At 44.0% G+C, this 124,623-nt stretch overlaps 1 protein-coding gene across 3 annotated transcripts; it reads right to left on the reverse strand.

Moving 5' to 3' along the window:
* Positions 1–32,864: 32,864 nt before the first annotated feature.
* On the reverse strand, positions 32,865–104,069 carry TENT4B (terminal nucleotidyltransferase 4B; the record flags this gene model as incomplete). Of its 3 annotated transcripts, none has more annotated exons than XM_084257868.1 (12): positions 32,865–33,041; positions 34,216–34,380; positions 36,775–36,821; positions 37,066–37,169; positions 37,272–37,398; positions 38,577–38,790; positions 39,530–39,658; positions 42,535–42,642; positions 43,778–43,898; positions 45,965–46,011; positions 47,611–47,734; positions 103,438–104,069. In XM_084257868.1, the coding sequence occupies 12 exons, from the start codon at positions 104,067–104,069 to the stop codon at positions 32,865–32,867; spliced, it is 1,995 nt and encodes a 664-aa protein (XP_084113994.1). The 3 variants fall into 3 exon arrangements, with proteins under 3 accessions (XP_084113994.1, XP_084113992.1, XP_084113993.1); XM_084257866.1 differs by having other exon boundaries at positions 36,775–36,962; XM_084257867.1 differs by lacking the exon at positions 39,530–39,658 and having other exon boundaries at positions 36,775–36,962.
* Between the last annotated feature and the right edge of the window lie 20,554 nt (positions 104,070–124,623).

Raw genomic sequence — 124,623 nt, forward strand, 5'->3', positions numbered from 1 at the left:
GCAAGAGCTTTGGCGGGTCCCCTGCCTCTGAGGACTCATTTTCTCACCTGAGGGGCAGCAATGAAAATGTCCCCTGCTTTCTGGCCTACTCAGGTAGTGAAGTCCCCTCAGGGCTATAAAAATTTACACTTTGCACATGGAAGGAGGTTGTTCTTGCTGTGTTGTCTCACAGTGAAACAGGTCTCAGCAAACAGCCCTCTGCACTTCCATCCAAAAAGTATTCACTCAGTTTTTTGCCCCACGAAAGGTATTCATGAAATCCTGAGGCCACAAGCAAGAATTAGATGGCATAACTCATGGAGACACATAAGATTCCTATCTCCACATCAGAGTTGCTGTGTGACCTGGAGCACATTAATTAACCTCTCTGAGCCTTGGTTTCCTCACTCACAAAATGGATCAGAAACGGTGCCGACTGCTCAGGAGCTTCATGCAAAGACTGGCACACAATGATTGCCATCATGTAGGGTCACCTCCAATGGGCTCCAAACATGAGGCAACTTGACATCAATAGGCACTGGGGGACACACTTCAAGTCCCAGGGTTCTCGGTCAGCATGCTACTTCCTGTTAGCCCCTGAAATGCAGCTCTTCTCTTTCTTTGCTCCCCTGTCCAGAAAGGGGTCCATGACACAGGGATGCAGAAGTCCTGGTCCCTACCTCGCACTAAGGCACCGCCTTCCCAGGGGACAGAAGCAGTGGCTCCAGGGAGTCTGGGTATTTCAAAAGAGGATGCTTCCCCATTAGCATGGGTCTTCCATTAAAGCAATGCCTCCAGCCAACTTCAAAAGGCCCCTCCTTCCCAGCTGACTGGGGAAGGGAGACAAGTATGAAAGGCCAAGGAGCAGGGCTGGCTGATCTGGAGGTACCAGGTCCACCCCAGCAGGGGGATGCATTTAGAGGTAAAGTCAGTCTGTCTACAGCAGAGGTGGGGAAACACACCCAACCAACATGCCCCCACCGAATGGAGCCAGGGGAAATGCACGTCTAGCACAGCTCTGGCCAGGAAAACTCACACTGGCCCCAAGGCTGCGGAGAACTCCAGCCTCAGTTTTCCCATCAGGGCAGAGACAAGTTACACCCAGGATCCTGGGCCTTCCCTTGCTCAGCCAGTCGGTGACACCCGGTAACATCAGGCCAAGCCAGTTACCCCTGAGTTAGTGAGACCACATCATTTCCAAGGGACAGGAAGGGCCTGGGGCTTAGAAGACCAACAGGCCCCCAGATCCAGCAGCGTGCTCCAGAGCATGCCCATCTCGACAGCAGGGAGGCGGCACCACCTACTGTGTGCCCTCTATGAAGCCTCACGATCCCCGAAAGCCAGGCCTACCATACCGTCACGAGTGAGCATCCACTGGGCCCAGGAGGAAATGAGAAGAGATGGGCTTTGGGGGTTAGAAAACATGGCTGAGAACTAGGGTACCCACAAAAGAAGCCTCAATTTGCTTCTTTTCCCTCAGGCACAGTTGTGGGGCAATTCCTCCCAGTAGTTCATGGGGAAGGGAGAGCAAACAGAGACAAAACGGGGACAAGGAGGGGGGGCTCCACACAGAGCCTGGGCCGTGGGGGGCCGCCACACAGATGACACAGGAACAGACACACCTGAGATTGCAACCCCACTTCTCCCTGAGCACGAGGACCACTGAAGGGAGAACCATCACTGGGTGAGCCAAGCCAGGAGGGGGTGTGAGGAGAGGAAGCACCAGAGCAGATCATCACAGGCAAGGTCAGCAGGGGGCAGGCCTGTCTGCTGACCTAGTCAGGCTGGTCCAGCGGCCACGAGCATCCTCCAGCCACAGGAGGGACTGGAGGAAAGGTGTGTCAGGACCAGGAAGGCCCCAGAACCCGGAAGCCCAGGCTGACATTAGATAGGAGAAACTGACCAGCCATGGGTGTTAGAAGAACCCACAGGCCTCGTCTCCAGGGTCCAAAGACAGCCTTACACCTGACAACACTTTGTCTCCCCAGCACAGCATTCAGCTGGTGCTCAGAAACATCCATGGGTAGGCCTGCGCGAGAGACAGGCAGATGGGGGAGGAGAGGACAATCCCGCGGGCAACGGGTCATGAAAGAGGACCTAAGCCCACCTCTGACCTGAGGCCCACCACCCTGCCCCGGCTCTTCTCAACAGTTATGTCTCCTACAAAAGGCTTGTGGGGTGGGCCTCCCTCGTGGCACAGGCAGTTGAGCACAGCGTTGTGAAGCTGTCCACAGCCTCTGCAGCGACAGTTCGATCCCCGCCAGCCAGAGAGACTCCCATATGGCGCAGCAGACCTCTTCTGTCTTGCCCGCTGCTCCCCTCAACAGTGTATTTCAGTCAGTCTGCCTGTTCTGTTCCCCACTCTGTCTCTGGTGAATCCTCTCACCCTCCTGCACATCTGGCCTATACCCCGGTTCTTGTATAAATAAACAAATCTTTTTTTTTAAAATTTTTTTAAAAAGGCTTGGGGGGTGGGTGGCAAAAGGGGGAAAGCAGAGCACAGAAGGTGCTCTGGTCCAGCAGGTCTGCACCCAGGATTGGGCAACCCCAGCTAAGACGAGGGTGGTTGTGAAATCCATGGGCAGTGGCAGGTCAAGCCGGATGCCAGTGGCTACTGGGTGGGCACCATGCCACCATCCTTGGGGGCTGAGGGTGGGAGGAGCCATAGATGGGAGAGTGGAGTCTATAGAGGGGCTGGGCTAGGTGGGGAGGGGGAAGCTGGAGGGCCACTGGACAGAGGAGAGGTTGGCAATACGCCCTAAGCACCCTGAGCACCCATTTTACAGATGCAGCAAACTGGCTCCCTCCCTTGAGCACCTCACCTGCTACAGGACAGAGGCAGAAAGGAGCTTGAACCTACCAGAGCCAGCACTGGCTCTGGCCAGTGACCCTCCTGAAGATCCCTGCTTGTCTGTGGAGCTCACACACGGCCGTCTTATTCACCAATCCAGCTAATGTCCAGCCCTGGGAGGCTACGGAGGTTTGTTTGAACACAACCACCAGCCAGAAGTCCATTCCTCCCACCCAGAACCGACCCTGTAAAAGGTGACAATCGACGGTTCTGACATGGGTGTCGGGTGAGACCCTGCTCTGCCTGCTCCCTCAGAGGCTGGGCACTGGGTAAGCTGCTATCCACCTGGGCTGTGGAAAGTTGCCGTGGGCTCCGTGTGACGGTGCCCCACACCCTCTTCCTCCAGGATGGGCTACCTCTCCAGGCTCTCTAGTAATAGTAGGTCATGGAAAATCCTATAGGGTGGGGCCTCCCTGGTGGCGCAAGGGGTTAAGTCAGCACTATGAAGCTATCAGCAGCCACTGCAGCACGAGTTCAATCCCCAGCCAGGGAGCTACCCACACGGCACAACAGACCTCTCCTGTCTCACCTGCTGCTCCCCTCAGCAGTGTATTTCAGTCAATCTGCCTGTTCTGCTCCCCACTCTGTCTCTGGTGAATCCTCTCACCCCCTGCACCTCTGGCCTGTACCCCAGCTCTTGTATGCATAAATAAATAAATCTTTTAAAAAAAAAAGAAAGAAAGAAAAAATCCATAGGGTGGAATCGGTCGGCTCCCAGCTGGAGCAGCACAACTCCACCAACACAAGACCTAGCAGGATGCCCCAATGGGGGTGCAGATGAGGTCAGGCAGGGGGATCCCTCAGGGCCACTTGATTCCTCACCCTGCCAGTGAGGACCCCCACTACTAGCTCTCCAAGGCCTGAGAGTGCCTGCTCAGCTTCGCACTACCAGCCTCTCCGAAGACTAGGCACAGGACCCCAGCCCCACTGACAGCCCAAAAATACAGAGCATATATGATGCCCCCAGGCCAGCCTCACTGTGTGGTCAGGACAAGGCAGTGCCCTTCAGGGTCTCTGTATTTCTCCTCTGCTGGAGATGACACTGACCATACAGGGTAGGGGCAGCAAGGAGTACATTTAACCAATAGTTACAAACTGTAAAGGGGGGTGCTTGTCCCCAAAGCTATATCAAGTCACACCTTTGTCTCATCTGAAGCAGCACCTCTGGCCTCTCTGGAGGCCCCACTCCTGCCACTCACCACCCAGGCCCAGGCCCTCTCTGCACCAACCCGCAGGGCTCACAGGAGCTTCTCAATCCCTAGGCCCACACCCCTCCAAAAAGCCCTGCCAGACCACCCCTGCCCCCACCCCCAGGAAAGGGCCACGAGTGAACAGCTACTTCTTGTCACTAAAATACCACTGGACACTCTTTATCCACAAAGTTTACACCTTCCCTTCTGAGGGCCACAATCTGGAACAATTCAAGAGCCTCCCTTCCTCTACACCCACCCATCAGGCAAGGAGCCACAGGAAACCCTAGGAAGCCCAGGCCCATGCGGAGGTGGGGTGCTTCACGCCCGCCCGGAGTGAAGGCCTCGGCGGACCCCTCCAGATGCCTACACTTCCTGCTGTGCCAATCGTCTTACACTTCCTCTCAAGTCTACTCATTTTTCATTTCATATCTCCATTAGCCTTGCCCAAGGCAAAAACACGTTCACAAAGTGACAGTCCAGGGTCCTATTTACAGATTTTGTTCTACACCATATTAAAACACTTAACAAATTGTAAACACATTCATCCCCATGCAGACTAAAACCACCCGAGGGTCCCTGGTGGCTCAGGGTCCCCAGTCTGAGAGAACCTGGTTAAGTCACTCTCACATCCTCCATCTGCAGGTCAGTGGCCAAGAGAGCTAGTGACAGCCCAGGGTCACACGGCCATTCCAGGCAGCCACAGGTCTGAGGCCAGGGCACTCAGAGACCGGCTCCTCCTCTCTCCCTCCCCCAGGCCTCCCCCAGGCCGCCAGCTACTCCAGCCCAGTCCCAGCTACTCCTGCCCTGAACCCATGTGCTGACTCAGAAAATGAGACACCTGCTTCACCCTTCTCTGTGTTCAAATGAGAGCACAGAACGTTCCAGATCCACTCTTAATGGTCCACATTGGTCCCTGTGGCCGTGGGTTGGAGAGGGAAGAGACTATTCCATTTTCTCAAGCATCTTGGTTCTGTCTCTTGGGCATGTATCACTTTCAGAATTGGCTTTTTGTTGGTTTATTTGTTTAATCTAACAAAAGAAGCCCAACTGCCCTTCCCGCAATACATTTGGCTTTCATTGAGGAAAGCAAAGTGTACCCAGCAATGTTAACTCACAACCTTGAAAGGAAGAGCGGATATCTGACAGTCTGGTTCGGACACCCCCAGGTGAACGAGCCACGGGAGCGACCGCAGTAGTAACGGCACCTTCTCATCATGCTGAGCAAAGTCTGGGACTAGTTGGCTCTGCTCCTTTGTCTAGAAGCCACCCCACCCGGTGGCTGTCTGCTCCGACACTCTGGGAGCCCCCTCTCCAGCCCCGCTGCCTAGCCCAGGCCCGTTTATCCGCTCCAGGGCCAGGCCCGCCTGGGTGGGGGGTGGGGGGCCGTGGAGCCCAGTCCCCTCAGGCCCAAGCTCTAGGAGAGCTGGCGCCCCTTCCGCGCACCCCACCTTACCTGGCTCTCCTCCAGGGCCCCTCGGCAGCCAGCCGGGTCAGGGTCTGAGCCTGCCTGGAGGGGGCCGGGCCCTGGCCTGCCCCTCCTCAGACAGCTTTCAGGCTCGCACATGTGAAGGCGCCTTCTACCAGCTACCTACTGAGAGTGAGTCAGACCAGGACCCACAACTTCCTGCTCCAGCTACAGCCTAGCAGGCAGCGCTGCTGAACCCTCAGCTGACTGCCTCTCGGGGTGCGAGGTGACCCCTCTCCCAGCCGTGGTGGAGCCCGCCACAGGAGTGGGGGGAGGTGTCAGGCCAGGCTTCTGGCTCCAGTGACTTCATGGAAATTGGAAGCTTTAAGCTGGAACGATTTTCAAAACACAAGCACCAAAACCTCTATTAGCAGCCCGAGACGGCTGGAGGCTGGGAGTAAATGCATCCGTAATGAGCAATTAATGGCCAGGGCAGTCTGGCAGGGAACTTACTCCTGCCCTGCCACTCAGAGATAAGCCCGAGCCTCAGTTTCCCCACCCATGCAATAATAGGGACTCAGCCACCTCCAAGTAGGGGTGAGCAGACCCCTGGGGTGGTATGAGAGGTCAAAATATTCCTGCCTCGCCTGCTGCCGCTCCATTTCCCAGTTGCCCCCATGCTAGCATCAGACAGGCAAGGCTGTCTGGACCAACCTTGGACCTCCTATTCCAAATTGCTGGTGTCCCCAGAGAACACTGGCAGCCCTGGGCCCCAGGAGGCCAGGAATCTAACCACAGGTCCACTTGTGTTTTGCCAGGCCTCTGTTTCCCCATTGAGATTGTGCAGTGCTCAGTGGCAAAGCAGCAGGCTGGAAGGGCTGGGAAGCAGGAACAGAAACCTCCCACAACAGAGAAGGCAGATGCCTGACCGTCCTCGGGAAGTCCTCAGACCACGTCGCATGGGGCCCTGGTCATTTTCTACCTTCTGTCCTGACAGTAAGCCCTAGAGTTGGATGGCTGTGGAGAATGGAGTCCAATAGCCTGGCTGACATTCCACCTTCCCCCAGCCTCCCTTCCCCTCTTCCCTCGGGGGCAGCCATGGCCGGAGTCTTCCCTAATGACCAGCTGCGCCACCAGGTGCCAAAGCCGACCGGGTGGTCCAGGCAGGCTCACGGGACTCAGACATGTGTGCTGGGCACTGTGCACAGCCTCCTGGAATGCCCCCCACCCCCAGCCTCCTGGGAAGGCTCCATCATTGTCCTTCTGGAGTAAAGGGAACAGGCTCAGAGAGGTTGCTCACATGTACAAGCACACACAGCTAAGAAAAGGCAGAGTCGGGCCTCCCTGGTGGCGCAGGGGTTAAAGACACAGCGCTCTTAAGCTTTCGCCAGCCACTGTGGATGAGTTCGATGCCCGGCCAGGGAGCTGACCCACATGGCTCAGCAGACCTCTCTTATCTTGCCCACTGGAGCAGCATATTTCAGTAGATCTGCCTGTTCTGCTCCCTACTCTCTCTCTGGTGAATTCTCTACCCTCCCACCCCTGCACCTCTGGCCTATACCCCAGTTCTTGTATGCATAAGTAAATAAATCTTTAAAAAAAAAAAAAAAGAAAGAAAGAAAGGACAGAGTCAAGATTCACATGCTGGTCTGTCTGATCCAAGAGCCTGTGCTCACAACTTCTCCCCCCATGACCCTACCTGGCTACCCAGGAGCAAGGAATGGCTTTTCTAAGGACACTGCACCCTCCTTGGTGGGTGCCCTCATCTGTGATCTCCATGCTCTCGCACCCCGTGCTCCCAAACCTGCTGAGCAAACTCCCCCAGAAGAGGGGCCTGGATGGCTCCTCAGCAGCAGACAGGAAACTGGTTTCTGCTCACTCAAGGTGCCAGGGCACAAAGCATAGGCCCGACCCCCTCCTGTACCACATGGCAGCTGCTCCACGGGAGCCCTTGCTGGTACTGGAGATACAAACGTGACTTGGACATAGCCGCTGCCAGGCCCACTCTGAGCTAGGCACTCAGGTTTGGGTGGAGCTTGCATGGGCAGGGTGAGAGGAAAGACTCATTCACCTGGGTAAGGCTTGGGGCCTCCCTGGAGGAGGGGCCCAGGACATGGTGTTCCAGGCCGAGGAGATGGTCTGGCTTGCTCCCTGACAGGTGTGTGGGAGCCACAGGTCATGGAGTGGCGAGGCTGGGAAATAGCCGGCAAGCACGGGGAGCTGCAGCAGAAAGAAGGCAGACAGGGCCTTGAGTTAGCCAATAGATAAATAGGCCGTGTTCTGGGCAAACAGAGTGGCCCGAGATGTTGAGTCTGGATTCCCCTCTTGGGAAGACAGCCCACAGCACCCCAGTGCCTTTCAAACTCCAGGCCAGCTTACAGACGGGGGCAGGAGCAGGGAGACAACCATCCACACTAAGTCACCTCACCTTTGCTTTCCTGTCAAGAAAGGGTTCAACCACACCTCACAGGAGCCCCAACAGGGGTCTGAGCGAAAGGTGTCAGTGCCTCACTGAGTGACCGTGGCCAAGTTCTGTGATCTTGGGAGCCCCTCTATAAAGTCAGGATCATGTCATCCAACTCCCTGGGAGGCAATGAGGCGTAAGTGAGAAAAGTTGGAGAGGGGGGCACAAAGAGTAAGGGATCCATGAATGCCAGCAGGCAAGGAAGGTCAGACAGGGGCTCTCTCTCAGTTTCAAACCAAATTCTACTGTCTGCCTGTACTGGCCAAAGGCCTTCCATGGCTTTGCTGTGGCTGTGGCTCTTGAGTTAAATTCTGCCTCCTCTTCCTGACACCCCACACCTGGCAGAACTCATCTTTCCCTCCTGATCTCCCCTGATCCCACTGTCCAGCTGTGTCATTCTTCCATGCCTTGGCTCAGGCTTTCTGCCAGCTGGAATGTCAAAACACTACCGCTTCTGATAAGATAAGTGCAAATGCCACCTCTCCCAGGAAGACTTCCCCAATGCCCCATCATCACCTCCCCTGGGCACAGAGCCACGGGCCTCTCCAGGGGATAACCTCCTTCTGTGGCATTTGTTTCTGCTTCTAGTAATAGCTCCCTGTTCCTGTGGGAAACAGCCCCCTAAGGTGGGCTCAAGACCAGTGTCCACTGAGGAGTGGGCATGTGACTCAATGAGGTCCACTAAGATGCAATTTTAGGACTTTCATCAGATCTCCACGGAAACTAGTTTCTGATGTCGCTAGGCTAGAAGGAGATGAGCTAGGGGCTGCTGGGACCATCTTGACCACTATGATAGTGGGCTTCCAAGAGGGCCTCCAAAGACCCTTGCCTCCTGGTGTTCAGTCCCTAAGCACGCAGCCTGCATGGCCAACAGAATATTGTAGAAATCACAGTGTAGCTTCTCAGGTCACAAAGCACATGTGGCTTCCACCTTGCTCCCTGTTGGGTCACGTGCCCCAGGGGAACCAAGGCCCCAGGATATGAAGGCACGCAGTTGGAGAGGTCCCTGTGGAGAGAACCAAGCCCTCCTGCCCTCAGCCAGAACCAGCTTGCCCTTCATGTGGCTGAGCCACTTTGAAAGTGGATCCTGGTCAAGGCTGGCCCTATTCACTCTCACTGAGCACCCCAGGACTGGCAGAGGGCTGCATATTTCCTTCCATCAGATCCACATCTCAGCACTAGGCAGACAAAAGGCACTCAGAACATTTCAGCAAAGCTGAGCTGATTCTCTCAAGTAGAACACAGCAGAAACACAGAACCTGCCCACTCTGTAACTAGCAGCGCAAGTCTCACCCGAGTTGGGAGGACAGGGCAGGCTGGCTCAGCCCTAGTCAGGTCTGCTGCACCCTCGTCCTGGCCCCCCAGCTCTTCCACTGGGCTGAGAGAGCTGAAGTGAGATTCCCATGGAGAGAGCCAGGCTGACGCAGGCACAGCCACAGCCTGTGGTTCTGCACTCACCTCCTCCCAGACTGACTTTTCACACTGGGGAGAGGGAGCATTCCAATGCATCGACTCACCTCCGGAGCCTCTGTCTTCATCTCTTTCCAGCTGTGGGCTCGGGATGTCAGGGATGTCGGGATGTCTTCCTTTCCCAGGCTGGGAGCATATGGAGATGCTCAGGCTCACCCCTTCACTTAACACACCCCTTAACAGGCAAGCAGCTGGGCTTCCCGAGGAGAAGGGGCTGCCTGAGGTCATGTAACCCTTACAAGTGGCAGGGTGGCACTGGGGTTTCTGGATTCCTCATCAGCAGTGGTCCGCAGGGTGACTTGGGGTAAGCCTCAAAGGCACTCCAAATAAACACATGTTCTAAGTAAACAGCATCTTTGCTATCAAACAGCTCCCCTCAGCCACTGCCCCTCCTATGTAGAAACAAAACAGCGTGCCTTGTCCCAGGTCCAACACCAGAACAAGATGAACAACCCGGTGGCACGCTGGGGCTGTAGCCTGCTGGAGGGAAGGGGGCTGGCTTCCATGACCCCCAGGACCCCAATTGTGCCAGGTCTGGGTAACAGGACGTTGGAGAAGGCACGGGGCAGCCAGGGTCACAGTTGTTGAGTAATAACAGAGAATCCTGAAAGAACAGATGTGAAAGCAACTGCACTGCCAACCAAAAGTCCTATTTCCTTTGCAAATCTTGGCAGCTGGGCCACGCCAGAGGCCGCCTGTCCTTCCCGCACCCAGCGTGGTGTGAAGTGTTGCGTGGTGGGGAGGAAGAGCAGGCCCCTCCCTACAGACCCTGGGAAGGGGGTGACCAAGATGTCACACAGTGGAAATGGCAGCTCACACGTGAAGTGTGATCTCATTTTCACTGAACAAAACCACAGATGCACAAGTTTCTTTTTCTACTCAAGAAAATCTAAAAGACTGTACTCCAAGTCCTAAGCACTATCACTAGGTGATAGAATTTAGCAGTTTTCATGTTATACTTGTCTTGTTTATGTCTGCTTCCCAAGCTTCCCTAATGAAAATACACTACCCATCTCATTAGAAGATAGTGGTTAAAACAACAATTATGAAAAGTGCAGGAATAAGGGGAAACAATGGCCCCCAACATCAAAGTCAGCACCAGCACCTTGTAACCAGGTGAAATGGGAGGGTTTTTTTTTTTTTAAAGATTTATTTATTTATTTTATACAAGAATCAGGGTACAGACCAGATGCGCAGGAGGGTGAGAGGATTCACCAGAGACAGAGCAGGGAGCAGAACAGGCAGACTGATGAAGTACGCTGCTGAGGGGAGCAGCGGGTGGTAGGAGAGGTTTGCGCGCCATGTGGGACCCTCGCCGGCCGGCTGGCATTGAACCGGCACTAAAGAGGCTGCGGACAGCTTCACAGTGTGGTGCTCAACCGCCTGCGCCACCACGGGAGGCCCGGGAGGTTTTTATGACAATTAAAAATGCTACCTTAGGGCCTTCCCTGGTGGGCGTGCAGACCTCTCCTGCCGCCCACTGCTCCCCTCAGCAGTGTACTTCAGTCCTTCTGCCTGCTCTGCTCCCCACTCTGGCTCTGGTGAATTCTCTCACCCTCCCGCGCTTCTGACTGTACCCGGTGCTTGTGTAAATAAATAAATAAATAAAAAAGCTACCTTAAAGCCACTGACTGGCAATGGCACCAGCATTATAAAAGAGAATCAACCAGACAATGCAAGCCTCCTGGGAAGCTTACAACCCCTTCTCCAAGGTACTCTTATATCCCCCCGAAAAAATTAAAACTGATTTACATCAAGCCTCCAGAGGCCTTTGACATCAAGTCAGAGGCCTTTTGGTGGCCTAGGGGTTAAGTCTCAGCACTATCACCTCTATGGCCTGAGTTCAATCCTGGCCAGGGAGCTAATTCACATGGCACAGCAGACCTCTCCTGTCTTGCCTGCTGTTCCCCTCAGCAGTGTTTTTCGTCAGTCTGCCTGTTCTGCTCCCCACTCTGTCTCTGGGGAATCCTCTTATCCACCACACCTCTGGCCTACACCCTAGTTCTATGCAAAAAACATAAAATAAAACAACTACCAAGTCCTAGGAAGTACAGGAATAAGGAACACCTGACACACTATCGGAAGCTCTGCTAGAGGAAAAGGGACCCCACCTTAAAATAAGAAGGCACAAGAGAAAAAAAGAATGAAAACCCTACAGATGAAAGGAGGCATTAACATATGTATAATATGTTTGATATATTTCATTATATAATGAATCTCATTATATAAAACTCATTAAACTCTTTATTTTATTAAAAAAAAATACGGGGGGGGGAGCATGTATGAAACAATTGGATATTTGAACCCTGGATAGTTATGATCTTAAAGAATACTGCCGGATTTTAGGTGCAAAAATTATATTCTGGGTTTTTTTTTAAAAAGTCCTTATCTTTTAGGAATATACATTGCACATCTTACAGATGAGGTGATGGGAGATCTGGAGGGGAAGTGTGTGGGAGTGGAGAGGACCCGAGATTGGTCAAGAGTCGGAAACTGGCAGTGAAGGGATGGCTGTGTGGGGGTGGCCAGGGAGCTCTGTCTTCTTTGGTGCATGTGTAATTTTTCCATAATGAAATGTTGAGACATTATCACTGTAAGAGCTCTGGCATCTGCAGTCTCATTTGGGGTGCCGCAGTGAAGAGATCATTTTTTCGAGTCCTTTCCTACAGATGAGGAATGTGTGGTTCTGGGAAGGAAAGTGGCTGGCCTGAGTCAGAGAACTACTAACACAGGTCTAGAGTTAACCCTGCTGCCACTATATGGAAAGAACTCCCTCCTACCCCCCCAAGCCAGGCAAGAAGAGCCCCCAATCTGAACCTCAACCATGGGCAAAGACAGGCCCAGATCTTCAACAGGAAGCTGGCACCATGGGGGTTCTGCTCACTGCTGGGAGCAGAAGCCACCCACCGCCCCCACAGGAGCTGATGGCTTCCAGCCCAGCCAGGGCGGTGCCTTAACACCTCTCCTGGCAGAGTCCTCTCAAGGGAGCCCCTCCCAGTCTCATCCTCTGACCACAAGCAGCTAACCAGGGGAGAGTGAGCTGTGGGCGCCCCAATCCTGCATCCAGTCTGCAGGCACCACAAAAATAGAGAAATTGGGCCAGTCTGAGTCTGCCCTGCGGAAAGAATCCCCAATGTATACAAACACTCTATGAGCCACTCTGCAGTGCTGTGCAAAACCATTAGCAACGTCCTCAATATCCCCAACAGGGGCAGAAAGTCAGCCAGGCTCCTGATGGACCCAGTGCTGGGTGAGCCTGATGTCTGTCTGAGAGGCCCTGCAATCCCACTCATAAAGCACAGGAGTGAGCTGGACAGACAGAACTTACATGACAAAAGGAAACTTGTGATGTCAACTTTTTTTTATTGTCAAAAGTAAAAAAAAAAAAAAAAAGTCATCTGGAAAGACAAACACCAATATGTTGATGTTGTTTGTGCTTTCTGATGCTTTCAATAAATGTGGATCACTTCCATTATTAACAAATTAAAGCCATTTAAAAATAAGAAATGAGCTTTCTCCTCCTCCCTGGGAAAGTAGCTCAGAGCCTCAGCCCGAGAGGCAAAAGCTGGAACCTCTGAGGGTCCCATGGCTTCTCTCAGGCTCAGTTTCCCCTGCTGTTAGACACTAAAAACTCACCAAATTGGGCTCCCCCTCTATCTTCACAGACCCTGGTCCCTCTGCTGGGAGATGGGACTAGAAGGCACACCTACACAGTCTTGTAAACATGCCTGCCCGCCCCATCCCCTGTGGGTAGGTGTGCCCACTTTCAGTGTTTGCTTCTCCTTCTGTCTCCTGGCCATCTCTTAGTCCTATACAGAGGGTGGTGAGGAGCCAGGGCCATCTGAGGCCAAACATGGAAACACCCTCACAGACGCATACAAAGAGATCTACCCTACTCAAGACTTACATGCCAGTCCCACCAAGCCTCCTGCCCACCTCCTGGAAGGCAGTGTGACCCACCAAAAAGGAAGAGACAGGACACAGAGGAGAACTGACTGCCCATATACACACACCAAGCCAAGATGAAGACCACAGCCTGAGAGGTCCCTCTGTGAGTTTATCCCGTGACCTCCTCATTGGGCGGTCAGCAAACCATCCTGTACCCCTTCTGAAGAGCCAGAGTCAATGCTCAAGAATTGAGGAAGACCAGGAATAACAGGACATGGCAGGGTGGAGCCTCAAGCTTAAGCCTCCTCCTCTTCCTCCCCTGCAACCCCCCAAAGCCCCCCCCCCTACATGTGGTAGGTGCTGGAGTATAGGTTGAGTAAAGCTGGTGCCAATGCAGCACCTCCTGATGGAGAGCCACGAGTCAGGGGAGGAGGGGAATGGTGCAAGAGAAAGCCTTGGGGCCTGGCACCCTGGGATCAAGTGTACAATGGCACCTCCCCAGGACAGCAAACTGGGAGCCCCTGGAGGCCAGATGGGACAGCAACAAGTGAGGACTGGGGCAAACTGAAAACTGGAGTCCTGCATAAAGAGGGGATGCTGCTGAGCTTTAGCCAGTAACTACCATGCAGGAATGTGGTCTGTGCTGCAGGCCTTCTGAGTTGGCAAAGGAAACTAGAAATCTGGATTTTTATGAAAAATCTCATGCTTTTCAGATGCTGGGAATTAACCCAAAATAAATTTAAAGCAGTCCTGCTATCAGTGCTCTGCAGTCACTGCTGTGTGGCTCTGAGCAAACCATTTACCTTCTCTGGGCTGCAATTATACCATTTGTAAAGTAGAAAAATAACACAGGATTATTGTGACAATGAGATAAGAGACACTTTAACCCATGCCACTAATAAAAAGCAACAATAACAAGAATAGCTCATGTTCACGGAGTCCAGGGCACTGTTCTAAGTAACGTGAGTTAATGTCATTTACATCATTACATCATTACATAGGCATTGCTTTTAAGGTGTTACTGCATTTTGAAATAATTCCCAAACTTCACAGAGGTTAGAAGAAAACTGCAGAAAACTCTTGTATCATTTTTATTCAGATTTGCCTACTTGTACCATTTTTGCCTTGTTTTCTTATTCGTTCTGACATGGTTCTGGTAGTCTGCTTGATGAGCCCCACCCTATCAGCCGGTGTCAGGTGGCCTGTTACGCCCCTCCCCACCGCAAAGCACGCTGCCTCCAGACCTCTCTGTTTGTCTGTTCCTATCCCATACCTGGGGATGCTCTGGGACTCTGCTGCTCAGCCCCACCTCTTAGATCTGGACCTTGCTGTGGGGAGGAAGGGCTAGCGGCTATATTGACTCTGTGACTGACCTCCTCTGGTTAGCTAGAGCGTGGGCAGGAGGCAGAGGCCTGAATTAGCTGTGGTCCCTGCCCTCCCAAGACCATAGCCAACAGGGGAGACAATGGGGCTACACTTTGACCCCAAGCACCTCTGTGGAGAGAGGTTCCTACAGGAGGTGGACCAATCTCTAAGTCGGGCAGAGGAAGAGGGTAGACAGTGGGGTTTCTATCAAGGTACCTTTGGGGGAACTTGTTGATAAAATCATTTTGTATTCATGCTTTCTACATTTTCAAAATTGTCTGTAAGGAGGAAGGAAAGCAAAACTTCATTCCTTTTCTGTTTGTTCTGGAAAATTTTCAGAGCTGCTGCTGCCTCTGAATCTAGTGGGTTTGCAGGTGAGACGTGGAGGCTAGTATTTAGTGGGAAGGGGACGGGATTTCAAGATATTTCAGCATAAATTAGCCTCAAAACCTCACAGAAGAGTCTGAAATGTGGGCAGAAGCTGGTATCTTTATTGGTCTCTTGCAAAACTTCTCAGGAACAGTGTTACTGCTCCCACTTCATGTCTGCTGCATCTATGGCTCGTGGGACTGTTGGCTGGCAAGGAGGTGGAAGCCAGGGATGACAGTAGCCCCTCCTGCGAGGGCACCAGGCCAGTGTGATGGCAGCCAACTGGCAGCCTCCAGGGCCCCAGCTAGCCCTATTCAGGAATTTTCTAGCATCACTTGCCTGACCTGGAGTAGAGCTGGGGAAGCGGCTCTGGGTCCCCTACAGGAGCAGACACCACATCCCTGTGGACCCTCGCCGAGGAGCTTGAGTTTGCAGAATCAGTCTGTAGGCTCCTCTCCTGACATACCAGACTGTGGGAGCCCCTCAAATCCTTTCTGTTCTGTTGCAAAAACAGAAGAGAACATTTCTACCTCTTAGTCCGTCTTTTGCTGTTCTTTCCTTAAACCCTTTCCCCCGGTGCAATATCTTGTGTGTCTTAAAAAGTGCTCAGCCCCTGGGCCTCCCCGGTGGCGCAGCGGTTGAGCGCTGGGTTGCGAAGCTGCCCACAGCCTCTGCAGCGCCGGTTCGATCCCCGGTTGCTCTCCGGCCACCGGAGGAGGGTCCCGCATGGCGCGCAGACCTCTCCTGCTGCCCGCTGCTCCCCTCAGCAGTGTACTTCAGTCCTTCTGTCTGCTCTGCTGCCCGCTCTGGCTCTGGTGAATTCTCTCACCCTCCCACGCTTCTGACTGTACCCAGTGCATGTATAAACAAACAAATAAATAAATAAACATGCCTCTATTAAAAAAAAAATTAAAAAAAAAAAAAGTGCTCAGCCCCAATCTTGGACAGCCAACTTCAGGGGTCCCCCTAGTGCTAGTACTCTGTGAATGAGAGACACGGCCTGGGGGCTGACAACTTTAGGCTCAGTCCCTGAGGCATGTCTTTCCTCTGCTTTTTCTTGGACATGGATATTTGGGCCTGGACTGTCACTGTAAGGGGGGGGTGAAAGGTGGAGGGCTCTGGTCCCTCCACCCCTTCACACACCTCTCTGCACCTTAGCTTGCATAGAGGGGGTAACGGGCCCTGAATGTGGGCTGGTGGGCATCAGTCCAGGGCCACTGCCAGGTGCAGGGAGCTGGCGGCAGGAGGCCCAGCCCATCAACCCTTGCTGAGCCTCTCCTTCAGTTAATGACCACCTGCTGAGTGAGGTGGCTGTGCAGAGCCCCAGCTGTTTACAGAGGAAGCTGCTGTTTTTAGTTATTAACAACAAAGGCTATTATTTGAGAGCTCTTATGCCTGAAGAACAAGAACAGACACTGGTGGGAGCCCCCTGGATTTGAGTCCTGGTGCAGTCTTTCCAGACTGCTCCTCCCTGGTCCAGGCCTAACTTGATGACCTCAGCTTTCCCACCTGTAAATGGAGCTGATCATTCTGGCCCCGCCAAACTCAGGATCAAGCCACCCGAGGGACATGCCATTTGGCCTCAGAAATTGGAGGACTCCCTGGGGGACCTATGGGTCCCAGCTCTCCCTCCAAGAGCACCCACTCTCAAAAGACTGAGGACATCAAAGGCCTGTAGAGGTGCTGAGGGAGGAGGACCCAGCACTGCAGGACCCCAAACATTCAACATTTGGGGGAAGCGGTTCCAGAAGACAACCTGTGGACTATACTCACTGTGCCTAAAGCTGCCCACCTCTGCACCCCAGGCCCAGCTGGGCACTAGTGTGTGTCTGTGTGTGTGTGTCTTCAGTACACTCAGAGTTCGAATCCCCCAGCCCCAAGTCCACAGTGGACAAGCCCCCCTCTTCTATGAGGGCACCTGTCCAGATATAAAAGCAGCAATTGAATGCGAGACACCCCCCCCTCATCTCAACCCCCTCAATCTCACATCCTGAGACCACTGCAGTTCTGTTGGCTGGTGAATCATTCCCTCTGAGCTCTACTGAGCACCACTCTGACCCAGGTCTGAGTGGCCCTCAGGGGACCATGAGGACCCCAAACCCAAAGCTGACCCAGACCTGGTCCCTCTAGGCCCAGTCCTACCCCACAGAGCCTCTGTGAGCCTTCTCCAAAGGCAATCCTCACATGAACGGGGCCCAACCTCCTTTCCAGCTTTGGCCCTGAGACTCAGAGAACATGAGTTCGGGGCCTTTGAAGGAGGGGATTTAAGATAGAAACCGGGAGAAACAACAGTTGCAAGCCAGTCTGAGGGAGACCCCAGCACCTCTCCCCCACCCAGTCAATTGTGACCTTTGCCCTTTCCTTCAAGGACAGACTTTAGGCCCCAGGTTTCCCCGTGGGCATCACAGTCAGGGGTGACTTCCCAGCCACTCTCCCGCCTCCACCCTCCACCTGGGGAGGGGGGGGTCCTGCTCACTGTGGGCTCGGCTGGATTGCTTCCAATCCCACCCCCTAGTGTGCCTCAGAGAACCTTCTCCCCTTGGGCTGTTTGCACTTTCTGCAAACTCCACTGTCATAGACCCCCCTCCTCCTCCCCTGCTTGCCACGGGGCCTCAGCCATGCCCAGTCTAGGAAACCTGACAAACCAGCCCCTCCCTGCCATCAAAACAAACCCGGGGTTCCCCAACGGGTTCCCCAACGGCGGAAGGTGCCACAGAGCCGGGTCTCAGTCTTATCATCTGGAAAGTGGGGCTGGCTCCCCAAGTCTGACGGGAGGGGTGACGCAGGGCCCAGCGAGGGACTATCTGAGGAGACCCCCCGCCCCCCCAGACCCCCTCAAGGAGAAAAAGCCAGATTGGGAGCGGGGAGGGGAGGGGAGCCGGCGCCGGCGAGGCTGGGCTGGGGCGCTGCGGGGCCCGTGGGCCTCCCGCCTCGGAGCCCCACAGCCGGCCGGCGGACAGGCCGAGGGGGGCCCCGCAGCCGCCCCGGCCCACACCCCTCCGCCTGGGTGGGGCCGGCCGCGCGCGAGGCGAGGCGCGGGACTCCCCGCCCGCCCCACGCAGCGCCCCAGGACGCGGGGCCCGAGCCCCCGACGGGCGGCGCATCCATCCCCGGGCCCCGCACTCGCGGCGCGCGCGGCCCCGGCCCGGCCTCCGCCCGCCCGCGCGCCCCTCGCCCCGGGGTCCGGCCGGGCCCCGCGCTCACCTGCCGCCGCCGCCCGCGCGCCGCCGCCGCGCCCAGAGCCCCGAGTGGCCGCGCCGGCCGCGGGCGGGATCCGGCCGCGCGGGCGGGCGGGGGCGGCGGAGCGGCCGCCGGCGCCCCCCGCTGGCCGCCCGGCCCAGCCCCGGCCGCCCGCCCAGCCAGGTGGCGCGCGGGGTGGGGGCGCCCGAGGCCCGGCCCCGGCTGCGCGCTGCCCGCCGCCGCCCTGCTCGGTTCTCACAGACACGCAGAGGCGGCAGCACCCACCTCCACAGCCACCTCCACGGCCGCCCCCCACGCCGCGCCGGGTGGCGGGAGCGCCCGCCGGGTGAGCAGGAAATCGAGCCTCCGCCCCTCGAAGGGCTTTTCCTTCAAGTCACGCACGTGTCGGGCGCGCCAGGTGCAGCCCCACCCCCAGAGGGAAACACTTTCTAGCAAACTCTCTCAGCTGTTGCAGCTCCAGGTCCTCCCCCACCCGCTCCTGTAAGCCCGGCGTTTCTAGAAGGAGCCACAGACCGGGGAAGTGGTGTCCTCCAGCCCCGCTGAGGGAAGCTTCCCGTGAACCCCCCAACCCAGCCCCCCCAAACACCTATCACTCCCCCCCCCCCCGGCTCGCTCAGGCCCTCAACTCCCGGGCGCGGGTGCGAGTCCAGCTTTATTGGTTGGTCGCCTTCCCTGGCACCAGGGAGAGAGCCCGCCCAGGAAAGCAGGTGTCCTCAGAAAGTAGGCATCTAACCTCATGGTGACCCCACTCACCGCTGCCTGAAACTCAGGGTGGGGCCCCTGAGTTGGCAGCAAAAAAGTCTGTCCTGTTTCCGAGGCACCCAGCCCGGGGAGCAATAGAGCTCTGCCCTGAGTCACCGACGGGAGGGACAGAGGGGCCGCGCTGAAGGGGGCGTCCAGACCAGAGGGCATTTCCTCGTAGGCCTTCGTGGGCCTGGCCCTCACCACCTGTCCAGAGCTCCCCGATGCCTATCTGGAATCCGACGGGTGCCATTGTGCTGAGAAGGGTCAGGTGGGCATCAATTATGCCCATTTCTCAGGTCCCACACCGGAGGCCCTAGCCTGAGCGCCCAGGAGAGTCCTGGGAATCAGCGGCTTCACAAGCACCCAGGTGATGCTATGGCAGGCAGGTGGGAGACACCCAGGAATCCCGGAGCCAGATACTGCAGCTTGCCCTAGAGGAAGGAGACCCTGGGGTGTCCCAGGTGGCGGGTGGGAAGTCCCAGTTGAGACGTGACCCCCCAGGCGGGTCAGACCCATCCTCTGAGCTTCCCTGCATGGTGGCACTTGGCTCCTGGGCGAGAACTGCTCCATTACCTGTAGGAGGGGACACTGGCAGCCGTGGAGAGGTCGCTGCATATGAGGGCTCTAGGGAGAGTATCTGAGCAGCCGAGGGTTCCCAGCACAGGAAGCGGTGGCCAAGGCAAAACCTGCTCCGGGCTGGCCCCGCCCCCGCGGCCCCGCCTTCAAGAGAAGGCAGGAAATGAAGAAGGAACCCACCTGTTTGCCCCAAGGCCTGAAGAACAGCGAGTGCCTCAGTCCCCAGGTGGTGCATCCTGCTGGCCAAGGCCAACCCTAGAGTGAAGAGCCCGGGGCGAGGGATGCCCTTCTGGAGCTTGTGCCCAGCCCCTTCCCTGGCCCCTCCATGAAGAGCGCTAGAAGTCCTCATGGCTTTGAGGCCGGGTGGGGGGAAGAGGTGCCAGGACTTCCCACCCTATCATGTGTGTCATCTTTATGCAAATCTATGACCAACTCTCTGGCACCAGATTGGAAAACTAAGCCGGAGAAAGTGAATAAGAAACAGTGGTGAGGCTCACAGGGTTCACCATGAAATGTGGAGACACCACATCTGTGCTGTGATCTACTCAGCCTCAATAGCGTCTTGGCTTCCTCAGTTCTCAGTGAGTGATTCTCAAACTCTAGCCAGAATCAGAATTGCCCAGAAGCCTAGTGAGAACACACACCTCTGGGTCCTATGTGGAGGGTCTAAATCAGAAGTCTAGTGTGGCTACCAAGAATTTTAATTTCTACCAAGCTCCCAGGTGGTGCTGATGCTGCTGGCCCTCAGCAGCTTGGGTGGCACTGGTTTTCAAATACCGCTGGGGTACCCTCCCAGAGATTCTGACCCTGGGGTGGAGTCAGAGATAAGAAGTTATTTTAAAAACCAAGTGAGTTTAGTGACAGGCTGGCCCTCAAATACCAAAGGAAAGGAATAGCTTCTTCAATAATTGTGCTGGAGAAAATGGCTACCATTTGAAGATACTAGATACTATTTCATACCATAATAAAATTACAATAATCAACCAAGAGATTAGAGATCTTTGCGTTTGAAAACAAAACTTAGAAATATGTTCTCATAATTTTGGAATGGAGAAGTCTGCATGGGAAATCAAATACACACTGAAGGACTGCAGTAAAAAGTTAAATGCCTTTATCTGGGTGAGGGGGTCTCCAAATGTCCACATCTAGTGTGCTTGTCATTTTAAGTGTCCACTGTCCTGAAAAACTCCAGACATTTTTGCCCAAAGAGCCCCTCATTGGCTGCCCACCCCAGAGGGCTCACCCTTGCCACCTAAGAATTAGCACCTGCTGCCTGAATTTCTGTGGTGGGGGTAACAGCCCAGGAACCTTGTTTCTCACTGCAAGGAGACTGGAAAAGCATTACAGCAAAGTAAAATCACTTATTTCAACCAACTTAACCCTATTCTAAAGCAGGAATGGGATAAAACCAAGCAGACAGTACACAAGTTTACCATGGTTAGTTTTGGTCGCTTAGTCCTGGTAGCACTCCTTTATTCATTGCTACACGGAGTAGTGTTAACCATCACAGTCATGTGACCCTTGTCCTCTACCCCTAAGGCAGGGGCTTCCTTTTTCCCCTTACTTCTTCCAATATGTGGGAAGATCTAATAAGACAAGAACAGATGTTGTGTATCTATGGGCAGACGAAGCAACTGGTTCTTAATGAGCAGGGGGATATGTACAGTAGAAAATGAAGCACTCCAAAGCTCTTAAGAATTGGAAATCTCCTACCCTCTCCTTCACGCCGTTCCCTGAGACAACCGAGTCACAAGACTTGGGATATACGATTGCAACACCCTTCTCTGCCGCGGACCAGCCCTGAGGGTCACTGCAGTGGGGGGTGCAGCACTTCTCCAATCCAATTCTACATTACAAGACCGGCCAAAAGAGGTGGTTGATTGAACTCATCTACTCTTGCTGCCTCCAAAACCCACTAAATAGCAGTGAAAGGATTTTCTTTCTCTTTTTTTTTACGATTTATTTATTCATTCATTTATTCATTCATTCATTCATTCATTCATTTAATTATACAAGCACTGGGTACAGTCAGAAGCGCGGGAGGGTGAGGGAATTCACCAGAGCCAGAGCGGGGTGCAGAGCAGGCAGAAGGACCGAAGTACACTGCTGAGGGGAGCAGCGGGCAGCAGGAGAGGTCTGCGCGCCCTGTGACACCCTCCTCCGGTGGCCGGGGAGCTGCCGGGGATCGAACCGGCGCTGCAGAGGCTGCGGGCAGCTTTGCAACCCAGCGCTCAACCGCTGCGCCACCGGGGAGGCCCGTGAAAGGATTTTCTTATGGCCCTTAAGGATGGAGAAGACGAGAAGTAGTTACAGCAAGAGGAATTTGGAATGTGGAGAACAGATGGATCAGTGGTACTAACTTGGCAGATACAAAAAATTGAATCCTAAATGGGAAGTTGAGAAAATGAAGATCCAATCCCAATTACACTGGGTAAGTTAAAAAAAAAGTCAGAGAGTGAGGTTCCAGTTACCTTAGGAAATGGGGTAGAACTGAATTAAAGAAAGTAGGTTGAAAGTCTAAGAAATAGGTAAGAATGCCACCCCCCCCACCATCCCCACCAAACTGAAGTATGCAGAGTTTTGCTCTGGAGAAGTTAAAATAAAGAGGTAGTCTCTGGATTGCACAAATCCAGCTGTGGAAAAAGAAATCTAGAAGGCAAATTGATGTGGGAAGCTGAGGCATATTCTGACCATTCCCAAACCACTCAGCTTCCAAGATTTTGGCAGCCATATCCTTACCCCCAGGCTGGAGGAATTCCCTGGGGAACCCCACTAGCCAACTCCTCAGATCCTCTCCTCATGCCCAGAAAGCATGATCACCCTGAGGGAAACAGCCAGCTGACAGCACCCTGAGTCACAGAGCTTCCCAGGAGCTGGCCAGTCCCCTTGTTTATACGTGTTCAGACAACCACAAAGCACCAGGAATCTGAGGAACACCTCTAACCAGAGAGTCCAAGATAACCAAACAGAAAATATAGTTAACAAAGACTATGCAGCAAACCCAAACTTAATGCTATTATTATTTTTTAAAGATTTATTTATTTATGCATACAAGAGCTGGGGTACAGGCCAGAGGTATGGGGATGAGAGGATTCACCAGAGACAGAGTAGGGAGCAGAACAGGCAGATCTACTGAAATGCTCTGCTGAGGGGAGCAGCGGGGCGAGTCAGAAGAGGTCTGCTGCGCCATGTGGGTTGCTCCCTGACTGGGGATCGAACTCGTGCTGCTGTGGCTGTGGATAGCTTCATAGGTTGTGTCCCAACACCTTGCGCCACCAGGGAGGCCCCCTAATTCTATTATTAATATTCTTCCAAATTCAAAAACTATATTGTAACCATGAAACCAGGTAGGGTATTATTTTTTAACAAGGAACATCTGAGGGGGGAAAGACTCAAGTGAAAAACATAACAGCAGAAAAACCAACACAAGAGTTGGAAGATAAAGTTGAATAAAAAGCCAGAAGTGGAAAATAGGGAAGAGATAAGAAAATTGGAGCATCCTACCAAGTGACCCAATATCTTAGTAATTGTGGGATTCCTGAGAAAACAGAAAGAAATAAAAATTAGAATTCAAGATTTCTCAATACTGAAGTACAATGTAATACCAAATTCAAAGGGCCCCTATCATCAGGAGCCCAGTACAACAGACAAAAACAGACTTACTTCCGGCCTCCCTTGTGGTGCATGGGGTTAAGCATAGCATTATGAAGCTATCCGCAGCCTCTGCAGCACAAGTTTGATCCCTGGCCACCAGGGAGCTGACCCACGTGGCGCAGCAGACCTCTCCTGTCTTGCCCGTTGCTCCCCTTAGCAGTGTATTTCAGTCAGTCTGCCTGTTCTGTTCCCCACTCTGTCTCTGGTGAATCCTCTCACCTTGCCCCCACACCTCTGGCCTGTACCCCAGTTTTTGTATGCATAAATTAAAAAAAAAAAGACTCACCTCATTTCCATAATACTGAGATTTCAGAACATTGAAGCATTGAGAATGTCCTAAAAATTCAAGAGGAAAAATGTCTTTTCTCAAGACAACACTGGAATGATGAAGCAATACTTTCAAATTCTAAAGGAAAGAAATGTTTTCAATCCCAAGATTCTATGTCCAGTCAAAATATCAACTGAGCATGAAGAACAATGACATTTTCAGATGTTTTCAACTTGTGCACCCTTTCCCAGGAAGCTACTGGGAGATGTGCACTAATGAAGAGCATTTACAAGAGGGTAACATGAGACACGGAGAACAGGAGCTGCAACACAGGTCGAGAAGAAGCTGCAATACAGGATAACTGGCTGGAGATGGACAGACAGGGTGACATTTGCCAGGTTCAGCTGGTCAGAAGCTCCAGGAGACCTCTGAGATGTCAGTGATAAAATGTGATGTTGCACCTGAGCATTTGGAGAGACTTAGAACCTTGGCAGAGTTTAGGGTTATTGGTAAGTGAAAAACTAAAGCAAAACAAATTCCAGGAAAACCAGAAAGAACTTATGCAGAAAAAGGAATCATTTTTACGCTTCATTGATAAGAATAGTAACTACCCAGTCATGATAATGTAAACCCTGAATGTTGTGCTAAACAAAATTCAGTCTAACTTTTGGGAGGCTGCAGGCATGAGTTCAGGGGTGATGGAAAATGAACACAATTTTGAGCTCCCAAATCAAGAAGTGGCATTAGAGGTATATTTTATATTATTTATAGACATGGGAGAAAATGCTCTACACCCCCCTTCTGCTGCAGGATTGATGAAAGATGACAAACTTTTACAACTATTTGGCTTTAAACTGCCAGCATCTCTGCTCTGACCCATCTACTTGCTTCTCACTTTCTTGGCAGGATCCAACCAACTCCCTCAGGGCCTCCTGCGGCCTGCCTGTCTCACACCCCTCATTCAGGCTGTTCTGTGGAGATGTCTTCATTAAGTATGCCTGACAGATGACATATTTGAGTTGAATTTAAAAAAACAGACGCATGATGTAATCTACCTTACAACTATTTGGTGCTTATGTAGTCACATTTTGACTTACCTGCTGAGTGATTTAAGAACAGATGGTTTGCAGCCCAAACTGATTAATAGGCTTTTTGAAAATGGATATGCCATTTAAATAGGTCACTTGATACACTTAATAACCCTCTCCTTTCCTCTTAATGTTGGCATTAAACAATGACATATTTATCTCTAATGGGATCTTCCTCAACATTTTAATCCTGGGTTTTCAAATAGGAGTTATTTACTTAAAACACACACAAATTTAAGTTAATTCCCTAATTGATTATTTCACAGATTAGGTTGGGGTTTAAAATGATTGCTAGACTAGATGGTTAAAGCATTGTATTTAAAAGGTGAAAAATGTTCCCAATTCAAAATTCAAAGTTCTTGCATTCCTAAATTAACCTGGTAAATGTAAAACATCTCCTAACAGACTTTACTCAACATTAATGGAATAAAGTCACAGCAGAAATTCTACAATCATGAAATGAGAGCTTAAGAGAGTGATTGCAAGGAAAATATCTCCTTTAAAAAATGGTATCACTATGCTAAGGATTAGGTGCTCACTGCCTAGCATTTCGCACAAGTACCTTTCATCCTTTCTCCAATACATTTTCCAGTGGATTTTTCCAACAAAGTCTGAGGCATGTCTCTGCCATCTCTGAGGGCAGTTGTGGGCCCTTCCCCTTGCCAGATGTCTCTTTACTCACTATACGATTCATCCTACTTAAGACACAACTTATTTCTAGGAGAGTTGCAATTGTTGCTGCAGTTACTGAAGGGCCTTAAAATTAAAATAATCAGATTTTAGGGGGCAGGTATACATTAATACAATATATTATTTTCATCAGTTTTGTCAAGAACAATTTTAAAAGGGGAAATACAGAAAAAGTAGCAGGGTGTAACTTTAGATGACTGTAACATTTAAATCCTAGCAGAAAAACCAAGAGATGAAACACTTCTCAAAGCAATTCATCAAAATTCACCTCAAAGAAGATAAAACTGGAAAAAGAGTTTTCCCTTCAAACTGAGCATAGTGCCCATCAAATAGCAACATTTTAGAAAACTGATTCAATACAAGTGGGAAAAGACCATTTCATAAGAATCTGTTTATAAGGGTCTTGGGGTGCCTGACATGTTCATTTACCAAAGCAATGTGCAAGCAAAAGTCAGAAAAGAATGAAGTAGATCTCAGGGACTCCCTGGTGGCGCAAGGGGTTAAGATGCAAGTTCAATCCCTGGTCAGGGAACTACTCACATGGCGAGAGACCTCTCCTGTCTCGCTCACTGTTCCCCTCAGCAGTATATTTCAGTCAGTCTGCCTGTTCTGCTCCCCACTCTGTCTCTGGTGAATCCTCTCACCCCCAGCACCTCTGGCCTGTACCCCAGTTCTTGCATGCATAAAATTAAAAAAAAATGAAGTAGATCTCCATGTATACTGGCGGGAAAGATCTCTCAACATGACAGGAGAGCTGTAGGATATGACAGGATGATTCCACTTACATAAAAAGGTAACAGAGCCCTGAAATTATATGCATGTTGTACTGAACTTCCTGAAGTTAAAAAAAAAAAAATTAAAAAAAAAAAAATTAAAAAAAAAAAAATGAAATTATATGCATGTAAAATATGTGTGTATGTAAATGCATTTTAAAAATTGAGGAGACACTCCAAAACATAAAAGGAGCTAAAGAAGCTAAGTAGAAGGGACTAGACGGTGAAAAGTAAACCCTTTTGCCATATATTTACATGTTATTTGCATTTTTTCACAATGAAAAATACATTCATGTATCACTTGAGAAATAAGTAAATTCACTGTTGCTGAGATGGGATACAATTATCCCATATATTTAGTTCACTCTCTAGCTTTCCATTTGGGAAACTTCTGGCATGCTATTTTAAAGGATTACCTTTTTTTTTTTTTAACTGGCTTTTTAGAGAACATTTCAGTAAATGTATATAAAGAAGAGATCAGGCTGGAGTGGACAATCTGGTAGACAGTCAGTGAGTTATCTACACTCTGCTGAGTGACCCTTTACTCTAAATCAACTTATGATTATCTTAAAGAAAATGATCCAGGATTTTCTTTTGTTGGGTTGGGTTCTAGGCAGGCACCGTTAAGTCCAAACCAAAGGACTGCCAAATCTGCTCCCGTGAGTAGTATATGCTTTGGCTGTATTCGGTAATAAGCCCTGCTTCTCTCAGGTTCTTTGGCAAACCAAACATTTGCATTATCCTATTCTAAGTCTATGCAACTTTTGCTCCAGTAAACCTATGGCAAAGCATCATGATTTCTTCGTTCAGCAAGCATAACCCCTTACATTGAAGGATAAAACTGGGCTTCATTTGCAGATAACCAAATTCTAGGGAATCTTGTTTTCAGTCTTGTAATGGCTGTGGGAAAGCTAAAGGGATAGCTTTGGTAGTACCTGATCAGGAGAAAAAGGACCCACTCTATTGCTGCCATTAAAAAGAATGAAAACTCACAGGAAAACTATCTATATATAAGAAAACTCCCATCAGTCTAAACAGAGCTGTCTTTAGAATTACAAGATAAATTAAAAAAAAAAAAAAGCAGTCATTCAAGTTTTACATAAAGGTTTATACCAGAGGTTTTGAAGATAAATGAAAGCACAAAGTCTTTATTGAATTGCAGATTATGAATAATAACCCAATGGTAAGCACTGGGGCAGATGTGCATAGAAATGCAATTTATAAAATTTTCAAGGCAAACAATTGACATCTTTGAGAAATTGCCGTTAGCTTAAAAAAAAAAAAAGCTTCCAGATGTGCAATTCATTCATAGTATTCATAACTGGTGCCCAGTGATATGACCTCAGGAAATGTCGAGATTTCATAAATCATTTGCTATCAAATCTCTTTTTCTGGTAAATTCCTTAGTGCCTCTGCAGCGGTAACTAGACAAGATTGGAAAGTTCTCAAGATGATTCAAACCTCCAGCACCTCACAGGAGTCCGAATTTCTTAACACAGAAGGCAATGCTAATCAAAGAAGGAAATAAATAAAAACGTTATTATGAACAAACACTGGTTTCACCAAATTTTCTACACACATTTATGTATTTTCCAATAAAACAAGTTTATCTCAACAGTCCTTCACATTTTATAGCCAGAAACCACACTGCCTACCTCCTAACTTTTCAACTTTCATACCATGCGATAAGATGGTTCTTTTGAATGGTGTGTACTGTGTGAAAGCTTTGACACTTGTACTACAAGTCTGGATTATTTTACAATTAAAGGACACTCCAAAGTCCTAAAAAAATTTTTATAAGTGACTAAAAATTTCAATATATAAAAACCAGAGGTGGGGGAGACTCTTAAAATTCAGACATTAAGTTTAGGGACATAGTGACTTATTATGATAAATTGCAACTAAATATAAAAGATAGTAATGAAATGATTTAGGAAATAGCTATGAATTGCACAGAACCCAAATTGAAAGATGAAGATAAATTTAAACTCAAAGAACATGGCTGACACCAGTCACCTATCTTTGAAAGGCGTAGCTGACATGTAAGAGACAAAGATTAAATAAACTTCACCAAATGACTGGCTTTGGGAGTGCCTCTCCTATGCCTCTTCTTCCCTACCCACCCACTACAGCATGTTTAAGATCAAATAACATTAGTGAAAAACTCATCCAGACTCTTTCTTTAGTGGGGAGCAACCCTGTTATGGGGCCAATAGAAGCTGCTCAATGACAAGCCAAGGCCGAGCAGAATGGTAAGAATTTATGTTAAAATTAAAATTAAAGATCATGTGCAAGTATCAATAAACACTTTCTGAAGTACAAAAGTTAAGAGAATAACTGGTTTCCCAGACACCATCTGTTCTTATTGGTGTGACTAACAGTCCCCTCAGTAAATCCAGGAGACACTGCAAAGGGGGCACACTATCTCCTCCTCTCTGGTGCATCTTTTTCTAACCTCTTTCTAAAGTGTCACCTCGTTCAGGCCAGTAGACTATGGACTAGGTTGAACTTAATAAGACAACACCTAAGTAAGCCAAATATTAATAGAAAATGTTAAGGCCAAATATTAATTACTAAAAACTATCCTTTAAGTAAACACTTAGTTCTGGACAACAAATAAATCAGCAGACTTTACAAGCTTTACTTCTGGTTAAAATTTTTGTCAGAACTCAACTTCCACATATATTTAGCTCATTATCTTTGATTAAAAGAAAGGTGCTTAAGGTGTAACGTATTAACGGTGCATAATGAACAAGATGGATCACAAGAATATGACAGAAGAAAAGGCTTTTGGGTCAAGTTTTTGAGCTGCTGTAAACAGTTCTCAAGGTAAAATCTGGCCTGTTTCTTAGTTATGTTATCAAGAAGCATATTAAAATTTGTTCTTTAACATTAATTCCACCCATAAATGCTTTGCCAAAATGACAAGCAGCAAAAGTCTCAAGGTTTAGAAGCTAAGGCAAAGTGAAGACACCACTTTCACATGTATAAGGACTAACTTACACATCTTTGTCTCCACCTTAATGTTACATCATTCTCTATAAATATTTCATTAGATGAACTATGTCACTGATGAAAATTGGTATAGAGGTAACTACTAAATAACTTTTTTACTCAATTAAGTTTCATAGAATCATTTATAGACTATTTTGCTTACAAACACTTTATGAAATGTCCCCTCCACTAATTGAAATAGTTTAATGAGCAAGGAGAACAAAACCTGATGGATAAGAATAAATTCTTATAAACTTTAACATTTCAGTATTTATTACAGCAAAATTGGGAATGTCTTCTCTATAGTTTAATTCTTGAGAAGTTAATTGAGATCAACCAATTTCCTATCAACATTCCTAGTTAGTAACTAGTGTTTCTTAGTGAAACACTAAGAAATCACAGTATGATTATAATTGAAGGACTTGATTGGTTTCAAACTATAGGTCAATACTGAATTACAATTAGGATGCTGTAGTCATGAACAATAAAAATAGCAGCAAAACTTATCAACAGTACCTGGCAAGATGATTTCTAGGGAGTTCTACAGAACAATCTTGACAACTACTTCCTAATCCCTGGGGAGGTCTCTGCAAAGAGCACACAGCCAGTCATACTGTTCTGACCCACCTACAGTTCTAGAAACCCCGGAGAGGACGCTATAACTTAAGGCAAACTCAGCTCATGCTTACCATTACCTGGGGGAGGGAATGAGAAGAAAAACACATGAAGATAAGCAATTTCAAAGGAAAAAGACTTTTAAAAATACTCTCTCTACCAGCAATGTTTTCCTCTGTGAAGACTTTATTCAGGATAATCTGGAGCCAAAGCAAATGACCTAAATATTAATGAGAGTCTCAAAATCAAGTAAGGTAAAAACACTTAAAATAGGACAAAAATAAATTAAATATGGTCAAACATTGAAGACTGGAGGGCAACTACACGTAAAGCCAGTAGTTCCCACAAATCAAAGCTAAATTTAAAAACTTTGCACAACTTCTCCAAACAAAACAAAGACACTAAAAATCGGACACCTTCATGGACACCTTAAATCTGGAGGAAAAATGCACTTATCTTTATCATCAAAACAGAACCACTCAGGTTTTGTGCTAACACCTCTCTGGCCCATCAGCACTTCTAAAAACATTTAGTGTTTGTTTATTATGACACTTTAAGGGGCTTCAACACCAACCAGGCACACATAAGTGACCGCCAGGAAAATGTCACCACAGGGAGGCAGAGTTTGTAAGATTCCATCTACGAGTGCTAATAAAGGAAGGTCACGATTCATGGATATGGATGAACTGTAATATCTGAATGACACATTTCCGATATATTCATAAAACCTTCATAGAAAGTATTAAAACTCAAAAAAAAAAACAGACAGGAATCAAATACAGAGATGAAATGTACAAAACAAATGAACAGGCAAACTAAAAGTTCTTGAAAGTATTTTACTTCAGATTGAAAAATGAACAGCTCCCACACTGTTCATTGCAAGATACACAGTATTCACGAATACAATGCTGGTCATTTGAGGAAATGTACACACCTCAATTTTCTCCTTCATGCTTTTTCTTTTAGAAAGATACTGTTTACCAAAAAGAAACTTCAGCAGTACAGGAAAAACTATTTTCCCAATAAATTTACGAAAACCTAAGATTCCCAATGGAATCAAGATTATCTTCCCGCTACCACCACCTTAATATAATCACATGCTTATTGGAACACTAATATCTGCACCCTAAGAGTACATTTACTTTCAACAATGAGGGTGATTCTTTAAAAAAAAAAAAAAAACTTCAGTGTGGTAAATGTAACATGGATCTCTGCAAGTATTAAGTGTCTGAAATAGGCAGCTAATACTGGATTTAATATTATTTTATAAATAATTGTTCCCATAGCAGTAAACATAAGTCTACACATTCACAATAGTCCTAGAAAATAAATACTGTGATTATGCACAATATGTTATGACAAACTAGTTTCAAAAAACAAAAGCTCAACATCTTGATAAAAATTCTGATCAGAATAAAATGTGACTCTAAAATTTAAAACATTGTCAAAATAATATCACATTTAAAATCGTCCACCGTTTACACAAGTATTATGAGTTTCCAGTTTTTGAACACATTTTTTCGTTGTGAATTAAAGTACGAACACATTGAAAATTGTTGATTTCAGTGATGACATCAGTTTTGGTCTTACTTTAGCATTATTTTCTTTATAAAAAGTTGCACTAAGTGTCCATTAATGGTCTGATTGGTCTTCAGTATTTCATAAATGTATATAAAAGAAATTCCTAAAAGCCAACTTTATATGTATATATATATAAAAGAATCTCATCTCAGAAACAACTGTATTTAACAGAGCCACACACACTGATGCTAAACATAAGCGCTTTCACCTCGGAAGAAAGCATTTTCAGAAATGTCACTTACATTCTATTATATTAAATATTCCCAGGTGAGTTTCAAACTCAACATGTGATGAGTAACAAAAATTATACAGCTCATTTGCACTCAAAGCTGACCACAACCAAAATTTACAGTATGATTGAAACAAGTCAATGTTTAAAAAAGTTTTAATTAAAGGTAACAATTCCATGACAGGAGAGGATAAAGAATATGGGATGACAAGAAGTATTTGGTCTTAATAAGGCAATACAAAATAGATCCATTATCAAAGACCATTTAATTTTTAAAGATCAACAATACCAAAAGCATAAAGTGGAGTATAAGAAAATAGTTTTTTATAAGTGTGATTTAATTAAAGCTGTTTACAGTTATCCTCTCTTAACTAACAAGTAGTTAAGCATGAATTTAAAAAAGAATAAAAGATGAGAAAAACCAGCACACGCAGCACACGGGGTGAGAGAAGCCAGCATGCAAAGTCTGTGGAACTCGAGGCTTCACTGCCACAGGAATGGGACCAGACATGGGGGGCCTTTTTCCCTACTGGGAAGGGGGAGGGAAGGAAGACTGCAAAGGAAACAAACACAGAGTCATGTAATTGCCCGATGCCCCAGACGACAGCACTATAGAAAACAGTTGCAAGTTCATTCTTAGAGATGACTAGGTATTTTTCAGTGTTTACACAAAAGTACATAGTACATTTTTTTTTTTTTAACAAAATAAAATAAACGTCATTTGCCACCATAAACCTTTTCTTTTAGAGAGGAAAAATTTCTGCAGCAGGTCACAAGTGTTCTATTAAGTCATTTCAATGCTGAGGAAAACAAATTGAGTAGCAGAACTAACCACTTCCCTATATATGGATGTTAAGATGACAATTCAGATTTTTTTTTAAACTAATCCTGAGAAAAATCTGTTTACAATTTAAACAGTAATGTTATGTAAAAAGTATTAACAAATCCACTATTACAAATATCAATTTCCTATATGGTCTTCTATATATACACACAATAAAATGGTAAATATATGCAAAAATATTAAAAAAAAAAACATGCAGATCACTTTCCCCCTTGGAATCTGGACTTCTTATAATATACCTTTGTTTTCCATCCCACCCCATCCTCTGAAATTATTTTTGCTTCTATTATCCTACCCACACTGAATACTATTTCCCTATAACTCTGCATAAAGCCAATGAGAAATATAATTATTTTACATTCAAGCTTTAAATCTTAAAATGACCCTGTTGAGGCATATGACTTATCAAATGAGCAGCCTTTTTTTTCCCCTTTTTTGCTTGCTTTTTGTTTTTGCAGTTGTCAGTCTTCATGATCCATTCCGTGGCGAGCTGGGAAAAAACGCAGTTGCTAAATCAACGTCTGAACAGTGTAAGGCTCCCGAATGTCTCCCAGGAGTCCCTATCCAACTGTCCTGAGCATGAGATCATTGCACACAGAAGACAGTCCATCGTACAACGCCGACTATCTACAAAGGTCTGAGAGGGGGGCGTCCCTCTTGTGTTTCCTCTTTTTGCCATGGTAATACTGATTATTTGATTTGCCTTGATGCTGTTTGTTTGTCATCAAGGAACCATGGCTTGTTTGAGTTGTACCTTGGAAGCCTTTGCTGGAAGAACGGAAGAGCCTTGCTGATCCATGCTGCAGAAAAGGAAAGTGGTCACAAAGACATCAGTGTTTTGGACTCAACTGAACACTCTCTAAGATCTGACTTTCAAAAGGGAACTTTCAAAACTGGCATATGCTGATGTGTTTAGCAGGCAAAAAACAATGAAATGGAATGCGAAACTTTTCCTAAGGAACCTATCAACTTGGGCCACCCTGGTGGTGCAGGGGTTAAAGTCTCAGCACTATCAAGCTATTGCTAGCCACTGCCATCCCCTGGCCAGGGAGCTGACCCACATGGCGCAGCAGACCTCTCCTGTCTTGCCCACTGCACCCCTCAGCAGTGTATTTCAATAGATCTGCCTGTTCTGCTCCCCACTCTGTCTCTGGTGAATCCTCTCACTCCCCCCACACTGCTGGCCTACACCCCAGTTCTTGTATGCATAAATAAAATAAACCTTTAAAAAAAAAGGAACCTATCATCTAATATACTTTACAATATGTGGCAATACTAGAAGAAGCTCCTGGAAAGGCAGGTGTACTGACAGCTTTCCTGCTGTCACCTGTCACTTTAACTGCCCTTTCTAGAGGGGACATGACATGGTTGTAGTCAGACTTGACATAATAGCCAGTCTCTACTGTCTAGATACCTTCCGCAGGGTCCTCACTGTATGAAATGGCTTCTTCCCTTCATTTTGATTCATTACTTATGATTAATAAAATTTTAGGCCATTGAAACACTTAAAACAGAGCATCTCTAAGGTTTTTTTTTAAAGTCAAAACTGATACCACTGCCTGATAATTACAACACAGGCCACCAGGTATTGAATATTAAAATATATAAAAGGGCATGCTATTCCCAGATAGGCACAGCATTGCCATAAGGTCATGCAGAAGTTCCATGTGCATATACTTCAAGTACAATTGAAACTCCTTCATAACTTGATGCAATTTCTTATGCTGAATCTGTAATAGGTGCATTGAATGGCACATCTTATATGGCCCAGTCACTAACGTTTCACAAAGGTAGATGTTACAGCAGTGCCCCATAAAGATCTTCAGGACATCCTGTCACTAAAATTACTCTCATGATTTGGAACTCCTAACTTAAGAATATTCTTCAATCCCACCCAAACTTATTTTCACATGTGAAAATAAGTCCAAGTAATTTGTATTGAATACTGACAATTAAAAACACAATGCCACCCACCTGAGATTTGTTGGTGCTATTGGATGTGTTAGTGGTTTGGGTGCTCTGCATTTTCCCAACTGCCTGAGATGACTCCAAGGACACATCTTGTGACCCCACTCGGTTCCCAGCAGACGGACGGCAGAGCAGCTGTTTCGGGGTTTTGCATGGTGTCGCATCAGAATCCTAACACAAGCCACATGAATTATAATTTGACAATTAGTAATTTAGATATTCCATAATAAGAAAGAAAACTATTTCAGCTAAGTACTCTATGGACTAAACTTAAACATTTAGGAGTTAAAGGAAGTTTTCCTCCAAGCATTTAAAGTAGTTTATTTTATCAGAGGGCTTCTGTTCAATGTTCAAACCTCTGCCCGCGCCTGACTTATTAATTGGCCTTGAGGAGCTCACAGAGGTACAAGTATGTTTGCATATTTATTTACAGAAAATGAACGATGGTATAGTGGAAAGAGCAAGGTAAAAAGTGACAGACTAGATTACTATCTTCAATCAAACATAAAATGATCAGCTGAAGAGGATCAATCTCTGTGAGTGACCCCTACAACCAAATGCACTGTGTGGATATGCACTGAGCAGTCAATGGGATGAGCCCCGCCTGTCTGTAGGCTGTGGGGGCCATGACTCTCCTAATTCTCTCTTCAAACCCACCCTTCGTCCTCACACTCTACCTGGCTTCTCACACTCACATACTCTCAGTCCTGACAGTCCTTACTGAGGCCTCCGGCCCACTATGTCGGTGACAGCTAGATCAGCACTGTGTCCTCCACACCTCTGCTCTAGAATCAAAAAGGCACACAGTAGATTCTGCATATGAGGATTTATGACTCATGAGGATAGCCATGCTCCTCATCAACAGCATAAAATCATGTCCCTTCCATATTTACAAGACATTTTATGACACATACTTAATAAAGTCTAAATTCGGGCCTCCCTGGTGGCGCAGCGGGTTGAGCGCAGCACTGTGAGGCTGTCTACAGCCTCTGCAGCGCGGGTTCAATTCCCAGCCGGCCAGGGAGATTCCCACATGGCGTGGCAGACCTCACCTGTCGCATCCGCTGTTCCCCTCAGCACTATATTTTGGGTGTCTGCCTGTTCCGCTCCCCTCTCTGTCTCTGGTAAATCCTCTCACCCTGCTACACCTCTGGCCTGTACCCCAGCTCTTGTATAAAAATAAATAAATCTTAAAAAAAAAATAAAGTCTAGGGCCTCCCCGGTGGCGCAGCGGTTGAGCGCTGGGTTGCGAAGCTGCCCGCGGCCTCTGCAGCGCGGGTTCGATCCCCGGTTGCTCCCCGGCCACTGGAGGAGGGTCCCACATGGCGCGCAGACCTCTCCTGCCGCCCGCTGCTCCCCTCAGCAGTGTATTTCGGTCCTTCTGCCTGCTCTGCTCCCCACTCTGGCTCTGGTGAATTCTCTCACCCTCCCGCGCTTCTGACTGTACCCAGTGCATGTATAAACAAAACAAACAAACAAACAAACAAATAAATAAAAACATGCCTCTATTAAAAAAAAAAAAAGAATCATCTAAAAAAAAAATAAAGTCTAAATTCAAGTAATGGGTAAGTCCATTTTAGATTTCAAATAAATTTAGAATTATTCCTGATAAGAAGTAACTATAGTTGTAACTGACACTAAAAATTCAATCATGGTAGAGATGGAAAGTAGATGAGGGATTGTCAAAGCAGGGAGGAATCCTTAGGGACTGCTACTAGGTTTGTTTTGGGGGAGATGAAAATGCTCTGGAACTAGATAGTGGTGTACAATAGTGGTAGTACAATATTGTGACTATACTAAAAACCACTGAACTGTACATTTTTAAATGGTGAACTTTATGTTATGTGAATGATACCTCAATTTAAAAAATTAAATCAAGAAGCTCAAAACATTATTCTGAGTGGATGACAACTGACATGAAAGAGTCCATACTATAATGATTACATTTACATGAAATTCTGGAGCAGGCAAAACTAATCTGTGGTTAAGAAAATCACAACCGTAATTAATCTCTGAGGGTGGGACTGAGGATGGACAAAAAAGAAAGCATCATGAGGGAACTCTCTGGGGTGACGGTAGTATTCTATACCCGGTTAGGGTTGTAGGTTACACATGTACATGTATATATCTGCTATGTCAATTTTATGGCAAAAGAAAAAATCAGACAAATAATGAATTGTGGTTAATGATAAATATTACCACCGTCATCTGGGGAAAGTGTACTGCTATCTGCAGTTCACTTTGTAATGTATCAAAGAATAAGATGGATTCATGGACAGAGGGAGAGTTGGTTGGCTAGCTGTGTGTTAAATAGAATGCTGATGGTAGAATCTAGTGGTGTGCATGGATGTTCACTAAAATTCTTTCACTTTTGCTGTATGCTTGAAAACGCAAATACAACATTGAGAAAGGTACAATCGTGAAAGTTGTTCAAGTTTCCCAGTAGCATGGAAGAAAATTAGCTAGCCTTTAGCTAGACAGGGCATCTCTAGACTTGAGCTAAATAACCCCAGCAGCAGAACTTCTAAGCGGCGAGGTTTAGAAAAGCCGTGTCCGCATACTTACGACATCGCTAGAGCTGGACTGTGTGGCAGAAGAGGAAGACACTGGACCTGATGAAGAGTTTGAAGAGTGTTTACTAAGAGATTCCGAAGTTTTACTTCTACATTTTCCAAGGGCTTCATTTTCTTCAGATAGATTATTATTACATTTATCTAACTGCTGAGTATCTACTATCAAGGTAACACCATTTCCTGAAAGAGTGGCAAAAGATTGGAAAACGTTTCTTCCCATTAAACACACACAATATAGAAAAGCCTCTAATACTCAGTCAATCAAATAAGGAAAAACTCTTACCATTGCACGAGGGCTCGGGTCTGCTCTGCAAGCCCCACTGTTTTGATATCCAATCTCTATACGTGGCAACTTCGTCCGTTACTCTAATTATTCTACCTAATATGCTGGGTGTGTTTAAAAAAGAAAGGGGGGAGGGGGAGGTACGTTAATTTGAAGGTAAGAAGCCACAATCAATTTTGACATGACTAGTGGTATTAAATTTTTACCTCTCTGTTTCATTGTTGGGATAGTACTTGGCTATTGGCGATACAGCATGACTCAAAACAACGTAGGCATAGTCAAAGGCCTGTTTCACTTGCATGGCCCCATAGGAACTCCTTCCAACATCATTACCTTTAAAAAAAAAAGTGTTATTAAAAATGTAAGCTGGACCCACTACTTAATATGAACTACACGTTTTCACGCTCTCTTTAGGGAAAGCGAGGACAGTCACTGTCCTAGTCAAACTGGCCTCAGAATCTAGGCCATCAGTCGCCCCACAAATCCCCAGGCTCTTACATGAGGAGCACACCGTAAGGACATTACCATGGCATATAAACTGCTGTACAGTCATGCAAACAAAAGAACCAACTGCCTGTTCTCTCCTGAGAGTGGCACCAAAGCTAAATTAGAAATACCTATTTTTTGTTTCTATTAGCTATATATATTTAAAAAAAGGACCATCTTGCTAAAAAATCATTATGTTCTTTACACAGTGCAGACTTCTAGTGAATATTTCCTCAATGAATCAACACATAGAAATAGTCATGACTATAAGATGACTTGACAAGGCAACAGGGGGCTCTGAGACAACTACCCAGAACCTCCTTTCTGATTACTTTTCAAAGTTGATCGTTGAAGCAAACGACTAAAAACATTTTAGGTGAAGTCTTACAATGCATAATATAAATATTTTATAATTATATCAGGAAGATATATTGCCCAGAAAAAATTAGCATACAAACAAGCACATATAACTTCAGGAGAGCATGTGAGGAATTTATTCGGTTCACTTTCAGGCCAACTAAAGCTGGGAAAAGCACAAAGAGACTAAGCAACATTAAAGAGGAAAGAAGTAGCACCAAAGGAAAAATAAAATCTCTTTGAGTCCTTTGTTCATTAACTTGGAGCTATATTACTGTTCTCACTGACTCTAGCACCTCAAAATTACCATATTAAAGCCTTGGCTGACAAGCGGCTGGAACCATGAGCAATAAGAACACAAGAATAAATAAAAATGGCCACTGCCCTGGACTCGCATACAAACCCACCTAACAGTGAATCTCTGTTCTCTTCTGTCTTCAGGTGTTGAATGGGTTCTAGTCCTGACTTGTTTGCAAGATACAATGTGTTTTTCTAGGGTATGAGTGTTTGTTTTAGTTATGTTTGCTCACAAAATACATTTATGGAAAGAGAATGACTGCAGCTAGAAGTCAACCCTTAATTTTTCATTTAAAGATAGTTCAAATTACAATGTGGGGACTGACAATGCCCTTTCTTTGTAAGCCCACAAATCCACCAAAGTTCAATACCTGGTTGTAAAGGATCTTCGATGTAAAGCATCGACGGCCTGTAGCCATCTAGCATGTTTTTCTGTACTTCATCTTTGGCCACATATGAACCACCATCCTTTATCCGGATGCCGGTCTTTAAATAATTGAAATGTCTTCCATATAATTCAAAAAATTCTATTAATAGAACACCATAGTTTGTATTGGGGATGCAAGCATCTTCCCTGGGATGTAACTAAAAACACAAAGAAAGAAAGAATTTATATTAAGTATTTCTCTAAATAGTTAAAGTGGGGATAATAAATGACATTCTAATTTTTATGAACAATACTCCTATGACTCTGGTTTAGCCTAGTTGAGAGGTCATGGAATAAAAGCTTGTGCTGTCGTTGAGACAACACTGAAGTCCTAGGGGAGTGGAACTGGAGGGTCACCATTCGTAAGGCTGAATTGTTCGGCTGACACAGAACGCCAAGGGCTGGGCTGGCCTGACACATCACAGGACATCATTTTGACTCACGAGCAGTGTCAGGCTGTTGGCAACCCTGTGCCACAAAAACACGTGTACTGACAATATTAAGATTTCTGATTCATCTTCCCTAGATAGCAGGTCTTCGTTTCACCTAAACTTACTTGCTTAGAAGACATTCTTATAGTTGGTGTTTTTACTACTATATGCTCTGAGGAAACCAGACCAGACCTCTTCTGCATGTTAAAATCTGCAGTGAAAGTCTAAAAAATACTACAACATATGGGGTTAAAAACAAACAAACAAAAAAATGATCTCTGCAAACTTTAAAACACCTTTGTGTTTGCTAAATTATAAAATAGCACACAGTTAAAATGGAATAGTCATAAGTAATCAAGGGAAACATTCTAATTAAAGCTTGATGTAAATTATTTCAAAATAACTCCCCAACTGACTCACTTTCTTAAAGTTCAGTGTATTAGCAAGGTGTTACCACATGACTTACCTGAAGGAAACTGACTGCCATTAAAAAGAGACTATAAGAACCAATTCCACCTGTAAATACTTCATTAAGGTCCCTCTGTAATAAGAATTGTTTCAATACTAAAACCAAATATGGTAATACAGGATATTTCTGAAAAAGAAGTAAAATTATATTTTCAACAAATTCCAATATCAATAATAGCTAAACATATTATTCTTACATTACAAACTTTGGTCAAGATGTGCAATATACTTAATTTTCTACTTCAAGACCAAGTTATAAGAAAGGCTGTACGTAATTAAGGTTTTTCTCCTGACATGTAAAATCTAAAACATGCAGACACTGATAACAGCACACAAGCACCCAGTGCAGGACAGGGACTATATATTTGGTGACACTCATTTACAGCCACTACTTTATGATACTCTTTTGCAGACAGCTAAGAGAAATAGTAAAGGACAAAGTCAATTCTTAAAGCACTAAATCAATGGGATTTTAAAGATTCACTTTTTGTAGGCACAAGGTCCCTCAGATAGTCTGCACAGCCCATGAGTAGGAGCAAGCTCCTGCTATTTTATTTTTTATAAAGGTTTATTTATTTATGCATACAAGAGCTGGGGTACAGGCCAGAGATGCGGGGGGAGAGGGGTGTGAGAGGATACACCAGAGACAGAGCGGGGAACATAACAGTCAGACTGACGAAATACACTGCTGAGGAGAGCAGCAGGTGAGACAGGAGAGATCTGCTTCGCCATGTGGGTTGGTCCCTGGTTGGCCAGGGGATCGAACTCATGCTGCAGAGGCTGCAGATTGCTTCACAGTGCAGTGCTTAACCCCTTGCGCCACCAGGGAGGTCCTCCCCACTATCTTCTGTGTGAGCAGGTGACCACACAGACCTACCTTCCATGCTTTACAGAGAATGGTGACAAGACCTGAGCTGGGGAATATGGTCAGTGTGAGTCCATCTGTCACTCAGGCACATACAAGTACCTTCAACAAGCCAGAGCCTAGCTTAGGGACACTGAGGGGAACAAAGCAGAACGAGCTGCTAGACTGCTGCTTAGGGGCGAGTACGATTACTGGTGATTTCTAGTCTCTTTACACATACACTGCTTTCCAGACCCCTGCAGTGAATACACTCTGTTTTCGTAAGAAAATAAATTACACGTTTGCAAAGCATTTCAAAGCAAGCAAGCAAGAAAAATAAAAGAAATATGAGAAATAAGCATTGCTTAAAATTACGGTTTAGGTTAGAAATGTATACAGACTCTTTAAAGAACAATCAGCCAAATTCCAACTGAATTCTATCTGCATATTTCCTTTGCACAAAAACGCCACTTCCAGGAGTCTTCCAACAAATATTTTGTAAGAATAAAGAAGGATGTGTGCATGGGAGGTTGTTTACCAGATACCCCATGTGATTTAAAAAAAAAAAAAAAAAAAAAAGACCTGGAATCACACACGACACAGCCTCATGAAGGGCCCCCATTAGCAACCTCAAGAATGAAGGGAAACTGTATGTGCCAGTATGAAAAAACCTCCAAAGTGTTACTATGAAAAAGTATAAGACAATGACACAGGGCCTCCCTGGTGGCACAAGGGGTTAAGTCTCAGCACTATGAAGCTAGAGCTAACCCACATGGCACAGCAGACCTCTCCTGTCTCGCCCGCTGCTCCCCTCAGCAGTATGTTTCAGTCATTCCTTCTGTTCTGCTCCCCACTCTGTCTCTGGTGAATCCTCTCACCTCCCACACCTCTGGCATGTACTCCAGCTCTTGTATGCATGAATAAATAAAAATTTAAAAAGACAATGTGTACAGTGTGCCATTCCTTTTGTTAAAAATTCCAAGAAGATGATAAACAAGCAAAAAAAGACAATAGTTCATGAAGGTGAATCCTATCAAGCAAATCTAAGCATTTAAGGTACAAGGGCGACTCACCTTTCACTGTCTCTTTGTTGGAAAGTTTTTTATCAAGTATATTATTTGCAATTAAAAAATGTTTCTTTTCTGGCAAAAAAGAAAACTACACGTGCCTCTAAAAGAGTAGGATTATGGATATTATCTTTTTCTTCTTTTTTTTGCAGTGTGCATATTTATGCAAGAATAGAATGTTTATGATGTAAGAAAAAGTAGTTACAAGTTTTCTTACAAAGAAAAAAAGGTGAACACACAGAACTGCTAATGAAAAAATTGTGAATGGATAGAAAAGATATTCTATATAAGCCAAAGCAGATAACAACTTTAGTTTAGGAAGAAGGCTGCCAATTGTTTAAAGCTTGTGAAATGTTTTTGAGATGATATTGACCAAATTTCATCCCTACCTTGGAAGAAAACAGAACAAGTAGAAACAGAGTTAAACCATTCAAGATAAAGGTAAGGCAACCTGTAGGAGTTATCTCACAGGGGACTTAGGGATTAAAGTTTAGAAGCAGCTCCTGGGGAGGGTCTTTATTCTGACAGCACATTTTCAGCCCTCATCTCCTTAGGAGGAAGGATCTAGTGCAGAGAATTTTTCAAGGTTTTTGTCAATCCTTCTTTCCTTTTTTTTTTTAAAGATTTATTTATTTATGCATATGAGAACTGGGGCATAGGCCAGAGGTGTGAACGGTGAGAGGATTCACCAGAGACAGAGTGGGGAACAGAACAGGCAGATTGAGTGAAATACACTGCTTCGGAGAGCAGCGGGCAAGTCAGGAGAGGTCTCCTGCGCCATGTGGGTCTCCTTCCCAGCTGGAGATCAAACTCATGCTACAGTGGCTGCTGATAGCTTCATAGGTTGTGTCTTAACCCCTTGTGCCACCAGGAGGCCCCAATTCTTCTTTCTTGAAGTCACATTATACATCAGTTATTGGTTACTCCAAGAAGATTCAAGGAAAGTAAAGCCACTGCACAGAAAAGCAGTGTCTGTCTCTAATATGCATATAAAATCAGTCTAGCAAAATATATCAAAACACCATCACAGGGTCTCAAAACAAAACCTCATTTCTAATAGTTTCACCAAGTAAACACCATTAAGTCTCTGACCTTGGTAAAATCTTTGATGAGGTCAGCTGCTCTCACGCCATTCTGTACATTAAAGCTGATATCAACTTTCACTTCAGTAAAAGAATCTGTTAATTTAATAATAGGTACCTAGAAAGAGAAGAAACATAAAATTAAAATACTATTTTTTTTTAAAAGATTTATTTACTTATTTATACAAGCCCTGGGTACAGTCAGAAGCGCGGGAGGGTGAGAGAATTCACCAGAGCCAGAGTAGGGAGCAGAGCAGGCAGAAGGACCGAAGTACACTGCTGAGGGGAGCAGCGGGCGGCAGGAGAGGTCTGCGCACCATGCGGGACCCTCCTCTGGTGGCCGGGGAGCAGCCGGGGATCAAAACGGTGCTGCAGAGGTTGCGGGCAGTGTCGCAGCCCAGCGCTCAACTGCTGCGCCACCGGGAGGCCCATTAAAATACTTTAAACAACTTAAATAACATCAGGAGATAGAAGATGACTAGCCTTGAGGTCTCAACCTGCTCACAAGGACACAAAATATTGAGAAAGACATGCCACAGTCAACTTGGCCTGATAGATAATTTATTTAATTACACATTTAGCCTTTACCTCACATATTTTGTAATTTTATTAGTTAAGAAATTTGAAATCAGATAACATAAATATCTATACTTCAGAGAATAGTTTCCAATTCAGTGTAAGATCAAGAATTATGAATGTCAGAATTACAAGGGTTATGAAACGGTTTCTGATGAAAATTGCTAGATTCTTAAGCCGCACATAATAACCCACTGGCATTATTGGTCCATTTTGTAATACCCTGAAGAACAACTAAGGAGGGAAAATGTAAGAGTTATTCTCAAATTTAAAATGTTAGGACAATACATAAGAGATAGTAGAAATTCTTATTTTAAGAAAAAAAAAGTTGTATTTGCACCATGCATTAGAAAATGCATGCCAGCAAATTTTGTGTGCAGAAGTGAGTTTCCATAAGCAATAACATGAGTTGTTTTGCTTTAAGAAAATCTAACATGCAAAACTCCAAACCTCTGAAACAGATGCATTTACTTCTATAATGAACTTCCACGAAGGTTTTTCAATGATATAATTGAACAAGCTTATCTGTCTTACAAACTTCACAATGATCACAAGTACTATAATCATTAACAAAAGGAAAATGTCACTCATAATGTAACTGTGCCCATCAAAATTAGTTAGGTAAATTTCATGCACAAATAAGTAGAGATTTTAAGACAAAATACTAAAGAACTTACAGTTGCTTTGTCTAAAACTTTCACTGAGTCCTCATCTGCAACTTTATGCTTCCGAAGAGCTTCTTCCAGGGTCCAGAGGGGTAGATTCTCCCACTTCCCAAACACCACAAGGTCAATGTCACTGAATATGGAACACATGGACAGAAGGTGAAGAAGCAAGAAACTACTTGTTTTAACTTACATTCATGCTTAAAGCCTTCAAATTACATCTCACCCTGCTCCATGAAGACTAAATGTGGTGGTGACTGCTTTTTTTTTTTTAATTAATTTTTTTTAAAGACTTTCTTACACATATAATAACTAGGGTATAGGCCAGAGGTGTGGGGGGTGAGAGGATTCACCAGAGACAAAGCGGGGGGCAGAACAGGCAGACGGACTGAAATACACTGCTGAGTGGAGCAGTGGGCAAGACAGGAGAGGTCTGCTGCACCATGTGGGTAGCTCCCTGGCCAGCCAGGAATCAAACTTGTGCTGCAGAGGCTGCGGATAGCTTCGTAGTATAGTGCTTAACCTCTTACGCCACCAGGGAGGCCCAGTGATTGCTTTTTTAGAGGGAAGTGAAGGATGGTAAGCTTAGCTCCTCCTTCCAGTGACTTCACAGAAGTCAGGTCTCAGGAAACAGAGTGATATTAAAGGGGGAAAAAAGCTCAAAAATACCAGTTACTGTATTTTGCTCATAAATATTTTTGATACTAACAAAAGTGAGGCTTTCCGGGCCTCCCCGGTAGCGCAGCGGTTGAGAGCTGGGTTGCGAAGCTGCCCACAGCCTCTGCAGCGCCGGTTCGATCCCCGGTTGCTCCCCGGCCACTGGAGGAGGGTCCCACATGGCGCGCAGACCTCTCCTGCCGCCCGCTGCTCCCCTCAGCAGTGTATTTCGGTCCTTCTGCCTGCTCTGCTCCCCGCTCTGGCTCTGGTGAATTCTCTCTCTCACACCCTCCCGTGCTTCTGACTGTACCCAGTGCCTTATAAATAAATAAATCTAAAAAAAAAAAAGTGAGGCTTTCCAATGTGAATGAGACTAACTGACTAACTGTGACTTAAATTATTAAGTGTAAACAAGCAAGATGCAGAACAGTGGCTCTAACTTGCTACTGTTTGTATACACACACGAAAAAAGCACACAGGCACACCCCTCTCCTTTACACGCATAGCATGTCTCTGAAAGGACACGTGAGAAACTGTTAACAGTGGTTCCTCCAAGAACAGGAACTGGGGTTCCAGGCTTTTCATTACTGTAGTTACTTTTTATGTTTTTCAAATCTTAACTATTTGAAAAATATATTAATATTCAAATAATATATTTAAACTTAATTTAATTTTCTAGAAAATGTAGAATCTTAGGGTTTTGCTAAATCTCAGAACCTAAGTAAGGGATAATATTAATTTAAAATGGATTATTTTATGGCTTTTATTGGTCTAGGATTTACTTCAATACATTTCAAATTGGGATCTAACAGGATCAAGTTCAAATCAAAAAACATGGATTTCTACAGTTAATCACACTGCAATGTGCACTTAAAAGTGTAAGAGATTAGCTCTCTTCATATTAAGTGTTGTTACCATAACAAAAACAAAAACAAAGACACAAACATGATAGAATGTTTGCCCTTCATAAAGACCAAGGCATTCCACTTCCTAGGGAATAGGTAGTCAGCCCTCAGGGAAGCCTTTCCACCCCCAATAATGAGGGTGAGTGGTAAGTCCACTCATCTGAAAGACTGATAAAGCCAGGGTCCTGAGAAGACCAAGATCTTCCTTGGGGAAGAATGTGCCCTGAATTTCTGGGCCAGGATGCTAGATACTGGAATAGCAGCCAGTATACAAGATCTTTAAAAAGTGGGACCTGGCATTCCAGAGTCTACACAGCTCTATAGCACAATTTGGTGTTTTACCACAATATTACCATCTGTGTCAGTGGGTTATGGTATAGGGCTGAACAGTTCTCTGCAAGCTATAGTTAATTGTTAAAATCTGTAACTAACTGATTCATTCCATTGCCACATGCTCCTTTTCACATACTTGTATCACCTCAGTTTAAGGTGATCTGAAGTGACTTTCTACCTCAAGGTATTTCAAATAAAATACATGTAAGTGAATTTTTTTTTTTTATGTTTTGTTCCTATTCTTACACATTAAACAGCCAAAATGAAAAGTGCACAATCTTGAAAGCTTCAAAAATGTACTAACCTAGTAGGTAAATACAGGCCAGTTTTAAAACTTCCAAATATCTGGACCTGAAACAGAAAAAGTTAAGATATCAGGAAAAAAGCCACCAAGTTATGGAAAATGTTGGGTTTTGCCACCCTCTACCGGTACTTTCTAGTACTACACTTTTTTATGACACCGTGAAGCAGGGACCCAGAGTTTCTAGGCAGACATTTGGAATACAGTTTAAACTAATAAGGTTCAAACCCAAAATATATAAATTAAATAGAAAATGTTCGAAAGTAAGATTCAAGTCACTAGTAGTCCCTTAGAATCCAGAGACATGATCACAAAGCCTTACTTTCTGTTCTCTAAGCAAGAATTTTCTCTCTAGGTTACCAAATTAGGGCCAGACCACTGGCAATTGCAGGACAAAGCACTGCCCTGTGGGCGAGCTCCACAGAAAACACCAGGCAGTGCCATGATAACATAACGCTGGGACAGAGAACTGGGACACAGCCTGTGCTGGGCAGGTGTCTATGTGCAAGGAGATGCAATATAGAGGATAAGCAATGGAAAAGCTCAGCCTCTGACACGAGATGGACCTGAGAACCTAACCACAGTCACGTGTTTTTCATCCGCAAAAACGCCTAGATGAAATAAATCCTCCACCCCAGGAGAAGGGGAAATGATTTAGATCAGGGCTTCTCAACCTCAGCACCACAGACCTTTGAGGCAGATAATTCTTTGTTGTAAGGGGTTGTCCTGTACAGTGGAGGATACTTAGCAGCACCCCTGGCCTCTGGTCAATATAGAACAGGAGCACCTTCCCAGTCACGATAATCAGAACATCTGGGACACTGTCAAATGTTTCCCAGGAGGCAAACTCACCCCAGTTCAGAGCCAGATGTAGACCATGAAGGGTAAAGCATATGAAATATTTAGGCTGGTGTCCTCTTTTCCCTTTACAAACTATCTAATTTGAAGCATCTGTTTTGCCACTGGATGAAAAAAAAAATTTCCTGGTTCCCCTTTGTATAGACCCCATGACAGAGTCTAAAGAAAAGCTATACAGCACAACTCTAATGAGTTGCTTCTTAAAATGAACAGAATTGTACAACAGAACCACCAAAGTGCCCTAAAAAGTGAAGTGTTAACTTCATGTTAAAAGCCACAAATAAGAGGCAATCTTGGGCAAAAGTTTTGTTCACTGGGTTGGGGGGGTGGGGGGGTACCATGGAAGACAAGGAGAAGCAAACAGCAGTTCCAGGAAAGGAGAGAGCAGCTCATGCCTGCACGAGCTTAAGAACATGAACTTCAAGTGACGTAAGAAGATCCTGCTTGACATTTTCATTCAGTCATAAACAATTACATAACATTTATATAGACAGGTTGAAACAGAATAGTAATCGGGTTTTGATACATCACACTGAGTAACAGATCATTACAAGGCAGCCTGCTTTCTCTTTATACTAATGACTCAATATAGTTTGTCTTTAGAGACTGCTATTCCACACTGTAAAAAAAAAAAAAAAAAAACTGTCATCCAATTCAATGCAAATAATTAGGAAGCCCAAAATTTAAAAAAAAATTTAGTTAGGCTGTAACTCCATAGGTGTCCCCACACCTGCACACGAGGACTGAGTAAACACACATTCCACCTGTGGACCAACCACACAGGTACTCACGTCAGCGCTAGGCCAGAGCTCCTTAATCACGCTCTCAATCCTGTTCACCACCTCCATCCTCATTTTCTCCTCCTCTGGTCTTGGAGACATGTATTCATAAAAATCACTGATTTCTTCATGCAGACTGAAGGGGGGAAAAGCAGAAAAATTAATATGAGCAGGACCAATGTAATGAGAGATCACTCATTAAATAATCTTGTCTAATTAAGTCTTATAACTCAGCAGATGACTATATTCAGAGTTCCACCCTGATTATAACTCATGCTAAGCTAAAATGGGAACATGGAGAATTTAATCAAAAAAATCAAAATAATTATAATAAGAAATTTTACTTAATGGAAGTGTACTAACAGCTCTCACAGCATCCTTTGTTCGGCTGTGCGCTCCACTGGCTGGATGGTGGTGACTGTTCAAAAAATTTAAGGTGTAAGGCCTCTGCCTTTGCACTACTGATCCAGCAGATACAAGCACAGGAAGATATGGAATCCATGGGATATGGGGAAGCTTTCTGGCTGTGGGGACTGACCTCTTACCCGTCTGTAATCTATTCCTCCAAGGAGCAAAACAGCATGCATTTCATAATGTTTGCTTAGTGAACTAAGTGTCAAATGAACAAGTGAGCCAATGAATACTAGCAAAGACCTGAAAATACTGTCTGGCAGAGAAGGTTCCCGGAAGGAGGGAAAGCCTTCCAAGACTTAGAGGTGCAAGGCACACCCAGGAAGCACAGAGCAGGCAGCACAGGCCTTGGGCAGGGAGATGAATGGGAGAAGCCCCTCGAGAGGAAGGCAGGCTTTCAATGATGAGCTAAATAGTCCAGACTTTCCCATGGGAATGGGGCCTATTTAAATGTTTCTCAGAGTGTTTAGGGACTAACTTTAAAAATACAGCATTTTGGGCCTCCTTGGTGGCGCAGGCGGTTGAGCGCCACATTGTGAGGCTGTCTGCAGCCTCTGCAGCGCTGGTTCAATCCTGGCCAGCCAGGGAGAAACCCACATGGTACAGCAGACCTCTCCTGTCTCGTCCACTGCTCCCCTCAACAGTGTATATCGTCAGTCTGCCTGTTCTGTTCCCCACTCTCTCTGGTGAATCCTCCTCTCACCCTCCCACACATACGGCCTGTACACCAGTTCTTGTATAAATAAATAAATCTTTAAAAAAAAAAGATTTTATTAAAACAAACAAATAAATAAAAATACAGCATTTTAAGAAGATTCATATGGCACCCCTGCAAACAATGGATTAGCAAAGAGACAAGACTGGATGCAGAGAGAACAGCTCACAAATTACTACAATTGCAGGACTGGATTAAGCCCTGGAGGATGGTGTCAGGAAATGAATGGGCTCCAGAAACATCATACAGAGACACACAACAGCAGGCCCCAGAGCCTGATCAGCAATGGAGAGTGGAGAGAGGAAGCTTTGAAGATGGGGAAGAGGGGAGGGGGGCAAGGCAGCACTGAATAAAGATGGAAGGGAAAAGTAACTAGGCTGGCTGATGAGGTGAATGCAGTAAAACAAAAGAAAATGAAAGCAGCCTTCCTTACAAAACCGATGCAATTGTGAAGAGCTACCTTCAGGAGGGGAAAATGTGACAAGAAAGGAAATCTGCCAAACTTGTGCTATAAGCTGATGAGGTGGACAGCTGGCTCCAGGTAGCTAGGTGTGCAGGAGGGGGATAATCTCATGTCTTCTCAGTCCAGCATAACTGTGATGGGCCAGGAGGTCAGGAGAAGAGCGCTAATAGCAACAGGTGCCTAGTGATGTGGGAGCCTGAGGGGCAGAGGCGAATGCGGGTGGAGGGGGGATGGTGATCAGGCAAGGGAGCCACATGGTGACAGAACTTTGAAGGCATATGCCCAAAATTGCATGACCCATTTAGGTCAAGAGCAAGTTACAGGACTCACAGGATGCTGGAAATACCAGGAGACCACAAACGGTTTTGAGAAAGTTTAGGAAAGGAAAAAGTCTGAGTCCAAGTCCTACTGGCTATAACTTTCTCTACATGGAACTCTGATAACATTTAAAATGCAATCCACAGTTCTGGCTTCTTCTGATGCTTTGTTTTCAGACGGACAGTCAATAAGTTCAAGACTCAGGCCCTGCCTGAAGGCAGCTAAGTTCATTCTGAAAAGTGATGGCACTGAACTCAGCATCCATGGTCACAACATTCAGGTTGGCAACCAGGAGTCTTTCCAGGTCTTTAGTTTTAAAACCTAGACCTCTGTAAGGAATGATATGCAGCAGTGTAATACTGCAGGAAATCCAGATTTTAAAACCCCAGAGGAGTCTGCCAGTCATCCTTGGGTATGCTTCTGGTACCTTAAAATCTTTACCTGCTGATTTTTTAAAAAAAGTTTGCCAGGTTTTAATACATTCTCTAAAGTTATTCCCTTCTGCTTATTGAAGACAACAGGTAACACAATTGGTCATTAAGAAGTCTGCTCTTCATACAGGGCCTTGGGCAAGGATGAGGACAACAAATAAACAGCTAAACAAATGCATTTCTTCTTTTCTAACTGAAACACTTGTTTGAATTATCATAAAGCACGACACTGTAGAGCACTTGCTCTTTAACCAATGGGAAAAGCTCCTAAATCTGACTATCTGCTCCTCTATGGAGGCCAACTACACGTTTTCTAAGTAAACACAGGTCAAAAAAATTATTTAACCCAACTTCCAGTTAATCTTCAAGTCATAAGGAGCTGAGTAAGAATTCATTCTCTAAACTTACTGAGTGCCTAAATTCAAACAAAAAGGTTAATCAAACATGATTCTTTTTCTAGGCAATTTCTTCATAGGTAAAAAGAAAAACTCATTTAAAATAGTTTTGAGGAGGGTCTCCCTGGTGGTGCAAGAGGTTAAGCACAGCACTGTGAAGCTATCCACAGTCTCTGCAGCACGAGTTCAATCCCCGAGCTGCCAGGGAGCTGACCCACATGGCAAAGCAGATCTCTCCTGCCTTGCCCTGTGCTCCCCTCAGCAGTTGTATTTCAGTAGATATGCCTGTTCTGTTCCCCACTCTGTCTCTGGTGAATCCTCTCACCCCCCACATCTCTGGCCTGTACTCCAGCTCTTGCATGCATAAATAAATAAATCTTAAAAAATAACTAAAATAGGTTTTGGGTGCCTGATGTTCCACCCTATCCAACCACAGGCAGGTGTCAGATGAACAAGAGAGCAGGGAAGGGGTGGGGTCGCCATGCAGGCTAATCCCCAACACTATGAATAGAAAGAAACTAGCTATATGAGCATGAGGCAAACAAAGGAAATAAGAGATTTCTGAACTTAGTAAAACTAGAAGATTCTAAAGTCCCATTTATCACTGGGATTCTAGGGTTCTAATTAGTTTGGAGGCAAATTGCTACAGGCTTAGCAGACAAGCTCTTAAAACAAGACCACCTTACATGCAATAATGTTTCATGGGATCTTCCTCCTATTTAGGAAAAAAAAGGTTCCACAGATTATCCTATTTCTCTTATTGATGTACATTTGCCACACTGGAAGAGGGAAAGAAGAAGGAAAAGGGAGAACTGTTAATATTAAACAAAAACATATAAGCAAGCCCACGTCAGTGGTGTACGTAGTGTCCGTACTTCTTATATTTTTCAAAAACTATTCTGTAAATATATTTTGCCATTGAAAACACACACACACACACACACACACACAAAGTCCCATCTGCCAGGGTCATCTCCTTACCCACATCAAACACAGATACCACCACCTATCTCGCCCACATGTACCTAGCAATGTGCAAAATGCTTGAAGAATTAAGAAATCTTGGTACATTTAGGAAATAAATGTTTTAAAATAATCCCGAGAGGGTTCTACCCCTGTGGGTTGCATGATTTTACTGGCCCAGTGTCGTGTTATACGTAGGTGCTAAAAAAATCCTGAAGGAACTGAATCCTATTTATGGAGTGCCCACTTCATGCCTGGCACATTTCTGAGGGGCATGAGGACCTTACAACAGCTAAAAACTAGGCAAACTGTGAGTTTGCTTTCACATATTAATGTAACTTTATGTCTCTGAAATCATCCAAGTACACAAAGTTTCAGCTTTTCCCGCATCTGGATCAAAGCTCAGCATGATTAACTAATAAATACTGCTGAAGGCCACATACCTAACCTTACAGCTTCTCTATTTAAATTACAAAATATAGGGCCTCCCCGGTGGCGCAGCGGTTGAGCGCTGGGTTGCGAAGCTGCCCGCGGCCTCTGCAGCGCCGGTTCGATCCCCGGCTGCTCCCCGGCCACCAGAGGAGGGTCCCACATGGCGCTCAGACCTCTCCTGCCGCCCGCTGCTCCCCTCAGCAGTGTACTTCGGTCCTTCTGCCTGCTCTGCACCCCGCTCTGGCTCTGGTGAATTCCCTCACCCTCCCGCGCTTCTGACTGTACCCAGTGCATGTATAAACAACACACACACACACACACAAACAAATAAATAAATAAAACATGCCTCTATTTAAAAAAAAAAAATTACAAAATATAACTCTTCTCTGATCTGACTAAAATACAGAGCCCTCTATTATGATATAAGCATTTTCTTTATTGAAGGAGAAGTGAGCAGGAAAATACACTGACCGGCCCCTGCTAATAAAGGAAAAGTATATAATATAAAAGCAGTATGATTAAGTAAGTGGAGAGGCTGCCCCCACCAAAAAAATTAGAAAGAATGAGATTCAAAATTAATTTACTAGCATGAAATTTACATTAATACTAAAGTTAATGACAACACAAAAATGAAATGTGAGGAGATAGCAACAAAAAATAGTCTCTGTATTTAAATCAGTACAATCACAGATAGGTCAAAATAGAGACATGAAAAGAATTACTTCTGCTCTGAGGAAAGTTCTACCACAGAAATGAATTTTATCATGCTCATCACTGGCAGAGGGTAGGGAGTAAAGAAACAGCCTTCAAAGATTAGATTTCTCTGGTTATGAAAGAACCCGCTCACACCTATTCATCTGGGCTGCCCAGAGGGTGAAGCGAGTCCAATGGGGGCTCTGCATCCTCAAAATCAGAGGGAACATAGCAGCCTTCCTGGTGCCTCCAGGCTGAGGCAGGCAGATAACTCCCTGGATGCCCCGCCACTCAGCACTGCCCCCTGCAGTCCACCCAGCATCTGCTCAAGAGCTAATGCTGGGCTTCCCCGGTGGCGCAGCGGTTGAGCGCTGGGTTGCAAAGCTGCCTGCAGCCTCTGCAGCGCCGGTTCGATCCCCGGCTGCTCCCCGGCCACCGGAGGAGGGTCCCACATGGCACGCAGACCTCTCCTGCCATGCCCACTGCTCCCCTCAACAGTGTACTTCGGTCCTTCTGCCTCTTCTGCTCCCAGCTCTGGCTCTGGTGAATTCTCTCACCCTCCCGCGCTTCTGACTCTACCCAGTGAATGAATGAATGAATGAATGAATGAATGAATAAATAAATCTTAAAAAAAAAAAAAAAAAGCTAATGCTGCTTCACTAATGGACACCTGCCCTGCTCGCAACGCACCTGAGGTCACCTCCACATCAAGAGCAAGCTTTTTAGTTTTCATAATTGAAGTCCTCATTACTTACCAACTGCATACTTATATGAAGACATTAACAAAGTTCTATTCAATTACTGTCAAAGATAAGTCAATAACCCCCCCACCAAAAAAAAATTATTTTAAGATAATCAATTCTGACAAGGATATATAGAAAAGGCAATCACAGAATATGTGTGAAAGTATAAATTACACAATGTCTCCAGAAGTGGTTATATTAATAATTGATAAATAACATTTATATAAATTTATTTAATTCCCCCTTTCATTAAAAACAGATCTTGAAAAGCTATCTATACTTTCATTATTCACAACAGCTGAGATATGGAAACAACCCAGATATTCATCAACATATGACTAGATAAAAAAAATGTGATAAAACACCTACAACATCATATTATTGTTTTAAAAAAGGAAAGCCTGCTATTTGTAACCCTTATGCTGGATGAACCCTTATGTTGAGTTAAATATTTAAGCCAGTTATAGAAGGACAAACAGAGCATGATTCCACATAGGAGGAATCTAAAACAGTCACTCATAGAAGCAGAGAATAGCAGGGCTGGGAGGTGGGGGTGCTGGGGACTGTTCAATGGATGTAAGGCTTCAGTTATGCAAAATGCGTAGTTTTAGAGATCTTCAGTATCACATCATGCTTAGAGTTAACAATGCTGTCACTGTACAGCTAGAAATTTAAGAGAGTAGATCTCACGTTGTGTTCTTACTACAAAAGGGGAGCAGAGAGGCACAAGGGGCTATCAGAGGTCTATTGTCTTCACTGTGGTAATGGTTTCATGTGTGTCCAAACTCACCAAACTGAATACATTAAATATGTGCAGTTTTTGCAGTCAAAGATACTTCAACAAAATTTTTTAAAAACAACCCTCTTCTTTTCATCCCCCAGAAAATATTTCCATGAGAGAACAAGGATAATCACCCTAGTGTTAGCTAGAATGCTAAAAAATTTATAAATAGCCCCAATGCCCATCAACAGGAGCCCATTAAACAATCACAGGGGAACTCATTGATATTCCCTTATATTACAGCCAATAACCCATGAAAAAGAATGAAGTAGGGCCTCCCCAGTGGCGCAGCAGTTGAGCGCTGGGTTGCGAAGCTGCCCACGACCTCTGCGGTGCCGGTTCGATCCCCGGCTGCTCCCCGGCCACCTGAGGAGGGTCCCACATGGCGCGCAGACCTCTCCTGCCGCCCGCTGCTCCCCTCAGCAGTGTACTTCGGTCCTTCTGCCTGCTCTGCTCCCCGCTCTGGCTCTGGTGAATTCTCACCCTCCCGTGCTTCTGACTGTACCCCATGCATGTATAAACAAACAAACAAACAAACAAATAAAAAACATGCCTCTAAATAAAAAAAAAAAATTTTTAAATAAATAAATAAAAAGAATGAAGTAGAGCTGTATAAGCTAATAAAGATCTAAGAAGTTTCTGTTTAAAGGAAAAAGCACATGTTTAGCAAGATTCCTTTATGTGCAATAAACAGACACGTGTGTGTTTCTATTTGCATTATAAGTTTTTTGGAAGGAGAACTGTTAACAGAGATTACCTTAGGGACAGGGCGTGGCAGGAGTTCGGAAGGCTTCAATATTCATCTCACATTATTTTGTACTATAGCTTTTATTTCTTAACTACCAGTGTGTCTATTTGTTTGTCTGCTTTTCTAACAGGGATTATTATCTGTTTGGAGAGATTACAGACCATTTGCCTTCTTCTTTATATTTTCCCATGAAAGAATATGTATGCATGTGTACATGTATGTGCACATGTATGCATGTGTGCATTTCCCCTAACTCCACCCCACAGAACAAGACCTACCTACCTACTGTTTACAGTGATTAAATCTGAAAAGTGAATTGCTGGAGTGGGAAGATGGGGTAGGGAGATGTTTCACTTTTTAATAACGTATGCATATATATAGTCTATCTTTTTTTTAATTTATTTATTGTTTACTTATTTATACAAGCACTGGCTACAGTCAGAAGCACGGGAAGGTGAGAGAATTCACCAGAGCCAGAGCGGGGAGCAGAGCAGGCAGAAGGACCGGAGCACGTTGCTGAGGGGAGCAGCGGGTGGCAGAGAGGTCTGTGTCTATCTTTTAAAGATGCATATATGTTAACCACCATTGTATATTCTTATAAAGAGATCTTTATTACAAAGTAAAATATGCGTAAAAAAGCTAACACTTAAAGGAGACAGCCTCCTTACTCCAATAATCTAATCTTGCAGACCAAAAGGTCACATACACACCTGGCAACCAAAGAACCTGAGCAACCACAGAAGGGACGTGACGCACAGTCTGTGGGACAGGGCAGGCCCTCAAATCCAGGCACACCCCAGCACATGTGGAAAGTTCCTGCATGCCTGATGCAGTGAGTATAGTGAGTTTCTGCTGGTGTTTGACTCACCCTTTCTAGGGACTTTTATAGACTTAGATGGATGTGTATACACAAGACAAATTTCTGAAAGAATACAAAAAACTGCTGGCAAGAGTTTCTTTCAGAGAGTAGAATTATGGTCTGAGGTGCAGGGATTTATGCCTTTTTGTATTTTCTGATTTTTCTCAAATGCATGTAGGCACCAAGGGAAATGAGTAAGGGCAAGGCCAAGGGTGAGTCTGAAGACATCTTCAGGAAACTCTAGAATTAGATTTTTACAAAGAAATTCTCTCTCTCTCTCTCTCTCTCTCTCTCTCTCTCTCACACACACACACACACACACACCCCTCTCTACCTAGGATGTCACCTCAATCTCAGTAAGTCCAAAACAAAATTCTGTACCTTACCCAAAACCTAGTCATTCTTGTATTTTCCCCCTTGTAGTATTGTTTCCCCAAGTGGAGACTTCAGAGTCTTCACTGGTTCACTCTTCTTCCTCATCCTCTGGTACTAACAAGTCTCCAAATCCCATTCCTTAAAGTTCCAGTCCTTTATCTCTCCAGTATGACACCACAGTAGCCTCCAAACTGGTGTCCTGGCCCCTAGCCTCACTCACCCCCAGGCAGTCTTCCACATGATTTACAGGGTCCCCTTCCTAGACCTATTTGTGTCACTTCCAAAATCCTTATCAGCACACTACCTTCCTTACTGACCTCCCAGCAGGTCCCTCCTCTCCCCAGTATAGCCACTCAGAGCTGTGCTGGACCACACCATGCCTTTCAAGAACCCAGTCCTTACAGGGGCAGGCCCTGCACCTGAATGCCTTCTTAGTTAGCCTTTCAGAGCTCAAATATCACCTCCACGGTAAAATTCCCAGTGGCAGTTACTTTAGTAATGGCCTCACCCTGGTCTTTGCCTAGCAGTCAGTCATGCTTGCAGGCCTTCCCAATCAGACTCAATCTCCTGACTTCAGCTTTGTGTCCCCAGCTCCAGGATGCAACACAGAGAATTGCTTCTTTAAGGAAGGGACTTATAGCTCACAAGTGTACATCTATCCACACATATGTCCATGTGGTCATAAAAGGTTTGATACCAGGCAGGACCCAAGGAAATGGACACTTACACACGGCTGAAAAATGATATAATCAGAAAAGGCAATTAGCCTGAAGAACTACAGATGTCCATGAGAGTTAAAGAGGCAATTCCACTTCTCCAAACATAGACTAAGGAAATAAGTCTGCGTGCTAGGAGAAAACATCCAGAGTGAGCATGTAATTCTTTTAAAAGCCAAGGTTTAGAAGTATTTCATGAATAGAATATCCTATTATATCTCTATTTTACAGTCTGCACAATGTGCCTCATTTTCTAGAGTGTTGATAAGAATAGAGCAAGAGCAAGGTCACCTGAAAAAACCATGCCTCAGCAAGCTGAGCATCAGGCAAGCACCAGTATCACAGGGAAAAGGAAAAGGGTCTCCCTGCCTCTTCTTTTTATAGACAAGAAGCACGTGCACAACCCAAATAATCCTCATATATCCAAAGATTGGGAAGAAAACAAGAGGAAAAAATAAGGATGGTAAGGTAAAATTATTTAAAAGAAAAAAGAGCCCACATATTGCAAACTTTTTAGACATTTAAAACTAGTTTTCACAGGGTCTCCCTGGTGGTATAAGGGGTTAAGTCTCAGCACTCTGAAGAAGTCTCAGCTGCCACCAGCCACTGCAGCAAAAGTTCGATCCCCGGCCAGGGAGCTAACCCACACGGCGTGGCAGACCTCTCCTGTCTCGCCCGCTGCTCCATTCAGCAGTGTGTTTCAGTAGATCATCCTGTTCTTCTCCCCACTCTTATCTCTGGTGAATCCTCACCCCCTTCACCTCTGGCCTGTACCCCTGTTCTTGTATACATAAATAAATAAATCTTTAAATAAAAAAACCCTAATATTCATAGTTAAGAAATGTTTCGTTTGCTATGTCAAACCCATGTTAAGACATGTGAGTAAAAGTGCAGAGAATGAATATGCCTTGGTGTGTCCTAGGTCACAAAATTGTCATCTTTTTTCTTCTTCTAGGAGGTGTATACACCAGCTTTCCTAGAAATTAGAACATTCCTTTCAAAAGCCATCATGTATTGTCTCAAGTTCAGGAACATAGTTTTACTAGGCCAATGCTTTCAGAAGCATGGTTATTTCATTTGATTTCCTCTCTTTATTACTTTGAAGAAAATAATGAAAACCATCTGACTTCTACCCCCAAGCCTCTTTCTTTTGCCACCCAACCCTGCCACTACTTTCGATCACAGATAAAGGAAAAGAGAGAAAAGAGGAAAGAAATTGTTACTTAAGAGTTGCTTTACCTAATTCTAGTTATTGATGCTTTCCCCTTCCAGTAAAAATTCTGAACCCTGCCCCCCCCATACCCCCCCACCCCTGCTACCACCATTCTGAGTACATCTAACCAAATTTGGATAAAGTTGGGAAGCCCAAAGAATAGTTGATAGCATTCCTCAAGTAAGATCAAATCTCCTGAAATAAAAGCTTAGTTAATAAATTTATTGCCAAAATGGGAGGTCCTTAATATTTGCTGGGTGAGAAAAACAAACAAGGTCAAATCTCTCTCTTTATCTCCAAAAGTTCAAATGCCAATAAGAACAGTTCATGCCACAGGAGTTTGTTGTATTCTTAAACATGACAGTGAAGTATGGATGTGTTTCAAACCCATGCAATTCTAACACCAAATTTGATTTTTAAGTTTCTTATTTGTTTGTTTATCTTAAGTAGAAAGGCATGTTTTCCCTTGTAACATCTTCCCCCTTGTTAGAGAACTGGTGAGAAGAGGCACGGGGCCAATAAGAGGCTAACTGCCCATGGAGGATTCTACATATAAAATCCAGATATCCAAAACATAAGAGAGATTATCTGCTTAATAAACAAGAAACAATTAGTATTGAACAGGGCAAATGCCCAGTACATATTTTATATATTTTCACTACGAACCGTGATTATCTTGATAATGGAACTGGGAACAAGGCTAACTTAGAGAAAAGCTTTCACAATTTACTTTTTTTTCCCCATTACTGTTCAGATCTTTTGGCTAAGTGCTGGTATTATTTACAGAAGTTTAAAAACTTAAGTGAAAACAAAACCAAAACAAATTGCTTCACAAAGAGTCCATTTACACACCTACCAAGAACATAATGTACATAAAACCCACATTAACCTTATGAGGGTCTATGTTTTTTCGAATAACAACAAAATAAATTCTGTAAGAAATATTTATATTTAAAGCTGTTTGGAGAAGCATGCAGAAGAAAATAAAAATCACCACCATCTCCACCCCCTTAACGGCAGCAAACACTGTCAGTGGTGACTATATGTGCCAGATACATACACGCACCAAGCACCTGCTCAAGCGACTTTACTCCACAGATCATGTTAGAGTGTTAGAGTCAGTGGAAACACGCAGTGGCTGTGTGGTGGTCCCTACGCATGCCAGTCCACACTTTAAAAATGAATTTCTAAAAAAAAAAAAAAAATGAATTTCTAATGACTGCACAATATCCAAGTATGAGAGGGCACCATCATTTATTCTGCCACTCCCTTACTGTTGAATATTTAGGTTGCTTCCAGTTTTTCACTACTCTGACAATCTAATACTATCTTTACGCATAAATCTCTAGTCATCTCTAATTTTTCCTTTAGAATAATTCTTGGAAATGAAATCCCTTGGTGAAAATGTATCAGCAGTTAATGCTTCTGAAGAATATTCCTAAAATATCCCCCACCAAAAAAGTGCACTGGTATATTCTCCCACAGAAATCCGTGAGGGTCCTTCTCTAACTTCCATACCAACAGAGAGTGCTTTGTTTTTCTTCTCTGATTCCTAATAAGGTTAGGAATTTTCTCCTTGAGTAGTGGACATTTGTATTCTTTATTTTTCAACTCATTTCAAGAATCTAGTTCAATATGAAGGAACTGATGTGTTAGTTTAAAGTGCATGAGCTGGAATCTAATCACCACTTACTGGATCTACCTGGATAGGTGCTTTTACCTCTCCACCTTGAGGTTTTCTGCAGGAATTTTTAACAAGAGTTTAGAAAGTGTTTTGCATAGGGTTTACCGTTTATCTAGTTACTGTTTACCTAAACCCTTAGTAAATATTAGCTATCATTAATTGTTACTAACAAATGTTTACTAAGTACTATAAAGTACTATACTGAACAAGACATCCCTGCCATCATGAAGTTTAGAGTCCTGGGAATTCATCTTCAAAATTTTATATTCTGGGCCTCCCTGGTGACCCAAGAGGTTAAGTATTGACACTATGAAGCTGGCCAGGGAGCTGACCCACATGGCACAGCAGACCTCTCCTGTCTCACCCACTGCACCCCTCAACAGTGTATTTCAGTCAGTCTGCCTGTTCTGTTCCCCACTCTGTCTCTGGTGAGTCTGCTACCCCGCTCCCACCCCCCACACCTCTGGCCTACACCCCAGCTCTTATATGCATAAATAGATAAAATAAATCTTAAAAAAATTTTATAGTCTTATTTTTTTTGTATGTGCTTGTCTTCCTTCCTATTGGCTCATTAGCATTTTTTATATATTATATCTATTAACTTTTCACCATAGACAGTAGTAAATACTCCTGATAGTCTTTCCCATTTTGTTAAGTTTTGGTAATGTGCATATATTGTTTTTTCATTTTGATGGACTTACACCTATGAACCTTTGCCTACAAGAAACAGCTAAGGTAAATGAATATAATTGCAACAAGACAGGGCAACTCACATGCTCCTGATTCAATGTTGAGATGTACTGGGCAGCAGGGAACAAGGGGATAACCTGGAAAGCCTGTGTCCCCTCTAAAGGAAACTGCTGCTTCATGCTGGCCGATTGTTGCCACCTAGGTATGTGAGCCCCATATTGCCAACACATCCCATTTTCAAAATTAGCCAAAAATCCACACTTGTAAGAAAAATACTGATCTTAAAATCCTGACACAATTTTGAAAAGGTAAATGAAACAAGGCAAACCTTACCAACAAAACGCAACATCTGTACTGGTCTGACCCACGCATCTGGCCACCAGTCTGCAATCTCTGCCTCTTAAGTTTCCCCTTTTTTTTCACCTTGAGATTAGAAAAATTTCTGACTATCAACAGAATGAGAAGATACGTCACAGACTGGGAGAAAATATTGACAAAACATATAATCTGACAAAGCATTGTTATTCAAAATATTCAAAGAACTCTTAAACTTCAACAAGGAAAACCACCAAAATGAAAAATGGGCAAAAGACCTGAACATAGATCACCAAAGAAGATTCACAAAGAGTAAAGAGGCATTCAAAAAGATACTTGATGGGTCTCCCTGGTGGCGCAGGGGTTAAGACACAACCTATGAAGCAATCCACAGCCACTGCAGCACGAGTTCAATTGCCGGCTGGCTAGGGAGACAGACCTGGTGGGACAGACCTCTCCTGTCTCTCCCTCTGCTCCCCTCAGCAGTGCATTTCAGTCAGTCCGCCTGTTCTGAATCCCACTCTGTCTCTGGTGAATCCTCTCACCACCCACATCTCTGGCCTGTACCCCAGCTCTTGTATGGGTAAATAAATAAATCTTAAAAAAAAAATACTTAACATTATGTGTCATTAGGGAATTACAAACTAAAACAACAGTGAGATGTCCCTACACACCCAGTGAAAAAGCCAAAATCCAAAGTACCAAAAGCTAATGAGGAAGGAAAAAAAAGCTGATGAGGATGTTAAATACAAAATGGCAAAGCCACTTTGAAAGACAGCTTGACAGTTTCTTACAAAACTAAACATACGCTTATCATATGATCCAGCAATCAAGCTGTTTGTTATTTACCCAAATGAGCTTAAACTGGTGTCCACACAAAAATCAGATGCTTATAGTAGTTTGAGTTATAATTGTTAAAACTTATTTGTCATAATTTATGGTACATCCAGACAATGATATTATTCAATGCAAAGCAAAAAACAAAAACAAAAACAAAAACAAAAAACCAGCATGGAAGACATAGAAGAAAAGACATAGGAGAATCTTTAACACATACTACTAAGTGAGTCAATCTAGATGGTTTCACTCATATGCAGACCCTAGAGAAACCAAACAACTTCAAGACCAACCCTGAAAGCAGACTACAGATGTGAGGCACTCTGGAGGTAGGGGAGATGGGGGGAGAGCAGAGAAGGAGGGGTTAGGGGAGGGCAGAGCACAACAGACTATGGTGGAGGACCATGGGTGCTTTGGTAGTGGGAAAACTATGGTGAACATACTTGTCAAAATAAATAAGGATGGGCCTCCCCGGTGGCGCAGTGGTTGAGCGCTGGGTTGCGAAGCTGCCCGCGGCCTCTGCGGCGCCGGTTCGATCCCCGGCTGCTCCCCGGCCACCGGCGGAGGATCCCACATGGCGCGCAGACCTCTCCTGCCGCCCGCTGCTCCCCTCAGCAGTGTGCTTTGGTCCTTCTGCCTGCTCTGCTCCCCGCTCTGGCTCTGGTGAATTCTCTCACCCTCCCGCGCTTCTGACTGTACCCAGTGCATGTATAAACAAAACAAACAAAATAAATAAATAAAAACATGCCTCTATAAATAAATAAATAAATAAATAAAGATGTTTTTAAATATTTAAAAAAAAAAAAAAGGTCAACCTGAAAAGGTACATACTGTTTTGATTCTGACTGTACCATTTTCTGGAAGGGCAAAACTAGGAAGACAGTAAAAGGATGAGTGGTTGGGGGCGCTGGAAGAGGGAGGGATGATTAGGCAGATCACAGGAGACCCTGAGGGCAGTGAAATTATTCTCGATGGTATAATAGTGGATATATGTCACTACACATTTGTTCAAACCCACAAAATATATACCATAGAGAGTGGCCCCTCAATGCAGACTAAGGATAAAGATAAAGAGGTATCAGTGTAGAGTCGCTAACTGTAACACATAGGGTGGACTACAGGCAGTGTCTCTGTGAACCTACAACTGCTCTAAAAAAATGAACTCTATTAAAAAAATCCCGATTATATTTCTTTTAGTTATTTAAAAAGTTTCTTCCTGTTGAATTATCACATTCATTTTAAATTTAAGTGTATGTGGTGACAAGCAGGGATATAACTTTTTAAAAAAAAATAGTTAATAAAGTATTAGCACCCTATTTCTCAATGATTGAAGTACACACTACTCCAGTCTATCTGATGACTTGTCCCCTGTTGCCCCAGTAATACTACCATTCAAACCCCTTGTCTTGGGGAACAACATCTGTCCCTGCTGTTCCATGTGACTCTAGAGAAGCTGCACAGCGGAGTCAGCTGACTTTCTGCATAGGAGCAGGCGTGGGTGGCTCTGTCAGAGCAGCATCCTGTGGCCATGGTCCAGGAATTGGCACATGACCACAGCAGCCCACAATGGTGTCCTTCCTTAGGACTTTATATACTGACACTAAGGAAGGTCATTTTCCTCTTTGACCTCCATGTGTAAAAATAGAAGTCTGGAAGTATCAACAGCCACAACTCCTTTTCCTCTAGCTGCAAAAAAGAACTCCATCAGCAATAGGACAGAATAGAACCAAGCCTGAGGAAGGGGCAAAGCCATGGACAGACATGACATTTGAGACTCCTCTTGAGTAACTGAATGAAGATTCACACTGCACATGTACACCAGGTACTTGACACAAAATGAATGCCTTTGGTTTTTGCTTAAACCAAGAAAATAGATTTTCTTTCTTGAATAAAGTCCTGATTTACACACTTTAAATTATTTTTTTAAAGGATTTGAAGATTTATTTATTTATTTTATACATGCATTGGGTACAGTCAGAAGCGCGGGAGGGTGAGAGAATTCACCAGAGCCAGAGCGGGGAGCAGAAGAGGCAGAAGGACCGAAGTACACTGCTGAGGGGAGCAGCGGGCGGCAGGAGAGGGTCTGAGCGCCATGTGGGACCCTCCTCCAGTGGCCGGGGAGCAGCCGGGGATCGAACCGGCGCTGCAGAGGCTGTGGGCAGCTTCGCAACCCAGCGCTCAACCGTGGTGCCACCGGGGAGGCCCCCAAAGGCTTAAATTAATATATTAAATTCTTATGCGTAGTTGCATCAGGTTAGGCTTTCTTTTCAGATCTACTGCTACTTCTGTCTATTCCAGGGCTCAGAGTACCCTTTAAATTTCTTGTATAAATCTATAAATAGTTCATAGTACAAAATCAATCCTCCCCCAAACTCATCTTTAGTTTTCAAAATGTTCTTGGCTATTCTTGCCTGCTTATTCCTCTAGATGCATTTTAGAATCATTTTAACAAGTCACTCTAGCCCCTCAAAAGATAATCACTGGGGCCTTTATGTGATTGCCTTAGTCAACAAATTAGTGAGTTGATTTAGTGACCTCTTCAATAAGGCAGCCATTGTAATGGTTTTTCTCCCTTCACATTTCTGGCTTTCTTTTAAATTATTTTGGGGAGGCTGAACTGCTATGGAAGGAAATCTTTTTTCTTTTTTAAATTATATTTTCTGACTTATGTAGAAAAGCTAATGTCTTTGAATGTTTACTTTATAACCAACCAATTTTCTAGCCCTGCTGTAATGGCCAGAATTACCAAGATAAGGCCTGATAACAATGGTAAGACATCCTATCTTGTTCTTGATTTAACAGGAAGCATTTCTAGTGGTTCACATAATGTTGTAGATTGGTTTGAAAGTACCACTTTTTTTTTTTTTTAATCAGGTCAGAGAAGTATATGCATATCGCTACTTGGCTATAATTGTACTCTTTTTTTTTTAAATTAATTTATTTTTATACAAGAGCTGGGGTACAGGCCAGAGGTATGGGAGGGTGAGAGGATTCACCAGAGACAGAGCAGGGAGCAGAAATACACTGCTGAGGGGAGCAGCGGGTGCAACAGGAGAGGTCTGAGGCACCATGTGGGATTCTCCCCAGCCGGCTGGGATGGAACCCGCACTGCCTAGGCTGCGGACAGCTTTACAGCACGGTGCTCAACCCGCTACACCACCAGAGAGGCCCTAATTGTACTCTTTTTAACAGTCAAGTTTCATGTAAGGCTTCCCTCGATAAAGGTATTTTCAACAAAAAACTTACAGTTTTTGCCAGAATGAAGCAACATGGTAGCTCCTCCTTTCATGATGGCAGCAATAACAACAGTGATTAAAACTAAAAGCTACAACTCTAAATATGTGGCAACTGCTCTAAACAAGTATCACAAACAAGCCACTCACTAACACGCCATTAGTATTATAGTAAAAACAGTTTCTGTTTAAAGCCAAACAGAAACCAGTTACTTTAATAAATCAAACTTTTTTGCTCCATATTTCTCCAAATTCTCCTCAACAAAAAGTAAACAAAACAGGGCCTCACCAGTGGCGCAGCGGTTGAACTCTGGGTTGCGAAGCTGCCTGCAGCCTCAGCAGCACCAGTTTGATCCCCGGCCACCGGCGAGGGTCCCACATGGCGTGCAGACCTCTCCTGCCGCCTGCTGCTCCCCTCAGCAGTGTTTTTCGTCAGTCTGCCTGTTCTGTTCCCCGCTCTGGCTCTGGTGAATTTTTTCACCCTCCCGCGCTTCTGACTGTACCCAGTGCTTGTATAAATAAATAAATAAATAAATCTTAAAAAAAAAAAAAAGCAAACAAAACAAAAACAATACATCTAATACTTTCATGTTGAAACCAACCAGCATATCACAAAGATGTTTTCTGATTGTACATAAAACTGAAAACATTATAAAAATTATCTGAACCGAGCCTCTCCGGTGGCGCAGCGGTTGAGCGCTGGGTTGCGAAGCTGCCCACAGACTCTGTGGCGCTGGTTCGATCCCCGGCTGCTCCCCGGCCACCAGAGGAGGGTCCCACATGGCGCGCAGACCTCTCCTGCCGCCCGCTGCTCCCCTCAGCAGTGTGCTTCGGTCCTTCTGCCTGCTCTGCTCCCCGCTCTGGCTCTGGTGAATTCTCTCACCCTCCCGTGCTTCTGACTGTACCCAGTGCTTGTATAAATAAATAAATCAATCTAAAAAAAAAAATCTGAAACTTGCAATGTTTCATCTTGTTAAATCTCTCAGACCAAACTGATTTTAAATACAACGTCTCTTTTACCACCGAACTTCTCTTAAAATCTGCATAAATTATTACATTCAGATGTATCTGCAATATACTGTGATTCTGCTAAGTGACTGCTTCTTCCACTCTAAAGTAAGGCCTGAGATGATAACTATTTCAAGACATTTTCTAATTTGTCTATATGGGGTCTTACAGCACTTCATCATAATAATGCTTACTCGCTGACTTTGTAAAGATTCACACTAAACTTACCCTGAAACCTTGAAAGCAGTTTAAAGTGTTTAAGATCTATGGACAAAATAAGAGGTCTCTTAGCTAGCCCACTAAATTAATATATTCCACGATAAACATTTTGGGGAAAACACTGGGAACACTTTGATAAGTCCAAAGAGGCCCTGTAATAATAAAACAATGTCTCACTTAGTCTTCACTAATAAAAAATGAAATATGTAAGTATTGGCAACTTCCTTCTCTGCACGCTAAAACTAAAGATAAAAATATATTATATCATTACAGTAAACACAATTTAAAGCCCTGCTTCTGTGTTCAGAACAGGTTGTCATGTGCACAGTCATAGCTGCCCAGCATCACTCAGAGTGCCTGGGGGTTTGAGTGAGAGCTGTCCTGCTTTGCTGTCAGCTCATTCTTACTATGTCACTGATTTCTCTGAGATCTATTCCACCTAATACGGGCATTAAAGGAAAGTAAACTTACTGAGATCCTAAGGGTTTCTCCAAAGAATCAAGTGCCCAGCTCTGTTGCTAGACTTTGAGAGCTGTATTGATGGGATATGACAAACATCTCATCTGTATAGCACTTCATTTTTTTTTATAATATTCTTTTATTTTTTTAAAGATTTATTTATTTATTTATTTATTTATTTATTTAGTTTAAATAGAGGCATGTTTTTTATTTATTTATTTGTTTGTTTGTTTGTTTTGTTTATACATGCACTGGGTACAGTCAGAAGCGCTGGAGGGTGAGAGAATTCACCAGAGCCAGAGCGGGGAGCAGAGCAGGCAGAAGGACCGAAGTACACTGCTGAGGGGAGCAGCGGGCGGCAGGAGAGGTCTGCGCGCCATGTGGGACTCTCCTCAGGTGACCAGGGAGCAGCCGGGGATCGAACCGGCGCCGCAGAGGCCGCGGGCAGCTTCGCAACCCAGCGCTCAACCGCTGCACCACCGGGGAGGCCGACACTTCATATTTTTAAAAGAGCTCTTACCTACTCCCTGATTCATTCACCCACAGTAATTCTGTGAGGCAGACTAGGCAGAAGTTATTTTCAAACTAAAAGACTGGGATTTTTCTAGCTGAGTGACCTTTCAAAAGTCACCAACTGCCTTTCATTTCAGTGCCTGCATCTGTGAAATAGGGACAAGTCCCTCCTGACCCTTAGGCTTCAGGTGCCTCTAGTCTTCATGAGTTCCCATGTGCCTTTGGACGATGACAGGCCTGACTGGGGACTTTGCTAATTCAGGCTCACTGAAACAGTCACTTCACACGGCAGGGCCCAGGTACTCCCACCCTAACCCTCTTCAGACCATACTGCACTCCTCATTCTCACAAACACATCTGGAAAGCGATATGCCAATTCCTGAGCCAGATGTTGGCTCTATCACTTAATCTTTGTTACAGCAAACACATATCCCATCTGAGATTCCAGGGTCTACTGCCCTGAGCTTAACAACTCCTCACTAGCACTTTGACTCCCTTAACCCTTGGCCTTTGCCTGGACCAAAAAGCAAACTCCAAAGTATTTCAACAAATAACCAAGTATCACACAGTTCCACAGTACCACTAATATCCAGATTCCTCTATGCCAGAGTTCAACAAACCATAACCATCAGCCAAACTTAGCCCACTCCCTATTTTTGCCTACCCCACAAGATAAGAATGTTTTTACATTATTAGATGGTTGAAATGAAAAGAATAACAATATTCTGGGATAGATGTAAATTAAATACAACTCAAGTTATAGTGCAAATACAGAAAATATAAACATGTTCACTCATTTACATACTGCCAATGTCATCTTTGTGTATTACAACAGCAAAACTGAATAGTTGAGACAGAGACCTTAAACTAACAAAGCTTAAATATTTACTATGGGCCTCCCCGGTGGCGCAGAGGTTGAGCGCTGGGTTGCGAAGCTGCCCGCGGCCTCTGCGGCGCCGGTTCGATCCCCGGCTGCTCCCCGGCCACCGGAGGAGGGTCCCACATGGCATGCAGACCTCTCCTGCCGCCCGCTGCTCCCCTCAGCAGTGTACTTCGGTCCTTCTGCCTGCTCTGCTCCCCGCTCTGGCTCTGGTGAATTCTCTCACCCTCCCGTGCTTCTGACTGTACCCAGTGCATGTATAAACAAAACAAACAAATAAATAAATAAATAAAAGCATGCCTCTATTAAAAAAAAATAAATATTTACTATCATTACAGAAAGCTTGCTGATGCCTGCTCAATAGGTAGGTTCCATAATGTGTTCAAAGATAACTGACAAATCCAAGTCTATTAAGTTACACTATGTATTTCTGGGTTACACAATGTATTTGGGAGGGCAGAAGGACAAATAAATGTATAGAATTAGAGAAGAAGTTGTAAAAGTACTATAGTAACAGCTGTCTCCTCAACATCCTCCACACTTCCAATCTAGTTCACATCAAAGAATCAAGCAAAGGTCATACTTGTTACTGGGCTTTTTTTAAAATTGTGTTAACTGCTAAGATGGTTAGTTGTACATTAAAAGTTAGTTATAGTTAAAACTTCAAATACATATTTAAAGTAGACCATAGGATGAGTTGAGAGAGAGAGAGAGAGAGAGAAGAGGAAGAGAGGGGGAGGGGGAGGGGGAGGGGGAGGGGGAGGGGGAGGGGGAGGGGGAGGGGGAGGGGCAGGGGCAGGGGCAGGGGCAGGGGGAGGGGGAGGGGGAGGGGCAGGGGGAGAGGGAGAGGGAGAGGGAGAGGGAGAGGGAGAGGGAGAGGGAGAGGGAGAGGGAGAGGGAGAGGGAGAGGGAGAGGGAGAGGGAGAGGGAGAGGGAGAGGGAGAGGGAGAGGGAGAGGGAGAGGGAGAGGGAGAGGGAGAGGGAGAGGGAGAGGGAGAGGGAGAGGGAGAGGGAGAGGGAGAGGGAGAGGGAGAGGGAGAGGGAGAGGGAGAGGGAGAGGGAGAGGGAGAGGGAGAGGGAGAGGGAGAGGGAGAGGGAGGAGAGGGAGAGGGAGAGGGAGAGGGAGAGGGAGAGGGAGAGGGAGAGGGAGAGGGAGAGGGAGAGGGAGAGGGAGAGGGAGAGGGAGAGGGAGAGGGAGAGGGAGAGGGAGAGGGAGAGGGAGAGGGAGAGGGAGAGGGAGAGGGAGAGGGAGAGGGAGAGGGAGAGGGAGAGGAGAGGAGAGGAGAGGAGAGGAGAGGAGAGGGAGTGGGAGAGGAGAGGAGAGGAGAGGAGAGGAGAGTGAAAGAAGCCAGCCACAAAAGACACAGCACTGGATACAGTCAGAAGCGCGGGAGGGTGAGAGAATTCACCAGAGCCAGACAGAGCAGGGAACAGAACAGGCAGACTGACAAAATACACTGCTGAGGGGAGCAGCGGATGTCAGGAGAGGTCTGTCGCGCCATGTGGGACCCTCGCTGGCGGCCAGGAATTGAACTGGCACTGCAGAGGCTGCGGGCAGCTTCACAGCCCAGCGCTCAACCACTGCACCACCAGGGGAGGCCCAAAATGGCAAATCTTAAATGTATTTTACAATTAAAAAATTAGCCAACAAAAACAAAAAAACCTTGTCATAATGAAATGTGATATAGCCATACACTACATATAAGGAAGAGTGAACATGACACATGCTACATGGGTGAACACTGAAAGCATCATGCTTAGTGAAAGAAGCCAGCCACAAAAGACACAGTATATAATTCCACTGATGTGAGGTGTCCAGAATCGATAAATCCAAAGACACAAAAACAAATTACTGGCTGATAAGGATGGTGGGAGGGGACAAGGGAAATAAGGAGATACTTCTTAACAGGCCTGGGGGTTTCTGGTTGTGGGTAAAATAGTCTGAAACTACACAGTGCCCATGGCTGCACCACACTGTGAATGTACATAATATGCTACTGTATTGCACCCTTAAAAGGGTTTACAGTGACACATTTTGTTTTTGCAGACTTTACCACAATTTTTTTAAAAGCATTTAAAAATGCATTATTTGGGCCTCCCCGGTGGCGCAGCGGTTGAGCGCTGGGTTACGAAGCTGCCCGCAGCCTCTGCAGCGCCGGTTCGATTCCTGGCTGCTCCCCGGCCACCAGAGGAGGGTCCCACATGGCTCACAGACCTCTCCTGCCGCCCGCTGCTCCCCTCAGCAGTGTACTTTGGTCCTTCTGCCTGCTCTGCTCCCTGCTCTGGCTCTGGTGAATTCTCTCACCCTCCCGCGCTTCTGACTGTGCCCAGTGCATGTATAAACAAAACAAACGAACAAATAAATAAATAAAACATGCCTCTATAAAAGAAAAAAAAATGCATTATTTAAAAAAATAGCTAACAGAACCCTCCCCCCACCCCTGCAGTGGCGCAGCAGTTTGAGCACTGGGTTGTGTAGCTGCCCGTAGCCTCTGCAGCGCCGGTTCAATCCCCAGCCGCCAGCGAGGGTCCCACATGGCGTGCAGACCTCTCCTGCTGTGCCCGCTGCTCCCCTCAGCAGTGTACTTCGTCAATCTGCCTGTTCTGCTCTCCGCTCTGGCTCTGGTGAATTCTCTCACCCTCCCACGCTTCTGACTATACCCGTGCTTGTATAAATAAATAAATAAAATCTTTAAAAAAAATTTAAAGATATCTAACAGTTCACTTAGACATCATGTAGCTAATAAGCAAAGACATGTCTGCTTGTGGAGAAACTGGAGAAACTAGATCCTATCTTACTATCAATTACAGCAATAAGTTGCTTCATATAAACGCTATTAGCCTGGTGAAGAGAAAAGCCAAAAGGACATTTTCTTAATAAATATGATTCTCCGGTTATTTTTTGACATAAATTTAGAAAGCTATTATATTTTTAATAGAAATATTTAATCTTTGTCTAGAATTTGACTAGGTTGCTGCTTCATAGACATTCATAGTAATTCATAGTATTGATTTCATTTTTGGTGCTATATAGAGTTCACAACAATGAAATGCACTCACATGGGAACATTTGAGGGGAGTGTGAAAGGAATTTCCTGACAGGAGACAGCTCATGGCCTTGGTTCATAATGTCAAGAGTGGCCTTTAACGCTTGTGGCCAGCTCTATGGGAAAGGTGGAGCTTTCCATTCTACACCCCCCACCCCTACTTCCTGAGCAGGGGGAGCTAGGCTTGGAGTGTAGTTGCCAAGGGGACTTAAAGGATGGAACACAGGCGGGCAGCCCTTTGTGCTACCTGCACACTAGTCTCTACTCAACAGACACTATCTAGCGTAGGACAGGCAACATCTGGCCACATACTGGCTAGCAAAATTTCTTTTCCTTTTTTGCTCTCTTAATTCTCCTTTTCCCCACACTATGTATTGGTAAACAAATCCTTTCTGTTTCTCTCTGTGTGCCTGCTTTTGGGTTTTGTCCAGTATTCTCAAGCATGCACAAACTCACAAACTGGGCTGTTCTCTCCCACCACCCACCATCCCATAGCAGTGACTTACTCACTTGCCCCCAGACCTTTATGAGGAGGAGAGGCATTCTCTGCCCAAAAAGGCATTAGGAAAAAGTTATCTTTAAGTACAAACAGATGACAATGACATTCATAATCAAAGGAACATGAAGGTTCTTTCTTGGCAACTTTATCTCACCATAACTCACTTTCAATATTTTAAAATCAAACTGGTAGCCTCACACTTTAAATAAGAACAACTCAGTTGAGAACGTAACAGTGGTAAGATGTGTATTTGAGGGTCATGTAAACCACAGAAAACAAAACTAAAATTTGGGGCAGTAAAAGTAGTTTTAAACATACATCATGACTGAAGATTAAGAAACGAGCTTTTATTTAGTTGTAGCCAAGGGGGGAAAAAAAAAAACACAACACCTCTAAGATACTAAATAAGCAATAAGAAAAACTGAATTACAATGCAATTAAGAAAAAGAGGCCCGCCAGCTAAAGGCAAGGAATCCTAACTGCCATCACCTAGGAGAACAGAAAGGCAATATAGGAAGCTTCAAGGGTTGGGGGGTCCTATCTGGTTACTATAAAAGAAAAGGAGGTAGAGGGGAGGCAAACAAGTTCCTGCTGCCAAATGTGAATGTCAGCATCTCTATCCTAATTGTTTAAATTTGAAGGAGAAAAAAGTAACTTTATAACCAGCATAGGAAGTAAAGCAATGTTTGTCAAACATTGAGTCATTTTCCTCAAACTGGTCTTGCAGACACTTCTCCAAGTCCATACATTCTTTATGAGAATTTTTAAATTGTGTTTTCATTTCAGTATTACTCTAGAAATACAGGCATAAGCCTGCTCTGGATCATCCAGATGCTTCCCTGGAAACAGCTTGCCTAGGGATATTCTCCTAGCCCACGTGTGCTGCTATATTTTACCATCCATCTCAGGCCAAACAACAGGATGTTAATTGGTGTGCACTAACCATCAAGAACAGAACAGATTTGAGATGCACCTAACACAGACACTCTAAGTGATGGTCCAGTATCATCCCTGCAAGGTGTTATGGTTTTCAGAACAAATAAAGAAAAGGTAAATAAGGGGCTTCCCAGAGCATCCCCAACACCACAGCAGGCAATCCCACATTCACACTGAGTAGCAATTTGATTTGTGTAAAACATCATCTGTTCCATAAAATTTATTTTAATTTTATTGGCTTTGTCATTTTATATGTAATTTGTAAATCTGTTTTGTTTTTATAATTTTTTAAACATAAGAAATTATACTTGTGTGCATTTCTACACTGTAATAAAAATAATTAGGGTGCCACAAGCAGTCAGTGGAAAAAGGACAGCCTTTTCAACAACGAAAAAATGGTGCTGGGAAACCAGACAGCAATGTACAAAAGAATGAAGTTAGACCCTTTCCTTATACACAAAAATCAACTCAGAATGGATCAAAAACCTCAACAAGAGTTAGAACTACAAATTCTGGGGGGAAAAACTTTGGGGAATCATGACACTGAATTTGGCCATGATTTCTTAGCCCTAACATCAAAGGCACAAGCAATGAAAGAAAAAATAGATTAATTGGGCCATAGACCAATAAGTTGAAACCTTCTGGGTATCAAAGAACACTATCAAGAGTGAAAAGACAACTAACAGAATGGCAGAAAATATTAGCAAATAATGCATCTGATAAGGGACTAATATTCAAAACTGATAAAGAGCTCCTACAGGGCCTCCCCGGAGGCGCAGTGTGTTGAGTGCAGCACTGTGAAGCTGTCTGCAGCCTCTACAGCGCTGGTTCGATTCCCAGTCAGCCAGGGAGCAACCCACAGGCGCGGCAGACCTCTCCTATCTCGCCCACTGCTCCCCTCAGCAGTGTACTTCGGTCAATCTGCCTGTTCTGTTCCCCACTCTGTCTCTGATAAATTCTCTCACCCTCCCGAGTCTCTGGCCCGTACCCCAGTTCTTGTATAAATAGATAAATCTTAAAAAAAAAAAAAAAAGAGCACCTAAAACTCAACAAAGAAAACCCAAACAACCCAACTCAAACACGGACAAAGGACATAAAAAGACCTTTCTTCAAAAAAGAGATACAGATGACCAAAAAGCTCATGAAAAGATACTCAATATTATTAGTCATTAGAGAAAAGCAAATCAAAACTACAAGATACTATTTCAACCCATTAGGGTGACTATTATTTAAAAAAACAAAATAGGGCCTCCCCTGGTGGCACAGGTGGGTGAGTGCAGAGCTGTGAAGCTGTCCACAGCCTCTGCAGCACCGGTTCAATCCCGGCTGGCCGGCAAGGGTCCCACATGGCGGGACAGACCTCTCCTGTCGCACCCACAGCTCCCCTCAGCTGTATATTTCATCATTCTGCCTGCTCTGTCCCCCGCTCTGTCTCTGGTGAATCCTCTGGCCCTCCTGCGCATCTGGCCTGTACCCCGATTCTTGTATAAATAAATAAATCTTTAAAAAAATTTTTTTAAATTAAAAAACAAAATATAAGGGTTGGTAAGGATGTCGAAAAATCAGGACCCTCACACTCATACACTGCTGATGGAATATAAAAGTTTAGCTGTAGTAGAAAAACAACTTGGCAGTTCCTCAAAAAATTAAACACAGAATGACCACATGATCCAACAATTCCCCTCTTAGTTATATACCCAGAAGAACTGAAAACAGAAACTGAGACTTATACACCAATATTCATAGCATCACATCATTATTCACAACAGCCAAAAAGTTAGGAAACAACCAAACTGTCCAGCAACAGATGAATGGATAAACAAAATGTGGTATAAGCACACAATGTAAAATTAGCCTGAAAAAGGAAACAAATTCTGCTATATGCTACAACATGCATAAACCTTAAAAATATGGTGCCACATAAAACAATAAACCAGATGCCATAGGGCAAATATTATAGGATTCCATTTATGTGAGATATCTAGAAGAGGCAAACTCCTTGAGAAAATAAAACAGATTAGTTCCCAGGGGCTGGAGGTCGGGGAAGGGGAATGGGAAGAAATTGTTTAATGGGTAGATTGTTTCTATTGGGGTGATGCAAAGCTCTGCAAATGGATAGTGGTGATAGTTGGACAACAATGTAGATATACTTAAAAATAGTTAAAATAGCACATTGAAAATAGCAAATGTTAAATACATTTTATCACAGTAAGAAAACTTTAACACTGGACATGTGACAAAATATTTTATGAAGATGTGAATTTGGGAAACACTGCTACAGGGTTAGAATGAAAAATTAAACCATTTAGGTAATATTTAAAAATAGACACAAACAGCACATGTTCTACGGATGTAACAGAAGCATAAGAGAATAGATGGGAAGGAAGTGTATCTGTCTTGTAAGAGTGTTTGCCTTTGGAAAAGGAGAGAGGTAAATGTGAGGTATATAAATGGGTATTCAGGGTATCTGAATGCTGTATTACTCAAATTTAAAAAAAAAAAAAGGAAGAAAGGAAAGTGGGAGGAAGAGAAAATCAAATTTGTTAAGTCCAGGGTGCAGATCCTAAGGGGTTCATTATGTTACTCCATATGCTCTCCACATGTCTGAAACAGTTAATAATAAAAATTTGCAATGACTAAAAACAGCCATTTTACACAGTGAACAGAGACCAGTGACACAGGGCAATGTTACCCAACATACCATAAAAAGCATCTCCCCTGTCGCTTCCCTCCTCCTCCCCATTAACAGGCAGAGTTTTCGGCAGTGACTAGACCATACTTACTACTCACCCTGAGACCACAACTGGCCCTACAATTTTTGCTTGCCTCTAAATCTGCAAATAAAATAAACAACTAATTCCTTTAGAAATAATGTTAAAAAAGGGCAGTATTTATATCAATTACAAGTAAATTTGTATCAGGCTAGTAATAGTTAAGCCTGGCTCATAATTACTCAGGTAACTGAAAACCATGATTAATGAAAGGCAAAATCTCCTGAAGAAAGTAGGAACCACAACTTGAAGCTTGCCAGTTATACCAAGACTGTACAAATACCAGGGTGGAAAAACCCTAAAGTCTTTCTCATTTCTTTGTTTCTCACATATACACCCCTCTTCCCTCAAAAAAGGAGGAATCTATTCAAGGATGGATTCCTTAGTTATCTACCAAAAAGAACTGAAAATGTGGGCCTCCCCTGGTGGCGCAGCGGTTGAGCGCTGGGCTGCGAGGTTGCCCGAAGCCTCTGCAGCACCGGTTAGTTCCCCAGCCCCAGCCGCCAGAGAGGATCCCACAAAAAAAAAAACAAAACAAAACAAAACAAAAAAACCTGAAAATGTATGCTTGTATCCCACCCACATATTTGTTTTTTTTTTTTATAAATTTTATTGTTATATTCCCCATACAATTGCAGCCCCCCCATTCTGACCCCAATCCCTCCCCTCCCGCCCCCGCCCCCCTAAAAGTGTCTCTGGTTCATAGTTTTTTGTTGATTTTGATTTTCACTTTCTTATAGTTATTCGTTTTCCTGGTCCCTTATTTAAGTTTTCTAGATTCCTGCTATGAGTGAGACCATCCGGTATTTTTCTTTTTCTTTTTGGCTTATTTCGCTGAGCATGATCCCTTCCAGCGCCATCCATGTTGCTGCAAATTGCATGTGTTTATCTTTTTTGAATGCTGAGTAATATTCCATGGTATATATGTACCACATCTTCTTGATCCAGTCATCTATTTTTGGGCATTTGGGTTGTTTCCAAAGCTTAGCTATTGTAAACAGTGCTGCTATAAACATAGGGGTGCAGGTGTTCTTTGGAATTGATGTTTCTGTGTCCTTTGGGTAAATACCTAGGAGTGGAATTGCTGGATCATATGGAAGCTCTATGTTTAGTAGGTCCAGAAATCTCCACACAGCTTTCCACAGTAGTTGGACCAGTTTGCACTCCCACCAACAGTGCAGAAGAGTTCCTTTTTCTCCACACCCTCGCCAACATTTGTTGTTGCTAGTTTTTTTAATATGTGCTATTCTCACTGGTGTAAGATGGTATCTCATGGTAGTTTTGATTTGCATTTCCCTGATGACAAGTGGTGTTGAACATTTTTCCATATGGCTGTTGGCCATTTGCATTTCCTCTTCAGAGAAGTTTCTTTTTAGCTCTTCTGCCCATTTTTTGACTGGATTATTTTCTTTGTTGTTGTTGAGTCTCATCAGCTCTTTGCAGATTTTTGTGATCAGTCCTTTATCATTAGTGTTGGGTGCAAAAATGTTCTCCCAGTTGGTGGGGTTTCTCTTTGTTTTTGTTATTGTCTCTTTTGCTGTGCAAAAGCTCTTTAATTTGATGTAGTCCCAGCTGTTTATCTTTGCCTTCACTATCACTGCTTTGGGTGATGTGTCTGTAAAGATGTCTTTGATGTGCAAATCACGTAGTGTTTCGCCTATATTTCCTTCTATATATTTTATGGTTTCAGGTCTTATGTCTAGTTCTTTAATCCATTTTGAGTTGATTTTTGTGTATGGTGTGAGGTAGTGGTCAAGCTTCATTCTTTTGCATGTAGCGACCCAGTTTTCCCAGCACCATTTATTGAACAAACTTTCTTTGCTCCAATGCATAGTCTTTGCTCCTTTGTCAAAGATTCGTTGACCATAAATCTGTGGGTTTATTTCTGGATTTTCTATTCGATTCCATTGGTCTGTATGTCAGTTCTTGTTCCAATACCATGCAGTTTTGATGATTATGGCTTTGTAGTATAGTTTGAAGTCTGGGAGTGTGATGCCTCCATTCCCTTCTTTTTTTTTCAGGAGAGCTTTGGCTATTATCACTATTTGCAGACGATATGATATTATACATAGAGAACCCCAAAAACTCCACAGAAAAGCTAATTCAACTCAGCAATCAGTTCAGTAAAGTGGCAGGATACAAAATCAACACGCAAAAGTCAGTAGCCTTCCTATACACAAACAATAAATCTGAAGAAGAAGAAATCAAAAAAAAATCCCTTTTGTTATTGAAACAAAAAAAATCAAATATTTGGGAATAAATCTAACAAAAGAGGTAAAGGACCTATACAAAGAAAACTATAAAACACTGTTAAAAGAAATAGAAGAAGACACAAAGAAATGGAGAGACATCCCCTGCTCATGGATTGGAAGAATAAACATTATTAAAATGGCCATCCTTCCAAAAGCAATATACAGATTCAATGCTATTCCAATCAAAATTTCAATGTCATTCTTCAAAGAAATAGAACAATTATTGATGAAATTCATATGGAACCACCCACATATTTGAACATCAATATTCATAAAAGCATTATTTGTAACAGTTGTAACCATTATGGAGATAACCCAAGAGTCTAGCAACTGATGTGTGGATAAACAAAATGTTTATATCTATACCATGGAATACTATTTGGCCACATAAAGAAATGAAGCCTTGGCACGTGCACAGTGTGGATGGCCTCTGACAACATTATGCTGAGAGAAGGCAGACACAAGACATACATTAGATGCTGCATCCACTATTGCTAATAAATGTCCAGAATAGGCAAATCCTTGGAGGAAATACGTAGAGTGGGAGTTGCCTCAGCACTGGGGAGTTGAGGGTAAGACAAAATAACTGCTAATGGATATAAAGTTTCTTTTTGCGATGGTGAGAATCATTAAACTTATTCTGGAGGTGGCTACATGATTCTCTAACTATACTAAAAAGCGTTTGAACTGCACATTTTAAGTGGGTAAATTATATGATGTATGAATTACATCGAGAAGACACTGCTATTGAAAAAAGAAAAGGGTCTTCCCTGGTGGCGCAAGGGGTTAGGACACAACCTATGAGGCAATCCACAGCCATTGCAGCATGAGTTCGATTCCCCACCAGGCAGTAACCCACATGTGCAGCAGACCTCTCCTGACTAGCCCGCTGCAGAGCAGTGTATTTCTGCAGATCTGCCTGTTCTGCTCCCCACTCTGTCTCTGGTGAATCTTCTCACCACCCTGCACCTCTGGCCTGTACAGCCCAGTTCTTGTATGCATAAATAAATAAATCTTTTAAAAAAAAAAAAAGAAAAAGAAAGAAAGAAAAGGGGCAGGACAAGCTATGGCTACAGCTACTGAAAAGATTGTGCCTAAACCTGTATGCTGCCTCAGAGCAAGGTACCAGGAAGAGGAGACTGCGGTCAGAAATGGATCTGTATATCTGGTGATATAAAACTTACACAAACACAATAAAACAACCTGGCTTTTTAGTTGGCAGGTGGACCTAGGTAACAAACAAATTGTTGCCCCTTTTGAAATACTGAAAAACTTAAAAACCACATTTTATTAGAACCCAAAAGATGTCTAGGAATCCCAGAGTCACCACTTAATATAAGCATTCAGAGCTTTTAATGTAAAAGCAATCTAGTCCTGAGGCCCCGAGCCTTCTCTAGTCACTGGCGTCCACGAGCCTGTCCACATCTGTTCATCTCAGCTCCCTCCCAGATGGTGCCTGTTTCACAGGATAATCTTCAAGCACCCAGAGAAGGCAAAAAGCATAAACAAAAACAGCACTCTTCTCACCATTAACTTCCTTCCCAATATTACATGTCCTTAAATTTACCATGAACTAGGGTAGTCTTGTCTCATTTTATGGAAAGTTTCATAAACCTGAACAATTCTTGAACAGACCCTTCTCCCTTGGAAGACACAACCACCAATATCTGGAATTGTTGACTCCCTCACCTTACCCAGTCCCTGGGTATGTGATCTTCAGTTCAAGGACAAACAGCCAATGTTCCTATTAATGGTGCCAAGTCCACTATTACCTCACTTTCAGATAAGAAAGTGATAAGATGAAAGAAAAACAAAACATTAACGCACTTGCGAAGTTTCAAAGCAGAATGACAACACAATTAATATACTTACACAGATCTCAAAACATACACAACAGACTTATGAGACAAAGCTCCCATATAACCATTACACCAAGACAAAAATAAGTAACATGATAAAACCAAGTGTATTTAGCGGGGAAGAGAGGAGACTGGGGAGCCTTCAGGGAAGTGATAATAGGTTCCCTTATTTGCTGTTAACCTTTACAATCTTTCTGGGAACACATAATAAGAAATCCAGCAATCTTATTTTGAGGAACACAGATGGAGAAACCCGCTGAAAAGGAAATAATATTTTGCATATGCATGATTCTAGTGCTTTTCTCAGGATAGAAAATTTAAAAAGCAACTTAGATGTCCAACAATTGGGGTTGCTTACACTGTTCAGGAATCCTTCCAGACCTTCCAGTCCATCAGGGATACTGCCAAAGAAAATGCACATCGCTTTGTAACTTTTGCTTTCAGCCACATAACCTGTATTTGAAATGCTTTCATGTTAGTTTTAGTGCTGTGTAGAATTAAACTGTGTAGCTATATTATAACTTTAAAAGCCACTATCCTATGGATGAATCAAAGGCTTTTTCCAGTGCTTTCTGTTCCAGTGCTGCAGCGAACACCATTCTTATGTGTGTCTGTGTCTGCACATGTGCCAGTTGTAACAGGGTGGTCCCAGGAAAAGGGGAGGTTCCAGGTTCCCTGCCCCACCCAAGGCAGGGAGGAGAAGAAGCTAGAGAGGAGACTGGAGAAGGAAGGAAGCAGGATGGAGAGCCAGGAGACCTGAAGGAGGCACATAGGTCAGAGACACATGTGAAGAAACTGTGCTTGCTTCTTGGGCCTGGACTGGTTGAAACAGATGTGGGTGAGAGACCTGGGGGGAACGTTAACAATGGCAGCTTTTATCTTGGTTTTGATTTTGCTCTTTTACTCCCAGACTTGTCTGGCCATTTCTGACCCTTTCCTATCGGTCCCCACCAGGAGGTGGGGCAGGTATTCGGGCCTCAGTGGCCCTGCTCTAGGCCAACCCTGTTTGGCTGGGCATTTACCCACAAGGATATGGGTCATTTCAGGTGCTTGATTTAGAAACTGTATTCTTTGTCTTTTCTGTATTGTACACTAATTGTATTAAAGTTCTTTTCCATTATAGGTATTATATGTTTTGTCTTTATGCAGCAGATGGCAGAACCTATTTAGAGGAGGCAGGTTTGGGTGTTCTGGGGTGCCCTTCTCCCTGCCCTGTAACACTGTGATTACCAGGCAGGGGGGTAGAGCCATATGTGTAACAGACACAACAAACTTTGGTATATCATATATGGTACATATAGTATCTAGGCATTTACCAAGTGGCATTTACACACTACATAAATACATGGAAAATTCTTAAGGGAAGCATTAAGAATTTTCATGTTGATAAGAAAAAATGTTGCTGGCTCTTTCACAATGACACAAATAAGAGTTCATGGAGATAAATTACTGATGCTTTATAACGATGACGTGTTTGGTATTATTCTATGGTTAAGTTGATCAAATATATAAGAAAAATGATTAAATATACAACCTAAATTTTTTAAGTTACAAAAAGCAAGCACCAAAGAAAACACAGAACATATCAAATTCTCTTATTTCTTGACGTTTTGACACAATTATACTGGTTACCATATCTGTTAATCATCCCCAAATCACTAATCTAATTCAGCATTTTTATAAAATGTTTCCAAGTCAGTAGCCAGCAGTCTGGCACTGGGCATGCAGACACTCAGGATCTCATGGCAAACCCAAAACACTCCTACATTTATCACAATTACAAAGAAAAAAAAATGACTCATGCTCTGCTACCTTGTGTCTTTACTCAAATTATTTACAAATTCTCCTGAGAGCCCTTCTCAACTCCATTACCTCTGCAGCACCAGCTGGCTGGAGGAAGATTCAGCAGGGTCTGTTACACATATAACTCAACACCCCTGGCCTGCAATCACAGCACATGCGCAGGCACACATGCATAAAAATGGTGCTCACGCAGCACTGGAACAGAAAGCACTGGAAACAGACTTTGATTTATCCATAGGAAAGTGGCTTTAAAAAGTAGAATATAGCTACATAGTTTAATTCTTAAACTGACATGAAAAGATTTCAAATACAGATTACACAGCTAAAAGTAAAAGTTACAAAATGATGTGCATTTTCTTTGGCAGTCTACCTGACAGGCTGGGAGGTCTGGAAGGATCCCAGGACAGTAAAAGCAATCACCACCTCAGAGGAAGAGGTTGGAGCGAAGAATGGTTGTCAGACATGACTCCTGCCTTTTCTGTAATGTCTTAGTTTTTACAAGGATAACAAAATTATGCTTTACTTTCAGAACAACTTTTTTTTAAGATGTATTTATTTATGCATACAAGGGCTGGGGTACAGGCCAGAGATGCAGGATTGGGGGGCGTGAGAGGATTCACCAGAGACAGAGTGGGGAACAGAACAGGCAGATTGACCAAAGTACACTGCTGAGGGGAGCAGTGGGCGAGTTAGGAGAGGTCTGCTGTGCCATGTGGGTTGCTCCCTGGCCAGGGATTGAACTCTTGCTGCAGAGGCTGCAGATTGCTTCATATTATGATGCTTAACCCCTTGCGCCACCAGGGAGGCCCCACTTTCAGAATAAATTTTAACGTAAAAGAAAAATTGTTTGATAAAAAATTGCATGTCATTTATCTAACATTCCATTAAGGGAATTCAAACCTGAATGAATGCAGGTCACTGGAACCTATTTATTACAGGGCACTGAAGGCACTCATTTAAATACATACACACCGCTTCTTTGCCTCTCCAACAATGTTAACAAAACAAAGAAACCAGTTCTTTTAGTGAAAGAACAAATTTCTTTTTTTTTGTTTGTTTTTTAAAGATTTTATTTATTTATTTATACAAGCACTGGATACAGTCAGAAGCGCAGGAGGGTGAGAGAATTCACCAGAGCCAGAGCTGGAGCAGAACAGGCAGACTGACGATGGGGGGAGCAGCGGGCGGCAGGAGAGGTCTGCACGTCATGTGGGACCCTCGCCAGCGGCCGGGGATCGAACCAGCGCTGCAGAGCCTGTGGGCAGCTTCGCAACCCAGAGCTCAACCGCTGCGCCACCGGGGAGGCCCAAGAACAAATTTCTTACACATAATCTCAAATTCCTTAACAAGCATCTTTACTTTTAATTCAAAACACAGTAATACTACAAGGGCATGGGCCAAGCTTCACTTAACTAAAACAATGTCTGTTGCCCACATAACTGTGCTGAAGTTCTTTCACTTACTTGGTATGGGTTTAACCAACACAGAAAAGTTAGGAGGAAGTAAAAGCTATTTCCTCTTCAGCATAACCTTAGTGAACTCCAGAATCTCATCTCCCCTGGATGACCAACTAGAACCCCTCTACAGCAATGAGGTATGAGTTTTCTGAGCCCTCAGGGGAATTTTGACAGGTTTGCTTTAAAAGTTCTTTTCAGGGCCTCGTTGGTGGCGCAAGGGGTTAAGACGCAACCGATGAAGCAATCCACAGCCACTGTAGCACGAGTTCAATCCCCGGGCTGGCCAGGGAGCAACCCACATGGCACAGCAGACCTCTCCTGACTCGCCCACTGCTCCTCTCAGCAGTGTATTTCAGTCAATCTGCCTGTTCTGTTCCCCACTCTGTCTCTGATGAATCCTCTCACCATCTGCACCTCTGGCCTGCACCTCTGTTCCTATATATGCATAAATAAATAAAATCTTAAAAAAAATCATTTGAGCAGTAGTCCTCAACCTGTGCTATATTATTTTTTGAATTATGATGTAAGAGTCACCACCCCCTTACTTATTAAATCAAAATCTCCGAGAAGAGGGTTACAGTCATCAGAATTTCTTTTTTACTTCCTCAAATTGAAAACCCCCCATTGAAGTAACTAATTTAGGAGTTACTCTCCTCAAAACTATTAAGCAGGACACCATAATGTGCATGAGCTGTAGGAAACACAGTGGCAGGCTTGGGGAGGAGGTACAACACCAAGCCAGGTTTGACTTGAAATAACAGGGTTAGGCTCATAGGGCCAGACTGTGGGTACACTGTGTCCCACTACAGACTAAGGCTAAGAAGCCTGGTTTCAGGGCTTGGGAGTCATTTAACCTTACTGAGGCTGAAGCAATCAACTTAAAAAAGGAGTGGAATATAGGACCTCTGAAGATCCTTTGATCTCATGATGATTCTACCATGTGGCTACAAGTCAGTCAAGTACATAGAGATTGGTCCTTAAATAAGCACAGGAATATTCTTCTGCAAGTATCAGACTCGTCACATGCAGGAAGTGTGCACTTAACATGGCGGGTAGGTCCTGGGAAACTGCAACATGAGGAAAGCAGGTCCTCGAATAACGTCCTTTCATTCATCATCGCCAGCATCTTTTTCCTCACCAGTGTTATGATGGAACAACACTGAACCAAACATTGTCCCAGGACTAGCTGTAAACAATTTTGTGCTGGTCTACATAAAAATCCTACTCCGGCTCATACCACAAAAAAACTCAAATGAACATAATTATTTTCTTTTTTTCTTTCTTTTTTTTTTATAGAAGCATGTTTTATTTATTTGTTTGTTTGTTTGTTTATACATGCACTGGGTACAGTCAGAAGCGCGGGAGGGTGAGAGAATTCACCAGAGCCAGAGCGGGGAGCAGAGCAGGCAGAAGGACCGAAGTACACTGCTGAGGGGAGCAGCGGGCGGCAGGAGAGGTCTGCGCGCCATGTGGGATCCTCCTCCAGTGGCGGGGGAGCAGCCGGGGATCCAACCGGAGCCGCAGAGGCCGCAGGCAGCTTCACAACCCAGCACTCAACCGCTGCGCCACCAGGGAGGCCCAACATAATTATTTTCTATCAGATCAATTCACAAATAGAAATTAATTTGGTCACCTAAGTTCCAAAATAAATACAAACATTTGGAATAAAAGAGAATTTTTAAATAACTCTCTAACATTTTCCCTACTAACACCACTCTGATTTTCATTTTATTTTTTTAAAAGATTTATTTATTTTATATAAGAACTGGGGTATAGGGCAGAAGTGCGGAGGGTGAGAGAATTCACCAGAGCCAGAGCAGGGAGCAGAACAGGCAGACGGACCGAAGACACTGTTGAGGGGAGCAGCGGGCGAGGCAGGAGAGGTCTACTGCGCCAAGTGGGAATCTCCCTGGCCAGTGGAGAATCGAACCAGAGCTGCAGAGGCTGCAGACAGCTTCACAGTGTGGCGCTCAACTGCTGCATCACCAGGGAGGCCCACCACTCTGATTTTTAAAAGATTTTTCCAGTTTTCTAACTTGCAGTAAAACATAGATGACATAAACCTTACCAGGTTAACCATCTTTAAGTATACAGTTCTATGGTAAGGAGTATAATCATACTATTATGTGACCATCGCCACCAATCCACAAAACTTTCCTTTTAACCTTATTATTGAAGTATGGTAGACATATAAAATATTTAATGTATACAACTCAACTAAAGAGATATACACTCGTTAACATCACCACCATCAAGGCCAGAAACATATCCATCACCTCCTAAAACTTCCTCCTGCACTATTTACTTGTTTTTGTTTATTTATTTTTAATGTGTGTGGTAAGAACACATAAGATCTATCCTCTTAGCACTATTATAGTACTATCAGTATAGGTACTATGCTGTATAAAGTTCTAGAACTTATTTATACTACAAAACTAAAACTTTGCTCCAGAACTTTTTCTAATTTATTTTTTGATTTTTTAAATTTTATATATTTTTTACATCATTTTTCATTTTTGCACTTTTTAATGTTCTCCAAATTGCATGTTGTGACTATTAAATACTAGCTACCCATCTCCTTTCCATCCAGTCCTATTCTACTTTCTGCCTCCATGAATTGATTATTCCCTAGTTACTTCATATAAGTAGAATCATTCAATATCTCTCCACAGTGACTAGCATGTTCTCAAGGTTCATCCATGTTATAGCATGTGCCAGAATTCCCTTCCTTTTTTCAGGCTGGAAAATATTCCTTATATAGATCACATTTTGGTTACCCATATTGATGAACACTTAGGTTGCTTCATTCTGATTTTTTTTTTAAAGACTTATTTATTTATTTACACAAGCACTGGGTACAGTCAGAAGCGTGAGAGGGTGAGGGAATTCACCAGAGCCAGAGCGGGAACAGAACGGGAAGACTGATAAAATACACTGTTGAGGGGAGCAGCAGGCGTGGCAGGAGAGGTCTGCTGTACCATGTGGGACCCTTGCCGGTGGCCGGGGATCGAACCGGTGCTGCAGAGGCTGCCGGGAGCTTCGCAGCCCAGAGCTCAACCGCTGTGCCACCAGGGAAGGCCCTCATTCTGATTTTTAAAAAACTATGTTATTTTGAAGTCAAGTAGAATAGAGACGAAACTTAAATCATCAGTATTTCTTTAAAAAAAAGAAAGTAAAAAAAAAAAAAAATCAAACACCACTTTCCGGACCATAAAACAGACCTAACAAATTTAAAAGAATAGAAATCAGGGCTTCCTCTCAGCCCTATCAAGCTATTGCTAGCTACTGCAGCCTGAGTTTGATCTCCAGCCAGGGAGCTAATCCACATGGCACAGCAGACCTCTCCTGTCTCGTCCACTGCTCCCCTCAGCAGTGTATTTCAGTAGATCCGCCTATTCTGCTTCCCACTCTGTCCTAAACCCCAATCTTACATGCATAAATAAAAATAAATCTTTAAAAAAAAAATACAAATCATATGAAGTATGCTTTCAGAACAGAAAGAAATTAAACTAGGAATCAGTTACAAAAAGATGGCTGGAAAATCCCAAAATATAATACTTGGAGATTAAACACAATAGAGATTAAAATATTTGGAGATTAAATAGCACATGGGTCAAAGATGAACTCAAGAGACATTTCTAGCTAAATGAAAATGAAAACACAACTTATCAAATGGTGGGGATAAAGAAGCAGTGGTCAATATTTAATGCAAATATTTGAAAAGATCTGAAAATCAAGTCTCTAAAGTTCCCCTTTAGGAAACTAGAAAAAGATTCAAAGTAAGCACAAAAAAAGGGTCAAAATTAGAGCAGAAATCAATAAAAACAAGAAGTTAATGGAGAAAAATCAATGAAACCAAAGCCTAATTTTTTGAAAATTTCAGAGAAATTTATAAATTTCTAGTCAGCTTAGGGGGGGGAAAAAAAAGACACAGGGGCCTCCTTGGTAGCCTGAGTTAAGCCTCAGCACTATCACTGAGAAAGCCTGAGTTTGATCCCCAGTCAGAGATAAAATAAAATCTTTTTTAAAAGACACAAATTACTAGTATCAAAAATAAAAGAAAGGCTATCACAACTGCTCCTATGGATATTAAGATGTTAATAAAAGAACATTATAATGACTCTCTGCCCACAAATTTGAAAACCCGGAAAAACTAGATTAATTCCTTTATTTACTTATTTACTTAGCAGAAGAACTGGGTTGCAGGCCGGAGGTGCCAGGGGTGAGAGGATTCACGAGAGACAGAATGGGGAGCAGAATAGGAGGATCTACTGAAATATACTACGGGGAGCAATGGGCTAGACAAGGCAAGTATGCTGCACCACAGGTGGGTTAGCTCCCTGGCCAGGTATCAAACTCAATCAATTCCTTGAAAGAGGCAATTTATTAGAATTTACACAAGGAGGGCCTCCACGGTGGCGCAGCGGTTGAGCTCTGGGTTGCGAAGCTGCCCGCAGCCTCTGCAGTGCTGGTTCAAACCCCGGCTGCTCCCCAGCCACCAGAGGAGGGTCCCACATCCGCCCGCTGCTCCCCTCAGCAGTGTACTTCATTCTGCCTGCTCTGCTCCCCGCTCTGGCTCTGGTGAATTCTCTCACCCTCCCGCGCTTCTGACTGTACCCAGTGCTTGTATAAATAAATAAAAATAAATCTTAAAAAAAAAAAAGCAAACATTGTACAAAAATGAACAATGATGTAAAATATATATAAAAAAATTGTTTTTTTAAAAAAGAATTTACACAAGGAGAAAATAAAAGGACAATCACAATGGGCCAATATCTATTAAAGAAACTAAATCAATAACTAATAATCTTCTAAAATAGAAAGTACCAATCCAGATGGATTTACTGGAGAAATCTGGTAACACCAAAGATTTAAGGTAATTGTCTCAATAAAGAAACTATCTCAATCTTCTACAATCTCTGGGAGATAGGAGGATTATCAGCTTCCTTAGAGTACTGCACAAAAGTGTCCAGGTGCAAGGTTGGAATCAAATAAGATATTTTGTGGAGGGCCTCCCTGGTGGCGCAAGGGGTTAAGACGCAGCCTATGAAGCTATGCAGCCACTACAGCACCAGTTTGATCCCCGGCCAGGGAGCTACTCACATGGCACAGCAGAACTCTCCTGACTTGCCCGCTGCTCCCCTCAGTCAAGTGGCCTGTTCTGCTCCCCACTCTGTCTCTGGTGAATCCTCTCACACTCCCCACACACACCTCTGGCCTGCACCCCAGTTCTTGTATGCAATAATAAATAAATCTTTTTAAAAAAAGATATTTTGTGGAAATTAACAAACTCATTCAAAAATCTAAATGGAAAGGCAAAAGACAGAGACTAGGCAATACAACAAAGACAAGAACAAAGTCAGAGGACTGACACTAACTGATTTCAAAACTTACTATATAAGGGCCTCCCCGGTGGCTCAGAGGTTGAGCACTGGGTTGCGAAGATGCCCGCAGCCTCTGCAGCGCTGGTTTGATTCCTGGCTGCTCCCTGGCCACCGGAGGAGAGTCCCACATGGCGCGCAGACCTCTCCTGCTGCCTGCTGCTCCCCTCAGCAGTGCACTTCAGTCCTTCTGCCTGCTCTGCTCCGCGTTCTGGCTCTTGTGAATTCTCTCACCCTCCCGCGCTTCTGACTGTACCCAGTGCTTGTATAAATAAATAAATAAATCTTAAAAAAAAAGAAAAGAAACTCTGCCCAGGAAAAATCTCTTTCTGTGAAAAATCATTTAAAAAAAAATTACTATATAAAGTCAAGACAATGTGGTACTAGAAAATGAATAGACAAATAGATCAATGAAACAGAATTGAGAGTACAGAACTATACAAAATATATTCAATTCATCTTTGACAAAGGAGTAAAAACAATTCAGCAGAGAAAAGACAGTCTTTTTAGCAACTGATAATGAACAATTGGACATATGCATACAAAAAAAAAAATAAATAAACCTAGACAGAGATCTTACAACTTTCAGAAAAACTAACTCAAAACAAATCATTGATGTAAATATAAAACACAAAATTATAAAATACTAGAAGATAACATCAGAGAAAATTTAGGTGACCTTGACAATGACTTTCTACATGCAATACCAAGTAGAGTTCATGAAAGAAAAAAATGATAGATTAGATTTCACTAAAAGTAAAATCTTTCACTCTGCAAAAGATAGCATGTGTTACGATAATTAAAAGGCAAATCTGATAAAGGACTGGTACCCAAAATATACAAAGAACTCTCAAAGAACTTAACAATAGGAAAACTCCAATCAAAGAATGGGCAAAAGATCTGAACCTCCACAAAGAAAATGCAGATGGCAAAAGCTATATAAAAAGATATTTGACATTGTATGTCATTAGGGATCTGCAAACTGAAAACAATGAGCTATCACTACACACCTATCAGAATGGCCAAAATCCCAAACACTGGTAACACTAAATGCTGAGATTGTGGAACATCAGAAAAAAATTATACATTGCTGATGGGGAAGCAAAATAGTTCAGTTACTTTGGAAGACAGCTTGGCAGTTTCTAGCAAACTAAACATACTGTTATCATGTGATCCAGCAATGGCGCTCCTTGGTATTTACTCAATGGAGCTGAAAACTTATGTCCACACAAAAACCTCAACACAGATGTTTTTATCATAGGTTTTCTTCACTAATGCCAAAGGTTGGAACAATCAAGATGTCCTTCAATAGGTAAATGGATAAACAAGCAGGATCATCCATACAATAGAGTATTATTCAAGAGGGAAAAAAAGTGCTACCAAACCAGGAAAAGGCATGGAAGACTCTTACTTGTATACGGCTTTGTGAAAGTATCCAATCCAAAATGGCCACAGAGGGCCTCCCCTGGTGGCACCGGCGGTTGAGCGCTGGGCTGTGAAGCTGTCCACAGCCTCTGCAGCGCCGGTTCGATGCCAGCCAGCGAGCATCCCAGATGGTGCAGCAGACCTCTCCTGTCACGTCCGCTGCTCCCCTCAGCAGTGTATTTCTGTCATCTGCCTGTTCTGTTCCCTGCTCTGTCTCTGGTGAATCCTCTCACCCTCCCGCACACCTGGCCTGTATCCCAGTTCTTGTCTAAATAAATAAATAAATAAATGAATAGGAAAAAAATTAAAATAAAAGGGCCACAGAAAGCAAGACTCCAATAATTAGATATTCTAAAAAAGGCAAAACTATGGAGTCAGTAAAAAAGATCAGTGGGGGTTGGGGAGGGTGTCAAAGGAGGGAGGAATGAATTGGCGGGCCCAGGGGATTTTTAGAGCAGTGAAACTATTCTGAAGGATACATAATGATGGATGCATGCCAAAAACCACAGGGTATACAACAAAAAGAGCAAATCCTAATGTAAAAAAAAAAACAAAACCCTGATGTTTAATAGTAATATGTCAATACTGGCTCATCAATTGTAATAAATGCAAGATGTTAATAATGAAAAACTGAGATTGGCGTGGAGGGGATGAGGGAGTACATAACTCTGTACTTTCTGCTCAATTTTTCTGTAAACCTAAAACTGCTCCATTAAAATGAGCATACCTTGGGGAGAAAAAAACAATGGAACAGCTACTTCGGAATAGAAGTGTCCAAGGTCTCCGAGATAGCCTTTCCCTAGACGGGCTACCACAAACTCCTAAATAAGTTGAAGCCAAATTATGATCTAGAGGCTCAGTTCAATTATTTTCTTGAAACTTCTTTTGCAAAGCCATACTGCCCTTTCTTTACACAGCTGGTACCACACTTGCTACATGGTTTTTATATGTAAATAGTGGCTTTTAAAATAAATATTTAATGGGGGTGGGGAGCACTTGACAGATTTCTCCCAGCAGGAATCCTTCCCATAGTGCTGTCAGTATGGTTACAGGGCAGGAATAATTCACACCAAGGTTAAAGACCAGCACAAAGTGAAGAAAGAGAATCCAAGTTTAATTTCAAGGAAAAATAAATGTGTTGCTCCTGAAGAGTTTAAGCCTGTGAGAACTCTGCCCAGCAGTGGCTCATAGGCCTCTAGATCCATCGAGGTTTTCTTCAGCTACCACAAGCTGCCAGCAAAGGCCAAGTATGGCGGAAGCAAAAGACTCCCTTGACAGTCCCAGGCGCTGACCAAATGCCAGCATAGTTCAGTTCTGGAGAATTAACCACCCTTTCCACAGGCCCAGCACTAATCCCAAAGCCCACTTTCACTTCCTGGAGCCCACCTTGCTTCTTCACTTAGGGATGACAGTTCATTAACTAGAAGTTATTTCCCCATTCTCATTCATTTTCCCTGTAAGAACTGGACCTGTAGGATAACCAAACAGCTGAGAAGGGAAGGTTTCTTTTAGGAGTATTCCAGCTAACAAGTGATAGAGGAATACCGTCTTATTCAAGAGAATATGAAATTACAGATACAGGCAATGATTAATGGCTCCTATTGTCACAGAAAAGGAAGACATTCAAACCTTATGTGTCTTCTGGGAAAAGTATTTGTTTCCACCTATGAAATATTCTTGAAAAAAACAAAAACAAATCTAAACAAGTCTTTTGATCTAATTACAAATTACTTTTACAGATGGTACAAGGAGACAACAGAACATAGTAAAGTGACATCACAGGAATGTAATCAGCCAAACACAGAGAGTAAAAATGTACATAGGAAAAACTACCTGGTTTCTTCGACAAATAAATTAATGGCGGGAGGGGGACACATATAACAGGTGGCAGAGAAAGATGTAGACTATAAGATTTAAGATATTTTAACCAATGGCAATGTAAAAATGTCATTTGGGTTCTTACTTGAACAGATTGTTAAAATGATTATGGGGGGAAATGCAGGAAATACAAGCATTAGATATTTGGCGCAACTAAGAAATCATTGCTAATTTAAGTTAATAAATGGTATGGTGATATGGTTTCTTTTCAAAATTCTTCTATAGAAACACATACAGAAATATTTCTATGAAAAGATGTGACATCTGGAATTTGCTTCAAAATGTGAGGTGCAAATGGATTAGGGTATAGGTGAAATAAGCCTGTAGGGAATGTGAAATGAGTTGATGACTTTTGAAGCTGTATGACGAGTACATAAAAGTTCATCACTCTAGTCTCTCTGCTTCCATACTGTATCTTGTAATTTCCATAATAAAAAGGTTTTAAGAAATTAGGGGCCTCCCCAGTGGCGCAGCGGTTGAGCGCTGGGTCGTGAACCTGCCCGCAGCCTCTGCGGCGCCGGTTCGATCCCGGGCTGCTCCCCGGCCACCGGAGGAGGGTCCCACATGGTGCGCAGACCTCTCCTGCCGCCCGCTGCTCCCCTCAGCAGTGTACTTCGGTCCTTCTGCCTGCTCTGCTCCCCGCTCTGGCTCTGGTGAATTCTCTCACCCTCCTGCGCTTCTGACTGTACCCAGTGCATGTATAAACCAAAACAAACAAACAAATAAATAAATATAAATAAACATGCCTCTATAAAATTTAAAAAAAATTAAAAAAAAAAGCTATGTTAAAAAAAAAAATAAAAAGGTTTTAAGAAATGAATAGGAGTAATTTCAGATCTCCAATTCCTATGACAGAGATCAACCTTCATAGCAAACTCTGTTCACCACCTATCTCAATTATGCTAAATACTGTATGTTCAACCTGTCCCATTAGAGTTTATCATTTCACACCAATACAATCAGTTTTTCCTTTCCAACCCTCCACAACCTAACCAATCTTTCAAATTTGTCTATCCAACTAGGCCATAATTTCCTAGAAGGCAAGGAATTCATTATACTGTCTTTACTTTCCACAAAAAGACTAATTTAGAACTTTGCACATAGTAGTTAATTACCCAACAAAAAAATGGGTAGATTAGTTCTGGCCTGTTCAGAAATGAACAGAAAAACCAACAAGTGATATAATACCAATAGCAGAAAACATGTTAAAGACTTCATAGGTAATAAATAATTGGATGACCATAGGGTTACATCAACACAATGAAATACTACTTGGCATTAGAAAGTAAAAACAGGGCCTCCCTAGTGGCGCAGCAGTTGAGCACTGGGTTGCAAAGCTGCCCGCAGCCTCTGCAGAGCTGGTTCAATCCCTGGCTGCTCCCCAGCCACCGGAGGAGGGTCCCACATGGCACGCAGACCTCTCCTGCCGCCTGCTGCTCCCCTCAGCAGTGTACTTCAGTCCTTCTGCCTGCTCTGCTCCCCACTCTGGCTCTGGTGAATTCTCTCACCCTCCCGTGCTTCTGACTATACCCAGCGCTTGTATAAATAAATATATAAATCTTTAAAAAAAAAAAAAAAAGTAAAAACAACATTACACAAAACAATGTGGATTGATTTCTGAAACCATGCTAAGAGAAAGAAGTCAGGCACAAAAGACTACACAGTACACATAGTCCCCTTTATATGAAATCCTTGAAAAGGTGAAAAAGCAGATGCTTAGGGCATGGGGTGGTGTAAGGGAACTAGCTAAAGGGGCATGCGGGTATTTTTACATGATGAAAAATGTGCTATATTTTCTTCTTGTATATTAATTGTTGTGGTTACAAAACTGTGTACATCACCTCACTGTACAATTAAAATGGGTGGATTTTATTACATATAAATTAAGCCCCAATGAAACTATTTAAAAATCATAAAAGTATACAATATTGGATTTATTATATTGTGCATCTGAAACTAAGGTGTTATATGTCAATTATACCTCAATTAAAAGAATTAGAAAATGAGTTAAAATTATATACATATTATAATAGGACAGACCAAGAGCTCTTACAATTAATGTAAGGAAAGAAGCATTTCAAAAGAAAAATAAATAGCCAATAAAATACGAAGCTATGATCAAATTAAATCAGTAAAATACTATTTTCCACCTATATAATTGATAAGAACTGTTTTCCTTTCAACTCATTTTTGTTTTTAATTGTAATATTTAGCAATGGTGAGGATTTAAGAAAAGTCCAGATTTTTGACCCAATGGGAAATTTAGCAAAAGTATTATAAAATATAAAACCAATCTAAAACTTTATCCCCAAGAAACAATCATGAGCAAAGACAATTCAAAGAGGAAAAAGAATAGTCTTTTAACAGATGGTACTGAGTCCACCTGCGATCCACAGGCAAAAGAATGAAGCTGGCCCTCTTCCTTACATCACATACAAAAATAAACTCAAAATGGGGCCTCTCTGGTGGCGTACAGGGTTAAGACACAACCTATGAAGCCGTCCACAGCCACTGCAGCTCGAATTAGATCCCCAGCCAAGGAGATACCCACATGGCACAGCAGTCCTCTCTTGACTCACCTGCTGCTCCCCTCAGCAGTGTATTTCAGTTAATCTGCCTGTTCTGTACCCCACTCTGTCTCTGGTGAATCCTCTCACCCCCCACACTTCTGGCCTATACCCCAGTTCTTGTATGCATAAATAAATAAATCTTTAAAAAAAAAAAAGGGGGGGGGCCTCCCCATGGCGCAGTGGGTTGAGTGCAGCACTGTGAAGCTGTCCGCAGCTTCTCCAGTGTGGGTTTGATTCCCGGCTGGCCAGGGAGATACCCACATGGCGCAGAGACCTCTCCAGCCTCGCCCGCTGCTACCCTCAGCGGTGTCTTCGGTCCATCTGCCTGTTCTGCTCCCCACTCTGTTCTAGTGAATCCTATCACCCTCCTGTGCCTCTGGCCTGAACCCCAGTTCCTGTACAAATAATAATAATAAAAAAAATCTTTTAAAAAAAGGAAAAAAATGAAATTAAAATGGATCAAAGACCTAAATATAAGTGCTAAAACGGAAAACGCTTTAGAAGGAAACACAGGTGTAGAGTTTCATAATCTCGGAGTAGGCAATGTTTTCTTAGATTGCCACCTGAACCACAAACAAAAAAGAAAAAAATAGAAAATAGAAAACAAACTTTGAACTTCAAAGGACACCATTAAGAAAATAGAGAGAGGGCCTCCCCTGGTGGCACAGCGGTTGAGCGCTGGGCTGCGAAGCTGCCCGCAGCCTCTGCAGCGCCAGTTCGATCCTCAGCCACTGGTGAGGGTCCCACATGGTGCGCAGACCTCTCCTGCCACCCGCTGCTCCCCTCAGCAGTGTGTTTTGTCAGTCTGCCTGTTCTGTTCCCCGCTCTGGCTCTGGTGAAGTCTCTCACCCTCCCACGCTTCTGACTGTACCCAGTGCTTGCATAAATAAATAAATAAATCTTAAAAAAAAAAAGAAAAGAAAAGAAAGAGAACCTACAGAATGGCAGATAATATCTGCAAATCATTTACTTGATAAGAGTCTAATGTCCAGAATATATAAAGAAATCACAGCTCAACAATAAAATGATAACCGAAGATTGGAAACAAAACTATAACATCCAACTGGGGATGAAATAAGATACATTCAACTGGGCCTCCCCAGTGGCGCAGCGGTTGAGCGCTGGGTTGCGAAGCTGCCCGTGGCCTCTGCAGCGCCGGTTCGATCCCCGGCTGCTCCCCGGCCACCGGAGGAGGGTCCCACATGGCGCGCAGACCTCTCCTGCCGCCCGCTGCTCCCCTCAGCAGTGTACTTTGGTCCTTCTGCCTGCTCTGCTCCCCGCTCTGGCTCTGGTGAATTCTCTCACCCTCCCGTGCTTCTGACTGTACCCACTGCATGTATAAACAAAAACAAACAAACAAACAAATAAATAAAACATGCCTCAAAAAAAAAATTAAAAAAAAAAAAAAGATACATTCAACTGATGAAATAGCATGCCCACAAATAGTAGGTAACCAGTCATACATAACCAGTAAATGCTACAGAAATATATTTTATATGAAAAGATGTCTGAAATAATAGTAACTTTTGTGAAGTCAAATAGTATGCCATTCTCCCAAAGAAGGAAACAATCTTAGGATAAAAACTGGTTATAACTTCTGGCCTCTAGACTATAAGAGAATAAATTTGTTATTTAAAGAAAAATTCTTGGGCCTCCCCTGGTGGCACAGCAGTTGAGTGCTGGGCTGCGAAGCTGCCCACGGCCTCTGCAGCACAGGTTAGATCCCCTGCCCCCGGCGAGGGTCCCACTTACAGCGCCTGCTGCTCCCCTCAGCAGTGTATTTCGTCAGTCTGCCTGTTTTGTTCCCTGCTCTGGCTCTGGTGAATCCTCTCACCCTCCCGCACTTCTAACTGTTCCCAGTGCTTATATATATAAATAAATAAATAAATAAATAAATAAATAAATAAATAAATAAATAAATAAATCTTTTTAAAAAATAAAAAAAAAATAAAATTTAAAAATTCGTTTTTTAAGATTTGTGTGCATAAATAAATCTTTTAAAATAAATAAATTTCCAAAACCACAATCCAAATGGATTCTTATTCTTACTTTGGCAGAAATTTATAATACTGGATGTTGCTAATTATTTTGACAGAATCAAAACAGCGAGTACAAAGGGCCAATAAGGGAAAAATCCTCCCAGGTCTCCGGTCCTCTCTCCTGAAAATGGTCCTAATGAAACAGTTTATTCTATGAAAGATTTGAAGGTAAAGTATTTATTCTACACATTGTGAAGGCAATATTCGTATTTTTAAAATACTGTTGTAAAAAAAAAAAATCAAACCCTTCACTACCAACAACAAAACACCACTAACCACAGGGCTTACCACTCAAAATACAGCCAAGTCAACAGAAAATAAAGTTCACTCATATGAAAAGACAGGACCCTCCATTTTAAAATGAACTCTTCAGTTCTCCTTTCATAGTTTTCAGAAAATTAAAGCTCTACTTTAATTTTAAGGAAAAAGCTTTTAAGGAAAAAGAACATATAAACCCAGTACAAAGTACTACAAAGATAAAACAGTTAAACTGACACTGCTAAGACTAAAGCTAAAGTAAAACATGAAAATTAAAGTCCCGGTAAGCCGCAGTTTTCCTTAGATTTTTTAAGTGAGGAAATTCTTAATACTGTCAAGAAGTTTCTAAAAGAAAAACCAAAGTTAGGTGGAGTTACATTTGAGGAGGTTAATATGATAAATGAACAGTATTAGAAAGGTTAAAGGAAAGAGTGATAAAGCTGAAAGCTACTGAGGCTGCAGGGAATACAGTGCTGTAGGAAGGTAATATGATACAGCCACACTAGAAGTCGTTCAGCAGTTTCTTTTAAAACTAAGTATGGACTTACTATGTGACCCAGCACTTCTGGACATTTATCCCCCAAAAGGAAAACTTACATTCACACAAAAATGTGCACACAAATGCTGACAGCAGCTTTATTTGTAATCGCCAAAAACTGGAAACAACTTTTCTGGAACGTCCTTCAAGGGGTAAATCATTAAACACACCATGGTACAGCCGTACTACGGAATACTACCTGACGTTAAAAAGGAATGAACTGTTAATACACGTAACAGCTCAGAAAGGAATTATGGGCAGACCAAAAAAAAGCCAAAGCAAATACAAAGCAACATACTGTATGATGCCATTCATGTAACAGTCTCAAAATGACAAAATTATAAAGATGGAAGAGAGGTTAGTTGTTGATCGGGATTAGGGATATATGAAAAATAAAGGGGTGGAATGAGGGATCACTGAGATGGCATCTTGATTGTGACGGTGGGGATACAAATCAACTTATAATAAAACTACACAGAACAACCCACACACTATACAAATGAGTGCCTGAAGACTGGTGAAGCCTCAATAAACCTAAGGACTGTAACAATGTCAATTTCCTGGTTTCACATTAAACCATTGTTATGTAAGATGTTACCACTGCTCCAAACTAGGTGAAGGGAGCATGGGACTTCTCTGTGCTTAATTTTTTGGCAACTTTGAATCTATATTTCAAAATAAAAAGTAAAAATAAAACAAATCACACAGGGCCTATGTATGAGGTTAATACAGCAAATAGTAAAAAGGTTTAACATAGATTTTGGAACATGGTGAAAAGGCTCATGAGCACTTTTTATTGAGCACTTTATTTTTTTTTTTACATTTTATTTATTTATTTATTTTAAAGATTTATTATTTATTTATACAAGCACTGGGTACAGTCAGAAGCGTGGGAGGGCGAGAGAATTCACCAGAGCTAGAGCGGGGAGCAGAGCAGGCAGAAGGACCGAAGTACACTGCTGAGGGGAGCAGCGGGCAGCAGGAGAGGTCTGCGCGCCATGTGGGACCCTCCTCCGGTGGCCGGGGAGCAGCCGGGGATCGAACCGGCACTGCAGAGGCTGCGGGCAGCTTCGCTCAACCGCTGCACCCCCAGGGAGGCCCTATTGAGCACTTTAAATAAATCAACTAGATTGAAAAAAATACCTTTCTGCACACCACTCAAATTTTTCACCAGAAAACAGACGTGAGCTAGAATTCCTGCATTTAGTTACTAGGTACTACATAAAATCGCTTATGCACATGGCAAGATTTTTTTCAGACTTTAAATTGCTGAAGTGAGGGCCTCCCCGGTGGTGCAGCAGGTTGAGCACAGTGCTGTGAAGCTGTCCACAGCCTCTGCAGCACGGGTTCGAGTCCTGGCTGGCCAGGGAGATAACCACATGGCACAGCAGACCTCTCCTGTCTTGCCCACTGCTCCCCTCAGCAGTGCTTTCAGTCTGTCCACCTGTTCTGCTCCCTGCGCTGTCTCTGGTGAATCCTCTCACACTTCCACGTCTCTGGCCTGTACCCCAGCTCTTGTATAAATAAATAAATGTTTCTTAAAAATAAAATAAAATAAAATGTAAAAGTGAATTTGAAGCCTTTATATAGAGTTTTGCAGTTGCTTAATCTCTAACTTTCTGGTGAGGTAGAAAGAATATTCTCCTGGCAGTCCTCTGCAGCCTTCAAGCAGGCTCTGAGTTGTCCAGCCAGCTCTACAGGGAGAACAGACAGGAATCTCAGGCCAGCTGCCCCTTCAAGATTCTCTATATCTCTATGTTTGTAAGTGATTAAAACACACAGTCTCAGTCCTCCCCGGTGGCGCAGTAGGTTGAATGCCGCGCTGTGAAGCTGTCCCGAGACTCTGCAGGGTGGGTCCGGTTCCCGGCCATCCGGGGAGAAACCCACATGGTGCATCAGACTTCTCGTGTCTCACCTGCTGCTCCCCTCACCAGTGTATTTCAGTCAATCCGACTGTTCTGCTCCCCACTCTGGTGAATTCTCTCACCCTCCCGCGCCTCTGACCTGTGCCCCAGTTCTTGTATAAATAAATAAATCTTTGGAGAAACAAAAAACAAAAAACAGGGACTCCAGGGTGGCGCAAGGGGTTAAGCACCGTACTATGAAGCAATCCCACAGCCTCTGCAGCACAAGTTCAATCCCCGGCCGGCCAGGGAGAAACCCACACGGCAAGGCAGAGCTCTCCTGTCTTGGCCACTGCTTCCCTCAGCAGTGTATTTCAGTCTGTCTGCCTGTTCTGCTCCCCACTCTGTCTCTGGTGAGTCCTCTCACCTTCCCCCACCTCCCCGCATCTCTGGCCTATACCCCAGCTCTTGTATGCATAAATAAATAAATAAATCTTAAAAAAAAAAAAGTCTCCAGTAAAGTGGGTATGATCCTGAGATAATTTCTTCTACTAAATGTTACTCTAAAGGATTCAACAGAAGGAACAATAGAAAGCTCAGCAAAATCATGCAATAACTTGGTCTAGTCTCCATAGAAAAAGGAACACATTTTTCTCAGCTTCAGCAGGTAAAGAATACCTAACTACAACTATCTTCAGGCCAGTATCATCATCAAGGAAGCCCTTAAATTTTCTTCCTATGTATCCTTCTGGATACCTAATACTAGGATTTATTCTTTATGTGCAAGAAGTTGTGATATAAGGTCACCTAGCACTGAGGGACCAGAACTGTTCTAACACACACTACCCCCCTACTCCTTGCCTTAAACTTTTCTAGTAGCCCCTCCCCACCCTTCCTTTCTTTCAAACTACTAAACCATCTGTGTGAACACAGGCAGACTCCAAAAAAGCTCTATTTACTCATTGGTTCCCTTTGCCTTTCAACAGCTAAAAAGTTAATAGGGGTTGAAAAAATTCCACACTCTGAAATGCCAGTGATTCAGACAGTGAGTGTTGAGTGGTCAGATTATGGAGAGAATATAGTCTATGGCATGAAAGCAACTCAGCTGAACACAGTATACTAGATTTTGGGAAATTTGCAAACACGAATTACACCCTTAGTGCAGGATCCATATTGCAGAAAACCTAATGTCTCCTTGAAAGCACACTTCAGCACACAAATGCAGGAAAATCCAATAAGCTGCAGGTCCCGGTTCACCAGGTTTCACAGTGCATGTGGGCTACAGTTGTAAATGCAAGATATTAAACTCAGAGCAAGCACTTTGTACTGGCCTCTGAATTCCTTCATACTCAACCCACGTTCTTCTGCCTGACGGCTTTGGAGCCCAGCAGTGACACCAATCCCATTGATGATATTGTGTAGAAAGAGCCGGAAGGGAGCCAGAATGGCAGTGCTGAAGCTCGCATCACCACCCTGGCCTTCCTGTGACACAGCACACAATATGCCTAAGGAAGGACACAGTCCTATGGCAGTAAAGACAGCTACATCTCAGTTTCCAAGCTTCAACTCCCCGCTAGACAGCTCACCTAAACACCACTGTTTTCTGCTGCTCCAAACGAACAGCCCTAGCTCTTCTTTTCAATAACAACATATCCCATTCACTTCAGTGGAAAGCTGTGAGATTACTAAATCCACAAGGGAGTTAGGATCCTCTCCATCCTCACCTTGTCGTATCTCTCACATTCATTCTTCTTTGCCATTATCATTCCCATCTCCATCGCCCTAGTTCAAGAAATTTTATTTCTTAAACTCAAGCTTCCCAACAGAATCTTCTTGATGTCCTACAGCCCAATGTGTACTTCAAAATGTTATTTTGAGTAAGTCATCCAAGTCTTGAAAAAATATCTACACAGCCGGTAGTGCAACCCTCATAAAACTATTTTCATGAGCTTGGACAAGCAGCAAACACCTTCCATAATAAGTTTCTAAATATGAGGGTCCAGGGCCAAGGGTTGTGAATCTCTCCAAGTATCCTGCACATGCAACTTTTTGTTACTCTTTTTTCTCTATGGTGATCAATTAAATATTTGGAGGGGGGAAAAAAGGCATATGGCTCATTTTCATGGACAACCACAGAAGGAGCAGGTGGATTGCATCCCACACCATAGCCAGCCTTGGAGGGGAACGAACCCCAAGAAATAGAATAAGTGGATGCATTTAAAAAAAAAAAAAAGGAAAGCAAACACACTCCCTGAGCCTACAGGTCCAAGGAGCTGAGATGGTAAGCCCATGTGAGTTTAATTTTGAAACAGGACTATGAAGACTTCAGAATGAAATCTAAATATGCTCTCTACATTTAAAAAACACAACAAGTAACTATAAACCAGAGACACACTAAGGGGGGGAAGGAGGGAGCAGGATCAAACCAAGGGTGGTGGGAATTGCATGGGGACTATACCAAAATGAAAATGCATACATTGTACAAAAATAAAAAATGATGTAAAAAATATATAAAATTAAAAATAAAAAAATTTCCATCTTAACTTATGTAAGAGGAAACATACATAGAAAGAAAATAAAACATTAGCAAGCTAGCTACACCAACAGCATGAAACATACATCAAGAATTCAAAGGAGTAACCAAAAATAAAAAAAATTCAGGCACCAGGAGAAATCAGTTTTTAACTGCATCTTAGGGTTTTCAGGGAGCAAGACAACTAGTGTCTCTGAAGTAGAGAACATGAAAAGATAAAAGCTGTGAGAGAGGGTATGTATGCAGCTGTCCCACACCTCAAGTCCACTGTTGATGTGTTCCCATCCCTCTCCTCCTTATGTGGACTGGCAGGCCAAAGACCATCACGATTTATTAACCTATTAGCTAAATGTCAGTCACATCCTAAGAACTTAGAAAACATTAGTAAGAGTTTTACTATATTTAATTTCAGACGAGCATAGCATGGAAGTGTGCTGAGTTCAGATTTTTAAAATACCTATATTAAAAATAGAAAAACTTCCATAAAAGTCAAGAAATAAGGATCCATAAAGAAAACAAGCATTTGTAAGCGTCCAGACACTCTTAAAAAATCAGTTCTTAGGAACTGCTAAATAAAATAAAATTTTAAATTGCTTACATTCTCTAAAGAATGAGGAGGCAAAAGAATGGAAAGTCTGATGAAGTGATAAGCACTTTTAAAACAGGTTTACAATCAGATTTTAAACAGTAATCCCTCTGGGAAATGGAAATTCCTCTCTTTAATCCCTCTGAGGGCAATATAATATTTGAATCAGGAGCAAGTACATCTGGCTTTTAAATAAATTCAAATAGTAACCTTTTACAGTATCGTCAACATTAAATACAGGTAGATTTCTTATCTCTCAAAAGTAGGGGTAGTCAGCAGTTGAATATCTAAAGTATCTTTGCTAGACACATAAGCAAAGAGGTATCAATAATACGAAATCAAGGAACTTCAAGGTTTTAGTTGACAGTGATAACAGGAGCTTATTCCTGGGAAACCGAAACTACCAAAACCCTTCATTTTCAATTTGCTTATCACCAAACAACAGGTTAATGCTTCATCTTGGAAATGCTAACAGGATGAAACCACCAAAGTTATTAAAACGAGATGACCATGGAGAGCGCCCTTGAAGCAGAGATTCAACCCTAAAAGGTTCCCCTGGGGTAAGTGAAAACAGGTTTGACATGTACCCCAGAGGGAGCCCTAAAAAGCATGACTGCACTTGCCATAAATGGTGAGAGTTGTAATAGTAGCATATAGCAGACACGAATCTACTAGAAGCAGATGGAGCCCACCAACTCATTTTACCCAGCCCAAGCAGGGCAGATCTGAATGGGGGAATCTAAGAAAAGGTTTCACAAGGGATTACTAACGGTGATTTCATTTGCTTACGACAGCCCCCCGCCCCACCAACCCCAGTAAATCAGGCTCTTTAAAATGAAAAGCATTTTGAAAGCTCCATACTCAAACTAACATATACACACACACCCCACACGCACCTCCCCCTCCCCCCAACCCCATGCACACCGTCCAAAAGCTTTATTTTACAAAATAAAAGATTCTGAAACCTATTCCAGCACAGGGGTTCTTCCAGAAGGGAAATCTAGCTGGTAACATTCCCAGAGTATGTACATAATTCACTAGGGGTCAGGTAAGATTCCATTTTGTAACAGCTGAACTTTAAACAGAAAGTCACCAGTGGTGCAACATTCACTCATTAGCATAAAGTTACCCCCTAGAATGGAAAGCTTTGGCTGTCTCTGCCAAGATGACAACTTTAGGTGAGAAGCTGGACCCAAGGACAGTGAACTCCTAGAAAGTTCTATCAGGTCTCAGGGACGCTCTCCATCTGTCTCAGCCTAAGCTTAGCTGTCACCCCATTCCTGCCTCCCCAAAGTGCAAGGTGGCCCGAACACAGAAAAAAAAAAATTTTTTTTTTTTTTCAATAAAACGATGAGCCAAAGGGTCAAGAGCAGGCAAAGCCGTACAGGGCTGACATGATTCCTGCTGAAGACTGGGGGAGGGGAGGAGCTTTCTGGATGTTTCTATTCTTGGCAAGGAAAGAACCTCTAAGTCCTGTACCATCAAAAGGCACAAACACAGGAATGTTCTCAGCGAATGAATGATGTGCCCGAGCTAAACGACCTCGTCGGGAGTGGAGTGCGATGTCCGGGAGAAAGGGAAGGAGATCTGGAGAGCACGAGGGGGGAGGGGGGCTGGGGGAGGTAGTCAGGAGAGGGTGTGTTTGACTAAGGGGGGGTGCGAGGCAAGAGCGCACGGCCCAGGGGGTCCGGGCGCGGTGTGGACGGTTAGCGGGTGGGTGGGGATGCCTAACGAAGGTGACGGGAGGGTGGAGACGGCGGAGGGGGTGTCCGGAGGTGTGGACGGGCTGCGGGCGAAGAAGGTGCAGCGGGCCAGGAGCTCAGGGGCGGCGTGGACGGCCGCGGGATGGCAGGAAGACCACGAGCCCCCGGAGGAGCGCCGGACCCGCGGCGGGGAGTGTGTGTGTGTGTGTGTTGGGGGGGGGGGGTGCGTGAGGCGTGAGGTGGGGGTGGGGGTGGGGTGGGGAGGGGGGTGGCCCGGCCTCGGCTCCCCCACACCCCCCTCCTGTGGGCGTGTGCCGGGCTGCGCGTGTGCACGGGCCGGGCCGCCAGGCCGCAGGCCCCACTCACCCCACGACTCCCTGGTTGTAGTTCCTCCGCTTCCAGGGGGTCCCGCTGTACAGGCCCCCGCCGCCGTCGGCGCGGCCGCCCCCCGGGGCGCGCCCCCCGCCGGGCTGCAGCAGGCTGTAGTTGAGTCCGTAGGTACTAGCCTTGTTGTCGCGCTTCCTCTTGTTGCTGCTGCCCGCGGCCGGGTCGGCGGGCTCGGCGGCGGGGCCGGCGGCCGGGGCGTGCGGGGCGGCGGGCGCCGGGGGCGCCGGGGCGGCCGAGGAGGGGCCGGCGGCGGCGCGGCGGGCCCAGGCCGCGGGCTGGTGGTGGTTGTTGTTGTTGTTGGTCGTCTCCAGGGGCAGGAAGTCCCGCTGCTCCGCGGGCTGCGCGTGGCCGCCCAGCAGGCGCTCCCCGGCGCGGTACATGCCGGCCGGGGCCGGGGCGGGGGCCGGGGCGGCGGGGCCGGGGCTGCCGGGGCTGCTGGCGCTGCCGCCGGGGGCCGTGCTGCTGCCGCCGCCGCTCGCGCCGCCGCTGCTGTGACAGTGGTGGTTGAAGTAGAGGTTCCTCAGCCCCTGCGTCGTCTCCCAGATCTGCATCCACAGACTGTTGGACGGTCCGAGCTGCTCTGGCTGGAACCAGGCGATCCTCGGATCCATCAAACGGCGGCGGCCGCTGCCCCCGCCCCTCCCGGCCGCCCGCAGGGCCGGCGCCGCGCCGCGCCTCAGGCGCACGCCCGGCCTCGGCGGCTGCGGCGGCTGCTGCTGCTCCTGCCGCCGGGGCCGCCGCCGCCGCTGCTCGGGCCCGCCGCGGGCGGCGCGGTCGCACGGGGAGCCCGGCCGGCGCCGGCGGCGTCGCTCCCGCCCTCGGGGGCTCCGCGGGCCCTCCCCCCCTCCCTCCGCCCCTCCGCCGAGCCCCTGTCACCAGGGCTCCCGTGCAAATGGCGGCGGCGGCCGCGGCTGTGGAGAAGGGCGAGCGGCGGGGCGAGCGGCAGCGGCGGCGGCGGGACGCGCCTGCTCCGTAGCGTCCTCGCTCCTCGGCCGGGGCGGGGCCTCCGCCGGCTCCGCCCCGCTCGCTCCGCCCCCGCCCCGCCCCGCCCGCCCGCCCGCGTTCGCCCCGCCCCCGCCGCGCCGCGCCGCCCGCCGCGGGGGCCGCGTGGTGCGTCACAGAGAGCCGGGCGCGGCGCGCCGGGGGCCGCAACTGCCCCGCGTAACCGTTCCCGCGTCGCTGGGGAGGGGGCGTCGCGCCGCCCGTGACGCGCGCGCTGCCCCCGCACCTCGGTTTTCTGGTCGCGGAGACCTGGGGAGGCCGGACGCGGGGTGCCGCCTGCTCCGCGGGGCGGAGGTGGTGCGGGTGCCGCCCCTCCCATGGCGCCCCCGCTCCCCGCCGGGGCTGCTCCGGGACCCTCTGCGCTCTGGGGCCCCCTCCCGAGACCTGCGCTCGGGGCTCACCTCGCCTCCCGAGCTGCTGCCTGGACTCTGCCTGCGCGCCGGCTGCGCTGCTTCTCCGGCTCCGCTACCCCCTGCGCCACATGTCCTGCTGCTGCGCCCTGGTCTGCTTGGGGACCCGCAGGCCTTGGCGAGACTTGTCCCACCCTGAGGCCCCCGAAACCTGCTGGACGCGTGTCCCTGTTGAGGGTGTAAGCAAGCCTTGCGCTCAAAACCACCTTCACACACTCACAACCCGCTTTACAAGGCCGCCCACACACACACACAAACACACACAGACGCGCGCGCGCGCGCAGAGACCCAGACAGGCGCACATGCTGCTCGGCGTGTAAGGAGACCACGTTGGCCCTCAGGTACACCAGCGGCCATGGAAAGCCCTCCTTAGTTCGGAAAGTTACTGGGAAAACCCAAAAGCTTTTAGTCCTAAAACAAGGACCCTATTATTTGGCGTCAGTAGAGATTTAACACAAGGTGGTGGTTTGCATATCTTTCCAATCCCTTTGGCAAAAAAAGGAAATTTTAAGCGCTTTAAATTATCAAAAGAAAAATAGAGCACATTTCTTGGGTGCCGACTTGTAAAATTGGTCAGAAGTCCAGAGTGATTCCCTCACTCCCGATTTTGGCCTGTTTTGGGAGCTCAATATCCTGAAAATTGTTTTGGCAAATGAGGACATGTTACTTATCTAATAATGAAGAATGGCTTTACCTTTTTTCATGTGGAGGGAATAACATAGCCATAAATATGGGTAACATACAAATTAAAGAATTTTGGTTCAGTTTGTTGTTGCTTTACTACAAACCAGTGTTATTTAAAAGATTCCTCGTTGAAATTGGCTACCTACTGAGAAATACATAGCAGGGAAAAATGAACAGTAGTATTTTTTATACCACTCATGCTGACAAAAAATAAATGTAAAGAAAGTTTTTTTTTTTAATTCCGGCTTTTTTTTATTATGGAAAAATGCATAACATGACATTCATTATCATTTCAAAGTGTACAGTTCAGTGGCATTAAGTACACTGTCACCATTATCCATCTAAGAAAGAGGTTTCTTTTGACTACTTCAAGTTTGTTTTAAAAGTTGAACCAAGAAAAGTGGACAGTCAAAAAAAAAGTAAATATCAAATTTCTACCATCTAGAGATCACCACTATAAAGACTTTGCTAAATAATCTTCCAAAAATTTCTCTCTGTACATGTCACACTGTAGTTTTACTTGTTAGATTATTTTTTAATTTTTTCAGTCTTTTAAAATGTTTTCTCAGATGTTCAAAACCATTAAATACCACTGATACCTGAGACCAAAAATATTCAAAATTAGTACATGACAAATTTACATTTGTTAGATTGGAGTGTTCAATTTTTCTGGCGAACTTTATGGACTACTAAAGTATTGGCAAAATGATCAAATGAGTTAATGTGCATAAAAGTGCTTTGTAAAGTATGCGCAGAACAGAAACATATTACTGTTCTTGTTTACCTGTAGGGAATGCTGATTGGTTATGTTAGGGGGAAAAGGATGTCCCAAAGCTATTTCCATATAGGCTTTGTGGACTCCACCCCCACCCCAGGGCAAAGCCAAAGACACTGGGAACTCCAAATCCCATCACCACCAAAGGGAAGGTGGCTGGGACCTGAGGGTGGGGTTAAGCAGCCAGGTGGATAGAAAAGGCAGACACTTGGGCTTTGGGGGACCCCATCTTGGGCTCTCCACCAGCTCGCAGCGTCCGGCCAGCTCTGAGAGTGACTTTGGGTTTCCAGGTCGTCGGATCGGGTAGGACGCATTAAAGACTTTATTTCCCTATTTTCTCCCTGAGTTGTACATTTTCCTTATTTCCTTTCCTCTTGTAAATAAACCTTTTATTAACCTTTTTGTGTGTGTCTGTAGTAGAGTATTCATAAGTCCCTTTAAAGCGCGCCGGTGAGGACCCACAGCCAGGAACCCGTTTAATATCGGGGTTGCTCTATAACAGTCCTGTAATAATGCATCCATGTTTCAAGGCACTCATTCAGTAAATCCTGGTTCAATGTCTATCATCCATGCAGAACCTAATTAATTGCTTTAGAGAAGATAAATAAGCAACCAGGGCCTTTGGCTGCCTTCCATGAATTTGCTGTCTGGTTAGGGAGGCAAAAAAGAGGTAAATATTTAAAGTCAGATTGCAATTCATTCAATTAATTCAGCAAACATGTCTTAAGCAATTATTATATGCCAGATCTAGGGATATAGCAATGAGTAATAATGATTGAGGTCCCTGCCTTCATGGACCTTACAATCTAGTGAGTAAAGCAAGCATGTAAGGTCAGACTATAGTAAGTGCTACAGAGAAAAAGACTAAAGGGATAGTGACAGGGTGCTATTTTTGGATAGAGTAATCAGGGAGGGCTGCTCTGAGGAGGAACTTCAATAAGAAGTTATCTCCTGACCAGCAGGGAATGCATAGTTAAAAGCCTTTATTTACATTATTTGTATGTAAGATGACAAGCCAATGTGAATGTTAAATGTATATGGGGTACCTACAGACCTGCAACTGAAATGTTGAATGTGTGCCATGGTGTAGTATCTCAAAAATCATCTGATCTACAGGAAAACAGTAGGGAATTTTATATACATAGAAATGTATTTTCTTTTTCTAACAAAGCTACAGTGTTTTGTCTCAAAATAAGCTAGTATTGTATCCAAAAAGATTACAGTCATTTCAGTCATCAATTTTGATTATTCACCTTTTTCATTTAGCTTTTCAGAACAAAATAACTGACATTACCTTCTTCAAAACCATCTGCATGTGGGCCTCCCTGGTGGCATAAGGGGTTAAGCACCACGTTGTGAAACAATCAGCAGCCTCTGCAGCATGAGTTCCATCCCCAGTAGGCCAGGGAGCAACCCATATGGAGCAACAGGCCTCTCCTGACTCGCCCGCTGCTCCCCTCAGCAGTGTATTTCAGTCAGTCTGCCTGTTCTGTTCCACACTCTGTCTCTGGTGAATCCTCTCACCCCCACCCTGCTGCATCTCTGGCCTGTACCCCAGCTCCTGTATGTATAAATAAATCTTCAAAAAAAAATCTGCATGAAATTGATGAGCCAAAAATGACACAGCTATCAAAACCCCAGATGTTTTCCTCAATAATCTAATGTCTGATTCATTCTCAGTATTCTTTTTGGGATGTGGAGGGATGTGGAGTTGATGGTCTCAATTGGCAAGTTTTATTGAGATACCAAAATTCTGCAGAGTGAAAACTGGGTAGAGAATAAGAAAGTTACCAAAGGATTAGACAAATTTAAATGATTTCATTGATACATTAACAAAACAGAAGAGGAATTACATATGTATCCTACTACATGAAATTAATAATTGCTGTAATTAACTCGAGTTAATAGAAAATGAATAGTCATATACTATCAATATTTTCAGTGTTTGGATTTTGACACACTTGCTCTATTTATTAATAATCCTGTGATAAGCCTCATGTGCAAACTTTCCCTTTTTGTACAAAATTTATCTCCCCTATTTTCCCCCTCCTTCATAAGTACAAAGAGGATTACAAGTAGGGTAATTTTTTTTAAATTTTTGTTATATGTTTCTTACATCATTTTTCATTTTTGCACAATGTATGCATTTTCATCTTGGTTATGTTCCCCATACAATTGCACCCCCCCTTATTTTGACCCCAATCCCTCCTCTTCGCTCCCCACCTCCCATAGTGTGTCTCTGATTTATAGTTGCTTGTTGATTTTAATTTTTTCTTTATTATAGTTATTCTTTTTCCTGGTTGTAGGGAAATGTTTTTTAATGAGATTTCAAAATAAAGGCAATGTAGAAGTCTGACTCTTGTTTGGACAGTCTTCTTCCATCCTACTGTTTAAGAAACAAATTGCTTAAATTGTTTGCCATCCTGGGATCTTTGGAGTGAGTGGGTATGGGCCTGTGTGCATCTATAAAAGCTTTGTTGGCCTCCCGGTGGCGCAGCCTCCCGGTGGCACAGCCTCCCAGTGGCGCAGCCTCCCGGTGGCGCAGCCTCCTCCTGGCTACTCGCCGGCCACCAGAGGAGGGTCCCACATGGCGCGCAGACCTCTCCTGCTGCCTGCTGCTCCCCTCAGCAGTGTATTTCGTCAGTCTGCCTGTTCTGCTCTCCGCTCTGGCTCTAGTGAATTCTCTCACCCTCCCGCGCTTCTGACTGTACCCAGTTCTTGTATAAATAAATAAATAAATCTTAAAAAAAAGCTTTATTGAGGTATAAACTATATACTGTAAAATTCACCCAACTTGTGTACTGTTGCATGATTTTTTTTTGTAAATTTACAGACTTTTATAACCATCACCACAGTATAATTTTGGAATATTTTCATTCCCAAAAAGATCTCTGGGGTCTCAGGTAACTACTAATCTACTTTTTATGCCTGTTGATTTGCCTTTTCTGGATAAACTGTTTTTATACAGATGTTTCTATAGAATTTGACCATGGTATGAACCACAGGCTTAATCAGCCACCCCAGGGGGAAAAAAATGGGCAGATTGAACTGAAGGGGCAGCAGATGGGAGTGAAGGAACAAAGGCTGTCAGGCTTCTTAGCTTTTACAGAATGGGGCTGGAGAGCTGTTTGACTGAAATGATGGCTGTTCTTCAAGACAAGGGAAGAATGACCCCAGACATGGTTCACAGATGGTCAGGACTACACCCTCCTTGCTTTCCAAAGGGGAGGTTCATTGCCTTGCTTTCAATGGGCCAGACATACTCTCCCAGAGCTATGGCACTGGGAGTTCCTGAGGGCCAATCCCCTCCAAGTAGAGCTTCCGGGACATGGCCTCCCATGAAGGTGGGTCAACCACTCCAATGCATCAGGAGGCGGGACCCAGTGGGTCCAGAAAGCATGTAGCCAAAGGCTATTCTCCAGTCTTGAGAGGTCATTGCGTTGCCTTGCTAAGTTTTGGACTTCTTGGAAACTGTCAGTCCTTCCATCTTCCCTATTTCTCCCTTTTGAATCATAATTTGAGTCTCACCCATATCTGATATGTTAGATGAGAGCTTGGATTTTATTTTATTTTTTTAAAAAGATTTATTTATGCATACAAGAACTGGGGTACAGGCCAGAGGTGCAGGGGCTAAGACAGAGTGGAGAGCAGAACAGGCAGACTGACTGAAATATACTGCTGAGAGGAGCAGCGGGCAAGACAGGAGAGGTCTGCTGCACCATATGGGTAACTTCCTGGCTGGCTGGGGATCAAACTCATGCTGCAGAGGCTGTGGATAGCTTCACAGTGCTGTGCTTAACCCCTTGCGCCACCAGGGAGGCCTGAGAGTTTGGATTTTATTTTATTTATTTATTTATTTATTTTCTGGATAGCAGTGATTTTTTTTTTTTTTTTAGATTTATTTATTTATACAAGCACTGGGTACAGTCAGAAGCATGGGAGGGTGAGAGAATTCACCAGAGCCAGAGCGGGGAGCAGAGCAGGCAGAAGGACCGAAGTACACTGCTGAGGGGAGCAGCGGGCGGCAGGAGAGGTCTGCGCGCCATGTGGGACCCTCCTCCAGTGGCCGGAGAGCAGCCAGGAATCGAACCAGCGCTGCAGAGGCTGCGGGCAGCTTCGCAACCCAGCACTCAACCGCTGTGCCACCAGGGAGGCCCCAAAAGTTTGGATTTTAAAGTTGATGCTGCATTGGGTTGATTTTGGGGGTTGGGAGATAGAATGGATATATTTTGCATGTGAGAAGTTCATGAAGTTATAGAGGCCAGGGACAGAGTATGATGGGTTGAATATTTGTCCTTCCACTCCTACTTTCTAAGCCCCCTCCCCTTGCTCACCCAATTCTTACATTGAAACCTTAAACCCCAATAATCCCCAAGGTGATGACTGAGGCAGGCCTTTGGAAGATGATTGGGATTAGATGAGGTATGGAGGGAACCCTCATGAATGGATTGGTGCCCTTATATGAGTTCTTAGAGAGCTGGTTTCCTCTCTCTGTTCTCTGCCATGTGAGGATACAACTGGAATTCGGTGGCCTGCAGCACAGAATCAGTTACTCCAGCCATGCCTGGAACCCAGATGTTGGACTTCTGACCTCCAGAAATATGACAATTTTTTGTTTTTTAAAAGCTGCCCACCTATGGTTATGTGGTATCGCAGCTCAACTGAGCTGCTTGGTCATGAAAGAAGTGTTCAAAGTCTGTGTGGAGAACTTGATTGTACCATTGTTTTTGTTTGATTTTGAGAGCCACCTTCTGCTTTATGCCCGCCTGAAAAGTAGCCATCTCCCTCAGCTGGCCGCCAGCACTCCCTGCCTAGGCTGCTCTGTCAGTCACAGTGTCCATACATTAACACTTTCCATCCACCCTTGTCACACCACCCAGAGTAACTTTTAAAAATACAAATTTGACAGTGTATCACCCTCAGAGTACAGTAAAAGCAAACTCTAGTTTTTTTCTGCCCAAACTTTTCCTCTCACCATCTTCTGCATCTCAGTAAATAATTACTCCATTCTCAAGTGACTCAGGCCAACATCCTTGTTATCACCATTAACATGTGTCTTTCCTTCCCATTACATATCCATTTCATGATCAATGCTGCAGGCTCCATCTTCAGACTGTAGGCGCTCACTTTCCAGGAAACACACCAGCACCTCTTAGGCCCAAACACTTATTTCTTGACAAAATTATTAAAATACCCTGTGGACTAGTCTCCTTGCTTCCACCAAGGCCTCCCTTCCGTCTGTTATCACCAAAACATACAGTGACCCTTTGCCAAGGTAAACCAGTGTTTCTCCTCTGCCCCAGACTCTCCAGTGGTTCTGCATCTCATTCAGAGATCCTTATATCCATAAGGCCCTACCTGATCTGACCCTATGTTCTTTCTGGCCTCATGTCCTATTACTCCAGCCACACAGATCCACTGAATGATACAGAACTCTCCAGCATACTCATAAGGCAGGAGCTGTGTACTTAGGCTGTAAGTCTGCTCTTGGCTATCTGTGCAGTTCCTTCACTTCTCCAGATAAGCCTCCAGATGAGAATGCGGCCTGCTGACACCTTGTTTGCGGCCGGGAGAGAACCTGAAGCAGAAAACTCAGCAAAGCAGTGCCCAGACTCTTAAACCACTCAACTGAGAGAGAATGTTGTTTTAAGCTGCTAAATTTGTTACTCAGCAATTGAAAAGTAATGTAGTTTAATTTGTTTATTGCTCTATCCCAAGCACTTCCATAGAACAGGATGCAGCATATATTAGAGGCCCAGTAAATATTTGTCCAATGAATTATGGTTACATAAGAGCAAAAGAGTAAGCAAAGTATACAAATGCTGCCAGTGTCCATGTGTATGTGCACAAACCTAGGATCTTTTCTAGGACATTTCCAGAAATATCCACAAGAGACTCTCAGAAATCAAGGGGTTCAAAAATCCATGAAGGAGTGAAACTTTAATCTCAATTAATTTCCTTTTCAAGTGCTTGAAATTCGTTCACTCTGTGAATGTATTACTCAAACACACAGAGGGAACAAAACCAATAGCCCTGGACCTCAGCTTCTAATGTTTCCAAACGAAAAGTCAAGTCTTGGGCACTTACTCCTTTACTGGTGCTCTGCCTTCCCCTTCCAAACACCATCTATTATTCATTTCCACCTGCTTCCCCACTCTAGGATGCTTCATGGCGAGCACGTTCAACAAAAGAATTGCTACAAACTAAATTAAATGTGTTTTGAACTTACATATCATGCTCTGTCTCACAAAGAAGCAGAAAGGCAAATTTTGTTTCCAGACATGTAAGCCAAGCCACAGGGGCCTTTTCTATGGTAGAATATAAGAAAAAGAGTGCCAAGTTTCTCCTTATTGTTTGTCCAGGCTTTAAGTCATTTATTTCATTCAAGAAAAATTTGAAAAATTTAAGTTACAGATTTACTCTGGAGTTTTGGAATGGTCTAGTAGACTTTGAAACGTAATAGAACAATTTCCATATTTATTTGGCAGTAGTGAAAAAAAGAAGCCAACTGAAAATGTGCAGGTTGAAGGCCACAGACAGAGCCCACTAGCCAGCACAGAAAACTGGTCGTTCTGGGAGACCATGAACCATGTGCCACATGGCAAGGTTACTGCTTAGAAAAAAATACCTGGTGACACTGATTTTTTTTGGGAGTCAGTGGGTTTGGAGTGCAGGGTCCTTGGGTTCACTCTGGGAAAGGTGTCACCAGAGCTCCCCTTTCAGCAGCACACGGTGAGTTTCTCCACGAGACAGAGACAGTAATTATATTTAAAGAGCAGGTTTATTAGGGAAAGGGATGGGCAAGTAAAAGACACTTGCAGAGACACCAGTGGGCAGAAAGAGCTGCCCCAAAAGGGACAGGTTTGCTGAGAGAGGCCTGCATGGTTGCAGGCGGGCGGCCTTGAAGGGAGCAGCCTCCGCTGAGGGAGGTCAGTCAGGAGCAGCCCCGGCAGGTACAGGTCACGGGCAGGCAGGAGGCTGCTGCCATGCGGAGGGAGAGAATTGGTGAGAGGAAGCACCTGTATAGTCACAGGTGGGCAGACTGGAGTGCCACTCCGTTGTGAGGGCTGCTTTAGGTTTTATCATCTTCAGGGAGGGGCTCATCTTTGTGCTATTGACACTCCCTATAGCAGTCTGATAACAGCACACCCTGTAGCAGTTTCTGGGTGTTGCACCTCCTGATCTGGGCATTGATGCCTAAGGGTCTTGGTTTCTATAACTGGGTTAATGGCTTACGCTAGTCCCTTCTACCCCTGCCTCCTTGTGTGAGTTAGGTTCTTGACCTTGTGATGCCTCCTTTAGGTTTTCTATCCTTCTCTCCACCAACATCATGCTGGGAACAGTTTCAAATTTACATCCCTTCATCTGTTTTGAATGGAGCTTACAAAACAAAAATTTAAGATATGTAAGAAGTCATTTCTCCTAGGGCTCTAGAAAATATTTGAGACAATTACTCATTCTCAGTAATTAGTGAGGGGCTCAGACCACAGCATCACAGGATTATCAACCTCGTTCAAAGTTCTAAGTCTGGGACCTCCCCAGTGGCGCAGCGGTTGAGCGAGGGGTTGCGAAGCTGCCCGCAGCCTCTGAAGCTCTGGTTTGATCCCCAGCTGCTCCCGGGCCACCGGAGGTGGGTCCCACATGGCGCGCAGACCTCTCCTGCCGCCCGCTGCTCCCCTCAGCAGTGTACTTCGGTCCTTCTGCCTGCTTTGCTCCCCGCTCTGGCTCTGGTGAATTCTCTCACCCTCCCGCGCTTCTGACTGTACCCAGTGCTTGTATAAATAAATAAATAAATAAAAATTAATCTTAAAAAATATATATAAAATAAATAAAATAAAATGAGGTAATCAGTGTGAAATGTTTCACATAGTGCCTGGCATCCAGAGATTACTTAATAAAAATAATAATTATTAAAAATAAATAAATAAATAAAACTGGTGTAGAAAGAGGCATAATTTAGGGACTCTGCTCACATGCAATGGTCTATGTGGGTTTAGCAACACCGCAGTGATGAAGAAAAGAAAGAGGACCTCCCTGGTGGTGCAAGGGGGTAAGCACCGTACTATGAAGCAATCTGCAGCTTCTGTAATATGAGTTCGATCCCTGGCCGGCCAGGGAGCATCCCACATGGCAAAGCAGACATTTCCTGTCTCGCCTGCTGCTCCCCTCAGCAGTGTATTTCAGTCAGTCTGCCTGTTCTGTTCCCCACTCTGTCTCTGGTGAATCCTCTCATCCCCCGCATCTCTGGCCTGTACCCCAGTTCTTGAATGCATAAATAAATCAATCTTAAAAAAAAAAAAAGAAAGAAAAGAAAGAGGAGTTGTGGGAGCAGGCTGTAGGATGCAGGATGCTGCTCGAGAGCAAGATCCTGGACTTCTGTTTTTTATTTTTTTATTTTTAAGATTTATTTTATTTATGCATACAAAAGCTGGGGTACAGGCCAGAGGTGGGGGTTGTGAGAGAGTTCACCAGAGACACAGTGGGGTAGAGAATGGGCAGACTGACTGAAAGACACTGTTGAGGGGAGCAGCAGGCAGGACAGGAGAGGTTTTGTTAGGGGGAAATGATGTCCTGAGTTAATCCCATACAGGCTTTGTGGACCCTACCCCCACTTCAGACTAAAGCCATCAAGACCTTGGGAAAGACAAATCCCATCACCACCAAGGGAGGGTGGCTGGGACCTGAGGGTGGAGTTGGGTAGCCAGGTTGGATATAAAAACCAAACACGTGGGCCTTGGGCTCTCTGGCTCGCGATCGCTCGCCTCCTGGCTTCAAGGCTCCTGGCTGGCGGCCAGCTCTCAGAGAGCCATTTGGGATTCCTGATCAGCGAATTGGATAGGACTCATTTAAAACTTTGTCTCCCACTTTTCTCCCAGAACTGTACATTTCCTCATTTCCCCTTCCCTTGTAAATAAACCTTTTATTAACCTTTCACATGTGCCTGCAGTAGAGCATTGATAAGTCCTTTTAAGCGCGCGGGTGAGGACCCAAAGTCAGGCACCCCGTTTTGTATCGGGGTTGCTCTACAACAGTTTGCTGAGCCATGTGGGTAGCTCCCTGGCCAGGGATGGAACTTGTGCTGCAGAGGCTGTGGATAGCTTCACAGTGCTGTGCTTAACCCCTTATGCCACCAGGGAGGGATCCTGGCCTTTTAATTGAAAGAGAAAGGTGGGCCAAACTGAACACTGGATTTGGGCTTTAGGGAAGGTGAATATACACCCAACTCCCACCCATGGCTTAATCTTATTAACAAGGCTAGCTCACAGATCAGTCCCTGGGGGTGGTAGGCACATCAGTATTGCCCCAGGGAATCAAGTGTCCTGCTCTTGTCTAACTTGAAAGCAGCCTTGTATGCTACACCCAAGGCCTATGGTTGTGTAGGTGTGTTTTCTAGTCAATGTGTGTCATTGTAGCAAAACCCTTTATCAATTAACTGGAATGCAAAGACCTGAGAGACAGGCAAGGATACACAACTTAATGGTGTACTGGAGCCCTTGGAGAATGTACATCCTTGGATCTCCAAACAGTGAGAAAGGATGATCAGAAAGAATTTAGCTCAACATACTTCAAAGAACAAAACTCATCCATCCATCCATGTCGACTTCTAACAGTGTTGTGGATACATATAATGGCTACTTTTGTTTAAAACTACATTACTAAAATTTTTTTTCAAAGATTTATTTCTTTATGCATACAAGAACTGGGGAACTGGCCAGAGATGTGGGGGGTGAGAGGATTCACCAAAGACAGAGTGGGGAATAGAACAGGCAGATTGACTGAAATACACTGCTGAGGGGAGCAGCAGGTGAGTCAGGAGAGGTCTGCTGTGCCATGTGGGTTGCTCCCTGGCCGGGGATCGAACTCCCGCTTGCACTGACTGCAGATGGCTTAATAGGTTGTATCTTAACCCCTTGCACCACCAGGGAGGCCCACATTACTAAAATTTTTATGGAACCACATGGGACCTTAAATAACCATCCTAACAAAGAAGAAATGTTTTGTATGAATGTGTATGTGCCTGTGACTTCAAGCTATACTGCAAGGCAGTAGTAATCAAAACAGTATGTTATTGGAACAAAAATAGGCACACTGATCAATGGAATAGAATTGAGAGCCCAGACATAAACCCACACATATTTGGAAAGTTAATTTATAATAAAGGAGTCAAGAGTATATGATGGACAAAAGGGAATGTCTTGAATAAATGGTGCTGGGACAACTGGATAGCTGACACAAAAGAATGAAACTAGACTGCTCTCCCACACCATATACAAACATTAATTGAAAACAAACTAAAGACTTGGATCTAAGACCTGAAACTGTGAAATGGGAGCAATGTGAAATGTAGCAGACCATGCAAGGCCTAAGCTTGAGCCATATCAGGAGGATAATTTAAGACTATAATTTAAAATTCCAGGCCAAAACAATGGAGGCCGGGTTCCTGTCAAAAATAATATGTATGTACCTGTTGTGCCTGATACATGGGATGTGGTGAAACACTCTGCTGCTTGTAACAGCACAGTTTGCTTTCTGCTTGCTGTGGCAACTGCAAACTCCCAGGTGCAGTTTTCGGTTTTAAAAACCCTTATCACCCACTGCTCGGGCCTGCTCCTACAAGAAGGATAGTCACCAGCAGGTTAATAAAGGCTTTTTTAGGGCCTCCCTGGTGGTGCAGCGGTTGAGCGCTGGGTTGCGAAGCTGCCCGCAGTCTCTGCAGCGCCAGTTCGATCTCCGGCTGCTCCCTGGCCACCGGAGGAGGGTCCCACATGGTGCATAGACCTCTCCTGCCGCCCGCTGCTCCCCTCAGCAGTGTACTTCGGTCCTTCTGCCTGCTCTGCTCCCCTCTCTGGCTCTGGTGAATTCTCTCACCCTCCCATGCTTCTGACTGTACCCAGTGCTTGTATAAATAAATAAATAAATCTTAAAAAAAAATAATAGAAAAAAAAATAAAGGCTTTTTTAAATCTTATTCAGACTTGGGTCTGTGTCTAGAGGGAGACTCTACAACAAAACCATAAAATACATAGAAGAAAACACAGGAAATAAATTACACAACACTGAATTTAGAGATGTCTTCGGGGAATCAACTACAATGTCAAGGGAACAAAAGCAAAAATAAACAAATAAGAATACATCAAACTAAAAAGCTTCTGTAGAGTGACAAAAACACATTAAAACAAAAAGACAGGGCCTTCCTGTGGCGTAGGGGTTAAGTCTCAGCACTATCCCCTCTATAGCCTGCGTTTGATCCCCAGCCAAGAAGCCAACCCACATATGATGCGGCGGACTTCTCCTATCTCACCTGCTGCTCCCCTCAGCAGTGTATTTCAGTCAGTCTGCCTGTTCTGTTCCCCACTCTGTCTCTGGTGAATCCTCTCACCCTCCCGTGTGTCTGGCCTGTACCTCAGTTCTTGTATGCAAAAATAAACAAACAAACAAACATAAAGACACCCCACTGAATGGGAAAAAAATTGCACATTATACATCCAACCAGGGGTTAATAGCCATATAAAGAACTCATACAGTGCAATACATTCACAAAAAATAACCCAATCAAAGAATGGCCAAGAGATTTGAATAGATACTTCTCCAAAGAAGCTATAGAGACAGCCAAAAAAATGCTCATCATTTATAACCAGGAAATGCAAATTAAACCTACAATTAGATGGTCTACAGCAAAGAGTCCAGGAGCAGCAAGTGTTGATGAGGGTGTGGAGAAAAAGGAACACTTGTACACTGTTGGTATAAGTTGGTGGAGCCCCTATGGAAAGGCAATATGTAAGTTCCTAAAGAATTAATAACAGATCTACTATATGATCTACCAATTCTGCTTCTAGGTATCTATCTGAAGAATAAAACTAACAATTCAAAAAGATTTAGTGTAGCACTACTGACAATAACCAAAGGCAAAATTCACACAGAAAAAAAATCACCATTTTAATAATCTAAAAGCGGGGCCTCCCTGGTGGCGCAAGGGTTTAAGATGCAACCTATGATGCTATCCGCAGACACTGCAGTACGAGTTCAATCCCTGGCCAGGGAGATACCCACATGGCACAGCAGACCTTCCCCCGTCTCGTCCACTGCTCCCCTCAGCAGTGTATTTTAGTCAATTTGCCTGTTCTGTTCCCCACTTTGTCTCTGGTGAATCCTCTCACTCTCTCCCCTCATACCTCTGGACTGTACCTCAGTTCCTGTATGCATAAATAAATAAATCTTTAAAATAATAATAATAATCTAAAAGTGTAATTCAGTGGCAATTAGTACATTCACAATGTTATGCAATCATTATCTCTACCAAATTCCATTTGGATAGTCACTCCACATTCTCCCCTTCCCTTGCCTCTGGCAAACATAAATCTGTTTTCTGAGTCTATGTATTTTCCTACTTTTGGAGATTTTATATAAATAGAATCATATAATACATGGCCTTTGTGTTTTTTCACTTAAGATAATGTTTATAAGATTCATCCATGTAGCAATACCTCATTTCTTTTTGTGGATGAATAATATTTCTATTTATTTATCCATACAAGAACTGGGTTATAGGCCAAAGGTGTGGGGGATGAGAGGATTCACCAGAGACAGAGTAGGGAATAGAATGGGAAGATTGACTGAAATACACTGCTGAGGGGAGCAGTGGGCGAGTTAGGGGAGGTCTGCTGTGCCAAGTGGGCAGCTCCCTGGCCGGGGATTGAACTTGTGCTGCAGTGGCTGCTGATAGCTTCATAGGTTGCATTAACCCCTTGCACCACCAGGGAGGCCCTGAATAATATTTCATTGTAGGAATACACATTTATGAATTCCATCATCAATTCATGGACATCTGGGTTGTGTCTACCTTTTGGTTCTTGTGAATAGTGTTACTATGAATATTTGTGTACAAGTTTTATTGGAATACCTGTTTTCAGTTCATACCTGAGAGTGGAATTGTCCAGTCATACAGTAATTCTATGTTTAATTTTTTGAGGGGGAATGTTACTTTCATTGTGTCTAAATATTTAATTACATGCCATAAATAAGATTATACAGGGCAGGATTTTGAAAGAGCTTTGAGTACAGTGTCTCTTTGGCAATGGACATTATGTTTCTTAATTAAAGCAGTGAATCAGGTTTTGGGTTTAACAGCAAAGTCAATGTAGATCTCTTGTATAAAATGGACAACCAATGTTCTTGGAGCTGTTGAACTGAAATGGTGTATCTTGAAGGGATACAAGTATTCTATTGATAATACTAATATCCTTAGACAAGATACAATGCAATAAATCGTGATCATTCTAATTTTAGAGATATTGTTTATTTATCAAACAAAAAACTACTGACTACTTCACAGTCATTAGGAGGGCCACTATCAAAACATAAACTATAACAAGCATTGTCAAGGATGTAGGATGTATAACCCTTGTGCACTGCTGGTAAGAATGTAAGATGTTGCAGCCACCATGGAAACAATATGGTGGCATCTCAAAAAATTACCAGTAGAAATGCCACATGATGCAGCAATTTCATTTTGGGTATATATGCAAAAGAATTGAATTCAGAGACTTGAGCACATTTTAAATATTTTTATATATCCATGTTCATAGCAGTATTATTTTCTTTTTCCAAAAATATTTATTTATTTATTTTTCATTTATGCATACAAGAACTGGGGTGTAGGCCAGAGGTGTGGGAGGTGAGAGGATTCTCCAGAGATAGAGTGGGGAGCACAACAGGTAGATCTTCTGAAATACACTGCTAAGGGGAACAGAGGGTAAGACAGGAGAGATCTGTTGCACCATGTGGGTACTCCCTGGCTGGGGATCAAACTCTGCTGCAGTGGGTGGCGATCCTGGAGGCCTGGTGAAAATCCCACATGGCGCGGCAGACCTCTCCTGTCTTGCCCGCTGCTCCCCTCAGCAGTGTATTTCAGTCTGGCTGCCTGTTCTGTTCCCCACTCTGTCTCTGGTGAATCCTCTCACCCTCCCGCACATCTGGCCTATACCCCAGTTCTTGTATGCATGAATAAATAAATCTTAAAAAAAAGAGAGAGATAGAAGGAACTCAAATGTCTATTTATAAATGAATGGGTAAACAAAATTAAATACATATGCACATACATACCTATATCTATACATATACATATCTATATATCTCTGTCACACAAAGGACTATTATTCAGCCTTAAACTCTGTCACATGGTTCAATTTGACTGAACTAATAATGCTAAGTTAAATGAGCCAATCACAAAACAACAGATATAACATGATTCAATTTATATGAGGTACCTAGAGTAGTTAAATTCATAAAAACAGAAAGTGAAATGATGGTTGCCAGGAGCCAGTGTGAGGGGGAGTTAATATTTAATGGGTAGAATTTCTGTTGGGGAAATTGAGAAAGTCCTGGAGATGGTGATGGTTATACAACAATATGAATGTCTTCAATGATACTGAGCTGTACACTTAAAAAAAGTTTAAAATTGGGGCCTCCCTGGTGGCGCAGTGGCTGAGCGCTGGGTTGCGAAGCTGCCCGCAGCCTCTGCAGCGCTGGTTCGATCCCCGGCTGCTCCCCTGCTGCTCCCCGGCCACCGGAGGAGGGTCCCACCTGGTACTCAGACCTCTCCTGCCGCCCGCTGCTCCCCTCAGCAGTGTACTTCGGTCCTTCTGCCTGCTCTGCTCCCTGCTCTGGCTCTGGTGAATTCTCTCACCCTCCCACGCGTCTGACTGTACCCAGTGCTTGTACAAATAAATAAAAATAAATCTTTTTTTTAAAAAAAGTTTAAAATCGTAAACTTATGTGTATTTTACCAAAAAAAAAAAAAAGGAAAGGAACATACACCCATACACAAAAAGTAAATAAATAGCTTCTATAAGGACATTGGCGCTATGGCAGTGAACAAAACATACAACATAGTTTGCTGCCTTTATAGAATCTACCATCTAGTAAGAGTAGATGGCAAACAATAAATAAAAAAGTAATACATACCCTCTGTTAGAAACACATACACACACACAAATATACATAAAAATATAGATGTGCACTTTGTTCTGTACTTTGTTCTGTATCTTTCTTTTCACTCAACAATCTTAGAGAACTCTCCATGTTATGACATGTAAATCTACTTTCCTCATTTTTTTTAAAACTACATACAGAATTCAACCTTGAGACTATACAGCAGGGATTTAACTAAACCTCTGTGGGTGGACAGTTAGGTATTTTGCAATCTTTTGCTGCTATAAACACTGCTGTAAAGAAGATGTTTATTAGAAGCCCAAGGCGTTCTACCTCCTAAAATTGAGGTTTTTAAAATAGCATCTTTATTTTTAAAATTAATCCCCAACCTACCCAAGAACTCATCAAAATGATCCCCTTGACATTCAGAAATGGAAACTCAGTTTGGATAAGCACACTTTATAATGACACTGTTTATAGCTGTTGTCTCCTGAATAAAAACATTGTTTTTCAAACAAGAGTACTGCTCTGATTTTTCCATTCTCTCACTTCATCTTATTCCATTTAGATAATCAGTTATCAACTGACTTCAATTGCAGTTGTACCTGTAGTTCAGCAAGAATTTTCATCCACACACTCATAAACTGGATTGCAAAAATAGCCTTGAAGTTAGTTATTTGGGCCTTGGAATACACAAGTAATTTTGAGTTATAGAGTAAAAGATTTCCCTCTTGAATTCGCTTCTCATGTAATTGGCAATGACTTTCTGTGGCAGTGTGGGAAGTTGCCAGCCTATTTTTCTACTGGTATTTTCAATAGATTTTTTTTTTTTTTCGTTCAAAAGCTATACTGTTTTGCTCCTCAAGAGATGTAAATATAATTTAGTCCGTCATCAAATTAATTTTTATTAACTAGCAATTTGGACTAAGTTAAGCAATTATTTTATATCTGCTGAAGGAAATTAATTTGAAGAGTGGAAGTGAGGGGGCCTACTTGGTGGCGCAAGGGGTTAAGCACCGCACTATGAAGCAATCTGAAGCCTCTGCAGCACGAGTTCAATCTCCAGCTGGCCAGGGAGAAACCCACATGGCGCAGCAGACCTCTCCTGTCTCGCCTGCTGCTCCCCTCAGCAGTGTATTTCACTCAGTCTGCCTGTTCTGTTCCCCACTCTGTCTCTGGTGAATCCTCTCACCCCCCACATCTCTGGCCTGTACACCAGCTCTTGTATGCATAAATAAATAAAAATTTTAAAATTTTAAAAAATTTAAAAAGAGTAAGAATTATCTCCTATCCTAAGGCAAGAAATCTAACGTAATATCCTTCACATTGACTAGCACTACACCATGGGTGTGGCTGATGCATAAACTCATACACAACCTGAATATAAATTATTTATTTATTTTTAAAGATTTTTTTTACTTATGCATACAAGAATTGGGGTACAGGCCAGAGGTGTGGGGGTTGAGAGGATTCACCAGAGACAGAGTGGGGAACAGAATAGAAAGACTGAACGAAATACAGTTTCGTTGCTGAGGGAAGCAACGGGCGAGTCAGGAGAGGTCTGCTGCGCCATGTGGGTAGCTCCCTGGCCGGGGATCAAACTCGTGCTGCTGTGGCTGCGGACAGCTTCATAGGTTGCATCTTAACCCCTTGCGCCACCAGGGAGGCCCCTGAATACAAAGTTATGAATCCTCAAGGACACAGTTTTTCCCCATAAAACATAATTTAAATATGTATTCTGTTGTTTTGGGTTCCACCAGCAGATATTGAGCCAAGGTTTCAGGGGTAAGCAGTATGTGGGAGTGATCTCAGGAAACACCAGTGGGGAAAGGGAAGAGAGAAATAAAGTGCTGGTTATCTGTACAGTTTCCTTGGAGAAGTATCTTTCAGATCTTTTGCCTATTCTTTGATGGGCTATTTTTGCTTTTTTAGAAATTACATTGTTTTCCACTGAGGTTGTACCAATTTACATTCCCACCCATAGTGTTCAAGGGTTCCTTTTCTCTACACCCTCACCAACACATTATTTTTTTTTCACCAACATATTGTTGTCTTTTTGATAATGGTCATTCCGACAATGTGAAGTGATATCTCATTGTGGTTTTCATTTGCATTTCCTTGCTGATTAGTTATGTTGAACCCCTTTACATGTACTTGTTGGACATCTGTACATTTTGGAAAAACAGCTATTCAGCTTCTCTGCCCATTTTTTAATTGCATTTTCTTATTGAGTTAATTATATATTTTGTCTATTTCAGAATCAACCTCTTCTCTAATATATGGTTTGCAAATATTTTCTCCCATTTTGTAGGTTTTCTTCATTTTATTGATGGTTTCCTTTGCTATGCAGAAGTTTTTTTAGTTTAATGTGGTCCCACTTATTTATTTATTTATATTTACTTTTGTTATCTTTGCTCTTGGTGTTGAATCCAAAAAAGAGTCAAGCTCTATATGAAGAAGCTTCCCATATATGTTCTTTTTTTCTAAGAGTTTAATGATTTTAGGTCATACATTCAAGTTTTCCATTTTGAGTTAACTTTTGTGAATAGCATAAGTAGTCCAGTTCTATCCCTTTGTCCATTTTTTCCAATACCATTTATTAAAGGTTGTCCATTATTGAAATACTTGACTCCTTTGTCATCTATTAGTTTACAATACATGTGTGGATTATTCTGGACCCTCCATTCTGTTCCATTGATCTATATATCTGTTTTCATGCCAATACCATACTGTTTTGATTACTATATCTCTATATTATAGTTTGAAATCACAATGTGTGATGCCTCCAGCTCGCCCAAGATTGTTTTTACTATTTGGGCCTTGCATTGCTTCCTACAAATTTTACGATTATCTGTCCTATTTCTGTGAAAAATACCATTGGAAATTTGATAGGGATTCTATTGAATCTTAGAGTGCCGTGAATAGAATGAGCATTTTCCTTTATTTTTTTTTTTTTTAAGATTTTTCTATTTATGCATCCAAGAGCTGGTATACAGCTAGGATTTTGATTGGAATTGACTTGAAGCTATAGAAAGATAGATTACATTTAAGTTTTCTTTAATTTCTCTCAACAATGTTTAGTAGTTTTCAAAGTACAAATATTGCACATCTTCGGGCCTCCCAGGTGGCACAAGGGGTTAAGACACAGCCTATGAAGCTATCTGCAGCTACTGCAGCATGAGTTTGATCCCCAGCCAGGGAGGTACTCACATGGCGCAGCAGACCTCTCCTGTCTTGCCGCTGCTCCCCTCACCAGTGTATTTCAATCAGTCTGCCTGTTCTGCTCCCCACTCTGTCTCTGGTGAATCCTCTCACCCCCTCTGGCCTGCACCCCAGTTCTTGTATCCATAAATGAATAAAAATA

This window comes from Talpa europaea, assembly GCF_964194135.1.
Source record: "Talpa europaea genome assembly, chromosome: 16".
In the NCBI taxonomy this organism is placed as follows: domain Eukaryota; kingdom Metazoa; phylum Chordata; class Mammalia; order Eulipotyphla; family Talpidae; genus Talpa; species Talpa europaea.